The 144,179-nt window shown below is 44.5% G+C and overlaps 2 long non-coding RNA genes across 2 annotated transcripts; one reads left to right on the top strand and one right to left on the bottom strand.

Moving 5' to 3' along the window:
• Positions 1-68,082: 68,082 nt before the first annotated feature.
• Positions 68,083-102,633, bottom strand: LOC146806145 (uncharacterized). The gene is made up of 4 exons (XR_014967558.1): positions 102,583-102,633; positions 102,388-102,473; positions 102,183-102,291; positions 68,083-68,226 (listed from the first exon to the last, which is right to left on the bottom strand). It is a non-coding gene; the product is annotated as an uncharacterized LOC146806145 (long non-coding RNA).
• A 1,497-nt stretch (positions 102,634-104,130) lies between these two features.
• Positions 104,131-106,156, top strand: LOC146806144 (uncharacterized). Its single transcript, XR_014967557.1, has 4 exons — positions 104,131-104,184; positions 104,294-104,379; positions 104,476-104,583; positions 104,949-106,156. It is a non-coding gene; the product is annotated as an uncharacterized LOC146806144 (long non-coding RNA).
• The last annotated feature ends 38,023 nt before the right edge of the window (positions 106,157-144,179 follow it).

The following is a 144,179-nucleotide window of genomic DNA, read 5'->3' as shown; positions in this document are numbered from 1 at the left end:
ACTAGTGATTTCTATTCCCGATTTGAAAAATGTTTTGGTATAAATAGTGGCATAAAAGCAAGTAGCGAGTCATATCCACATCTGTTTGTGACAAAATTAGTTGAAAATTCCCTGCCGCAAGTTAAGAATAGAGTACTGAAATTTGAGAGTACCTGGCAAGGTAACACCCCGTCACAGATGTTACAGATGTTACAATATCACCACAATAGAATTAGAGAAGAACAAGAACATGAACAAAGACGTATGAAAGATACAAAAATGAAAATGCTTGTTGCTCAGTCAGTTCCAGCTGATGGTCATAAAACGGGTGATTCCACAGGTCCGACGAAAGGGACATGCAACTATTGTAAACAACAAGGTCATTATATACACGATTGTCCAGTCCTGAAACATAATATTGCCACAGGTAGAACCCAGGAAAGACCACGTCCACCTAGACAGGATCAGAATCAACAACAAATCCCTCAGCATGCACAACCTAGGTCAGCTCCACAACAACTAGCTCCGCAACAGGCAGCTCCACAACAGACCGTAGCACCACCACAAGCGCAGCCTATTGCTGCCACACAAGCAACAACACAACAGATGTATCAGTATGCACAAGCAGATTATCCCGATTATCAGCGATACACATGAAATAGCCTAGAGAGGGAAGTTGGCTTACCCCTTATTGAGGTTCCTGTAGACCAAGAGGGACCTTATGTACATAGTGAACTATTAGGGGAAGACAGAAAGTTTTTACTTGATACAGGGGCAAGCAGAACAACTATACGACGCAGTGAAGTTCCAGGGGCACCCCTCTCAGGCTCACAAAATATTTCCCTTGGATTCTCAGGAAAACCTATAATTAATGAAGTAACGCAACCCCTTCCACTTACGGTTGGTCCATTGACACGAACTACAGATTTATTGCTTACTAAATCATGTCCAGAAAACTTGTTAGGCATAAAAACATTGAAAGCTCTAGGAGCTATAATATGTTGTTCTCCGGAAGGAGTACGACTATTTTTACGTGACTTTAAAGGTCACTACGTGTCCAGAGACATGGATCACCGGCTGCAGAATTTACCTACACATTTATGGGCACAAGGCCCCACTGATGTTGGTTGCATGAACATTACACCATATCGTGTCACACTAAAAACAGGAGTAGTACTACCACGAATGCGACAATACAAGTTACCACCAGATGCTGTTGTGGCTTTGCTGCAAATCATTGACGAGCTCATTGCACAAGGAGTGGTTGTCGAAACCGACTCCAATGTATGCAATTCCCCGATAATTCCGATTCTTAAAAGAACGGATCCAAAAGCACCACCAGTATATCGATTAGTTATTGATCTGCGCGAATTGAATAAATGTATTGTACCACAATACCCTGTGGTCCCAGATATCTCTTCATTACTAACAGCTATTGACTCAGAAGCAACATTCTTCACTGTAATTGATCTCAAGAATGCTTTCTTTAGCGTCCCAATAGATCCGGAAAGTCAATATCTGTTCGGATTCAGTTTAAATGGACGAAGTTTTAAATTCACACGCGCACCTCAAGGATTTACAGAAAGCCCCAGCATCTATAGCCAAGCACTGAAACGAGAACTTGACAGTATCCACATGCCAGTTAACACTGCCTTGCTTCAATATGTCGATGATCTGCTGATCACCGCCCGAAGCGAACCTGAATGTGAAACAGCGTCACTGACGGTTTTAAAATTTTTGGCCGACAAGGGGCACAAGGTGTCCCCTTCTAAGCTGCAATTCTGTGTCCAGCGAGTTGTTTACCTTGGGCACTCGCTGTCCAAGGAGGGAAGACAGCTTACACCCGACCGCATCCAGTTAATTGCTAACATGTCACCACCCAAGACACAAAAGGAGGTGCGGGCTTTTATAGGTCTCACTTCATACTGTAGGCAGTGGATCCCTCAATATGCATTTCTAGCAAAACCACTCATCCAGTTGACAACACAGGAGGCAGCCACATCGACTGTCCTCCCTTGGACTCAAGAACATACACATGCCTTTGAAAGCTTAAAGAAAGCTTTATGCCAATCACCTGTTTTAGCAACACCATGTTACAGTAAACAGTTTACACTCTTTGTTACAGAACGCGATGGTACTGCCTTGTCAGTACTCACTCAGGAACAAGCAGGATCACACAAACCATGTGCTTATTTCTCTAGTACATTAGACCCAGTAGCTCAGGCTCTTCCTGCGTGCCTGAAATCAGTGGCAGCAACAGCTTTAGCAATCAGACAAAGCGATGCCATAGTGTTAGGACATCAATTGACAGTACAAGTACCACACGCAGTAGAGGTTCTCTTGAACCGCACACAAACACAACACTTGACTATAGCGAGACTCACCGGTTACGAATTGACATTGTTTCAGCCACACATAGAAATCAGACGTTGTAATACGTTAAATCCTGCCACACTTTTGCCAGTAAATGGAACAGATCCATTAGCACATGATTGTATTGAAGTCATTACTATCACGACGAAACCCAGACAAGACTTGACAGACATCCCTTTATCAGATCCACACCTGACATTGTATGTAGATGGTTCATGTATGAGAACAAGTACAGGAGAGTTAGTGGCCGCTTACGCAGTCACAACAGACACTGAAGTCATTGAAACAAATTGTATTAACACTTTGTCAGCTCAAGCAGCAGAGCTCATCGCTCTGACACAAGCTTGTATTCAAGCCAAAAATAAGAAAGTCAACATATACACAGATTCACGTTATGCATTCGGAGTCGTCCATGACTTCGGCGTACTGTGGCGAGAGAGAGGTTATTTAACTTCTCACGGTGCCCACATCCAACACGGACCCCTCATTCAAGCCCTATTAGACGCGATTCATTTACCTACTGCAATATCGATTATGAAATGCAAAGCCCATACAAAAGTTACCGATATCATTTCTCAGGGTAACGACTTAGCTGACAGAACAGCTAAACAGACTGCTCAGAATCAGACTCATACAACTGACACGACAAAGACAATAGTTCCGACACCAACACATTGCATGATGGTTAAGGATCCCGCCCTTGATGTAATTGACATACAGACACATGCTACACCAGAAGAAATAAAGAAATGGACTGAATTAGGAGGGATCCAAACGGATCAAGGATGGATGACGAAGGAAAAATCTATATGGTTTCTTCCCGACTCCATGGTTCAAGTCATCATTAACACAATACATAGTCCAGCGCACCTAGGAGAAAAAGCTATGCTAGACAGTATTCAACACATTTGGTTCAACAAACACTTGCGAGCAGCAGCCAAACAGAAAGTACGTACCTGTATGATATGTTGTCAGTTTAATCCAGGTAAAAGCATCCCCGTAGAGCAGGGTGGATTTCAACCTCCCGACCATGCTTTTGAAGCCCTCCAGATGGATTATATCCAGATGGAACGATGTCAAGGATTCAAATATGTTCTCGTAGTTGTTTGTGCTCTTTCCCGTTGGACAGAAGCCTACCCGGTTTCAGATTACACTGCCCCGACTACTGCCAAACAGTTAGTTCGAGAATTCTTCCCACGGTATGGTTTGCCACGTGTTGTCTACTCAGATAATGGCCAGCCATTCTCATCCGAACTAATGAAACACGTTTCCCTTTTGTTAGGCTACCAATGGAAATTCCACTGTGTCCGACATCCCGAGGCAGCAGGTCTCGTGGAACGCCATAATCAAACTCTGAAAATTAGATTGTCCAAAATATGTAGAGAAAAAGGTGTCGATTGGATAGTAGCCTTACCAGTTGCGCTCTTTTACATGAGAATGGTAGCACATTCTCGAACAGGGCTATCCCCGTACGAGGTGATCTTCGGTAGACCACCAAATATGTGGGGGACACCTATACCTCGCAAAATCACTGATGTTGACTGTAATATGCTGACAGATTACCTGGCTTCCTTGATGTCTGCACTACAATCTTGTCGTTCACAGGTAGCTGCAGCTTTACCCGATAACACTGAGGTGAAGCCCCATGACGTGGTTCCAGGTGACTTGGTTCTGGTACGGAATTTCGACCGGAAGACCCAACTGGAGCCTAGGTGGAGGTCGCCTAAACTCGTTCTACTAACAACAAGGACAGCCGTGAAGATCGAGGGACGTAAAGGGTGGTTGCACTCGAGTCATATCAAGAAATTTTATGGACTACCGTCCAGTGTGAACACTCAGCCCTGCATGCCCTCACAGACAGACTCAAAGCTCCCCTTGGTTGAACTGACAAAACACAAACTTTATAAACTGAAATTAAGGTCTAGCAAGTCAGACAATTTGATTGTTTAAGTCCTCTCCAAGGTGAATCGGTTGAATTTGTCTCTGACATGTATCCTCTAGACCGGAATAGAGAAAGAAATCGACAGATGCAACTTAAAAAGCATGCGTATTGTAAATCACTTCGTAGTCACTGCACAGTAACATTATTAATTTTGTTTTTTCTAAGTCTTCTGATCATCATTTCTAGTATATTGCTGCATATGTATTACCCTATTTCTAAACGTGCTTACAATGTTACTGCTGAACATTCTTTTAGTGAATTACCTCCGCATGAGTTGTCCTATAGATTTGCGCTGCGCAACAACACATTCATTAGTATGTTACATCATTCCCATCAGACCAGCAATGCTACAAATTGTTGGATATGTGGCCGACTCCCTCCCTATCAGAACTATAAGGGAGTTTTGCCCCTATTTCCATATCCGTTCACACACAATGGCTCCTGTGGAGCATGGTTTAGTTTGATTAATTCCCTAGATTCAAATTCCGCAGTTTATCAAGACAACTGGGTATGGGGAAACCTGAACCTAGTTTTGCTTAAAGTCTGCTACCCTAACAAGGAGGGACTTCCCAAAAGAACAGGAACTGATCTAGAAAATGAAGTATATGGATTAGGTAATTTTACACTTAACCTCATGATCCTGAACGTTGAATCTGAAGCTACACCAATCTTGCCCGCCATGTCAGTATTCCCAGTTAAAGGGGAATTATGTGTTTAAAAAAATGGTTCCATACACATGGGCCATAGTAAATGCACCACTGTAATACATTTCAGTGATCAAGGCAAGTCTACATTCAGAGCTTCCCGTCATTCCTACTTCATATGTGGCCAGACCGCATATATACGTCTACCTCTAGATTGGGATGGTACCTGTTACATAGCATTCCTTCTGCCACCTGTTTTCCTAGCTCCTCCTGATTATCATAGAAATACCCATTTAGTACACAATAGACAGCAGAGAGATCTCCCGATTGTCGATTACACTGAAACGGCATGGGAGCAATACACAGATTTCAATAAAGGTTTCTTTCCCTATATAGGTACAGTCACTAATAGTAAGCTGATACGTAGATTAACTAGAACCCTTGAAGCAGTAGTGAACGAGACTACTTCCGCCTTAGGCAATTTAACAGAAGAGCAGTCTGCTATGCGGATTGTTGTGCTTCAAAATCGTCTTGTCCTTGACGTCATCCTGGCCGATAGGGGCGGAGCTTGTAGGGTCATCGGATCAAGTTGCTGCATTTTCATACCAGAAAATTCGCCGTCAGTATATAAAGCCATAACCCGCCTTCATAAGATTATAAGCCAGATACACCAGAGTCCAGGCACCTGGACTTGGTCCGGTTGGTTCTGGGGCGTGTTGTCCGCCTGGGGATGGAGGATCCTATCCTCCCTAGGTATTGGCTTCCTCATACTATTCAGTTGCTGCTTATGTCTACAATGTGGGCCAGCGATTTGCGGCCTGTGTGCCACATCGTGTATCCCACCTCCAAGTTTTCGTTCAAAATCCCGGAAGAAGAAAGAAGAACAAATGATGCTATAAGAACAGATCGATGGATTGATGAAGATCGATATCTCCTGAGGGTCCGTAGGGGACAAGGAGGGAATGAGGAAATATGAATTTTGTGATCAGTTATGTCCCCTATCGTAGACCCCAACGGCTCCATGTGCATGCTATAAGTACATGTATGTTCCCTCCAGTTCCAGTTTTGAAGACGCAAATACATGTGCGTCCACCGTCAACATGTCCTCTTTCAGATCCTCCATGAATGGGTCAGATATTCCATTCCTAAGTATGAAAGGCCACCGACTTTATGTGGTTCACTTTCCACATTTTACAGATTCAGGCGAGTAGGCCCTGAATTCTGCCATCAAGCCTTTTCCTGCCTTCTGCCTCTGAAAGCTCCAGTCCGAGCCTGCATCTGTATCCATGAACTTTGTCCTACTCCCTGCGTGGCTAACGGTGCCTGATCCAGCCTGTTGCCTGCCAAAAACTGTATTTCACCTTCAAGATTATCTGCTCCGCTCCTCATCCGATGCATTCCTGTCTAGTAGTTTAGGTAAACATTCTTCCAGCTACCGTGCTAAGGGCCAGGCCTCGCTGTCCTCGTGCAAGTAATTCATAGCCCCTGTTACCATGGAAGATTCCTGCCTCCTCGCATCTCATGTAGACACTTAGACGCTTGTACACGCACTAACAGTCAGTATAGAATAGATTCTGTCCGAGAGACCTTTCCTTTTGGATAATACAGTTCTTTAAACATAAGATATTAGATATGATTTGGGATTAGGTTGACATGACCCCCCAGACTTCTGTCTCCACATGTAGAGCTAAATGTCAAGTCCCCTTCACCCTCTAGTTGCACGTCAATCACACGTCATGCGGCTGCGCGCGCATCTCTGCCAAATATTTCTGCTGACATTGCAGGATTCTCTTATGGATCCACCCACTTGTGACATCATGTATAATGACGTTTTCTAAGTTACGCCTATATGTCCGCCTTTTTTAGTTACGTATGCATATTTTATCTATCTTATCAACTGTTACGCCTCCTGCATCTGTTTCACTGTAATGCATTTCTTATAAAACTGATTATCTGTCAATAATGTATCGCCTTCCTTCCTGAACCCCCATGGTGATGGAATTGGAAGCCTGCAGTTCGAATTGTAATTCCTTTGTAGAGGAATAAAGCCTTTTAGAACCTCTAATACCACGGATTCTGCCTCTTATATTTACTGAGTTATTCTTACTAGACTTTACCGCATAAAAAATAGTACCGGTAATGAAATATTTACCACAAAGGGAGGGTGGTTCACTAAGTATTATAGGACTTGTTTTCCATTATCATTTTTACTATGATTTCTCCCTTCATTTTCTATGGTATTGTAACAATGCTGATGGTTTTGTTTTTAATCATTTGCCTGCTTATATTAGCCAAAGTACTGCACCTTAGAGCACGTAGTTAAAAATAAACATTTTAAACTTTTCCGTGTCTCTGATTACTCTGTTGTGGATTGATATGAGAATAATAACGGAAAGGTGTTTCTGATTCCCACCATTCCTGAGTACTGTAAGTCGCTTGTTCTGGGTTGTCTAATCATTGGTAGCTTCGAGATGATACGGAGAACGAATGAGACACTGATGCTAGTCGGATATCGGTTCTGGGTACTGAGGTGAGTTTTTTGGTACACCACAATTCACTGAGGTCCTGGTTTCCTGTGCATAGTTCTGTGCATGAGCAGAATCCCCACAACAAGCTCAGTATGTATGCCAATGAACATCTTTTCACACTCTGAATGATATAAACCCACTATATTGTCTCTTAGGGAATGATGTCACTGTTTAGACGTATAGGGCAGAAACCTATCTCTTTTGGGGTGTGAGCCATACAAACCATGTCAAACTGGTCAGGCTTTGGGTGGTCTTCCCTCCTAATTGTTTTCTTCCTCCTCCATTTTTTCTGATCTCGTTTTTGCTGGCCTTAGGACTCTGCACACTTCACTACTGCTAACCAGTTCTAAAGTGCATGTGCTAACTCCTTTGGCTGATCTCCAATTGGCATATTTAATTTGCTTGTAAGACCCTAGGAAAGTGACACTATGTATGTCCAGTGCCTATAAACTAAATGCTTCTAGTGGGCCTGCAGCACTGATTGTGCCACCAGCCTAAGTAGCCTTTAAACAAGTCTCAAGCCTACCATTGCAGACTCTGTGTGTGTGGTTTAAATTGCCATTTCAACATGGCAAAAGAAACCTTTTTTCAGGCCAAAACTTTCTTTTTAATACATAAAAGTCAGCCATAGGGTAGGCCCTGGACATCCCAGATGTCAGGGGGCAATGTAACCATAAACATGAACGTTTTGCATGTCTTGGTAGTGAAAAACTCTCCAATTCATTTTTCACTAGTGCAACTCCTATCTCTCCCATTTGATAACATTGGAGTTGGTGTCTCTGAATTCACAATTTAAAATCCTAATTTATGATGAAGTCGGATTTTAAAATACAATTCTGAAAATGCCACTTTTAAAGTTGGAGTTTTTCTGCCTTATCCATTTAGTGCCTGTACCCTGTCTCTGGTCGCAAAACTGGATGTAGCTGACACTTGGGCTTTGAGATTTCCTCCTAGAGAGCCACACACAATAGGGAGCTTAGGTGTGTCTGGATGGGTCATCACTGGTAGGATGGGGCGGAGGAGCTGGTCACAGCACTGCTTATGCCAGATTAAACTGTGTCCTGCATCCACACAAAGGGCTGCATACCCCCTGTAGTTAGTTTGGAGCCAGGGCAGGGGAGGCAAGATGCCTGGGGACTTCAAATGGAAACCTCCAGAAGCGTCTCCCTCACTTCAAATGTACAACTGGGTATACATACTTTACCTCAGACATTACCACATCAGTACACTTCCGGACCTGTGGATACTCTGCCAGGAAGATGGCTTACTGTGCTGCTGAAGCACTGCCACCCTTCTGGACTGCACTCTGCTGGACCCCTGCTTTGCTGTCCTGGCCTGCCATCTACTGCCCTCCTGCTTGGGTGAGAAGGGCTGGACCTGCATCTCTTGAATCCAGAACCTAGAGTGACTCCAAGGGCTAGCTGATTGACCTCCTGATCTGAAGTCTCAAGCACACAACAGGCTCCCAACAACCTTGCATCTGCACCTGGACTCTGCCACTTGTGAGTCTGTCCTGCCAACTGGTGCCACCCCAGTCCTGGACTCTTGAAGGTGGGCGTAAGGTGCTTTGCCAGCCTCTGTGGATTCAGCAGAACATCTGTTACGTGGCCAACCCCAAGCAGAACCAATGCACCTCCGCTGATGCATGGATTGGAACGGTCACAAAGACCCCCATCACCACTGCAACACGCAGCGCCTTTAGAACCACCACTGTCCTACACATGCTCAGCGCAGGCCCTTGCATCTTTTGTCGATGGCAGCCGGACTTCATCTCACAGCTCCTCTGAAATGGTGCATCACTACGACTGCATGCCGCATCCACAATGCCCCATCATCAAGATCCTCCATGCAGGCCCTCACACCTCAGCCTCACCCCATTTCAGAACTGATGCATCACTTTTACTGCGCAGCACATCTCCATTGCAGATGTATACAACGTGCTGCAACCCAGGACTTAAGGTACTTTTTCAAGTGTTTTATACTGGGTCCCTGTAACCAGCCAGGGCTCTTCTGTGGTCAGCCTGAAGTTGTGACTTTGTCCTGGTCTGGCGTGACCAGATATCCACAAATGACTCTTAAGACTTTTGGAGCTATTTTCTCTAAAAACTGTAAAATTCAATATCTTCTCTTCTACTAATTGGAAGTTTGTCATTTTGGTTGTGTTTTATCTATCATACTAAGCTCTATTTTCTTAAGCCGGTGTTGGATTTTGTTTGTGCTGTGTTGCACAAATACTTTACCTTTAAACTAAGGTGTACAGGTTGGAAGACCTGTTGATCTGAACGATCAGGAGACCCTATGTAAAACAAAGGATGTCGGGGATACGTTCTCCTGGGGCAATGCAAATTAAAACATGTAGTATCTCTCTGCCAAATGACAGAAGGTTAGATGGGGTGTGTGTCACAACTATACTCCACTTCAAAGAAAAGTGGGAAAAAGGAAAAAAATATAATTATTTACAACTTTCACTCACTTTAGTAGTGACATGCTTTATCATTGTGTTCATCCTGACTCCTAAAGGTCAGGATCAGCTCGACTGAATTCCAGGGAGCTCTTTGTATATGAATAGTAGGGGGAGATAATGTTAAAAATTCCTCATCCACTCCCAATGTTTCCCTTTATTAGTGGGGTGGATTTGAAAGGTAACAATAGACTATGTTAAGGGTCAATTGGAATCTAATGGTCCTATCACTCTTATGGTGCCAGCACGTTTCTGCCTACTCTACTAGGCGACACGGTCAGAGGCATTTGTCAGGGTGGCTTTGCTTTGCTAATACTCCCCCATCAACATATTATTTGAAACATTAAATCATACATGCACGATAAAATTATTAGGATTGCAGCAGGCAGTGAATACTTGCCTAATTAGAGGTACCCCTGTTTTTTTTTATTATAGGCCCCAGGGGAGCACAGGAAGGTTGGCCATGTAGTCACACTTTCATCAAGGATCCCTAACCATCTGTATACCTACTAAGAGTCAAGTTCCTGTCTGATTGAATGTTTTAAATAATACATTAATAGGGGAGGATTTGTAAAGCAAACGCACCCTGATGAATGCCTTGGACGGCACCAGGTATAAAAATAGACTCTCAGACCCACTCTTCAGTTCACTTTCTGGACCTGCTGAAGAACTCTGTGAGGCCTGCTTGCTGCTGTGGCTGGCTGTGTACTCCTGAAGCCTGCCTTGCTTTTCCTGGAAGGAGTGCTTTGCTGCCTGAAGCCTGTCTTGAACCCTCAGATGTCTGCCCTTTTTTTTTTAGCCCTGTTCTACTGCTGCACCCATAACTGTCAGAATGACTCTAAGGACTAGTTGGCTGGCATCTCATCAGAGCCTCATGGGCAAAAAAAAGGCTCCAACTATCTTGAACCTGTATCTGGACACAGTCGGAGTGAGTCCTAACCTCCAAGTGGGTATTCTCCATCCTTGGACCCATGGTGGTGGTGCTAAAGGTGCCCAAATAGCCAAAATGCAAAACCTGGGACTTACATTTTTTTTTTACTATAAAAGGCTATGAGAACCAAGAGGAGCTCAGTACTAACCTGCTTGTCTTTCCATCGAAAGTGCATCACCGGTCGGTCTAACTCTGCAACAGCTTCCACTACATTCTTCTCAACAACAGCAAATACTGTTCAGCAGTCATTCGCTAAAGGGATATTTGGCCTCATGGAACTGCCATCAACTATAGCTTCCAGCTTTGTTCCCCTAAAGATTTTTGATTTCCAAACTAGAGATAGAATGTGGAAATCATCACAGCGACTTCGTCCAGCAGCTCCCTGACAACAACGCCTTCAGCCTCGCCCCGCTGAACTTCTACCTTCTCAGAGACTTTTTCTTCAAATTTCTTCTAAGCGTCGACTGGGCCCAATCCACTTTATCTATCCAAGTCTCGCTCCAACGTGGTAGGACATACTTTTTGACACAGTCTTGCAAGACTAAATGTATGCTGTTGGTGCTTTGATCATTTAAGTGCTAGTTTTTACCATAAACTTAAAAAAAAAAACATAACTCCAGTTTTATTGACAGATTTTTGTCATTCTAGGGTAAAAAATGTATAAAAATGTACTCAGTTTTTCTAAACTGGTGGGGATTTTTCTTGTGTTGTATTTTCACTTTATTACCGTTTGTGTGCTGCGTTAAAACATAACACATTTCCTAAGTTAATCCTGATTGTTTGCTTGCCAAGCTACCAGATGGTTCAATATGATTAAGCAGACATTAATTCAGTTACTTTAGTGGTTCACTTTCACAGGGATGTTGAGTAACCAACAACTACATTTTGTACACCATGAAAGTGAGGGCTGTTATATGTCGAAGCTTGAAAAATGGCATCTAGACCAGTCTCTGTTAAGTGTATTAGATTATTCACATGTGCCCAACACTCCGGTTTTCCCGGGAAAAACACCGCTAAATATTTGCCTTTGACAACTATTAATACAATCAAATGAAAAAAAAATGGGTGAATCATGAAAATCCTTTTATAAATAGTTTGAATATGTAACCCTTTCCAAGACTAATTATCTTTACCAATTTCACCTCATTACCACATTATTAAACATGGTGGTCAGCAGTGATTTCCTGGAGCTTTGTCTTCTCTGTCCCACTTTATACATCCCTAACTTTAGGAAAGACTGTGTCTACTCATTTGGTGGGGAATGGAGTTTAATATATAGAGCTGTGCCCTTTGAGAAGTATCACATTGTCAGAGGCTGAATGTGTTTGTTACAGAACCATTTGAATAGTGCATAAGATTACGTATATAACAGTTGAATTAATGGATAGGCCCCAGCTCAAAATCCCAGGTCCACTTTTACAAATAGCTAACAGTGGTTCGGAGGGTACCTCATATCGCATGAGAGTTTCTACCCACTGAAAATCTTAATTGTGACTGCCTGGTTTTTGGCTATATGCCTTGACATTATGTCACCACGAGGAGTGCACTATGTTTGGGAAGTATTCTCATTTCGAGGAAACTATCAAGGACATCAACACCCTAGAGAACCTATCATTCCTGTTGGATCTTTATCCAGTAATTGTCATGAAGACAATTTCCTCACAAAACAACCCAGTCTCAGCTTGAAGATGTTGGACCACTATTAGTTCTGTCAGACACAAGTTGGTATTCCCACAAACCTTTTGCCTGTTCGCTTCCCATTTTGCTGATTTTATTTTTGTTGGCCTTGGAACTTACCACTGCTAACCAGCACTAAAGTGCTTGTGCTCACTCCCCTAAACATGGTTTTATTGGTATATACCTAATTGGCAAATTTAATTTACTTAAAAGCCCTTTCTGTACACCAAATACCAGGGCCTGTAAATAAAATGCTACAATGCCATCGATTTACGTATCACTCTAAAACTTGTGCCAGGCCTGCTATTGTGGCCTGAATGCAGTATCACACTGCCATGTCGACCTGTAATTTAACACCCCTTTCCAAGCCTTACAATCCCCTTATATTACATATAAGTCACCTCTAAGGTTGGCCTTAGGTAGCCCAAAGGGAAGGGTGCAGTGTAATTAAAAGTTATGGCATGTACTTTTAAGGTTTACATGTTCTGCTAGTGAAAATCTCTAAACCTCATTTTTCACTACTCTGTGGGCATACCCCTCTAAAAGGATTACATTGGGGATTTCTCATTACATTTAATAAGCCACAATCTCTAACTGAGAGGGTGCAAATGTATCATGTTTGGTACCTATGGACTTGTAATGATAAATCCTCTTTAATGGCAAAGTCAGATTTATTAGTACAATTTTGGATAGGCCACTTTTAGAAATTAAGCATTTTTCTGCTCTTATCCTTTTGTGCCTGATAGATGTCTAGGGATGGTGACAGCTGGACATTTTGTATTCCTCCATGACACACACAACAGGAGCTTAGGCGTGAGTTGATGGGCCATCCTGGAAGGATGGGAGGGTGGAGCTGTGCACAGCCTCACACTTTGTCAGAGCTCACCTTCAGCTTCTCGCTGGTTACCGTTGTCTTGCACAGGAACAGAAGTCGCTAGCTTCCCGACTCCCACTACTAATCACTCAGCCCCAAGAAATGTCTTTGGCTCTAACTGATTAGCAAGGGGGAAGGGGGAAATTGGATAAAGTAATAAACGATAGAAGAGACTGGTTCTGGACCTTCTGGTTTTCCTATCTGGAATTCTTCTTCAGCTATCGCTCTGCCTTCTGAAGACTCCTAAGGGTAACTAAGCACACAACAAAATATTATTCCTTCTCTACTCTATTGGGTCTCTTTTCTTCTCTTCTCTTATGATTTTTCTACCTACCCAGAATCCTGAACTCTGTGCCTCTCTTCCTGTTCAACTCTGCCTTTTCTTCTTTCTTGTTATAGATGTCACTAATTATCTGTAAAACATATATCTTTTTATTACACCTATTTATTCTTTGTTTCTAAACATCTTCTAACTCTTTTTCTTTTAAACCTACCATTAATGTTTCTGTGTGTGGCCTTCTCTTTCTTCTCGTGATTTCTCTTCTTTCTTTTCTTGCCTCTTGCTTTTCTAAAAACTGTCGTCTTCTAAATTAAGCCTTTTGTGCCTTTAACTTTTCCTGTTTGCTTCCTCTCTTTAGGTTACTGCGGAGCTGCTATAACTCTGGTAAGTCTTTCTCCTTACTTTCCTAGTTAACTGTTGGTATTGTCTATTAATTTTTCCTTAGGAACCTTTCCTCAGTAAATCCTATAATGTTCTTCATTTTCTGTTACAGGACTCTGTATGCTGATCTCTGCTGACCTAGGTAAGTGTTTTACTTATTGCGTCACCAAACACTGCTTGCTTTTTAATGTGAACGAATTATCAATCAGTAATTCACTTAGCTTTCTTCGGTTTACTTTTCAGGTGCGGCTGAAGTCTTCACTAGTTTTCTCCCTGTAGAGATGAGGTGACTCCGTACTCGACTCCCGTTAAATAGCCCACTGTGGACTCTAGCGGCTTCTCTGACCTCTTCGGTAAGTATCGGTTTCTTGACTCGGAACTACTCTCAAGCGTTACTCTGGAAAGCTTCTTACTCCAAAAATTCACTTCAGAACTGGGAACACACTCGAACACGTCTTCTCTGAGGAAATGTCTTGGTGAAGTGCGCATTACTTCAGGCGTGCGCGCGTCACATCGTCTCTCTGGATTTGTAAACAACTAGACCGCAGACCCCAGTGCCTGAGCGGCCATCTTGGAATTGCGGGCATGCCACAAACTCGACCATTGAAGCCCATTCAAAACCGAAACGCCTATTGAACTAAGTTCCTTGCGCTTCGCTTTAGGACTCACATTTGGGATCCTGACAGTACCCCCCACCAAGGGTAGTCCTTCCACTCTGGGCTTGGTTGGATTGCGCTGATAAAAAAGTTTTATTAGCCTAGGAGCATGAACATCTGAATCTAATTCCCAAGACCGCTCCTCTGGACCGTAGCCTTTCCAATCTACTAAATAATACAATTTACCTCTCACTAATTTTGAGTCCAGAATTTCTTTCACCTCAAACTCCACTCCTGTATCTAGCTGAATTGGGTTTGGAATCGATTCTTTTCTCAAATTAGGAACTGCCTTCTTCAAAAGGGAAACATGAAACACTGGGTGAATTTTGAATTGGGAGGGTAAAGTCAATTTATAGGTCACTGGACCGGTCTGCTCTGCAATTGGGTAAGGGCCGATAAATCGTGGCTGAAATTTTCGGTTCCCTTTCAGCCTTAAATTTTTTGTATTCAACCAGACTTTATTTCCTATTCCTAGTAGAGGAGGTTTCTTTCTTTTCTTATCTGCATACTTCTTATACTGTTCCTTAGCCTGCACTAGATTCTTCGATGCTATTTCATGTACCGAATTTAAATGAGCTACCAAATCCTTGACTGCTGGGACTGTGAGCTCTACATCTTGTACTGCTGAATTTGGATGTCTACCATAGTTTAAGTAGAACGGGGAATATCCAGTGGACACATTCTTCGCGTTATTATGAGCAAATTCTGCTGTCCACAAGTAGTCCGGCCATTCTCCATCCTGTTTCACCAAGAACAGCCGTAAATATTGCTCCAATTTCTGGTTCACCCTTTCCGTTTGTCCATCCGTCTCCGGATGGAAACTGGTGGAAAAACGAGTTTCTACTCCTAACCCTTTCATAAAAACCTTCCAGAAATGCGAAACAAATTGGGTTCCCCGGTCTGATATTACGATCTTGGGTATTCCATGTAATCTGATAATCTGGGTACTAAAGTGCCTTGCTAACTGTTTTGCTGTAGGGATTCCCTTTAAGGCCAAGAAGTGTGTCATTTTCGTGTATGCATCTACTATTACTAGTATTGTATTTGTCCCTTGACAGGATGGTAAGTCTGTAATTAAGTCTAGGGTGATTGTATGCCAAGGATGAGGAGGAATGGGCAGGGGTTGCAACAGCCCTTGAGGAGCGTGCCGTTCTGATTTTCCCTGAGCGCATATCTCACAAGTCTTTACATATTGTTCTATGTCTTTGCTCATCTGTGGCCACCAATATTTTCTTTTAATTAGATCTGCTGTCTTGAACTCTCCCTTGTGGCCAGCCAACAGGTGATCATGGCATTCCTGCAGGGCTTGCTTCTGCAATGCTGTAGTCGGCAGATACAATGCACCTTCTTTAAATGGTAATTCATCACGAATTTCTCTTCCTGGTTCTAGTTGCGTCCATTGCTGCATTTCTTCTGGGGTTAGAGCTTGGATTACTTTTTCCTTAAAGTTCAATATATCTGTGGCGCCTATAATCTTGGTATCCGGTATGATCACTTGAACGCTTAGTGGACTTCTTTCTTCTCCGGTTCCCAACCTAGACAAAGCATCCGCCTTTCCATTCTGTGCACCCGGCTGATAGGTTATCACAAAATCGTAATCGGCAAAGTACAGTGACCAACGGAGTTGGCGAGGTGTCAAGGTTCTGGCTGACTTCAGGAATTTTAAGTTTCGATGCTCCGTGTAGACTGTTACCACATGGTGGGCCCCCATTAGATAATGTCTCCACTCCTTGAAGGCGTCTTTTATTGCCAGCAACTCTTTTTCCGTAATCGTATAATTGATTTCCGCTGGTGTCAATTTCCTGGATCGATAAGCCACCGGGTGTAACTGGCCCGTTACCTTATTCCTTTGAGAAAGAACTCCACCAATCGCAAGGTCCGAGGCATCTGTCTCGACATAAAAGGGCTACATCGGATCGGCATGAAGGAGGATAGGCGCAGTGGTGAACTCGATCTTCAAATCTTTAAAGGCTTGCTCTGCATCCTCCGACCATTCGAATCGTGTCCCTTTCTTCAGTAGTCGTGTCAAGGGTAGTATTCGTCGGGAAAATTCTCCAATGAATCTCCGATAGAAATTTGCAAACCCTATGAACGCTTGGACTTCTTTCACACAAGTGGGTGACTTCCATTCTTGTACGGCTTGAATCTTCCGTTTGTCCATATGAATTCCTGCTGGCAAGATTACAAAGCCCAAGAACTCTACCTGTGAAACTCCAAAAGCACATTTCTCCAACTTGACAAATAGTTTGTTCTCTCGCAGTTTTTGTAAAACTCTCGAACCTGTGTTTGATGCTCCTGCGTATCCTTTGAGTAGATTATTATATCATCAATTTACACAATTGCACATTGATCTATGAAGTCACTGAGCACATCATTTATGAAGTGTTGAAACGCTGCAGGTGCATTACACAACCCATAGGGCATCACCTGGTATTCAAATAGGCCCAAGCGTGTCCTGAAGGCCGTCTTCCACTCGTCTCCCTCTCTCACTTGAATAAGGTGATAAGCTACCCTTAAATCCAACTTCGTGAACATCTGTGCTCCTTTGATCTGGTCCAACAAGACGGAGATAAGGGGAAGAGGATACCTGTTCTTCTTTGTTATTCGATTTATGGCTCTATAATCAATGCACGTTCTCAACTCACCCTGCTCCTTCTGAGGCACAAAAAATAGTGGCGAGGACACTGGCGATTGGGAAGGACGTATAAATCCATTGGCCAGGTACTTGTCAATATACTCCCTCAGGTGATGATTCTCTTGTTCCGTCAAGGCGTACACTCGACTGCAAGGCAAATTCACCCCTGGCTCCAAGTCTATTTTGCAATCGTAAACTCGATGAGGCGGCAGTTGCTCAGCTTCCTGTTCATTGAAAACTTCCTCAAAATCTTGATATTCTTGTGGAATTGTTTGCGTATTTATTACGCACACGGAGACTCCAGCTGAACATAAGGCGTGAGCCGGGTTCTGTTTACTCATTGCCTCGTAAGCCCCAAAACAGTTCTCTCTACAATATGCTGAGCTCATTTCAATTGTTCTGTTGTTCCAATTGATTGAAGGATTGTGCTCTGTGAGCCAAGGAAGTCCCAATATGAGTTCAAATTGGGGGGCATCAATTAAGTTAAAGTGTATTGCTTCTCTATGCCCATCTTCTCGAATCAGCTCTACTAACTCTGTGTGACTCGTGATTGGCCCTGAGGATAGATTGGTACCATCGATTGCTCGAACTGGTTCACTTCTAGCCTTGGCAATTGCTTGCAGCCCAATCTTTGCCGCAAATTTCAGATCACAGAAATTACCTGTGGCTCCTGAGTCCACCATCACAGTCACTCCTTTCATTATTTTTTCACGAAATCGGATTGTCAAAGATAAAATCAAATGGGGCGAAGACGACTGTAATGTATTCGCCAGCCGATGTTCCTGTGGAGTTGATTTCTGATTTGCATCCACCTGCACAACTCCTTCTACAGGTGGTGCTGCGAGTTTTCCTTCGGCTTAAATGGACCCCTTGGCTTTCTTGGACAATTTCGCACAAAATGTCCATTAGATCCACAATACATACATAAGTTGTTGGCTCGTCTTTTTTCCTTCTCCTCTTTTGTGAGCGGTCCCCGAATTGTTCCTATTTGCATAGGTTCAGATCCTGTGGTTCCTTCTGTACTCCTTCCTGTTTCAGCCTTAGCTCGGTCAAATCGCGGAACCGTACTTCTGTACTCTTGTCTTCTCTCTCCCCTTCGCTCTCCTTGCCGGAAATCCAGTTCTAGCACTAGGTCTATCAGAGCGGAAATTTCAGTTGGACGATTCGGTATTTGAGCCAAACCATCTTTTAGTTCATCTCGCAGGCCTTGATAAAATATTGCTGTCCTCTTGTTCTCTGGCCAATCAGTCTCCATTACAAGTTTGTTGAATTGAGCTAGATAAGCCACTAAGTCTCTATTTCCCTGCTTCAATTCCAAGAGTTCGTTATCTACTGCTTGAGAGATCCGTCTTCGGTCAAAGATTCTCAGAAATTCGTTCTTGAACTCATCAAAATTCTGCAATAATGGATCATCTCGTGAGACTATCGGCATCGACCATGCCGCTGCATCTCCACTTAAATATGACAAAATGAAGGCTACCTTAGATTGTGCATCAGGAAAGATAGAAGGGCGACACAAGAAATGAAGTGAACATTGTGTAATAAACACCTGCGCCTTTTGTGGGTCCCCACTGAATCTCTCTGGCACTGCCAACGGTATCACTGGCGATAAGGAATGGATTACTTGTGTTGTTAGCTTTTTGTGTCTCCCATTGATGTGGTGGGACTCTCCCTTCCAGTTGAATACGGTTGTCTTATCCTCTGTGCTAATTCTGCCGTCTCTTTCCTAGAATTCATGACCTCCTGCCTTAGACTTTGATTCTCTTCCTTAACTCCTACCAATTCCTTTTGTATCGCCTCTAGGACTGACCCTAAGGTCTGTAAATTTATTCCCTCAACCATTTCTTTTCTGTTCGGGTGCAAGATTAATACGTGGGCACTTCACTCTGTCAGAGCTCACCTTCAGCTTCTCGCTGGTTACCGTTGTCTTGCACAGGAACAGAAGTCGCTAGCTTCCTGACTCCCACTACTAATCACTCAGCCCCAAGAAATGTCTTTGGCTCTTACTGATCAGCAAGGGGGAAGGGGGAAATTGGATAAAATAATAAACGATAGAAGAGACTGGTTCTGGACCTTCTGGTTTTCCTATCTGGAATTCTTCTTCAGCTATCGCTCTGCCTTCTGAAGACTCCTAAGGGTAACTAAGCACACAACAAAATATTATTCCTTCTCTACTCTATTCTGTCTCTTTTCTTCTCTTCTCTTATGATTTTTCTACCTACCCAGAATCCTGAACTCTGTGCCTCTCTTCCTGTTCAACTCTGCCTTTTCTTCTTTCTTGTTATAGATGTCACTAATTATCTGTAAAACATATATCTTTTTATTACACCTATTTATTCTTTGTTTCTAAACATCTTCTAACTCTTTCTCTTTTAAACCTACCATTAATGTTTCTGTGTGTGGCCTTCTCTTTCTTCTCCTGATTTCTCTTCTTTCTTTTCTTGCCTCTTGCTTTTCTAAAAACTGTCGTCTTCTAAATTAAGCCTTTTGTGCCTTTAACTTTTCCTGTTTGCTTCCTCTCCTTAGGTTACTGCGGAGCTGCTATAACTCTGGTAAGTCTTTCTCCTTACTTTCCTAGTTAACCGTTGGTATTGTCTATTAATTTTTCCTTAGGAACCTTTCCTCAGTAAATCCTATAATGTTCTTCATTTTCTGTTACAGGACTCTGTATGCTGATCTCTGCTGACCTAGGTAGGTGTTTTACTTATTGCGTCACCAAACACTGCTTGCTTTTTAATGTGAACGAATTATCTATCAGTAATTCACTTAGCTTTCTTCGGTTTACTTTTCAGGTGCGGCTGAAGTCTTCACTAGTTTTCTCCCTGTAGAAACGAGGTGACTCCGTACTCGACTCCCGTTAAATAGCCCACTGTGGACTCTAGCGGCTTCTCTGACCTCTTCGGTAAGTATTGGTTTCTTGACTCGGAACTACTCTCAAGTGTTACTCTGGAAAGCTTCTTACTCCAAAAATTCACTTCAGAACTGGGAACACACTCGAACACGTCTTCTCTGAGGAAATGTCTTGGTGAAGTGCGCATTACTTCAGGCGTGCGCGCGTCACATCGTCTCTCTGGATTTGTAAACAACTAGACCGCAGACCCCAGCGCCTGAGTGGCCATCTTTCAATTGCGGGCATGCCACAAACTCGACCATTGAAGCCCATTCGAAACCGAAACGCCTATTGAACTAAGTTCCTTGCGCTTCGCTTTAGGACTCACATTAGGGATCCTGACACACTTACACCTGAATAGGCTGTGTCCTGTCTCCACTCAAAGAGCTGCATATACCCTGTAGTGAAAATGGAGCCAGAGCAGGAAGGGAGGATCTCTGTGCATTTCAAAGGCCCTTCTTTGAAGTCACCCACACTTGAAAGGTACCACTGGGTATACGAACTGGGAGCGCACATCAGAGGACTGAATGACGATATGTGGGCAAATCCCATGGGCAGAACTGAATCATTAAGGATGATTACACCAACCATCCTCACTTTCCCAGTATCCCGGGCACTGTACTTTTATATCCCTACTAAAAGAAACATTTTTCACCAAGACATGTAACCCTGGGCTGTTTATTTAAGCTTCACTGGAGCCAGTAACTAGTGCCACCGATACATTTACACACAGACGAGTTCCTCATTACACGCACAGCCATGAACCCCAGAGGCTTTAGCAGACTGATTTACTACTCGAACAGTAATTCATCGTGCGTCACGTAGAGTTCCATCATTCAGGTCCCCTGACTAAGACAGTAGGTAAGGCACTACATAGACAAGTAACCAGAACTGGTGGCTTTCCGAATCAATTCATACACAAACATCTATTGCAGTAAATAATAGATCAAAGAATTGGTTTAAATACCCGCCTGTTCTTAATACCTTATATGCCTAATAATGGTATTAGACACTATCCAAATTATTGCCCACACAATGTTCGCCACGGTTGGCCCTTACATAAGTGTTTATTTCAACTAACCATGAATTACACTTTCATTAATGCTTTAATAATGGTATTAGACACAATCCAAATATTTGCCCACACAGAGTTCGCTACGGTTACACAAGTGTTTAATAAACCATGAATTACACATTCAACACCCATAGCGCTTTAAAATGTTATACACTCTCTGTAGATTCCCCACACAGTGTTCGCCTAGTCTGTTTAATAAAGCTCACTTGACAAATTCATACCAAAGATGGTCGCTGCGGTTTACTCACCAGCCTATGCACGCCTCAGACACTCGAATAAAAAGCCAGAACCTGGAAGCAATCAGTACGGGGCCCCGAGCTATGGGTAGGATGAACGCTAGTCGTCTGCCTTCCGATGTGAGTATCCTATTGACGGTGGACACCCATTACTACGGAGGCTTTTCTCCACATACCATTACTTCACAAGCGTTACAATGCATGTGATGTAACAACGCATAGCCTTTACTACGCAAGTTGTGACATCGCATGCGTTGTAACAAAGCATGCGATGTAATGTCTAAACAATGCCGCTTGTGCCTGAACTACAAGAATCTTTTTCATTTTCACATGCTTTTCACGCATGCCTGGTAATGGATAAACTGCCCAATTGGGAGGAGGGTGAGAAGGAAGCGGAGCATGGCGCAGGGAGCTCCCTCTAGGTCGCCGAGCCTCTCATGTCGCCGCCGGGACTTCGTCTACAGTCATGCACCACGGGCACATGGGATTTGATTTCACAGGAGAGTGACCCCGGGCAGGGGGAGGTGAAAGGGAGCGGCGGATAAAGGAATAGGGATAGCTGCCCCCGTTGTCATGGAGTGAGGGACCATGTGCACAAAGAAGTCACGCATAGGGTTCAAAACATACAAGGAGCAAATCAGGAGAGGTAAGCCAGGGTGTTGTCCTACGGGGAGGGTCGTGCAGGGGGTAGTTGTTTTAGGTTTTAGGCTGCTGTAGTTGTATTTGTGTAGTGTAGAGTAGAGTAGTGTATTTGGTGTTAGGGTAGTGTTGGGAGTGGTGCAGGGTAGTGTTACAGTGTAGGGAGTGGACTGGGGGTAGGGGCAGGGTCATGCTTGGGGTAGTGTTTTAGGGTTTAGGGTAGTGTTAGTGTAGTGTAGGGTAGTGTTATAGGGTTTAGGGTAGTGTTGGGGGATTGTGAAGGGTAGCGGTTCAGTGTAGGGGATGAACTGGGGGTAGGGGTAGGGTCATGCTTGGGTTAGTGTTTTAGGGTTTAGGGTAGTGTTGTAGTGTTTGTGTAGTGTAGGGTAGTGTTTTAGGTTTGAGGGTAATGTCAGGGGGTCGTGTAGGGTAGTGTTTCAGTGTAGGGGATGGACTTTGGGTAGGGGTAGGGTCATGCTGGGGGTAGTGTTTGAGGGTTCAGGGTAGTGTTGTAGTGTTTGTGTAGTATAGGGTAGTGTTTTAGGGATTAGGGTAGTGTCGGTGGGTTGTCCAGGGTAGTGCTTCAGTGTAGGGGACAGACTGGGGGTAGGTGTAGGGTCATGCCGGGGGTAGTGTTTTAGGGTTTAGGGTAGTGTTGTAGTGTGTGTGTAGTGTACGGTAGTATTTTAGGGTTTTGGGTGCTGTCAGGGGGTCGTGTAGGGAAGTGTTTCAGTGTAGGGAACGGACAGGGGGTAGGGGTAGGGTTGTGCTGGGGATAGTGTTTTAGGGTTTAGGGTAGTGTTGTAGTGTTTGTGTAGTGTAGGGTAGTGTTTTAGAGTTTAGGGTAGTGTCAGGGGGTCGTGTAGGGAAGTGTTTGCGTGTAGGGGCAGGACGGGGCACAGGGTAGGGTTGTGCTGGGAGTAGTGTTGTGAAGTTTGTGTTGTGTACTGTTGTGTATATGCATTTAGTATTTTGCATAGTGTTGGGGTGTTTATTTATTTATTTAATGTATGAAAAATATTTAATTACGTTTCTAAGTGTTGGGGTGTTTAAAAAAGACAAAATGCGATGTTAAAATATGAGGTGTATTTAATTTCATACACGAGTGTTAATTTTAAAAAAGTATTGATAAAATTACTCCCCCACCCAAAACCCCCATTTCCCTGGCATCCCGTCCCAGGGGGTAGGTTACTTTTAATTTAAAATATTAAATATTGACAATGTGCGTGAATTAGTGGTATCCGTAGTAAGGATATGCGCTGTAAAAGTAAATTATTATATTATTAATGATTTTGCAAAGTAATGGAATGCGCAGTAAAAATATGCGAAGTAAAGGCATTTGCAATGTAAAAACATCGCACTAAAAGCATGCAGAGTAATGGCATGCTAAGTATCGTCATATATTCTCCTATTGACATCTGCAAACCCGGTAAGCAAAAAACCTCACGCACGTTCTTGATTAAATGCTTACTCTTTTCCACAGCTCTAGAGCATCGACATGCTCTGCCTCTCCTGTCAGCCCTAGGTTTCTGTACTAGGGGTGAGTGTTTCCTTTCTAGGCATTGATACAAAAAACAACTTTTCAAACTCACTACCAACCGCTTCCCATTACGTGCATGTAGCAATTGTTAACCACTTGGCACAGTCACTATCTGCACATGAAACAAATGTCAGCAATAGCCTGTATTGGCACGCCGTTCCTGGCACCCTTGCAAGCGACGCATACCATTTTGCACAAAATCGCCAAATACCGGCATTCTGTAATCTAGTACCCGCTCGTACGAAGTATATATGTTCTCCAACTGCGATGTGGTTTTAAATCAAGCCACTACAGTAATTTGATGTACAGGCTTACTTTATTTACAACCTGTACTAGCTCAGCCACGTTTTACTCTGAGTGCACGATCGCCCTGCATGAACACCGAAATACGTGCGTGATCGCTCCTACTCATCACATCACGCCAGTTACCACTAGGGGCCAATTTTTAATTGCTCTTTCCCACAACCATGCTCGGACTGGCACTGGCACTAAGTCTGATGCATAACGCATATGTTCTCCTCACTACCGCATTTTGATTATTATAGAGCATTACAATTAATGCCCGTTAGCTCTTTATTTACTGGAGCAGTATGATCTTCAACAAGTGAAATTACACCACAAAGTTGCACATGCATGTACATGTCCCATCACAGTTTAATTCAAGCTGTTCTTATCACTGTTGATTGAGCGCAATGACACACGCTCTTGTTTTTAATGACTACTTGGTTGTCCCATTTTTTCTCCCTTTTTCACCCTTTTCTACCCTTCTCACAAGGTCTACAATACCCCAGTACAAGCCTACTAGGGTAACCCCTACCGTGTCTGGTAACTAGTCAAACAAATTGTAGTACCAGACGGTAGTGCACCATTCACACTTTAGTTTCTTTCAGTCCTGATGAAGTGGCACTTGACCCGTTAGGGGCTAATGGGGTACGAAACATGTTGACCTACTTCACCTTGGCAGACCTTTAGGAACATTAAATCCGCTTAGGACACCCACACCTTTTTAATCAGGCTCGAGCTACCTAAACATTAAAACCAGACCAGAGAGCGATTGCTCCTGAGCTATTTTTTTTCACTTACCCGTCCACTACCCAGCCCTCACACCCGCACGCACCCAACGGCTTCTTCAAAAGATCTCTGATAAAGAGCCCCGTTTACGGGAGCCCATCGGACATTGCAGCGCCGGCTTGACGAGGAGCAAGGTCCAATGAAGAAGCATGACATCCTCCGGGGTGTGTGAGGGCATCAGGAAGGAAGACCTTCCTTTTCCCACAAGTCCAGTTAGGAACTGCACACCCTTCTGATATACGGTCCCTTCCGGGAACTAGTGTGCAGGACCTCTTAAAATATGGCTCCCAGTCCCTTTTTTTTATATATATACGAACTGGGCCTCAGACCCTGTCACTTCAGTACACTTCTGCACCTGTGGATACTTTCCCAGGAAGAAGAGCTGCTGTGTTCATGTCTGGTTGAAGGACTGCTACTCTGCTGTACTGCTGCTCTAGAAGAATTGCTTTCTTGCTATTCTGACCTATTGCCTGCTGTTCTCCAGGTCTGGGTACAAATATCAGAACCTGGAATGCTTGAACACCAGAGCCCTGAAGGACTCCATCGTGAGCTGGCTAACTTCCTGATCTGAAGTCTCAGGGACATAAAAGACTTCCATTTATTCTACTTTTGCACCTGGACTTTGCCCTCTCTGAGTCTACCCTGCCAAGTGGAGCCACTCCAGCGCTGGACCACTTGAAGTGCCTGCTGTAACAGAACCAACACATCATCTCAGTGGGTCAGGGCCGCCGCAGCTGCGCAGATCAGAACCAGCACATCAGTCATGTTGCGTAGACCAAAACCGGTGCATCATTGCTGTTGCATGGCGTGTAGATTAACGCTTCACCTTCAGAAACACTACTGAGTGCGCTCTACTCAAAGCATGGTCCTTGCATCCCCACCGATGACAGTCCTGACATCGATGCTGAAAATACTCATCACTGCAACACTCTGATCGGAGCCAATGCATTGCCACTGCTGCACGACCAGGACCAGTGCATTGTTGTGTGGATTGACACCAGCACATTGTTTTGTCTGCCCTCCAACTCCTCATTTTTGACTGGATCCTCAATGTTGATGCAACCTGTACTATGGTACTTTTGCTCAGCAGACTATGTCTGGTCCTTGCAGCCGGCCCGCGTTCCATCACCGTCACCCTGAACTTTTTACTTTGTCACAGTCCAGCACCACCAGATATCCCTTGTTGGTGATGGATTCTTTTTGGTGCTCTATTTACTTAGTTGTTTAAAAATCAATATCTCCAGTTTTATTCACTGGATTTATGTTGTTTGGTGTCAGATAATTTATTAAAATATAATTGTTTTTCCAAATTGGTTTGGGATTTTTCTTGTGTTGTCTTTTCACTTTATTACTGCTTGTGTGCTGCATACATACTTTACACATTGCCTCTAAGTTAGGCATGACTGCTTGTGTGCCAAGCAACCCAGGGTTGAGCAGAGGTTAGTGTAGTGAGTTTTAGTGGTTCACGTGCAGGGGACTCTGTCTGTTGCTGGTTTACTTGGGCTCACACCCAAGTAAACCAACAGCCTAGTTTATCGCTTTGGTGTTCAGCGGTGTGGATCATGATTTATGTTTGTGCAATACCATACAGTGATTTGTGTAAATATATAATTTGAGATCAGAGCGACCCCTTTTTAAATGCTTCCTTACTTTTTTTAATTGGCTGATTTTTCTCTTTTCTAAATTTAATTGCCCTAAACTCCTTTTTTTTTACCATGGATTTGGATGCCTGCAACTTTGACACCCACATTGGGACTGAGCTTCTGAAGCTCTGCTTGCAAAAGGGTTTTAAAGCAGACAAAAAGGCTACAAAGCTGGACCTCCAGGTAGCCTTGAGGGCTTTTGAGGAAGTGCAGTGCAACACATCTTCAGGATCAGTGTGGCTTTCATCAGATTCAGGATTCTTTGGAAACCTTCACTAATTACTTCTATACTAACAGAAGGACTGGGGAGGTGCTGCACTTTTAGATTGTTCGCATTATGTGACACATTACTCTAAGCATCGGGTCTCTCCATATTGTTTGTCTTTTATGAAATTATGATTGCTGGTATTTAGACTGTCTAATATAACACTACCATTCAGTGTCACAATGTCTGTGATTTCCCCTAAAATGTGCTGTAAAACTGGTTACACTCAGTTGCCATATTTAACTTTCCAGTAAGTCCATGGTAAGTTGGGACAGGAACTGCACCTGTGGAATGCAAGTTTAATAGCATAAGTGAGCTGCAAATTGTATGCACATCACCCACATACATGAACTAATGAACTACATAGCATGTGTCTGGGCTAGGCTACTGATTTCCAACCAGTGCAGTGACACATTACATTAAAAGTGTTTTTCCTTGTAGGAAACCTACTTTTAATACTTTAGATAAGTCTCCCCTGAATTTACTATGTAAGTATTAAAGAGCTGGCATCATTTTATAGTTCAGTAGGTTGCAGGCTTTTTAAACACTTGATTTCAATTTATGAATGAAAAATCTCTCACACACTGACCTATGAGCTTGAAAATGTCCTGATTACCCTCTGGCCTAATCTAAAACAAGAAAAAATGACTAAACTCGCCAATAGCAGTGCAAGCAACAGGACTAAAGTATGGGATCTCCAGTGAATACTTTGTAAGTCTTGCTGCATCAGTTCATTGGGGATTTTGGCTAATTCATTTTCTGGAGAATTCACTGAGAGAGCTGCCATATATCACGATTTTAGAGCGTGAGGGGACATGCAGTTCCTTCTGCAAGAATTTTCTCCATGCTTTTCAACAGTTTGAGCTCTCTCATGCAACCCTTGCTAGCTGGTCTCAGTCAATTAAAATTTAAACTGAAAAGACTAGAGGGCCGATTATGATTGCAGAAGGCCCGTCACCACCAGCCATGCGGTAGCGGTCCTTCTCAATCGGACTGCGATATTCCCTCCGCCACATTACGATGGCGGAGGGAATTGCGCTCGGACTGTGGCGGACGCAAAGACCGTCCGCCATGGGACTACCACAAGCAATCATACAGATTGCCTGGCGGACGGTCCAGGTAACCTAAATGGTGGCAGTGCCTAGCGGCACCGTCCACCAGATTAGGATGCTGGCTGCAGCCCGCCTTTCAATGGCAGGGATACCACCATGGAACAGCTGGTGAGGATTTGTTAAGGGGGCCTATTGCGGGCCCCCTTGTGTTCGGGGAGGTGTGGGTGCACTGGCGGGTACCCATGGTACCCCCCCACATTTCACAGCACTACGTGGCAGGCCTTTTTGGCATCGCGGTGGGTGCTGCAGTCAGCAGCACCCACTGCAATGTTAAATAGCAAGATGCGACCGCCATGCTGGCGGACGCATCCTAATTTGGTGTGCGGGACCGCAGCATGCATCGCGGACGGTCTCTGTCAGATGACTCCAGTCCATCCGTCATCCTAATGACCCCCTTAGTTTACCAGGTTAGTTTGTTTTCAACTTGATGGTTCCTCAAATATAAAACAAGCATGACGTCTGCACAGATCAAATACTTTAACCATGCTTAGAATTTCCCCTAGAACATGAGGTTAGATGAATGTTTCTTTTTTTTTTGCAGAGTTTTATATAGCGGGAATTTGACCCGAATCCAATCAGGTATCAGAGCGCTTTACATAGCACCAGTTACGTTACATGAGGGCACACATTCATTCTTTGTTAGGCACGGGGAGATTAAGTGATTTGCCCAGAATCACAGGATGTTCAGCGTCATTACCGAGACTCAAACTTAGTTCCCCAGGTCCGAGGTCGAGCACCCTAGTCGTTAGGCCAACTCTTTCTATTATTAAATGCAAGTACTCTCATGGTAGGAATCGCAAAGAGAGGTTTGGAAGAATAGCTTATGAGGTACACACCTGCACTTTATGTAACAGTGGAGTACAAGATTTACTCCTGTTCTTCTAATTTTCCCTGTCCTCAACTCCCAAAGAAGAAGAATTCTATGCCTACTCTTTCTCAGATTCGGTGTCTTCTTTTCAAAAGAAACACAGACTTTTGTACAATCCACAAAAAATGAGATCATTGGTTTAATATTTTTTATTTTTCTAATAGGCGTTCCCTTTGTGTTAATGCTAGGTGAAAATGGATTTCATGTCTTAATTAAATACCTATGCTATGTGTATCAGTTATGAATGTGATTTTGATCTGCTTGTTCTCTGTTGCTGTGTAAAATCAATAAGCATTTGATCGACTGACTGTCAGCCCGAAGACCAGCTTAGTGAATAAATGTGGGATATTCAAAATATTATAAAAAGGTTTGGCACACTATAAAGGTTGCTAAATGCTGTTTGTCATTGTGTAGGGTAAACTGCATTTTCTTGAGCATGTACAATTTTGAATAAAAGTTGAAGCTTACAAATTCAACCTGCAGAAATGCAGGAAACCGGAATAAAAGGTATTTTCCATGTTTTATCAAAAATCATATTCAACAGTAAATTTACATCTTTGGTAATCTGCCATTGTGTTGCCTGAAATCCAACAGAAACCAACCCTATTCTGCTAGCTGCCTTTTCTTCAGTCATACTGTTGAGCACCCCAATTAGGAGTGTGAGACTACAACTTAGAAGCAATGTGAAAAGTATTTCTTTGTAGCTCTTTAAATAGTAGTAAAGTGAAACACAACACAAGAAAAATCCTACACCAGTTTAAAAAAATAGAGTAAAATCTAATAAATAATTTAAATCCAAAGCGTCAAAATTCAAACAGTAGAACTGGAGATATGCAATTTCGAAGATTTAAGTGAAAATAGCGCCAAAAAGCACAAAGTACCACTTGCGGATATCTGGTTGCGCTACAGGGTGACAAATTCACAAGTTCAGGACAATTGATGAGTTGGGCTGGCTACAGCGGCCCAGTTGGGCCCACTGAACAAGAGTACCTGAAATCCTGGCTGCAAAGAGTTGCAGAGTTCCTCGCAACCAAGGGGTTGTGAGGTCCTGGTCAGAGATGCGTTGCACAGTGTTGGCTCCGAGGAGCTGCAAGCCTGGTATGTGAGGTCCTGCATCATCATCAAGAATGGTGTTGAAAGAGCGGCTTGCGATAGGAGGGACTGGATCAGTGATGCATCGTGCAGTGGGGGTTCTGCTGTGGACTGAGAGGGTGATGGGAAGTCTTTGTGCCAGGAAAGTCCATGAAGCAGAGGCGATGCATCAGTTCTGCTTTGGGTTATGTTAGTTCTGCTAGGTCCACGGATGGGCTGGAATAGCACCTTCAGGTCCACTTCCAAGCATCCAGGTTTGGAGTGGCACTACTTGGCACAGTAGGATACACAGATGGCAGAGTCGTGTTAGGTTGTTTGAAGCCTGTTATGACCCTGAGGCTTCTGATCAGGAAACTAGCCAACTTGCCCTTGACTTCCCTCTGGTTTACTTAGTTTAGAGATGCAGGCCCAGTACTTCTTACCCAGGCAAGAGGGCAGCAGGTCAGCACAGCAGGGCAGCAGTACTTCAGAACAACAGTCCAGCTGAGTGGCAGTCCTTTCAGCAGCACGGCAGTCCTTCTTCCTTGCACAGTCAACATTTCCAGAAGTGTATTGAAGAGTTGTTGTCTGAGGTCCAACATTTATAATTAGTGCCCACTTTGAAGTGGGAAAAGCTTCCAGAGAATTCAACCTTCCAGAAGTGCCTGGACTTTCCTACCTCCCTGCCCTGGCCACAGATTGTCTTGGGTCACAAAAGACTAGTGTAAAATCCCTTAGTGGGAGTGCTCAGGCAGGGCCTTTGTGATGTACAAGTGTGTTAGGTGACAGCGCCTCCCACTCTTTAACTCAGAGTGGCCCATCCTGCCAACACCTATCTTCCTTATGTCTCACTATCTGGAAGCAATACAAAAAGACCAACTAACAAGTATACCTAGTCATGTTACCCAGGATACAGGCATCAGGCAACACATTGTTGGGACAAGATAATTCAAATTTTCTAAAAGTGGCATATTCATAATTATGATAAAAAATCCAACTTCGCCATTAAAGAGGGCATCTAATTGCAATTCTTTGGACACCAGACTTGACCTGTCTACCTGCTCCCAATTAGAAGTTACAGCGTATTGAAAAGTAATAAGGTAACATCAAAGTTATTTCATAGGAGAGGTAGGCTGTACAATAATGAAAAACCATTTTAGGAGTTTTTCACTACCAGGACTTGTAGTATTAAAAAGGAAAGTTTATACCTGGCAAAAGGTTTATTTTGCAGGTTTAAATTGCAGCTTACCACTGCACACACAGGCTGCATTGGCAGGCCTGGAACAGGATTTAAGGGACTACTTAAGTGGGTGACACAGTCAGTGCTCCAGGCCTTCTAGTAGAATTTAAATTACAGGCCCTGGGCACGAGTAGTACCACTTTACTAGGGATTTACAAGTAAATTAAATAGACCAATTGTGTGTAAGCCAGTTCTTCCATGTGTTAAGGAAAGAGCACAAGCACTATATCACTGGTTAGCAGAGGTAAAGTGTGCAAAGTCCTAAAAGCCATCAAAAGCGGGTATAGAAAATAGGACTGTGATTGCAAAACGTTTGGGGATGACGCTCCAGAAAGTGACAAGTTCAACAGCACATCTCTGTGATCTCACATGCACTTGTTGATGCTGCATGCTCACTGTAATTAGGTACACTTGTAGGAATATGTCTCCCTGCCCTCTATTATGTACTTTTGGAGCCTTCTCGTGTATCTCTGACTAGACCTATAACCAAACAGGCTAGGAGTCTGTGAAGGTTCTAGGAAACAATAAATACCAGTCCCATTGGAATGTGTTGGGTGATTGTATGTAATCATGTGAAATAAAGCCATCATTTGCTTTTGTTTTGGTTATTTTTCCTTTTGTCCCTTTTGTCCCTTTTACCTCAACGCTTATTTTGTTACATTGTATACTCTTTGTAATATCAGCTGTGTTGGGATAGATCCAGTAGATCCCATAACAGTCACAAAGAGGGCACTCTCTAAAACAGGGTCTGATTTTAGAGGTCCATGTTTTCTGCTAAGGTTAGACAGAGGTTGCGGGGTTTGGTGAGTTAGCATATACCTATGTTCAGGTGAGAGCAGTGGATTTGCCCTCGAGCACTTCCTTTGAATAGGTGTTGCGTATTGCAGGCAAGAGAATGTGCACAAAGTACAATTTGATTCCAATTAAAGTATGGGCCTGAAACAGGACACAGAACTTAGGCAACAATGGCCTGTACAGGGACCATAATTCCACCTAGAGTTACTATGCACCATTTCTATATAAATACTATGGGGCAGATTTACAAGCCCCTTGAGCCACTTTTGCGTCACTTATATCATGGGAAAAGTGATGCAAAAGTGGCGCAAAGGGCTTGTAAATCTGCCCCTACATTCGGAATAGTAACATCACTACAAAGAAGTCACTCTAGAACAATTAGAAGGCTCATTAAAAACGACACTGTTTTTATGTGTGTTTGATATAGGAACTTGAGATCTATTGGCAGCCTATATTTATTGTATTTTCACTGAGCTGTATTTCTAATATTGATCACCACCCTTTACCACAACATGACATTCTGGCCAAAGCTTGAAGGAGAATATGAGTCTAGCTTTTATGCTAGAGAGAGACTACGGGGCAGATTTACAATCCCCTTGCGACACTTTTACGCCGCCGTTGCGTCACTTTTGTGACGCAGCGGCAGCGTAAACCATGCGCCACAATGCGACTAATTTACAACGTGACGCATCTGGGCAGATGTGTTACATTGTAAAGCACTGCGCCACATGAAATCTGACGCAGGTTTCAAGTGGGCGTTCCATCTCAGTGTGGGCGTTCCGTCGGAGGAAAACCTCGGAAAAGTGACGCAGTGAAATCTACAAGATTGAAGCAGGCGTAAGGCGTGACGCAGCATGTTGGAGATAGGCCGGGTTGGAACAGTGCTGGAGTTGCGTCGCGCCCGCGACACGACTCTCGCACTGCGCCAACCTTACGCTGGCAGATACATCACGCATCTGCCTATCTGTGTGCCACGGCGCGCCGGATTGTAAATGCGACGCATCCATGGTGGGGCACGGGTAGTTTTGCGTGACGCATCTTTCTGGGCACATCCCTGCTGATTTGCAGGGATGCGCCAGAAGTTGTAAATCTGCCCCTTAGTTAACAATAATGACCAATCTCCTTCGTCCTGGTGAAACGACTCAGAGATTATATGTAATTTAGAGATAGCTTGGTATACTGTCAGAGCGTCATCAGGTATGAAAATACAGCAACTTGACCCGATCAATCTGCACACTCCACCACGATCCGCAATAACAAAGTCTAAGGCAACTAGATCGGGCATTCGTCAGGACCATAAGTAGACATCTATACACTATGAGAAAATCGTGAAAAACAAGAGAAAAGTGATCATACAATTCCTGTTAATCCTTAGATACGAACACAGGAGAGTTGTCACCCTGCTCTGCTAGGGTGTGTGCCTCACCTCACTTATTGCATCACGAGGCGTGAAGCATCGCTCTCTCCGTCGGTTGCTCCCGGCATCCAGGGCCACAATCAGAGGCTAGTATGGTCAGTTGGGCAGAAACATGTTGGCCTGCTTTTTAGTAATCTTGGTAGTATCTATTATGTCAAAGGCCAATTACGCTTTTTAATTTTGTTTTGTGTTGTTTGTTGTTTGTAAACAATGAAGCTGCCATAGGTATATTTCCACATTTATATAACCGACACATGCTTACTCATGTTTGAATGTAGAGTACAGTTTAGCCATTTAAAGTAAAAGTAAAACACAATCTGAAACCATTTTCATTGTAGAACAGCTTAAATAGCTGGATTGTTGCAGTTATTTAAGCTTCACTAGCTAATTTTTTGCATTTTTTTAAAACTCCTCTACCTGTCCATCTGCACAGCTATTGACCTCACACTTATGAGTGACAGTACTTTCATGTAAAAGAAAACATATTTGCCATATTTTTCCATACCTAAAAATAAATGCAGCAAGGAAAATAGATGGGTTTCTGTCTGAAAACTGGGAGCCTTAAATAGAATGGAGGTAAGTACACAATAACTGTGGGGAACTGAAGAGAAAAACATCAAAAGAAACGATAAAACTTAAGTAGACATACACACACACACACATCTCCCCATTATCTAAACCAGCCCCATTCCAACTACTTCTCCTAAAAAATTATCTAATACTAAATGGTAGCCATACTACCCTGCTCTCCAAATCTGCCCCAGATAGCCACCCCCCACTCATTTTCCATGACAAAGCACAACTAACAAAAAGTCTGTGTAAATCAGACCATATCCTCCACTTCTTAATGAAGGATCTGCATGGATCTGCATTGGTTCCTCCTGGAAGCCAAAACCTATGTCAAAGTGGTCTGTACCACCCACAACACCCTTCGCCTGGGCCTACTCATTTATCAGAAATACATACTGCGCAACACTGGAGGTCTGAAATAAACTAGAGGCAAGCTTCATCTACTTCTCCAAATATCAACAACGACAAAAGTTTACAACATTCAACCAAGCCTTTTCCTGTTGAGCACAAAGACTGGAAATGATTATCTAAAGTCGATCAATTGAACACCAATTGTTTAAACATAAAGACAAAAACTCAACTACTCAGATTTACCTTAAAGCCTATATTCACAAACTTAACAATTATAACCAATTCTCTCAAATCGTTGGGTTAATTTTCGAAGTGCGTTTTTCAGATGTCCCTTGAGGTATTTATGATTACATTTGGTGGTGGTCAATTTGAGGTCCATGAAAGAGGGTAAGATTCTTTGAGTTTTGGTAAATTGAAGGAGCGCAAGCTTCTTTGTGACTGTTTATTTCCAAACCTCTCAGATACAATCAGGAAGAAAGCTGCAGTACTCCATGTGCCTCTTCAAAAAGCCGTCATATTGCTGCTAACATTTAAACTCATTTCTACTTCCATCTGGCATTACTTAAAAGCCCCAAAGGCATCTACAAATTGCCTTGGTGGCCCTACCATTATGCACCCCATCTGATCTTGAAGATTTACAAGACCAGAATCTTCCCTTTGGCTCTTGCGGCTCGCAACACCATTTGCTTGAGGCCTTTTGTACTCAGTCAACTGCACCACATCATGGATTCACCAGTCACCACAGAATGCGGACTCGTCTCTCACCACCGAAGACATATATCCTACCCCAAGCGCAGGAACTTTCAATACAGCTTCCCAACTGAGGACCTTAATGAGCAGCCCAGAACACTGCCTTGCAGTCAATGACCTCCCTGAGCTAGTTCGAATATGAACCAGACACACTCAAACGTGCATGTTTCCAAGGTTGGTAAACGGGGTACCATAAGCTCAGTTATAGTAACATTTGTTACCTACCGCACTTGTGCAGTAGGAAGGGCTATGTAAAATGACTCTGTTAATTTTAAAGCACCCAAGCAATGCTAAAATAATCTTCCTCTAGATCTGAGCGTATTATAGTCCCCAAAGCTATAAATGAGCACAATGACACCGAACAATGTTTGGCCTTGACCTGCGCACAGTACATTTCCTAGTGGTCAGGTACTTCTTTTGATCCTAACAGGTTACCCAAAACATAAACTGACTAGATCCTTCAAACATCTGTGCATCCCAGTACAGGGCCTAATGACATCGCACTCCACAACCCCCACCTAACTGAGCAAATCCTAACACTGAAACTCTCTGCCCAAGAACAGCCCTGTACTAACCCTCCCAGACACCACCAGGTCAGGACTTATAAAGTCAAACAGCTCAACCCCCGCTCCGGTCCTGACATCAAGCCTCCCGGCCAAGACCTCCCCGACAATGTCCTCCAAACACTGAACCTCCCAGACCAAGATTTAAATGGATCCCCTCACACCAAGCATAACAGCATAAGCACTTTTTGACACCAAGCATATCAGCATAGTAGCACCAAAACCCCTTAATCCAAGTCTTGCAGCACAGCACCACTTAACCTCAGTCATCTGAACACAGGACCAATGAGCACCGAGTCTCTCAGCAATGGTTCTATGAATGCTGAAACTGAGTACCCAGCCCAAGTTATACTTATAATAACCTCCCAACCCTGAGTTCCCCAAGCCCACCCTAACTCTGAGAATGCCAGGCCCACCACAAACCCAGTGCTCACACCCAACACTGTGCCCGCAAGGCCAGGCCCATCTCCACCTCCACCACTAAGCCTGCCTGACCAAACTCAATCACCCAGCCTGCCAAGCTAGGCCTAACACCAACACTGAGTCTGCCAGGTCCGAACCAGTGAAGCCGGCCATTCCAAAACTGCCCACCATGCCACTGGAGTCAAGCTAGACTGGCTGATGAGGGGTGATACCCTGAAACTGGTCCCAGGATGCTTGTTTCCGGTCCAAGGAGGACCTGACCCGGCCGTTTTGGCTGGACTGTTCCCACGGGGAACAGGTTCAAGACTGATTTGCATATGGCTGGGTTTAAACTGGAATGGGATGGGGAGCAAAAATAACAATAGATGTAGGCCCAGATCTCTGTACTGGGGTGAATGTTAGACTTTGTTCAATATTATGTTCATCAATTGTTCTGTTTGCATTTGACACATCCAACACTGAGCCCGCAAGGCCAGGCCCATCTCCACTTCCACCACTAAGCATGCCTGACCCAACTCAATCACAGAACCTGCCACGCTTGTCCTAACCACAGCACTTTGTCTGCCAAGTTATAACAAGTGAAGCTTCCCACTCCAAAACTGACTCTCCAAAGAAGGATGACCCAACACTAACCTTTTAAAGCCAGGTTGTCCCAACACTGACCCGCCCACCAATGCCAAGCTAACCCATCTCCTAGGAATTAACTTCCCAGCCAAGTTTGAGAACAGTCTGAGCCAACCCTGTTGCCTTTACACATTCCAGAAGATCATACACCAATGAATAAGATGCTAATAGTAGCATCTGAATAGAAACTGTATTCATGGATTCCTATGGGTGGACTTACTGTCCCAAATTGCTGAATTTGCTAAATTGTTAGGAGTCAGATTACAGGAAAATCAAACTTGAATGCCATTTTCAGAATCTGGCAATGGGCCGTATTTGTTTCTCCAACTCTCATTTCTCCATAACTGCAAATCCTTCCTACCATGGATTTAATTAAGTACGCTTTAGTACTATCTCTCGACTAAGGCAATACTCTTTACCACGGAAAAAAACGCTTGCACCATTAAAGGCGGTCTTGCGTACATACTTCAGCCAGGCTTGTTTCAAATTTCCACAAATATGACCGTGTCAAACGGGTTACCTTATCTTTATCATGGTCCCCAAATGAGTCAGGAACAGTTTATGTAACTGCCTGTTTAACTTACAAGGTTTTATACCTAAATGCCGCTAAATATCTCATTCAGAAACATGTCAGCTCCAGGGACTCCAGCAATGTTAGAATTAAAATTAACTATCAACTATTCATCAAATAATTTAAGAAAATCTTGTCTACTGCCCACTCCTTTTAGGGGCATGCACCCAAGATATGGATCTCATTCTCAGTGTTCATTTGACTCTTCAACTCTTTCAATTTGTTCTAGTTTCCCTTAAGTTTCACTTGCTTGTGAAATAATTTGATACTTGATATCCTTACGTATATAGCTGATGCACCCTTGTTGTGTTTTCTGAGCAAGTATCTATTTATAAAAGACCTGTTTTTAGAGGGTTGTAAACTATTTAACTCTTTATTTCGACCTTTGATATTCTTGATCAAGATGATTTGGAAAGCTGTGACTAAAAGCTAACTCTGGTACACACAGTTGGCTTCTGTGATAATCTCTTTCATATATATTCCATGTTATAGAATGTATTATAAACTGTGCAGATGTGAGGGCTCTGACACCACCTGAGGCTTTCTCTGCTTTTATATAAACTTCCAAAAATAAATCTAAACTTGTTCGGTACATCCATGTACAGGGGGCAATACCACTCTGGGAGCAGAGTCATCAAACCTACACGAGCTTGCTAAGCCTTCACCATGCAATGCCAAATCTCCCGGTCCAAGCAGATCGTTGTAACACTGAAGCCTCTTAAACCTGAACGCCCCAATCTGAACCTCTCAATCTACCATGCCCATCCGGTGTTTCCATCCCCACTAATTCTCCTTGCTAGCCCCTCATAGCCTAAAACATCCCAAATGAAGCCTCTCAATACAGGGCCTCATAGATCCAAGACTCCCAACACAGGGCCTCCTACTACCATCAGTGCACCAAAGAACTTCAAAAAGCATTCCGGGCCGGTCTGGACATGAGAGCTATGGAGGGAAATCCACCTTCAGCTAAGCCCTGTGCCACTGCTGTTGGTATCTGGGGCCTCCTCTGTTTGAGGCTACTCGTCCTCCGTGCCCGTTCAGCACTGCCCCTCCTCTGGAGGCGCTTCCCTCAGCCGTGACCAACGCAGAATTGAGGGACACGGCTCAGCCACTGCACTGCACAGGGTGGCAACAGAAATGTCAAACAAGCATTTGCAATGCAATAGGACTTGTATTTATGTGAGACCTATTGCGTTGCAAATGGTAGTCATCACGGACAATGGGAGGGAGGTGGGGGTTAAGGTACGGACATCAGGCGGGGGAGAAGGCATGTACAACGGGATTGTGGGCCGGGGGAGGGAGGGAGAAGGCACAGACAACAGGAGGGAGGGGGTAGTAGAGAAGGCAGTAGGAGAACCTCATTAGAGAAAAAAGTGCTCACAGTCTAAAATACACATACCGTGTAACACTCAAAGTAAAGGGGCCAGTAGCCATGGCAGGATACAAATGACGGTACGGCCATAATAAGGAGGGACTAAAAAGCCTATAAACGAATCCGAAGGCAACATTTATGAAGGACAAAGACACAAGCCAATGAAAAATATGGGTGTGGCTTCCCTCACATACTGAATTACAGCAGATCTTCACCAGAGCAGCGCTTGCGTGCGGACTCTAGGCTCGACCTAATGAGCATTGTATGACCTTAAGCATGTCATTAAAATGCATGTGTTAGGAACTGGATGATAAAGTTTCAGTTGATATCCCACTAGTAAATCCCAGCACTTTATCATCCAGTGGTTCCAGATTCTGCCTTGAAATGTTGTGTTGATGCAGTACCAGGTTAGGGTATTTCAGGAAGCCGGGTGGAGTGCACAAAGAACAATAGTTGCAATTGCTTTACTAATCTTCCTGCTTTCTCAAATGTGCTTGAAAATGCACCATTTGCCTACTCGTTTTTCAAAATTTTCCCAGGGAAGAGCACACCCCTTATGTCGCTCGCCACAGGGCACTCATACCAAACATTTATGCGCACCACTTTCAAATGTCACCAGCCACCACTGCCCTTATCGATGACACAAGACTGTGCATTGCAAGCCCCGCAACGTCTTTAGAGCCAGGTGGTGCGAGATGCAACTTCGATGCAGCAATGTGCATGCAAGCCCTTCACCGACGGCATCCTCATCGACGACGCAGGTTCTTCCATCACAACCTTGCAGCTCCTTGGACCCGCAGCTGCGCAATGCATTCTTGACATGGGATGTCACAATGCTCCGCAACCAGAATTTAAGGTACTCTTGTTCAGCTGGCCTAAATTGATCCCTGTAGTCGGCCCACGCTACATCACGGTCAGCCTGCACTGGTGACTTTGACCCAGTCCAGCGCAACCAAAAAACCACAATTGAGGCTTTGTGATTCTGGAGACTATTTTTACTTAAATACTTAAGATTACATATCTATGGTTCGACCAATGGATTTCTTTCATTTTGGTGTTGAATAATGTGTTACATTTGACTCTAATATTCAAAATGGTATGGAGGTTTTTCTCATGTGTTTTCGCTGAATTACTGTTTGAGATGCTGCATAAATAATTTACATATTTCCTCTAAGTTAAGCTCAACTATTATGTTCCACGCTGTTTGAGGCTTCAGCACAGATTCATTTGGAGTTTACTTGCGTTCACCGTCACAGAACTTACAGCTGCTGCTTGAGCAGAGTTTCACCCCCTCAACCAGTAACCCAATTTCTCACACTCATTAAATGTTGTGGTGGTGGATCTGCCACTTCAGCCAGTCAGTCTTGTCAGTGTTTACAGAGTAAATGGCTCACTTGACATTTATCGCTTGAAATCTCTTTTCACAGCCATACAATGTGTGGGATGTGAAGAAGCAGAATTGACTTTGTAATCTGCTGCCAGATTCGACTTCTCGCACTAGATTTGTGTACTAAGGAGCTTATTTACAAGAGGCCTGCGCTGCCGGAGAATTACTTTTTTCAAGGAGGCATTCCGTGGGCACTGCGGTGGGTGTTCCCATGCAACACCTATGGATTTTGATGCTGCCCCAGATTTACAAAATCACGTAAAGCAGGGGCATCTCCAAAACCTTACGCCTCCCCAGACCAGTCGTAACAAGGAGAAATGTTTTCATTTCTCCTCATTTTCCTCTTTGCATGTGTGCAGCATTCTGCAGCACGTATAGAACGAGGAAAGTGTCTCTTGTGATTGTTTTTGTGCAGGAAGCTGACCCTTCCTGCTCAAAAACGATCATACAACAACGCAGGCCTGCGTTGGCCAAGGCAGTCAAAATGGCGCCAGCTCAGTGGGAAAGGACAGGAAGGCACAGTAAATCATTAAAAGGGCACATTCCTGCCATTTGCTTTTGACGCAGGGCAGGGCAGCGCTGCAAAGTGCCTTGCTGTGCTGCCCTGCACCACAAACTCGTAAATGAGGTCTCGGTGTCCACTCAGTCTTGACTCTTCCTTCACAAAATCTCCAGCTGGTTCTCACAGCTCTGCTGCTATACATTTCGGTTTCTTCAGTCATTCAGAGGCCATGAGTGTTGACAGATAATTTGCAACTACAATCCCAAAAATGAGAACCAAATATGAACAGCAGAAGCTGAAAAACCTATCCGGTGCAAAACACATATAGGCTCTCTGTGACGCAAATGGAACAACGAAAGCAGCCGAATATTACATATTTCCTGTCTGTCCATCTCATTTGTTGTCGACCGGCATTTTCTGCGCATGCGCAATTTTTTTGTATGGCAATAGCTGAAGGAAGTTTTCACACATTAGGACTGCATGAAGAAACAGCTCCTGTGGAATTTATGACTGGTGCATCCAATCCGGCCAGACCTGATAAACAATGGTGCTCCGGCCCATTTTAGTATCTCGCAATCATCTACTGGAACCCACTCTGGTCAGATGGACCTTTTTACTTGCCCAATAGCGTGGAGGGAAAACAACACAATTATCAAAATTACTGTCCGCAATTTGCCATAATCAAGGACTCGAGACTTAATCTCTTGGCTCTCTGGTTTTTATTATCAGCATAAAGATTTGCAGATACAAAGTCCTCAGTACGAGGCACAACAAGTACATAGGCACTAACACAAAAGCTACTCTACGGAGAATCCGCATACGGCTAAAAATAACTAAGAGTACAATCTCTAAAAGCATGAGGTAGAACACCACCAAGCAAATGTCGATACTAGGGACACTGAACCATACCATCTCTGTCCCTACTCTGCACTAGATGACATCCCTACTTAGCAATCCCTTGAGACCCTCATCGAATAAAAGGTGTCAGAGTGAAACTTCATAAGAAGTCTTCACTTAGAGCTTGGTCTAAGTTGCCCCCTCTATCCCTTCGCCTAGCCTTCCTCTGCTCTGGGCTGCTCTGATCTGCCTCCACCCTCGGGGCGCTGTCCCTAATACAGAACCCCAAATCCCAGAACACGCCCTTTGCGCCTCCTCTTCTGCGGGGTCGTCTTTCAGTAAATTTCCACAGAGCGCTGTCCAGTTCCATCGTCCATCGCTTGGCCTTGAGTCCCAGACGCCATCCGCACTAGGAGTTACGATTGGCACATTCCAATACACTCCCATGTCTGGCTTTTACTACATAAGTCAATTTGTGAACAAAGAGCTTCTCTACTAACGAGCAACTGTCCTTGCACCTGGGGTGAGATCATGCAAAGCAGACATTCTTCACATCTTTTAAGTTGCAATTTACTACAGCCTAAAACCTCTACTGGAATAAATCCCTTTTGGCCTATTGCCCTTGGCTAACATAAGAAAATACCAGGCCTTTCGCCTCAACGATATATGCGAATTCTGGCCACTACTTCGGTTACACAAGCAGGTTTAAATCACAGTATTGACATTTACGTCTTTCTTTCATGTGTAGTCAAACTAAACAGTCCACAGACACGAAGTCTAAGTTACACATTTCTAACACCACATTGTTAAAAAAAAAAGGACTAAGCTCTATGCATTGCTTCAATATATACATAAGATGCTTGTACATAGCTAACACTTCTATGGAAATCGATATAGGTTATACAATTCATAATACATTGCACACAAAATACCTGAGTACACATATGATTATATGCGGGTGCCGACTAACAGTGAGTATAATGCACCCCTACAATTTTCAAACTTTTAAGCGCTACATCAGTTCCCCCCTTTGATGACATCCGTCATCACACCATTACATTTCTCTTCTTTAGAACTGATTTAGACCGCGCTAGTCATGACTTTGCCATGTCGAACTCCCTCCAGTCTCTTAAGACTCTCATATTGCTGCTCCTGGAGCTTCGCCATCCTTTTCTCGTTTGCCTTAAGAGCCCTGTCAACCTTGCCTCCTTGATACCACTTCCATGCCTTCACGCATCCCCACAAACAAATCACGCAAACCACAGCAATGATAATCGGCTTCAACACTGATCCCAGAAATCCTCTTCCCAAATTCGCAAACCAAGTTCCCACTCTTCCAAATCCTAATCCAATCTTCTCCCACACATTCTCCTCCGTCAAATCCATAATCTCCTTGTGAATAGTCGTGATGTTATCTATGTACTTCCCTATCTCCTTCGTGTTGTCTGGAATATATGTGCAGCATTCCTGAACCTTCAATAATTTGCAGACTCCGCCCTCTTTGGCTAATAATACGTCTAAAGCAAGGCGATTCTGCATAACCATATTCCGTATCGACAACATCTCTCCAGCCACCAACAACAAAGATCTCGCCGTGTTCATAGACAACTCATCAACCACAGTCGCCAACCTCCTAATCTTCACATCATTCAACACTATACCCATACTAGGTATCATTGCTCCGTATATGTCCCCAATCACTGCACCGGCGTTTGTAGCCCTACGTTTCCTAGACTGTCGCTTCGTCTCTAACAACTCCAAGTCCTCTGTGTGATAAATCTTCGGGAATATGATAGCCAAATAGCATATGCCATACCAATTCGCAGGTAGCCTGACATAAGCATTCTTCCCACATACATAATATACTGTCGGAATTACCTCTACCGGACCTACCATAAAATTCTTAGCAGAAGCTTCCACTGTGAAGGTCTGAGAACAAGTGCTATGTCCTACTGCGACCTTATCCGTATCGGATTGAGGCCTTCCAATACACAAATTCCCTCTCTGTACCTCATCTAACGCTATTGGTCCATAACTTCCCTTGGATCTGTGAGCTCTCTCCTCGTCTGTCCAATCTACTGGGCTATCTCCGGTGTGTCGTGTCTGGGTCAACTGTCTGTATCTGTCCTCTACCTGGTCTATGAATTTCTTCTCTATCTCAGATAACGCACATGTCAGGTTATTCCTGTGAGCATGCGCCGTATCCAACTTCATAGTCGGTCTAAAATACTTCAGGAGTCTGTCCTCTTTCTTGCTAGAATCATATTTGTTCAAATGCTTGATTGCTGGAACTTCAGGAAGTACCGTGTCAAAATTTGAAAAGAAATACTCGAACTGTCTCCTGTCATAAAATAAACTGAGTAATAAACTACAAGAAATCCCATATGTCAATGGGAGATGATGATACTTGATACCCTCATCCACTGAAGCAGGCAACTGCATGCACACATAGCAGTCCTTCACATCCATCGCATCAACATACTCATACAGCAGCCTTGCATACGCATTAAGCTTAAAATCACCCCTCGATAAATCCATGTGGAGTCTGCGATCATCCCTCAACTTCGATATTTCCTGTTCTCTGATACTGACACCTCTCTGCCCTGGGGTAATAGGTGTGGGTGCTCCCTGAACCTTCCCCTCTTGCCTGTGAGCCACCATGTATGAACTTATCACTACCGCAAATATGGTGACTATCACAACTCCTACCAATGTGCCTATTATCAATTTAGCCCTACGATGTGGGTTTGCAGGATCTGCCATCTTCGGAATGTACTCAGTGTCCAATACAGTCTCTGAAAGGGTATGTCTCTTTCTCATCAGTGTCTCTTTCGTGAACTTTAGGCAAACCTCCCTAACTTTTCTTCGTTCTATAACGGAAAAATCCCTAATTTTGTTCTTCTTCCGCTCGGATCTAGGTTATCTTCTTCTCTGCTTGCAACCTTCTCAAATCAATCTAACATAAGCGCTGGTCCCAACAGTTCCAAGACTCCTTGCAATATTTCAAGCTTAAGAATGATCAGTTCTTGTGGGTCAGGCACAGTCGTGAACGTCGGGAACTCTAAATTGTCCAAGATCATACCTCGAATGACACTCAGGAATGGCGGACTCGGAATATGAATCGTCAAAATTCCTTCGATCTCCAATCCCGGAACCTTCAGCAGTACTTCCACCCTCTGGAGCGGGACACTGTTGACCAATGTCATCGACCTCAACCTTCCCGTGCTCGGTAACCCTGGCATCAGTCACTTGATATGCCCACTCTGGTGAAGCGTACTTCCGACTTGGCACTCGAGTTCTCTTGGACCTTCTCACACCACCTTGAGGATTCTCCTCGTCACCTGATTCTTCTTCTGGTTCTTCCGGAACTGGTGCAAGGTCTATGTCCGGAGCCAACCTCAGGTTTACCCGGTTCTGTCTTGCGGGCCAAACCCTTTCTGCTTCGGTAGTACCTCCGGTCTTCTCTTCGATACCCTGTGCACTGACCTCCTCTTCTTCGGCAGAACTTGATTCTGTACTACCCACTGCACCTCTTGCTCTTTCGCCGGTTTCTGGGTCAGTACTCCTTTCACGTTCTTCCCCAAATCGATTCAGTGCACCACCAGCCGCTTCAGCAACCCTTACAGCTTGACTGGCCCTCTCAGGAGGCTCTGTCGGCTCACTGGGATCTTTGTTCTCGAGAGGGGCTGTATCTTCCAAGGGTGCTGGGACTCTACGGGTATGAGAAGCATGCACCCAGTTCGGTAAACCTCCACACTTGACAGCTGTGTTCGTGACAAGGATCACTTGGAAAGGGCCGCGCCACCTAGCATCCAAACAACTCTTCCTCACGTGCTTTCGGACTAGGACCCAATCGCCTGGGTCCAAGTCGTGGCACCGGTCACTCGCAGCTGGAACCGTTGCTGTCTGCACCTGCTGAGACACAGAACGGACCACGTCAGCAAGGCCTTTACAATAGTCCAGGATCATATCATCAGTGATATTTATCAGAGCAGTAGCAGGTATTGCAGGCAAACGCATCGCTCTTCCCATGAGGATCTCATGGGGTGACAACCCAGTCCTTCTATCAGGCACACTTCGGAGGCTCATAAGGACCAAAGGTAATGCGTCAGGCCATTTCAGAGACGTAGACGAACACACTTTCGCCATCCGAGCCTTCAGAGTTCCATTCACCTGCTCCACTATCCCTGAAGCTTCTGGTCTATAGCTACAGTGTAACTTCTGGTCTATATTCAGAGCAGCACAAAGCAACTTCATAACTTCGCTGTGGAAATGAGTTCCTCTGTCCGATTCAAAGGACGTCGGGAACCCGTACCTTGGAATGAGTTCTCTCAATAATAGTTTCGCTACTGTGAGTGTGTCACATCTGCGTGTAGGGTATGCCTCCACCCACCTGGAAAAGACACATACTATCACTAATATGTACCTCAACCCATTACACTTCGGCATTTCGACAAAATCCAACTGCATCCTATTGAAAGGTCCCCCTGACCTCCCTATGTGGCTCAACGTCACAGCAGTTCTTTTCCCTACATTCATCTGTTGACAAGTGACACACCTCTGACACACAGTTTCAGCCACTGCACGAAACTTCGGGTTGTACCAAGTCTGACGAAACACTCTCATCATGGCATCCCTACCCAGATGTACAGCACCATGTATCAACCTCGCCATGGGGTTCAACAAACTTTCCGGCAACACCGCTCGTCCATCATTCGAAACCCATATATCCACATCTCCCTTCTCACATCCAGCTCGTATCCAGCTGTCACGTTCCTGATCCGAGACCCCTTCCTGAAGCTGTTTCAGTTCCTCCCATGAGTCGGCCATTGCTAACATCTGACCGTACACCACCTCCTCCCCAATTTCCTCGACGTGGGTCTCAGTGAAGTTGCATCCCTGTTCTGCACAAAATCGGGCTACTTCATCAGCGTAGTTATTTCCCAACGAGACGAAATCATTTCCCTTTGTGTGGGCAGCACATTTAACAACAGCAATTTCATCTGGACCTTGCAATGCTTTTAACAGTTTCCGTACATGTTCACCATTTCTTATAGGAGAACCTGAAGACGTCATAAACCCTCTCTGGGACCATAGCTGTCCGAAGTCGTGAACCACACCAAACCCATACTGGCTGTCCGTGTAAATAGTTACACGGATCTTGTCGGCTGCCAAACAGGCACGAGTCAAGGCAATGAGCTCAGCCACCTGCGCGGAGTGTACTCCTTCTAAACAAGCGGCTTCAACCACACCCGTGATGGTGCATACAGCAAATGCTGCTCTCAGTCGACCGACACTGTCTCTTAAACATGAACCGTCTACAAAGAAAATCTCATCTGACACTGGGAGCGGTTCATCGACAATGTCAGGCCTCGGTTTGGTGCATAGTTCCGTAACGTCGAGACAATCATGGTCCTCACAATCTTCATTCTCATCTATAATTGGAACAGGTAACAATGTAGCAGGATTTAAAACAGCACACCTCTTCAATGTCACATTATCGGCTGCAAGGATAACTTGCTCATAACGAGTCAGCCTATTATTCGTGAGGTGCTGTGTTTTAGTCCTGGTCATCAACAATTCAACAGAATGTGGCACATGTACAGTAAGAGGATGACCCATCACAATGCTCTCACATCTCTCGATGCTGACACCTGTTGCCGCAACGGATCTGAGACATCCGGGCAACGCAGAAGCTACTGGATCTAAAGTAGCTGAGAAATAAGCAACTGGTCTACGGACACCTCCATGATTCTGGGTTAACACTGCTAATGCGCAACCTTCTCTTTCGCAGCAGAACAATGCAAATGCCTTGTTGTAATCCAGCATTCCCAACGCAGGAGCGCTACATAAGGCTTCTCTCAGCCTCAGAAATGATTTCAAACAGTCGTCGTCCCATGGTACCGGATCACTTACATCCTTTCGCGTCAGCCGCTGTAAAGGCTTCGCTTCAAAGGAAAAGTTTGGGATCCACTGGCGGCAATAGCCCACCATTCCCAAAAACATTCTAACTTCCCTCTGTGTCGAGGGAACTGGCATCCTCAGGATCGCATCAATGCGATCTGGAGACACTTTCCTTTTACCCTTCTCAATTCTGTGCCCCAAATACTGTACCTCAGGTAAACAGTATTGCAGCTTGTTTGGAGACACCTTGTGACCGTTCTCTCCCAGGAAATTCAACAACGCAATGGTATCGACCCTGCAAGCGTCTTCTGTCTCTGACGCAACAAGCAGGTCGTCAATGTATTGCACCAAAACAGAGTTTTTCGGCAACACAAGACCTTCAAGATTCTTCTTTAAGAGCTGATTAAAAATTGACGGGCTCTCCGTATACCCCTGTGGGATACGACACCATGTTAATATCCGATTCTCTAGCCTAAATGCAAAAAGAAATCTACTCTCTTCATGTAGGGGAATCGAAAAGAATGCCTGACACAAGTCAATCACCGTGAACCATCCAGCTTCGCATGGGATCTGGAACAGTATCACAGATGGATTCGGTACCACTGGACAACATGGAACAACTATGTCGTTTATTTTCCGCAGATCTTGCACTATTCTGAACTTCCCACTTGGTTTCTGCAATCCCATAATGGGTGAGTTACATGGACTACCCATGATCTCCACCAGTATTCCCTGCCTAATCATAGACTCAATCACAGGTTTGATCCCTGCAATTGTTTCAGGCGACAGTTTATACTGGGGTGTTCTCGGGAATTCCGCGTTTGGCTTAACCTGTATCTTCACTGGTTCCACTCCCCTGACTAAGCCGATCTCCTCTCCGCTTAGATCCCACACATCGGTCGATACAGACTCCCTCAAATCCGGTGGAAGCTCCTCCACTGTCAAAGCCGGGTACATTTCCACGCACACCCGCTGATTTGCAACCTTAAAGGTCGCGTCATCATCCCTTGTCTGTACCTCTACTCCTTTCGGGGTACAGTAGATTGTGCAATTGAGCTTACACAATAAATCTCTTCCCAACAGACAAACAGGACTAGAATCGCACACCACGAACTGATGTCGATCCCTAAAGTTTCCTATCCTGACTGGAATCGGTTCCGTTAAGGGGCTCACTAGCCTCTTATTCGCCACTCCGACCACTTGTATGCATTCCCCCGAAAGGGCTACCCCCGGAATTACTGCTGACCTTATAGTTGACCTGGTAGCCCCCGTATCTACCAAAAAGGTAGTAGGGTGTCCATCGAGTTCTGCTTCCACAAAGGGTCCTCTCTGATCTACCTCTAGAATAGCCCTAAGTAGGCAATCATCATCCTGACCTAAACTTAGCTGCGCCAGCAAATCTGCATCCCTCTCCTCTCCTACTTCGAACATGGGCATCTGCAAATAAGTCCGAGCTCCCTGCTGTATGTTCTGCATCCTGGGTGGCTGGGGAACCTGCACCTGCGAGACGCCGGTCCCCCCTTGCATCATTCTCGGTACAGTCACCGTCTGTACCTGTTCTGCCCCAGGGACCTGGCCCATTCCTCCCTCCATCTGCGGCTGATTATAGGGGTTCAAGGGGCACTCGCGCCTCCAATGTCCCACCTGGTGACACTGGTGACAAGCAGTCGTCTTCTTCAAGATCGCTACATCTATGCCTGTCCTAGGGTCAACGGGCCTCGGCCTTCCCTGACCCTGCGCGTTCTGATTCCCTGTCTGATAATTTCCCTGTCTCCGCACCACTGGACCCCCATTCGGCGGTCCCTGAGCAGCTTGCATCTGAATGAGCAATAAGTTATCCTTCATCTTCTTGTGCTTGGACTCAATCTCATCCGTGCAGTACCTGGCGTACCGCAAGATCTCATCTACAGGCTTATTCTGCCAACAGATCAGATGCTGCTGTATCATAAGACTGACCTCGGGCTTCAAACCCAGCACGAACTTAGACACAAACTGTCCCATGTCCTTCGTTTCCAGCTCATCTAAACCACTGTACTGCTTAAAAGCCTTCAAGAGTCTCTCATAAAATTCATGTACTGTCTCCTTTGGCTCCTGCACTGTCCTGTCTATCTTCACCCAATCGATGTCTTGGGGTGAAACCTTCGATTTCAACCAGGTAATTACCTTATCGTACAGCCTCATTACCACGGGCGACGGACCATTTGTAACTATGTTCCTATCAGGCTCATAGTCCGGCCAATCAACAGCAATTTTACATGCGTTCCACAGATCTCCCGGAACCACGATATCGAATAAGGTGTTCAGATCTATCCACAACACCTTCGAGATCTTAACGAAACGCTCAACTTGCTTGTACCACTCTGCAGGCTTCTCCCTGAGCCTGGGAAAATCGTTCGTAAATGATGCCAAATCCCCCCTGCTCCATGGTACATGCACATATCCTCCATTCGCCACCTCTCTCAAGGGAAGGATCTTCACCTCCTGCAAATCTCCTTCAGAGCTCCCTCCTTTCGCTCCCCTAGAATTCTTTTTCCTAGCCCATTTCTCTTGCCATTTGTCAAGCATCAGCCATATTCTCATAGCTACAATCAGTTCCTTAGTATGTGACCTTAGACCAACAACTCTTTTCTCTTCCAATTCCCGCTCGGTACAATGCATCCTATGGTTCCCTTGTAATGCTCTAGTCTTGGACAGATCCACCCCATATTCTCTAGCTAGACCCGCCAGTTTCTCATGTGCCACTCGCGCTTTACGAGTCACATCTTTTGCTACAAAAAGCAACTCATCTGGAGTATATGTCACTACTCTCTCAAGAGGTAGATTCCCATATATTATTTCATCCGCCTCTGCTTTAAGTCTTACTACATCTATCATTCCTGCCTTCAAGGCTCCTTTCAACACCTGACAACTTGCTCCACGTCCCTCATCATACTCGCATTCCGGTTCCTGCTCTCTCCTTTCTTCTGGTAGTTCTATGGGAGCAGAATGGCTCGTAAAGGCAACTGGGGTTGTCCCCGCTCGGCCCATATTCCAGCTCATTTGCTTCTTTGGCGGTACCCATGACCCTGAATCTGATCTCGACTCCATCAGAGTCCTCGGCCTCACCGGTCTCTCGTCCTCTTCGCCCCTAGATGTGTCCGACACCGCTGCTAATGGTGTACTCCATTGTACAGGGCTTGGAGGTCGGGCCGTTGCCCCTTCCAACTCACTTTCCCCGCTTTCTCTCCTCGTTCTTTCTGCCACTCGTTCTGACCTCTCTCTTTCCTCTGATTCCGGACTGTATATCGACACAATCGGTCCAATGGTGACCGGTACCCTCAAGGCATCCGGTAACCTCATCTCTCTTCCAATCCTTCCACTGGTCTCCGACTGACCCTGTGAACTCGCTGTTTCAAACGAAACCAACCCTTCCACTCGGGTCTCAGGCTGGATTGTTACCCTCCTAGAGTCTCCCCTCTCACCCCACCTATCATCCTCTTCATCTGGATTATAAGGGGGTGGTCTTTCGTCTAGCAATCTTTGCAATACCCCATCATCGGAATCACTATCTTCCTCTTTCTGTGCTCTCCCATGCCTTATCCCAGTCTCCTCCATTAGCGCGGGATACAGTTTCGCTTCCTCAATTGTCTGCACTCTCCATCTTTTCTCCGCTGCGTCCCACTTGGCATCCTGAAATGCCCTAATCGACTTCCTCATTCTCTCCTGACTTCTTCCCTTTTCCTTATCATGCGCTGCTCTAATCCACGCATGTAATGCTTCAAACTGTGCTGGTCTTGGCAAGGGTTTTAAGGACCCCATCACCGTCTTCAGTTGGTACAGCACTGCTAGTCTAAATGAGCCGTACCTCGGGAAAGCTAATTCCCCTTCACCTTGTGTAACCTTGTGCCAATTCTCGATCCAAACTATAGTATGTAACCCCACATTCTGTGCCATGTAATGTGCCGGGGTATCCTCGGGAGGGGCTTCTTCTCCCCCACGAACAACCACATGCTTATCGCCTCTACACAACTCTCGCAAAGCCCTAAGGCACTTCATAATGAGCAAATTCGATCTCGCGCTCTATTTACTTCTTGTTCTCGACTCCTCCAATAACAGCGCGACTCACACCAACCGGCCTATCACAGCGCGACACTCTCTGACGTCACCTTCCTTCGCTCGCAGCAGTTCCCTTCTCCAAACTCGTTTCACGCTTACTCACGTCCCATTCACACACTGAAATAACCAATTAAGTTACTTCTCTGGCTGTCCGTCCACAGCCTCTGACTGTTCGTCCACAGTCTCTCGACCTTGTTGACCTCAATTGGCGCCCGTCTGCCCCCGTCCGGCCAGACAGATTGCCTCTGATAGGTTACTAACACTCCGATCTGCACACCACAACCCACGACCAGCGTTAAGTTGCCATACACACACGCATTCGCTCCCCCTATCTCGGTCCAGGTGATCGATGGTACCTCACGATCTCCTTTGGGTGGTCAACAAAATCTATCTCAGGTGTCTTCTACACCACAATTCCCGGGCTGCGCGCGCTCACAGCCTGATCTCACAATCACACGACATACACAACAACTCCGCAAGACATCACACAACAAATCAACACCGCAATCTACAACATCTCATTTTCATACTCACTCCTGGAACTGCTGCTTTCGGCCGTGCTGCTACTCGCCGTCGATGCTCATCTGCTGCCGTCTGCTGCTCGCCATCTGATGATTCAGCATCACTTATCGTCTCTTGGGCCTCAAGGGTCACTTATCCTTATCTAATCTTCCCTCGCTATCAGTAAGAAACCATCCTCGTTTGCTACCAACTGCTCCGGCCCATTTTAGTATCTCGCAATCATCTACTGGAACCCACTCTGGTCAGATGGACCTTTTTACTTGCCCAATAGCGTGGAGGGAAAACAACACAATTATCAAAATTACTGTCCGCAATTTGCCATAATCAAGGACTCGAGACTTAATCTCTTGGCTCTCTGGTTTTTATTATCAGCATAAAGATTTGCAGATACAAAGTCCTCAGTACGAGGCACAACAAGTACATAGGCACTAACACAAAAGCTACTCTACGGAGAATCCGCATACGGCTAAAAATAACTAAGAGTACAATCTCTAAAAGCATGAGGTAGAACACCACCAAGCAAATGTCGATACTAGGGACACTGAACCATACCATCTCTGTCCCTACTCTGCACTAGATGACATCCCTACTTAGCAATCCCTTGAGACCCTCATCGAATAAAAGGTGTCAGAGTGAAACTTCATAAGAAGTCTTCACTTAGAGCTTGGTCTAAGTTGCCCCCTCTATCCCTTCGCCTAGCCTTCCTCTGCTCTGGGCTGCTCTGATCTGCCTCCACCCTCGGGGCGCTGTCCCTAATACAGAACCCCAAATCCCAGAACACGCCCTTTGCGCCTCCTCTTCTGCGGGGTCGTCTTTCAGTAAATTTCCACAGAGCGCTGTCCAGTTCCATCGTCCATCGCTTGGCCTTGAGTCCCAGACGCCATCCGCACTAGGAGTTACGATTGGCACATTCCAATACACTCCCATGTCTGGCTTTTACTACATAAGTCAATTTGTGAACAAAGAGCTTCTCTACTAACGAGCAACTGTCCTTGCACCTGGGGTGAGATCATGCAAAGCAGACATTCTTCACATCTTTTAAGTTGCAATTTACTACAGCCTAAAACCTCTACTGGAATAAATCCCTTTTGGCCTATTGCCCTTGGCTAACATAAGAAAATACCAGGCCTTTCGCCTCAACGATATATGCGAATTCTGGCCACTACTTCGGTTACACAAGCAGGTTTAAATCACAGTATTGACATTTACGTCTTTCTTTCATGTGTAGTCAAACTAAACAGTCCACAGACACGAAGTCTAAGTTACACATTTCTAACACCACATTGTTAAAAAAAAAAGGACTAAGCTCTATGCATTGCTTCAATATATACATAAGATGCTTGTACATAGCTAACACTTCTATGGAAATCGATATAGGTTCTACAATTCATAATACATTGCACACAAAATACCTGAGTACACATATGATTATATGCGGGTGCCGACTAACAGTGAGTATAATGCACCCCTACAATTTTCAAACTTTTAAGCGCTACATCAATGGTTTCAATGGCTCCACGGCCTGTTTACTGCTCTGCAGGGGTATATCTGGGAAGGGTGATACCACACCCAGGTGATGTATGACTCGTAGCCAGAGTCCCCAACTCAGCCTCTGCTGTGACTTCCTAAGAGCAGACAGACGTTGCAAGTGACATACCATCCCCCCTCCTCATATGTGCAGTGAGAGGTGACGAGCACCTCCTGGCCTACACTCGACCACTTCAGTGGCTTTCAATCAGAAGCTCTTACTGAGCACAGCCCTCCACACGCCACAGAGCCAGCAGCCGGCGCCTCTGAGAGCATAAGGGCAGGCTGCTCCCTAAAACAGCATCTCATATTCTGGGCCACGATAGAGTAAGTGATTATTCATACCCTGGTCCCAGTGGCCAAGGGCGAAGCACGGTCTGAAGGTCCGCTCGGTCCACAGCTCTCTCCTTGCGCGTGTGACTTCTCCTGGCTCCAGCTCCTGTGTGTGGCCCCAGCTCTTGGCTGTGAGTCATTAGAAAGCCGGACCTGGTTTGGGGCCTTGTGCTTGCCTTTGAGACCTCTGAAGAGAGGCGGGAGCATCCCTTCAGGCACATAGCGTTGGGTCTCCATACCAGCTCACCCCACTGCTGCGCTCCCACAAATATATATAAAACATACACAGCAGAGGGAAACAAAGCAAGCAGCCTAAATTCAATAAAAGTAGGCAACATTTGCAAATGAATGTTCATGGGCCCTATAGAAATAGGGGACAGGTGCAAGATATGGCGAGCAGCTCCGCAAACAATGTGTATCCCCACATTGCTATCGCAGGACCAATGGCCGCGCCACAGAGATTAGCCCATGTTGCCTCCTGACAATAATCCGCGGAGTGCAGCAGTTCAGGAGGCATACCCAAACAGGTGAAAGGGCACTCACTCTAAGCCCCACAGGTGTGAACACTCGACTGTAGTGAGCCAGGGTTAGAGCCGGACAGACGTGAGGCTGCACCGTCGAAAATAAATGTCTTTCCTTTAGAGACTCCATCCAGTCAGCAAGTGCATGTGCAGTTTAAGTAATATTGCGGCCCTTTCAGCAATCTTGGGGAATGGGTAGAATTCACACAATCTCGCTGCAAACACATCTTTATTCACATGTTCGAGTATCTGACATTAAGGCTTGGTTTTAAAATTCTCCCAGCAGTGGGCAGAACTAGTGTGATGTCAGAGTCTAAGTGAACTTGCTTAGTAATAAGAGTATTTAGTTCTGTTCTTTTTTTTATTTGCTATCAACTTTTCGACAGAGAAGAATTAACAAAGTCCGTAGGCCTGTGTCACAGCTGACAGTGCCTTTACATTGCTTGGTGAGCATCAAAGTGCACTTCTATGCTATTGTGGATTGGCATGAGGCTGAAGGCAGGAATGAGTAAAAGGGTGGATGAATGATTGCTTGCATTTGTGCACTCACTCACCCACATGCCATGCATTCAATCACTCATCATGCATGCAAGAGTCTCTCCATTGCTGTTGCTTCTGTGCTGCATTACAGTAGGGCTGGCTCCTCCAGGCTGTTACCGTTTTAGAATGGAGGCTGGGAGATTCAGAGATTCGATCTACATTAGGCTGTTTACAGGCATCAGAAAGGTTAAAATAAGCCAGATTTAAGTCCCGGCCCCAACCCCGAAAATGTTTTACAGACTGCGGTAGTCTAGACTAAGGATTCTACGTTTGAGACACAATATTCCATTCTCAACAGCCAAGGTAATGCCGAAATCTGTACTAAAAAGAAAACTATGGACGATTACCGATATAGATCCCATGTGCTCCCTCCCTCTTGGACTTCTGTAGGATACAAAAAGTGGGTGGAATGCTTGAATTAACCTCAGTCACTGGAAATCACCTGGGACAACAGGAACACTACAACCAGAACTGCCACGCCTGGTCCTCACAAGCAACCCGAGAGAGGCTTCACCCTGATTGGGGCTCTTTGGTTGGGTGTAGCTGGGTTGGGGGGGCACAGTGAGCACAGGGCCATGTCTCAGCATGCCCTTGACCACTTAGGTTCAGTCCATTGGAGTAGGGTCAAGACGGGTTTGCATCTGGCTGGATCCAAACTGAGGTGGCATGGTGTGCAAATAGCGATGGACTGGGATGCGGCTCCTAGTGATTACCAGTGGCGGAGATTAGTTCACTGAGCTAACTGTAACGTGTGCCCATCATGCTCGACCCCCATTCTTGTCCCTTTTTGAAAATTAACACCTCATGAGTGCTGTAATATGTGAGGCCATAAGCAGCTCCAGCGAGGTCTTGCACCTAACCGTGCCGCAGCCAGCTAACCCCACCAGAGAAGAAAAACCAACATTGTCAACCTTAGTTTTCTTATCTGTTCTCTTTCAATTTTTTCAGATACTGGAGTACGTGCCATGCAAGCTTATACCCCATGGTAAAACAGAATCATCCCAACTTCTTCTGGGAAGTTTGCATTGTACCATGGTACCATGGGGGGGGGGCAGGTTGAGCAGCAGCTCCGGCAGGAGGATCGTGGTACCTCCCAGGGGAGGTGCACCTGGTTCCCTGGGACACCACAGTACTTCAAGCCTATATGTTGTTTTTTACTCTAAACTCTGGGGGGTCCCTCTGGATCCTCCCACAAGTGCCTAGGGGTCCGGTTGTCGCTACCCTTCCCCCTTATGCCTCTTTTTCACAACAGTTTTCATGACACAAGGACTGTGTCTCTGAGTCTTGCAATGGCTGTCGCAACATTTTCTTCCGAGTTGCAACCCTCTAAGCAGATTGGGCAGTACTGCAGTACAGGCACCAGTTCAATACTGAAATAACCAAAGGGCCCAATTTCTTGTTTGCAGAGCAATGCTCCCGCAGGACCCACTGACTAGTTACACCCAACTTTTTAACCTGTAAAAGCCCAACTCGTGCCCCCTTTGAAACAATAATGTTTAAAAAATGGCTTAAACAATTACACCAAAACACAGAAATCTTGCTTTCTTCCAAATTTGGTGTAATTCCGTTTCACAGTTTTTTTCTGTATCAGTGAGCAAAGTTTCCAATGGGAATTAACATGGGAGGCCAATATTTAGGGACCTGCCTTCTTCAGGACTCCTACTTTCTGGATCAGTGTGAAGCTTATCATGACAGAGCCAAGGTGGATGAACTTAAAAATATATATTACCAATGTGATTAGTTATTTATCAGTGTTAATGCCTCCAACATTCTTAAGGCTGGTAACCATACTGATTACTTTACAAATTGCAGAACTTGTCTTATTGAAATGACATCTACCCGCAAGAATTTGTTAGGCTGACACCTTTGCCTCATAACCAAAAATGCAAGCAGACCTGTTGGATTTGCGAATGTTTGTCTTACAATCTGCTCTGGCACGGACTTCCTTGGATTCAGTGCGCACGCCCTCAATGAGTACCTCGTCAATGCTCTTGCTGATATTCTTACATTTGCCATACCTATTTCAGTGCTTGAAATGGAAAAATAAAAGTGCAGGTACTCTGTAGCAGAGTACCTGCTTTTTTCTGAGAAGTGCCGGTACTCTCCAATTAAAAGTATTGCATTTTTCTTGAGAAGTGCCGGTACTCTCCTCCTCAAAATATAAAAGTACCGGTACCGCATCCGTGCCGGAGAGTACCGGCCCATTTAAAGCACTGACCTATTTCCTAAAATGTTCTATTGTCCTCTGTATATTTATTTTGTTTATTATCTTTCATTTCTTTTTTATTAAATCACTCTGTCTTTATCTTTTGCTAGTTTGCTGTATTTATATTTGTTGTAAATCAATTTTCTTAACACACTTCAAATCCCATGTTGTGTATGCAGATTATTACACTAATTATTTCTGTCCCAATAGTGTAGTAAAATATTTTTTGATCTCAAAGTTGGCCAACTATCCTAGGAACACCTAAAGATGCTGTGCTGTGTTGTGTGACAAAGAGAGAACAGGAGCGCCATCTCCCTAGCCCCCGCAGAGAATTTTGATGCCCCATGCCACAGACACACCTTTGCGCCATAGTGTAAAGGTGTGGGCATGAGTCTAGTATAGGTTTTGTACTTAAAGTGTACCCCTCAGTTACAAAATACCATGACTAGACAAGTTTAAAAACTTTTCCTACTGTGTATGTGTATTGTACAGTGCAGCACACTTGCAAAGTCAGAAAGAAAAGGAGAAATGAAAACGTTACTCCTTTTAATGCCTGGTTTCCGGCAGCATTATTTTGTGGCATAAAACCCTGTCTACTAATGTTAGCAGCTAGGGTTTTGTGTCAAAAAGCATGGATAGTTGCATGGGAATGCCCATGTTTCACCCATGGGACCAGGGCCGTCTTTAAGGGCAGTGCGACTGTTGTGGTTGCCCAGGGTGCTGACCTGTGGAAGGGGGCGCCTATCTCAGGGGGGCACTGTATTTAGTAATATCTTATGATTGGAGAGATGAGGAGCACTTTTGCCCTGTGATAGTGCGAGAACCCGAGGAGGCGGTCATTGGACGTGGGTGGTCGTAAACGTGGTTTTCGCACTGGGCGCCACCAGCGCTAAAGCCGGCCATACATGGGACGCCCTTTGACGCTAAGTAGCACAAAGCAGTGCTTCACGGCAGACAAAGGCGAATATCAATCTGCGTTGGTTTGTGAATCCCCAAAAAGGTTTTGCATCGGGTTCGCATTCAAAAAGTAATGCAAGCCTGATGCCAAAACTTTCTACATCTTGACCTAGATGTGTTATTGTTTTCAAATTATGCGGTGTTGCCATTACCGCATGCTTCTGGGTGCACCTTCCATCTGATTGAAAACAAATATCCATTATGTTTCCGGGGCATTCATGGAGGCGTAATTTTCCATAGTGTGTTGTGACGTCACACCTGGCACTGTATCCCGGATGATTAAATGGGCATGTCTTGTACCTCAGAGTGGTGCTACCATACAGACTTCCGTTAATACTGCATCTAATGCAGCCATTACCATCGGGCGCTGGTATTAAATATTGAGCGTGAGTGATATTTGTAGCAATTTTTACTTCAGTGCCTGTCTGGAGCTGGATGGAATTCTCAGTCATCGGGTATGTTCCACCATATACTACGAGTGATAATTGCTTGTGCAAACCAGTGCACCACGGATATGAACCGGCACAAAATTGGCACAAACACTGTTTCCCATCTTTGTCGCACTCAGAAAATTCAGTGCAATAACCCCAGGAGCATCGGCGCAAATGTGATTTCAGCCAAGCTGACGTAGCACCTGCCTTTACTGGTGGTTTGAAACCCTTTACATTCTCTTATCTCACAGGTGAATTGGGGGGTCTTTGCAGAATGTTTAGCTTTACTAAATGAGTTCATCTCCAAGCTACGTGTCCGAATTTATAAAACAGACAGTTTCATTGTGGCTGATGCCTGCTATCAGGGCCTGTCATCTCCCCACGTCAATCATTATTACAGTAGCCACGGATAAAAACGAATGACGACAGTTCTGCGAGAGTGTTCACCTGTTGAGTATTTCAATAAACTGTTCGGAAAGAGAAACAGTCCAGGGAATTGGTGTTATCAGAGAGCACGTGCCCAAAATATCCTCGAGGACAACGAGAAGCATTCCTGCTGCAGGCTCAGGGCAGAGGTCACTGCTGGGTCCTGCTCGGACCGTGTGTGGAGGGGTGCAGGGATGGGCTGCTTGGTCAATGGAGGTGATAATTGTCCATAGAAGAGCTGCATCGAGTCGCGAGCTTGATAACAAGGGTCAAGAGGCCGCTCCGGGGATGCTTAATTAGCACCAGGGTCCCTCCTGGCTGCGCCAGAGGCTCATTAGGAAAGCCTCGGCAAATGGTCTTTGGAGACCTAAGGAAGAGCTTGGCAAAGCCCGCTGGGGCTCTGTGGCACAGCGGCATTATAAATACACCCCCTGGCTGAGCTTGAGATGGGCGACTGCTGATGGACGGCGTCATCAATCGGCGACAAGGACCCCAGCTCCGCAGAATCAGGTGAGATCCCGTGGCAAGGTCTGGACTTCTCCTCTGTAAGGCGCAGCTCCAGAAAATAATTCCAACTACAAACTCATGCCATATAGTTCTTGCGTTTTCATGGAATAGATAATTTACCAATAACTGTGGTAGAGTGGGTCAGTGTCCAGCCGGTGTTTAGTTTTAAGGGTGCATGTTGTCAAAAGGTGTCTGCTCCTCTCATGTGCCAGTTTCCTCTTAATGTCACTGCCATGATCCGTGTTCCGCCTGACTATGAATGAAGCCAGGCAGTATACAATCCTGCAGGTGAAGCATGCATGCTGGGAGGTGCGCCTACCCTAGCTATATTGACCCAATTGGGGCTGAAACAATGTTCGGGGGGGGGGGGGGGTGGCTGGACAGGTGCCAGCTCAGTAAAATCTTCTGGATTCTGAAAAAAGAAAAACCCTGTCACAGAACAATGTAGTGTAGCAAATAAGGTGAAGCCAGGCAGCTGGATACTGTGATGGTCTACCAAAGACAAGTTGTGAGACAACCTGCTCTGTGGTCACACAGACTCCTTCCTCTATTGGTCGAAAGTGGTCTGATTGCACTTGCTGTGCTTCACTTTAAATCATGAGAAATACTGTGCCTGGATCTTGTGTACCCCTTTTTCAGTGCTGCCCCCCAGATTACGGTGCCATGCATCACCGCACCTATGCATACTCGGGCAGGACATCACCACAAACTACTAGGCCATGGAATTCAGCATGAAATTATTGTGTGGTGAAATTAAGAACTCACCATGATTATCTAATGAATAAATATATTTTCATTCGATTATTAGTAGCAAAGACCTCACCTTTCCATCCTTGGTATTTCAAGGCATTTACAGTGAGAGGAAACATTGCCCTGCTCGGTGAAGATGTGCCAGAACTCTGTTTTAATTGGTGCTTCCTTATTTGATCACAGATGAAAAGACTATTCTCAGATTATATTAGTACTGCGTTCTTATTGGCTAAAATGTAACAGCTTTTGTCGTAATACACACAGGGCCCGATTTACAAAGGATCTCCGCACTTGTGGCAGATGCTCCGCAGACGCGGTGTGGACCCCCATGCTCATAGCGGAGGCCCCACAGCTGCAGTGGGGACCCCCGTGCTCATAGCAGAGTCCCCGCAGCCGTGGCATGGACCCCCGTGCTCGAAGCAGAAGCTCCGCAGCCGCGGCGTGGACCTCCATGCTAGTAGCAGAGGCCCCACAGCCGTGGCTTGGACACCCATGCTCATAGCTGAGGCCTCACAGCCGCGGCATGGACCCCCATGCTCGTAGCAGAGGCCCCGCAGTCGTGGCGTGGACCCCCATGCTCGTAGCGTAGGCCCCACAGCCACAGCGGGGACCCCCGTGCTCGTAGCGGAGGCCCCGCAGCCGCAGAGCGGACCTCCATGGTCTTAGCAGAGGCCCCGCAGCAGCAGCGTGGACCTCCATGCTTGTAGCGGAGGCCCCGCAGCCGCGGCGTGGACCCCTGTGCTCGTGGTGGGTCCTCCGTACTGTAGTTACCCATTGCAGAGGTCCCGCCACGAGTGCAGGACCTCCACCATGACTGCGGGGCCCCCGCCACAACTGCAGACCCTCCGTGATGAGTGCGGCGGCTCTTTGTGAATCGGGCCCACTGTCAATATTGGTTCTGATACTCACTCAGAATCCCACGGACCTTCAGTGTCCTGTTTCAGATAATACTACTCTCCTGCTGATAATGCTCCGAGTACTCAACCCTCTACTCTTGCTATTAGAAGAGCGGGAGCTCTTCATAAAACTCAGATTAACTCAGGGTTTACGCTTACAAGTAACCAAGTGCCTGAGAGATTTTGGTGAATGGGATGCTCCATCACATATGCAATGAATATCCCATCCACTGTATTACAAGGGAATTCGACCCTATGGGACTTATTACATGGCGCACTAGATATCTGTCACGTTTGAGAAAGAGCAACCCGTTCACCGAACTCTAAAACAAGTCCTAAATCTCTGAGGCCTTCATTAGAAATGATCTCTTGATGCTGAGTGGAACTGAAACAAAAGTTTCCGTCAAGATTAGTTTTATAAGCGATGCAGTAATCCCGCGTGCTGTGTCATTGCATGGAATATTAGCGGGTACTTCCCTGAATGCATCTGTCAGGTCAGACCCGGTGAAAGTAACCACTAGGAAATGACACAGGATATGGAAAGAACTTCTGGAAATCAGTGTAGAAACACAATGTTGAATTATTTCAAACACCATAATGGTTACATAGGGTATTACCCGTAATCGCAAAATAATTTCACATTCAAGTATTATTGATACTGATGCTATCAGTAATTGCAGAATTGTTGTTATGAGACCATAGAGTTCAGCTCATGAAACATTACAGATTTATCCTTTCAGAGGTCTGATCTTTAAAATGATAACATACATTGAAAGTGCTTCTCTTGTTAATATCTAGAACCTGTCGAGGTCTTTCATTGGTAATTCCCAAAATAATTCACAGTTTTGTAAGTGATATTACTGTTAAAACATAGGATGAGCCAGACTCAATTCTTCTTCACCATTGTCTCACTCAAAGCTCCTCTCTTGGTTGCACTCAGTCATTCGGAGTTCTTCCTTCAGTAAGAGGCTCACTCCTCACATTAGCCCTGGCAGGAGCTGCAGTCCCACAGAGATCTCCCTCAGGTTATGTGAAGTCACTCAGTCATTCGGAGTTCTTCCTTCAGTAGGAGGCTCACTCCTCACATTAGCCCTGGCAGGAGCTGCAGTCCCACAGAGATCTCCCTCAGGTTATGTGAAGTCACTCAGTCATTCGGAGTTCTTCCTTCAGTAGGGGGCTCACTCCTCACATTAGCCCTGGCAGGAGCTGCAGTCCCACAGAGATCTCCCTCAGGTTATGTGAAGTCACTCAGTCATTCGGAGTTCTTCCTTCAGTAGGAGGCTCACTCCACACATTAGTCCTGGCAGGAGCAGCAGTCCCACAGAGATCTCCCTCAGGTTATGTGAAGTCACTCAGTCATTCGGAGTTCTTCCTTCAGTAGGAGGCTCACTCCACACATTAGTCCTGGCAGGAGCTGCAGTCCCACAGAGATCTCCCTCAGGTTATATGATGTCACTCGTCGCTCACTCAGGCATTCAGAGTTCTTCCTTCAGTAAGAGGCTCACTCCACACATTAGTCCTGGCAGGAGCTGCAGTCCCACAGAGATCTCCCTCAGGTTATGTGAAGTCACTCAGTCATTCGGAGTTCTTCCTTCAGTAGGAGGCTCACTCCTCACATTAGTCCTGGCAGGAGCTGCAGTCCCACAGAGATCTCCCTCAGGTTATGTGAAGTCACTCAGTCATTCGGAGTTCTTCCTTCAGTAAGAGGCTCACTCCTCACATTAGCCGTGGCAGGAGCTGGAGTCCCACAGAGAACTCCCTCAGGTTATGTGAAGTCACTCAGTCATTCGGAGTTCTTCCTTCAGTAGGAGGCTCACTCCACACATTAGTCCTGGCAGGAGCTGCAGTCCCACAGAGATCTCCCTCAGGTTATGTGAAGTCACTCAGTCATTCGGAGTTCTTCCTTTAGTAAGAGTCTCACTCCTCACATTAGTCCTGGCAGGAGCTGCAGTCCCACAGAGATCTCCCTCAGGTTATGTGAAGTCACTCAGTCATTCGGAGTTCTTCCTTCAGTAGGAGGCTCACTCCACACATTAGTCCTGGCAGGAGCTGCAGTCCCACAGAGATCTCCCTCAGGTTATGTGAAGTCACTCAGTCATTCGGAGTTCTTCCTTCAGTAGGAGGCTCACTCCACACATTAGTCCTGGCAGGAGCTGCAGTCCCACAGAGATCTCCCTCAGGTTATATGAAATCACTCGTCGCTCACTCAGGCATTCAGAGTTCTTCCTTCAGTAAGAGGCTCACTCCACACATTAGTCCTGGCAGGAGCTGCCGTCCCACAGAGATCTCCCTCAGGTTATGTGAAGTCACTCAGTCATTCGGAGTTCTTCTTTCAGTAAGAGGCTCACTCCTCACATTAGCCCTGGCAGGAGCTGGAGTCCCACAGAGAACTCCCTCAGGTTATGTGAAGTCACTCAGTCATTCGGAGTTCTTCCTTCTGTAAGAGGCTCACTCCTCACATTAGTCCTGGCAGGAGCTGCAGTCCCACAGAGATCTCCCTCAGGTTATGTGAAGTCACTCAGTCATTCGGAGTTCTTCCTTCTGTAAGAGGCTCACTCCTCACATTAGTCCTGGCAGGAGCTGGAGTCCCACAGAGATCTCCCTCAGGTTATGTGAAGTCACTCAGTCATTCGGAGTTCTTCCTTCAGTAAGAGGCTCACTCCTCACATTAGTCCTGGCAGGAGCTGCAGTCCCACAGAGATCTCCCTCAGGTTATATGAAGTCACTCGTCACTCACTCAGGCATTCGCTCTTCATCAGAGCTCGAGCCACCAAGCGCAGGGCGTCAGGCTGTGGCCCGCTCAACCCTAGACACATTCTAGTGGTCCATCAGCAGAATGTCCCGCCCCCTTGCATAGAACATAAAGCATGTAAATGCAGAGACAGCCACTGCCAGACAGATCCCTCGCAGACACAAATCACTTCACGAGCCAAGACTTGACCAGACTGTCCAGGTAGCTGAAAGGAGTAGGGAGGGTAGATGTAAAAGATTGTTTTCCTTCTCTTTGAAATGTTTCCTCACATATCCTGTGAGTATCTTGCAGGCACTTTGTAACTTACACCTATATGACCCAGTCTTACGTGATGCAGGAAGTGTCTTAAAGTGCAGCAAAGTGTACCATTGTCTATGGAATATCTGGTGCCAAAGGGAAAGAAAAAAGTTGCATGGAAAACAGTTTGGAAAATGCGTTAGGCTACATATGTCCTGTCCTCGATATTGTTTCCTCTTTCAATGAAAAGGCTATCCTTTCGCCAACATAACCGGTGCATGTGCCAACACTTAAAACAGCCCTCCCTATTGGTTGATTGATGGTGCTGTTTAGAAGTTAGAACCACAGATTAATGTGGGGAAGACACTGAGCTTATTTGTGTCTATTGACAGCCCTCTGGCACTCTGTAGGCATCATATTTGCAAGAGTCATTTCTCTTGCACTCTTTTGGAAATCTCAGAAATGGTCACTTAAAAGTGTGGAATGTCCAAACCCCTTTCAGAAAGTCTAGTCATACTCCTTATCTCTGCTCATTAAAGTCTTCATTTCGAAGGTTTGCACCTAAAATATATTTTGAATACAGGCAATATATTCCTTTCACGTATATTATAACGTTTTTGACATTCCACACAATATAAGGGACCATTGTGTGTCATACACTGTAGGAATATAATATGTAGACCAGAAGCAGACAAGTAATACGCAATTATAGCTTAGTTGGTTCATGTGCCTGCTATGAACACTAAACACCTCACGAATGGTAAACTATCAGTGTCACAGATAACATTATGCTAACATGAAATAATACTAGACCTGTCAATGATGTAATAAATAAAATACACTGACTAGTGAGTCTGCAATTGTGTCACTTTCCCTGGAGAGATACATATTTTAAAAAATACCATAATTTCAAATGAAAGTAGTTTTAGTCCTATGTACATCACACCACCTGAAATGAATGTTATTTCCTTTTACCTACTCAAAGTATTCACTCGAATCACGCTAGCTTGTGTGTACTTCTAGACTTCATAATACATTTCGAAATACTGGTTGTATGATGTTACAACGCATTCCATTGCAACGCACGTATCTCGTAGCAAAGGTATGCGTGGTAAAGGCTATTCGTGTTAACCACTTATGCATTGTAATGCATGCGTGGTTAAGGTTATGCGTTGAAACGGCCGCGTTGTAGTGGCCGTTTCCCACAGAGAATATGGTGCGGTAAGCACAGACTTTCACATGTTATTCCCCATTGGCTGAGAGTCAGCTTTCAATAGGAAGTATTTCCCGCTTGTGGTAAATACCTCACTCTGCATTGCCTGTGTTTGTAGCGTGTTGAGCCCGGCTAGTGTGGTCCTTGGAGGTCCGTACACGGGCAGTACTAAAGCACGGTGCAAAGACGGAGCACGAAATGACAGCGATTAAAATATGTCAACGCGGTGCAAACATTCAAGATTGAGAGGGCGCCTCCTTTGAGGATTTCTTACCGCTTTCTTCATTTCTGTTTGAGGTAACATTTTTATCTTTGGAAACAAAGCTGACAAAAATCGACAGTACAGCCACACAAACCAAGCTACTGTAAACTGGCCTTTTTTATTGTATTCAAAGCGCTTACAAATATAACAGGTCAATTCTGGGAGCGGGCAAGGTAAGGAGCGCGCTGAGAAGACACTGCGGGCCACCTCACCGACCTCCGTCCAGCACAGCGATGCACCGGCATCCTGCTCAAAGCAGCGCCACGAGGATGTCCGCATGGTCTGGGACTACCGGCCACCCCCCTCCTTACTACACAAATTGCATTACTTAATTCAGCAAGTCAACACATGGGTCTTTGGAAGGCAGGGGTCAAGGGACCCCTGGCCGTATTTATTAAAATATGAAAATAAAATGAAAATTTTAATAAAATAAACATTTTTGACAATTATAGAATGCACATTTCAGAACATTAGATTACATCCATTTTTGACATTGTAAGATGGGCTAACCTTAACAAATATCTAGTACAGCGTGTTTCCTAACCGAATCTAAACATCCTGAAAATTAAGCACTCTAATAATTAAGTCGGACAGCAAGGTCGCTAACCGGTGTCAGATCCTTTACAGCTACGCTCTCACGTTCGAGATGCGCATGCGCAACCCAGGGCACGTTTCACCCCGTGCGCTCTGAACTCCATTAAACCATAACAGGAGGGCCCACACTTGCGCACCTTGATGACGTCATAGTGTCTGTGAGGGGTGGCTACCAGCCTGAGGAAAGCGTGGACTCCCTCCCCCGCACCCTTCTAAGTAATGGATATCATATCCTGCCCCTGAAGTTCTGGGAGAGACCAATGGCCCCTCCCGATGGGCGGCCCCTTTCGTGAATGGGCCCGCCCCCCCCTAAGGACCTTAAAATGCTGCTCACCGATTATGACCTTACCGCCAGACCCACATAATAAATACGACATTGCTATTCTAAAAGGGAAAAAAGGGGGCTAAGGAGAAAGTTAGTTAAAAAACCACAGCAACACACAAAAACATCTACATTTGTACATTTCCTGTAAAACGGGAAAAAAGGCCTAAGGAGAGAATTAGTTAAAAAACCACAGCAAAGCACACAACATTTACATCTGCACATTCTCCTGTAGACGGGAAACAAGGCCTAAGGAGAGAATAAGTTAACACCCCAGCGAAGCACCAAGCATATATACCTGCATATCCCACCTGTGAGCGGGGGGAACGCCCGAGGCAGCAATCATACCATTCTTATGATCAAGCGACAACATTAAACAGTATACCTACCATTGTCATCACCCAATTCGCTAACCAAGGGGATGGAGGGTGGGGAAAATTAAAGAGCCCCACGGTAGGGCGAGGAGCGAGCCCGGGGAGCGCGGGCACAAAGAGGCCGCTTCCCGCGCTCCCCAGGCTCTTAACCCCTTCGTGGTCGTGGCCCCGACCCCCGGCCCGGAAGCACACAACTACTTCCGGGGCAAGGGGGCGGGACCAGCCACCACGAAGGGGACGGGATATGGGAGGGGCCGGGCCCCGCCATGCCTGCGTGGGGGCCGATTGGCCCCCCCTTTTCTCATGGTCTGGGACTACCGGCCACCCCCCTCCTTACTACACAAATTGCATTACTTAATTCAGCAAGTCAACACATGGGTCTTTGGAAGGCAGGGGTCAAGGGACCCCTGGCCGTATTTATTAAAATATGAAAATAAAATGAAAATTTTAATAAAATAAACATTTTTGACAATTATAGAATGCACATTTCAGAACATTAGATTACATCCATTTTTGACATTGTAAGATGGGCTAACCTTAACAAATATCTAGTACAGCGTGTTTCCTAACCGAATCTAAACATCCTGAAAATTAAGCACTCTAAAGTCGGACGGCAAGGTCGCTAACCGGTGTCTGATCCTTTACATCTACGCTCTCACGTTCGAGATGCGCATGCGCAACCCAGGGCACGTTTCACCCCGTGCGCTCTGAACTCCATTAAACCATAACAGGAGGGCCCACACTTGCGCACCTTGATGACGTCATAGTGTCTGTGAGGGGTGGCTACCAGCCTGAGGAAAGCGTGGACTCCCTCCCCCGCACCCTTCTAAGTAATGGATATCATATCCTGCCCCTGAAGTTCTGGGAGAGACCAATGGCCCCTCCCGATGGGCGGCCCCTTTCGTGAATGGGCCCGCCCCCCCTAAGGACCTTAAAATGCTGCTCACCGATTATGACCTTACCGCCACAGGCCAGCATAGTTGACCGACTATCTGGCCCCCCCCCGCACACCTACCTATAGAAAGGTCATAACCTACCTCCAAAGACCTCAACCCACGCCAGGATATTCCTTATAAAAAGAGCATTCCCTGCCTCAGTTAAATGGACCCCGTCCCGCAGGTAGAAGTGCTCCCCCCAGATGCACCCATGAGGTATGGTCTGTAAGACCGGGGTTCTAAATAACCTGTCCAGCTTGTTGTTAATCCTCTTTACTGAGTGATTCAGGGCGCTAACAGAGTCCCCCCCCTCTCCATTGCATTCTTGGTATCAATTGTGACCATACAATCACAGACCCCGGTAACCGCTTTGCCAGCCACCCTGCTGCTGCTATAATCTCTTCCAGGAGGACCCTCCTACCCAGGCCTGCCAGATCATTCCCCCCTAGATGAAGGATCACCGCCGAGGGAGGTGCAGTATGTCATCTTAGTAAATCCGACATATAATCCCTGAACTGACTAAGGCGAAGCCCCCCCCCTGCCGTGGAAGGAGACCGTGCACCCCCCACTCTCCGCCCCCCGTCTACCCAAACCTGCAAGAAAAATTGTGTTAGCGCGCTTCACAAATGAATGTCCTACTACCCAAACTACCCTTGTCTTCTTTTTGTCCTCTGGGCAATTCCTTGATGTTGCTGAGTTGATGAGATGATCCATAGGAAGTTTCCGTCCTGCGTCGCAGGCCCGTGAAACTGTAAATAACCAGACAAAAAGGACAAGTGTCAAAAACTAAAAATGGCAACAGTTCTCACAACATGTGCAACCGCACGTAACGTTTGTACTCATTAGAGTACCATCTCCCAATCCTTTGCACACTGGTTGAGTTCAACCCCCTGGCAGTTGCTTCTGTGGCTGCCCCTATCCGAAAGGAGTGCGTCCCAAACTCTTTGTGGTTATAACCAGCCCTGGCTATACTCATGGCTAGCACCCTCTGGAACTGAAACTTAGTCAAAGGTGTTCCGTCCCCATGCAGCAGCAGTGGCCCCCTACATTCCTGCGCCCGCTGTCTCAAGAGCTCCTCCACTAGTGCCACCGGGCAGCAGAGATTGCTCCGTGCCCGGTGTAACGCCAAGGTTTGGCCCCTAGCTTCTTGATCAGTCTTTGATTTCCTGATGGTAATCCACATTGTGTCACCCCTCAGGCTGACATCATGTAGCTGAAGGCCGCCTACCCTATCGCATTTGTTGGCCGCCACCAGTTCGCTTACCCTGAATGCCCCATAAAAGGCTAAGGAAAATGCCGCTTTAAACAGACATACCTCGGCCGCGGAGCTACATGTGTCAGGCAGCGCGAGGAGCACTGCCGACAAGCGCTCAAAACCTATCGGTTTCCTAGTATCTGTGGCCGGTGCCTGCATGCGCCGCCATCCCTTCAATGCCCTCTGCGCTAAGAAACTGTTCGTGGGATCCCTCACCCCTTTAGCACGTGCAAAAAAGGAGATTGCAGCCTTGTGCCTGCCAGCTGTTGCTGCCGTGCGCCCTTCCCTGTGTAACGCGCTCATGTAGTTATTAAAGCTAGCCTCCACAAACCACCCGCTCTCCCAGCCCTGGCCCAGAAAGTGACAGTAAGACCTGAACGCCCTTTCATAAGTTTTTCTTGTCTTGGGTGCTAGGCTGGCTGCCACGAGGTCATGTAGTTGGGGGCACCAATCTGCCAGAGAGTCGACGGGAAAGGGGCCGGGGTGGTCTCCGCGTCCGGCAGGTGATCCCTGAACACCTGCATCTTAAAGCGAGAAAGAGCATCAGCTGCATTGTTCAACACCCCTGGGACATGTTTTGCCCTGAAAAGTATGTTTAATGTCATGCAACACAGCACAATCTCCTTCATCAGGCACAGTATGAATGGACACCTTGCAGCTTGTTGGTTGATACATTCCACCACTGCCACTGTCATATTGTCTGACCAGAAGATTACTGATTGGTTGGCCAGATCCTGAGGCCACACTTTCAGTGCCACCCAGATTGGGAAGAGCTTGAGGAAACCAATGTTCATCGTCAGCCCGCTCTCCTCCCACCAGGCGGGCCACTTCTGTGCCACCCATTTCCTACCAAGGATTGCACCAAAACCTACACTTCCTGCAGCAGCAGTCCATAAACCCAAGTCCTCCGAGGACAACGTGGGTGCACCCCACAGCACTCTGCCATTGAAATCCTCCAGGAATGCAATCCATATCCGCATATCCTGGCGAACCTCTGCAGATAGCCGTGTCCGGTGATGTTTCTCCCGAAGACCCTTCATGGCCTGTGCAATAGAGCGTGAAAAAGGGCGCGCCATGGGTATTACTCTCAATGCAAAGTTTAACTGACCCACTGTCTGCTGTAACATTTGTAGAGTAACCTTAGCCTGTATGCATGATCCTAGGGTATTCTTGAATCTTTGTATCTTCTCCATTGGTAATCTAAAGCAACCCTCCACTGAATCCAGTTCAATGCCTAAGAATTCCAAGCATGCCACTGGCCCGACCGTCTTTCCCTGTGCCAGGGGTACCCCGAAAGAGCGCATGAGCGCGCAAAATTCCTGCAATGCTGACGCACACTCCCGTGACCCCGCCGGACCCAGGAAAAGAAAGTCATCCAGATAATGCATGACACACTGGTGCCCTGTAGATTGCCTTAGGGCCCATTCCAGGAAGGAGCTGAACTGTTCGAAATATGCACATGAAATGGAACAGCCCATGGGCATACACTTATCCATGTAGTACTTCCCTTCAAAGGAGAAACCTAAGAGGCGCTGATCCTCAGGGTGAACAGGGAGTAGTCTAAAGGCTGACTCAATATCTGATTTGGCCATCAGTGCACCCGCGCCTAAGTCCCTCAGCATGTCCGCCGCCTGATCAAAAGATGCATATTTAACGCTGCAGATTGATTCATCAATAGCATCATTCAAGGATAGGCCCCTAGGTGCAGATAAGTTGTGGATAAGCCTATACTCACCCTTCTCCTTTTTTGGAACTATGCCCAAAGGGGAGCATACAAAATTCTTAGTAGGAATGACATGAAAAGGACCCGCTACCCTACCCAAGCGCAACTCTTTTTCTATTTTGCTAGCCACCAGCGTGGGATTGGATAGCACTGACAGCTGATTCCTGCACTGCGGTGTCCCGACATAACCCCCAGCTGGAATTCGGAAACCATGAGTGAACCCCTCTTGCAATAATCTCGCAGAAGTGTGATTGGGGTACCTGTTAAGCCAAGGGATCATAGCCGACAGAAGAATGGGCGAATGTGCTATAATGGGATGGATCTTGTTACTCTGGTTTCTTCCTTCCCCTATTCCCTGCCCCACTGCCCTTGTTCCTGCATGTCGCTTCTGGGTGGGAAGGATGGCCGCATATGTTGCACGCGTGCCTGAACTTACAAGTGCCCGGTGCCCTGTTGCATGTCCGTTTGTTGAAGTCCCAACACACCCCTTTTGCACTTCCACCGCTTCTAGTCTTTTGGTTTGTCTCCCCGCCCTGCGCTGGCCGAAAGGGCTGCTGAAATGGCTGTTGTGGCCTGGGAGAATAACTTTTGTTCCAGGCAGAGCTAGTGCTTGCCCCCTGCCCCTTCTCAAATTGAGAATGCCAAGAAATAGAATCTACCTTGTCCCATGTCAAAGACTTGTTGAACTCCCTAGATTTTCTGAAGGCTATATCGTACTCTTTCCAGACATCCCCCGCATGATTATCATGGTACATTGTGATCCTACTCTGATAGCAGCTCATGACTGATTGCATCCCTGGAAAACGTTCCCCAATTATTGCACTGTACACAGCAAAGGCCCTCACCCAATTGAGGATGGTTTCTTCAACCCTAAATTTGTACAATTTTGATCTCCATTCACTAGGCAACATCATATCTTTCTGTGATTTCGCATATTCCCATTCCCTGTTGTCTATCAACAATGAAAAGATATTAACGTATTTATCAGCCCAAATCAACTCTTTCACACTTTGTGACACATGTTGCGCCAGGCACTCCCCTCTGGAGGGCATCGCGCCCTCGCCCAACAGTGGCAGGGCAACCTCCTTACCATTGTCGTTGGATGACGCCACCTCCACGGTCTTGGCTGGGCCCCCGGTGTTCGCTGGACCTGTTTGGGGAGAAACTGGTGCGAGTGGCGGGCTGCCCTGACCACTAGCCAACAATATCTGCGCAACTAATGTTCGTTGTTCTGCCGTGAGGTTCGTGATGTCCGGCAACGTGCCCTTACCTAACCAGGGGAGAACGACTGCTACCTGGGCTGCTAAATCTGCTGGCATTGGACCAGACGCGGGCAGGAGAGGAGGGACCCCACTCGGTACCGAGCCCCCCACGGGAACCGGGGTGGGCGGTGGCGCCACTGGTGCTAAAGGTGCTGCCATCGGGATGGCCGGCGCTACTGGCACAGCCACTGGTAGCTGGGGCACCGGTGCCGGGATGCCAAGGGTGCCTGAGGTGGCGGGACAGGTGCCGCCGGCGGTACCATGGGAGTTGGACTCTGTGGACGACCCCCCCACCTTCTTAGATCTCGCCCGCTTGGGCGGTGTCGCAAATTCGCCCCTTGGTTTGGGCGGCACTATAGTTCGCTTCGGTCTTCCCGATGGGCCGGCCTGCGCTCCTACCTTCGCTCCCAATTCCACTACTGTCCTACCCAGTTTGTCAACCTTCCCCAGTCGTTTTTCCATAGCCGACATTCTGCGCATCATTTTCTGAAACATCCAACCCATGCTAGCATTCGCGTGCCCCCTTCTTGCAGACATACTTATGAGCACACCGTGCTCCGTACCTGACCGTACCTGACCACTTCCTTATGTGAAAAAGGCAAAATGAAAAATTGCCCTGGGTGGCTTGACACTAAACCGCTTTGCTATGCACACACCTCAGATCATGTACCTCTTTAAGTTATTGTAAATAAGTGTTCAAATTGTAACAGAGCCCCTTATCTAGCACCAGTCGTCTAATACGAAGATCATTTACCACTCTTAAACAATACACACATCGGGCAATATACCTGTTAGATTGTAAAAGGAGTGACTTGCATTTAACTTGTTTTCAAACCACCCTAGCCCTTCGTTAATTCAAAACAAAACGTTCATTCATGAAAAAACCTTCTTGGTCACCCATCCGCCCTCTGCCCTAGCTGTCCCTGCTTAGCTTAGTCTTCGTTCTGAAAGGTATGAAGCGTTGGTTCTCGATCTCGAACTCACAACCCTTTTGTACACACGCGGCCGTGCTTCAGGTCCAGTCAATTGCGCTATTGTGCAGCCCGAGAATACCCGAGCCGCTCCCACCCCGCAATCTGGCTTTTATATTTGCAACGCAGAACCTAAACAAACCGATTAGATGAGCGCAAATGCAAGTAGCACAAGCCTTCTAACATAACACGCTTGTAAAAACAAACGAAACTGTTCACTTTCGCCACCCGGCTTTTTCCTGTACGTTCGCTGAGGCGCTCTGCAGCCCCCCTCGCCCGCCCCACAAAATACCTCGTGTCCTGATGCAAAAAACGCAGACGTCCCCGCAGTGCGCAAGCGGCCTCCAGACGAGCCCGGAAAACTTCCTGGACTCGAACGGTCGACTCGGCAAACTCGCCCCACTCCGCTTCCGTCGTCCTAAGTTCCACGAGATCACCGCCGTCCTCCGCAGCTAGGGTACGCCCGCTTGTCCAGAAAGTCCCCCGATCCACTTCAGCAACGCGTCGGATCCGGGTATCCACTGCAGTCCTGCTACGAGGCACACCATTGTCATCACCCAATTCGCTAACCAAGGGGATGGAGGGTGGGGAAAATTAAAGAGCCCCACGGTAGGGCGAGGAGCGAGCCCGGGGAGCGCGGGCACAAAGAGGCCGCTTCCCGCGCTCCCCAGGCTCTTAACCCCTTCGTGGTCGCGGCCCCGCCCCCCCGGCCCGGAAGCACACAACTACTTCCGGGGCAAGGGGGCGGGACCAGCCACCACGAAGAAGACGGGATATGGGAGGGGCCGGGCCCCGCCATGCCTGCGTGGGGGCCGATTGGCCCCCCCTTTTCTTTCTGGCGCTTTGTAAACATCTATTGAGATCACTGCCTTTGCGATCCTAACCCACCCATTTGGAACATTACGGAACGTTTTACAGAGTGGCCGTAAGGCCCAGGAAGCAGGAACATACCATATAGTACATGTGTGGGGAGGTCGTTTGGTATTCATTGTGTGCACCCGGTTAGAATTTGATATTCATTCTCTACCGTTTCTCAGCCCCAATCACAAAGACCGTGTATCACACACCATAGACAAGGGTCCAGCTTTTTTATTGTCTAAAAGAGACGTTTGGTTTTGAAATTAATTTTGAACATGTTAGCTGTGACGATCTGAGTGGGCTATACTCAGATGTTTAAGTGGAATGAAAAAGTGGGGGTCTCTGATAGGAGCGTGGCATATGCAAATAAGGGCGTGGCTTAAACACGTAAACTGGATGTCTGTGATTCCCATAGTGTGCCATGCAGTCAGTATTTTGGTTCCTATGAGCTTTGTTATTGCATCTAGCTATATATAAGGAATAAAGTACCCCCTGCTGTACAGTACAAGGATATTGCAAGTCACACAGGAGTTTCATAACCATATAGAGGACTGAGGAAGAAGGTGAGTTCCTTTATAAGCTTATGGAACTCCGAGGGGACTTGCAATATCCTTATCATGTGCTTCAGGGGGTAGTTTATCCCATATAATATATGGCCATACCATCACCTTTCCACTAAACTACTTAAAAGCTTGGAGCATAGCTCTTTCATATGAAAGAGAAAGCATTATTTACAAACATGGAGAATACAAACAAAGGCTGTAGTACAAAATTAAACACATCAAAAACCTGTTGGATAATTGTTGCATATAGATATTAGAAACAGTTCAATACAAGTCAGTTAAAAACTAAAGCTGCAGTAGTTCGCAACATGCAGAAACATTCTAGGTTTTCTCTAAGGAGTGCAACAATAAACATGTTCTCCTACTTGTTATGGTAAGGCAGAAAAGAGAGCAGAGGAAAGAAAGCAACTTGCAGTTTTTGTTGCTAAACAGCGGCTTCAATTCTGTTCTGTGACCTGACCTGCCTTTCATCTGACTGCTGGCAGAGGGCATTGTGATGTCAGAACTCAGTTGTAATAACTTATAATAGTGGAGTTCTGGCCTCAAGTCACCAATTATAAACAAATTAAAGACAGACACTGTAATGCCTGTATAATAATACAGGGAATACAGAATCACATGTATTATAGTAGAATAAACGGCACACTTAAAACAGACGGGACTATTGACTCAGTCACTGGGTGTTAGCTGTTTAAGATACATGATTAATAATAATGATTTTGTTTAAAAAAATTAATACTTAAAATATTTCAATTCTGGAATGGTGAGACTGTGCAATAAGTGATGCTTAATGTTTACATCATGTTGTACTGAGACCTGAGGAAAGGTTAGTGGCCCTCAGAGTGTCTCAGGCACTCCTGATATGTTCGCTCTATGTTAGACATGTGCACCCTTTTTCTTTCCACATCTCGTCTGTCCGCATATCTTACACCTCATCTCTTTCCTCTTCAGCTCCATCTTTTCACTCTCTTCCTCATGCACTACCAAGCACCCCCCTTATTTCACCATCCCTCAAAGACACAACACAGCCACTCACCTGTGAGCAGTGTATTTTCTTTTACTTTTGCATTGTTAATATATTTGAATACTGTATACCTCCTCACACATTTGCATAGAGTCATAATTACAGCTAGATATTTGTTCTGTGCGCTCTGCAGAGAAGCCAAGGGCTGGATAACAATGTTTTCTGAACACCGTTTGACGCACTATGAGAAACTTGCACTGCCTCCACACTCAGCTCAAGAACTCTCAATTGTGGCCCATTATAAACATTTGGAGGCGACTCACTTCAAAGTATGCACTATGAATGAGTAAAATACTACCCATAAAATACATAAGCACAACATCCTAGAAATGGATAGCACTCCCAGGAAATGCAAGATTACATAAAACATGCAAAATGTCAACAGAAATGAAATCACTGACATTGCTTACCTTAACATTTTTTACATTCAATGTTCCAAACTCTATCAGTGTTCCCGCCAAAAAAGTTAAGGACATGAATATAGGTCCCACCAGGGACCTGTTTCTATGTTTGATTTTAATTAGGCCTGGGCATAATTTTAAATTCCACCAGTGGAATCGGAGGAATTTGGTGCTTCCAAGATATTCTTGTAGCAAGGAATCACTTATAAATTCCACCGCCTGACAACTGAATTAATCTGCAGTAAATTGTTTTTAAAGAGTCTGGAAGAGTGAGCAGTCCCTCTATGTTTAAAAATTATTAATGTTTAATCTGCATTTGTTTGTCCAACATCAAGGGACTACTCCCTCTTGCGCCCCATTTATAAACCAGCGCAGTGCATAAATATCAGCACCCTTACATACTTTGCAGTAATTAGTGCAGAGCATGTAAGTGCACCAATGGGCATGCACTGACCTAGCTCCACATATATGAGAGGGAAGAGCCTTGGGGACTGTCAGAACCCCATTCAGAGGGCTGCAGGGCAGGCATGGGTTACTGGGCCCAGCCGAGGTGGCTGGGACGGTTTACTTCTGATGTTCTGGGGCCCACCATGCAATGGATGCTGCTGAATTGGATCAAGTGCCTCCTTCTGCACCTGACTCTCAATCGGTAACTTAGCACGAGCAGTCAAGGCTCCCTCGGAGGGAAGGGTAGATACAGCTCGGTGAACACGAGATATAACTCAATGTGCTTGCAGCACAAACAATGGATTAATATCCAGTCAAATACTTATTTTGTATAGTAAGTATGCAAAGATAAACAACATTCAATATGCAATAACTCAGTCACCCTAAAGGGAGGCACCCTAGTAGCCATCAGGCCACCCCCAGGCTACTAAGTTACCATGTAAGTGATGTGCTGTTAAGTCCTGCTCACATGTGGCAACATCTAAGGAATGTGAAATACTGGAACCTGTTCACAGGCTTTCCCCCTCTTGGACTCACTCAATAAGGTGTAGTTACTTACAGTAAAGTAGGGTTGCAAATATAAAAGGACGGTATATCCCCTAGAGCCTGGTAGGCTTAGATAGTAGCGTACCTGCTCTGGTGGTACAAGCCCTGGCAGCCGTACAGTGTGTTCCTTGCCCAGATCGGCTTAGTCAAGCTGCATGCATTCACACACACAGTTCCTGGTAGGTGCCAGCTCTCTCTCCTGAGCAATCCTTACCGGAGTCCTGACGATTGGAGTTGCTCCATCTCTAGCCAAATGCGGTACATTTTATTCTTCCTTGCTTGGGGATGGGGTAGTCTCCTTGTTATGGCAGGGCTCTGATGGCATCTCCTCTGTCCTCAGACCTCCTTGGATACAAAGCCTTGCTTGTCTTAGTTGTAGCAATAATTTGAGTCGCGGGCAGTGACCTCAGGGATCTGAGTGGCCCCTCCTGGCATACAGAGTCACTGCAATGAACCTTACTGTCTGGTCAAGCTGGCCTCAGGTTATCTCTTCCACAGCCCCCCTGGCACACGGGGTCATGGCAACTTCCCACACACAGGCGATGGCCCAATCTTTCTCGGCACATGGCCGCCCCACCTGGCATACGGGGTCACCACTTCCACAATGCTGCACACAGGCAATGGCCCAATCAATGCAGCACTGTCCTTCAAGTTCGGCAGCCCCTCCTGGCATACAGGCTCACCAAAGTTCACAACGCAGTGCACGGGCAACGGCCTGATCAGTGAGTCCCACATGTTAGGGCTCCTCGCTGGATTTCTCTTCCCCCAATGTGCTCCTCTAACTCAGGGCCATACTGGTCTTGGAGAGCAGGCAAGGGCTAGTGTTCCATACTACAGGGCAGATGATTTTGGTTTCCCTGGGTGATGTCCTCTCGCTCAGCAGGGATACTATCAGGCTAGCCCTCTAGTCCTGGTCACAGACAGAATTTTTGCAGAGATTCCCCTCCTAAGGGATCACAGATGGCTGCTTGGCAGATGACAAAGTAAGGGGTCTGAGACACCCCTACTGATAGTTGTTTTCCAGACACCAAATGTGATTTAGGGCCTTGACTTTTAAAGTGTTATGTTGGGGTTCTGCTTCTTATATATGGACATATCTTCTGTTCAGCCTTCCTTTTAAAAAGATATCCATCACAGCAGATATGACTCTGAAGCTGATTAGCCCAGAACAAGATTCATGGGAGTGACCAAATTTCACACCTGGATGTCAGCCACAGTGATCTGTGCATCAAAGGTTAATCCAGGAGCTTTATGATTCTCTTATAAGACTGACCTCCCTCTTCCTGAGATGTGTCCTGGCCCTTTACTTGTGATCTGTCACTGAATCATCAAAAAACCCTGGGGGGTTGGAGCACAGAGGAAAAACTCAAAGTGCAGTATGTCTAGGTGCCTTTTGACTCATTTTCTACAGTTTTTTACAATGTTCTCTGTGCTTATATTTCATGTTTTTATATGTTCTGCTATGTTTTTTCTTTTATTTTATTCACAGGAGGAAAGGTAGAGACCCTTTCTTCTGGTGGGGAGGTGCCCTTAACTTTTCTTCTTCTACCACAATTGTAGTTTGGAACAATGCTGTACAGATAAGAGACTTTCTAGTTAATATGATTGGACATTTTGTTGTCATTGTTACTGTGGGTTAGATATGGGGTGTTCTACAGACTACATTTATAGTTTCTTTTGGGAATTTTTCTTTCTCTTCTCCTGGGAAAGACTTTTCTGTCTATGTTACTTGGGACCACTTTATTAGCTTTATCTTGTTTGCTACATTCATGCCTGGAATTTGTGCATTGAAATTTTTCCAGTGCCCACTTGGGCTTGATTTATTTTGCTGGGCGTGGCAGCAGGAGGTATCATGTGATGGCATGTTGATGTTTGTTTTGATCTACTGTCCCTTTTTTCCTTACTATGCCCACTTGGGCTATATACCATGTTTCATAATCTGCAAAGAAGGGGCATTGAATTGTTTGATTTATTTGTGGTGCTATATCTTGTTAAGCACATTTAATTGAAGGCACTGCATCAAATTAGTGTATGTATACTAACTTCTGCCACTCTAAGATGGTGCCCATGATAACTACAACATTTATACCCTTTGAACCTTTGTTTGATGTCTATTACTGACAGGAGAGCATATCACATGTTTGAGGAGCATAGTGGGTCATAGGATCATGAACGTGTGGCTGAAAAGTATCATGAAGATGACGTTTTGCCACAGATAAATCTCTGGACTTGCTCTTCATACTGCCTTGTATAGATGGCGTCTCCTTTTTTGATGACTTGGTTTGATATATATCCTACTGGCAGTTGCCCGTAGGTAGTTATATTTTCCATAAGAAAAGCGTTTTGACTTGTCCATATCTTTGGCATCCTTTGACGAATCTTCACAAACATTTCCCAAAAAGTGCCCCGATGATTCTTGTCGAGCACGGAAACTTTTGGGGTGATCCTTCAAGCACGGGCTGAGAAAAAGGGGGTCCAATAATGTGCGTTTTCTATGTTAATTCCCATAGGACCTTTAGACACAGCTACAGCCCGAATTGCTGTATTGAATTAAACCAATTTTGTTAGGAAGGTAGATATTGGTCCAAGGAAGTGCCTTGTTGTAATTTGGTGTAAATCCGTTCAGTAGTTGTGAAGTTATTAAGGAAAATCTCCAATTGTATTTATAGAGATGCAAATTCTCCAAGCATCTGATTGGCTGCCAACACTTAAAACCAGGAAGTGTTGGCAGCTATCTTGGAACTCGGCTTGAGCCAAGCCCCACAAAAATGTTTATAAAAAAAGAAAAGGGTGCAAGGTAGGAATAACCTGACCCCCTCAGCCTCTTGGGTCCAAAAATATTTTTTTAGTGTAATTTTTGGTGGGAGCTGTGTTGAATCCATGGCTCCTGCCACAAATGAATTTTTTTTTGGGAAATTGGCCCCTGGGTGAGCCAGATCCCAGGGGCATTTTCAAAATAAATGAAGGGGGCAAAGACCTTCCAGGGTCGTATTAATGCCTCAGGGACCACCACCACTCAATGGCATATTTATTGTTAAAATGGGGGCTTCTCGGACACCCCGGGCCCTAAGGACCATCACCACCTTCCCGGGGCCACATTCCAAAATTAAATTGAGGGACTTCATGGACCTCCCCATGCCCCAGGGATCACCACTTCCCGGAGCTTATGCATTGTTATGGGGCACCTCTCGAAACCCCTGGCTCCGGGGACCACCACCTTCCCGGGGCCATAAACAATTTGTAGATCTGGGCTTTAGAGATCCCCCCTAAGCCCCAGAGCCACCACCTACCCGGGGCTGTTCTCAGCTCTGGGGACCACCACTTCCTGGAAGCAGGCCCTACAAAAATAAAGGAAGGGGCCTGTGTGGCCCCCCTCCTGGAACCATAGATGGCTCTGGGGCCCACCACCCCACAGGGCTGGCTCCTACTGTGGCATGGTGGGAGCTTTAACTCTCACACCAAGCAAAAGCAAATGCTCCACTTCCAGCAAGTGAGAGCATTGAAAATGCTCTCACTTGCTTGAAGCAGAGCAGAATTGATTTCAGACAAAGGGAGCTCTCTTCAGCAGCTCCCTATGTCTGAAAGTAATGCCGGCTCCCGCAGGAGGCAGGAAACCGTCAGAGACCGCAGGGAGCATCCAGGTTCCCCTGTGGTCCCAGTGGAGACTGGGTGCCCTGGGGGCACACAGCGGACATGTTCGGGCCCAAGGGATTTTGTCCCTGGGGCCAAAATTGGCCAGGCCATTCGGCCCCCCTCCTCAATTCTGTATATGTAAAATAAAAGGCCAGGCCCCGGGGGATGTGGTCCTCAGGGCTGAAAGCGTCCCATGGAGGGGGCCGTGCGGCCCCCCTCCCTTATTACAAATAGTCCAGGCCCCGGGGGATGTGGTCTCCAGGTCTAAAATCGTCCCAGGGAGGGGGGCCGAATGCCACCATTCCATAAAAGGCATGATCTCAGAGGACGGGGCCCCCGGTGCTGAAATCGACCTGGGGAAGGGTGGCCAAGTGGCCCCCTCCCCTAATAAAAGAAAAACTAAGAAACAAAAACTGCCAGCCCAAGGAGGTCACCGGAGGCCCCACCCCCTTTCTACACCTCTCTGCAAACATGCCTCCTGGTGCAGTACTGGTTGAGGGATCAAGTCCCATTGGATGCAGAGGGTCCTTTGGGGCCAACAAACCCTCCTGTTACCCCCAATAAGTCCCATCGAGCTGGATTGCTGACAGGTCATCGAAGGCAATGTCCCCTTGCCCCACCACTGTGCAAACGTGCATCCTGGTGCGCTACTGGTTGCAGGATGATGCCCCCTTGGCCTTGGCTGCTAAGGGTCCTTGATGGCCATATAACCTTTGTTTTTTTCTGTAAATATATATATATATACATATATATATATAGAGGTGCGAAGGGAGCAGTAATATATATATATATATATATATATATATATTACCTACTGGCGGTCGCCAGTAGGTAGTTATAGTTAGGACCACGTTTCCATAGGAAATCCGCAACATTCTATTTTGAATAACTTTTGCGCCGGTCGACGAATCCTCGCGAATTTTTCAAAATAGGTGGGGCGCTACGCTCCGCTCCTACCCTGAAAGTCTCGGGGGGATTCGTCAAGCGGGGGCTGAGATAAAAGGGGGTCCCAAAACGCGTTTTTCCCATGCATTTTTCCATAGGACCTTTAGACAGGGCTACAGCCCGAACGGCTGAACAGAATTACTAGAAATTTGGCAGAGAGGTAGTCCTCAGGTCAAGGAAGTGCCTTTTGTAGGTTTGGTGTAAATCTGTTCAGTAGATTCTGAGAAAATAGCCTTTAAATCAATATATATATCTGAGCCAGCTTACGGTGCGCTTACGGTACGCTTACCGTACGCGTACGGTGGCGTGCGCGATTCTGATTGGCTCTTAGATCTTAGTAAACATTCGAATCGGCCGAAACTAGGAAGCGGCGGCCGCCATTTTCTCTCTCGCACTGAGAGTGATGTTTAAAATATAAAGCTCAAAAACATGTAAAGGGGCTGTTTAGACAGCTCCCACACACATAGCCATGTTGAGGGAGTCCCCAAAGATCCCCCAAGGCCAAAATCCGAATTTTTATTTTTTCGCTAATTTCGCCGATTACGCTTACCGTACGCGTACTGTAAAAAATTATTAAAAAAAAAAAAAATTATCCACACTCTCCCCACCCCGTATGCAATTGGTGGCCGAAGGGCACCAAATGTGCATGGCTTATTAGTCTTGAGATAAACTAAAATATTTAAAAAAAAAATAATAAAAAAAAAAATTATCCACACTCTCTCTACCCCGTGTGCAAATGGTGCCCGAAGGGCACCATTTGTGCATGGCTTATAACACATACGAAAAATTAAAATATTACCTTTCAAAACGAAGTGCATCATATCCCTCCATGTGCGCACGGTGCGCGAAGCGCATCGTGTGTACATGGCCCATCTAGCGTAACGTGTGCACGCGGTGCGCGTAGCGCACCGCGTGCCCACCGTGCGTGCACGGCACTAACTGCGTAAAGTGGGCACGCGGTGCGCGAAGCGCACCGTGCGCGCACGGAACGAACTGCGTTAAGTGGGCGCGCACGCCACGAATGGCGTAAAGTAACTTAGCATTTAAAAAACCTTGCAAATTCACTGAAAAAACCATAGGTTTCACACATGTTATAGTTAGCGGAAATTTTACTGATAAAAAACCAATGAAATTCCCCCGTTATAGTTAGTGCAGGCAACTATAACTCACGCGACCGCAATCTTCTGCTGATGACATATGTGTCTTTATGAAAAAAAAATATTTGTAATATATGTATAGCTAAAAATGTATGGAAGAAGACATAGGCAAATAAGTGTCTAAATACAGTATTAGCATCAGCAGAGGATTGCGGTCGCGTGAGTTATAGTTGCCTGCACTAACTATAACGGGGGAATTTCATTGGTTTTTTATCAGTAAAATTTCCGCTAACTATAACATGTGTGAAACCTATGGTTTTTTCAGTGAATATACATATATATATATATATATATATATATATTTATATATATATATACACACATACATATTAGGTCATGCACTGAGAAAAAACACAGTCCAAATCTTGAGTGTCCTTGCACATTTTTTGTGCATCCTTTTCATGAATATGAAAAGTCATTCATCTTCAATTACTGATTATTTCCAGAGAACATCATAAATAGGTTAACAATTATTCATCAACATGTAGTCAATTGGACAGCCAGCCAACATGTGTTTCGTGAAATAGTTTTGCTTCTTCAGGGCTGTTGATAATAAGACACATAACTATTAGCAACATAAATTGAACACTAATAAACAAAGATGACTGGAGGTAAAATTAAGACACAACTGTTTCTTAGAGCTAAACCATACTGCTTATCAGGTAATATCATATAGTACAGATGCATACAATACTAACAGAGTAGAATATGACAATAATGGTAATGATAATAATGCTGATAATAGTTAACTTAGAGTGGGGAAGACCTGAACAAAACATACACATTCTCATTTCTAAAACAGTGTCATATGTACAATAAGTCCATTGTTGAGAAACACCTCAATATTAATAACATTTTCTTATATCTATAACGTTTAACATGATTAGCCTCATGAATTTAGAAAGCAAGAAAACAAACACAAAGTATCGGACAAATAGTGTCACTCAGTAAGTTCTTGTTTTCAATACTTTAAAGCTACCTTCGAGAATACACTTCTTCATAGAGAAGTATAGATCTACAATCTTGATAAGAGGTTCCCAGAGATTCTTCATGGCAATATATGGTGTCTAATATTAGTTTCCAATAACTATATAGATAGAGAAAAATAGAAAAATAAATAAAATAAAAATGTATGATACAATTAAGTAAGAAGACAATCATTCTGGAAAATACCTATAGAGATCCTACTAGTATTTTGCCTGTCTGACACTGCTAACAGAAAAGATGCTAGTGTGCACTCCCTCCCGAAATAGAAATGGGAAACTGAACATAATGTACATGGAAATCACTTTAACTCATGATATAAGAGAAAACTTCAAGGGCATCCTACTCACTGAACTATGACAATTGCTAACGAAATCCTATTAATAAGCCAGCCTACCTGACAAAATTACAAAGGGAAGTTAGGACATCGGGAAAATACAGATGGCTTTAAAGCATCGAGTAGGGGTAAAAAGAGCAGATGCTTAGCACAAGGAAATTCCAGACTACTAACAGCTCGTAAGAACGCTGATACAGTTAACCCCTTCACCAATTCCCTACCAAACCATAAAGATCCGGCAGTATCCTCACATCCGTGAATGAAAATCATCTCCGTTGACCCACGAAAAAGCCACACTACATAAACTCTATAAATCGCTAATTGCAAAAAACCATTGGTAATTAATTGATAATTGAATTCAAATTCAAACTGAAACCTATAACAAGTGGTTATAATAAATTACAGTGACCAACCTAATGAAATTATTAATGCCTCTAAATTATGACACGTCGGTCATCTCTTTCACATTGGCGAGCCAAATAAACTGCTGCGTACTACAAAAACCTGCTACACAGAGGGAGTATATTGAAGAGAGAGAGTCTCGAACCTCTGCCTCCTATTGCAAAGACTCGATGGAAAGTTGCGCTGTGCTATTTGTGCCGGCTCGTTTACACTGACCATCCTGATTAATTAATGAGCAATAAACCATGATCTAAGATAAATCTCATTGTTATAGGATACACAACCAAATAGTAAATAAACAAAAAGTGTAAAGTAGACAGAAAAATAATAATAATTAATCTGTGAGAGCAGGAGTCTCAAAAGTCTGGCCCCTAATGTAAAGGCTATACAGAAAAAAACAGCATGTTATTCAAGCAGACTCATTAGTTATGGGAAGTATAAAGTAGACAATGAAGCACAAAGAGGAAATAAATATAATAAGAAAAAAGTAAAAGAAAAACGTAAAAGCAAAAGATAAGCAGGAGTCTCGAACGTTTGTCTAATACTAGGAAGACCATACTGATACTCAGTTGAGCTAATCCAAAAGATCTTTCAATACAGAAATCAGTCACATATGTGGCATGGTGGTATTTTCTGCTCGAATCATCTACAGGCAAAGACACTTGCACCAGAGTATATAATGCCATGTCCTGGTTAAGGCCGACCAGTACAGTTTTCAATTTGTTAATCTAATAGGTTTTCCTAATGCAGACTCTTTTCTCTCTGTCTCCTACTATCCTATCAGTCTGGACTAAGTCAATGCCATGAATAACTTTATTTCGGTCATCAGACCATAAAAGGACAATAAAATATATACAAGTACAAAGATAAGACCATAAATAGAGGAAGTGTTTAAGAAAATTATTAAACAATGAGTTATCATGGTTAAAGGAAAAAAGAAGAAAAGAAATTAAAGCAGAGCATTTCATCAAATAAAACTCATCCTTCTCTGCCACATGCCATATAAAAAGCGGGAAACTGCATAAACAATGAGGGGATTAGTGTCATACGTCAAAACTCTGCATGCTTGTGCACACTGTCTGAGCCCCAAATTTTTGCACAAAGGGACAAGCCAACATTTTCGGGTCATACTATAAGCTGGGCAGAAGAACATAATATGAATAGTGTCTTCATTACAGATTTTACAGGCTGGGCAGATGCCCTCCTTCATTTTATCCCATCTAGATGTTAACGCCCCGATTGGCAGGGAACCATGCCTCAACTGGATATATAATTTTCTAGCTAAAGGAGGCTGTACTAAGTCCAAGAATACCTCGAAGCCAGAATCAGTTTTCACCATTAAGAACTCAGAAGTCAACTTCCCCAAAGTGGTCGAGCAGCATAAATTTTTAAAATAATGAGATCTGACAGCCGCCAATATCTCTGATTTTTGAGTCCTCACACAGGTAATGGCCGGGGTATCCCAAAGATGGGGCAAACCAACTTGGTAGAGGGAAGTCTTTATATGGAGTAGCCATGGTATTTTCTTATAGTTTAGCTGTCTCCAAACTGCAATAAATTCCCCTCTGAAAGTTGCAAGTTCGGGGACAGACCATAGCCTTCTCCAGAATAGTAGTGGTCGTACAGCCGCCAGGTCACTAACGGATTATAGATCCATATCCAAACGCAGTGGTGTTAGAGGTGTGCTCTGGGGAAGACCAACCAAACCACGCATAAAAGCATGTTCTACTTTCTGTAAGTTGGATGTGTTTGTATGGCCCCACAGTTCAGCAGCATACAAAGCCGCTGACCTCACCTGTATTTTGTAGATCTCTAGTACAGGAGTGACTGGTTTAAATATGGAGGTTCTATGGAATCTTCCAATTCCTCCCGTTATCTGCGATAGTCTCAGGGAGGATTTAGCTACTTGAGCATCCCACACAAAGTGCTCAGTCAGTGTGACTCCCAAATAAATAAAGGTCTTAACTCTTTCTAGGGGGACACCAGCTAGTGCAGGGTTCGGGCGGGTGTGCCTCGGGGGATTGAAGATCATAAACTTAGTTTTCCCCAGATTGATCTCCAATCCCCTCGAGGCACAAAAGATCATGAAGCCGTCCAGGACCCGCTGGATACCCGTTGATGTCCGCGACAACAACAATGTGTCGTCCGCAAACATCAGAGCGGGGACCCGACCAGAAGCCAAAAACGGGGCGTCACTATCCCTAAGACTATTTAATTCATTATTCAGACCATTTACATATAAACTGAACAGTGTGGGAGCCAGTACACAACCCTGGCGAACCCCACGGGTTACAGGGAAATGAGCTGATAGCTCCCCATTCTTCCCACACCTCACCTGTGCGAAGTTCCCTGTATGAAAGCGGACCAACACGTCGAGTAAGGAGATTGGGAGACCAAGTTCCTTCAACACCGTCCATAGTTTCTCCCTGGGGACCAGATCAAATGCGGCCCGCAGGTCCACGAAATGAGGTAGAGGCTGCCACCCTCCACTCTTGTGGTTTTCCAGTAGAGGACCTGCAGCCGGAAGATCTGGTCAAGAGTAGAAATTCCCGTTCGAAAACCGGCTTGCAAGGGAGTCAATATTTTGTTCGCCTCCATCCAATCTAATACTCTATTCAGAAGTATTCTGCCCATCAGTTTTTGAGTGGTATCCAGTAAACTGATGGGTCTGTAATTGGATGGGGCAAGTGGACAGCCCTTCTTAAATATTGGAACGATCTCGGCTCCAAGCCATGTCTCTGGCAACGCTGAACCTTGCAGGACCGCATTGAACAGGACAGTCAGGTATGGAGCCCAGATTTTGGGTTGGGAACGGAAAAGGTCCCCCGGGAGCTTATCAAGGCCTGGTGCTTTATTTAGGGGCAATCCCTCGATTGCAGATTCAACTTCTTTCAGAGAAATTGGATCAGAATAATAGTCAGCCTCATTCCCAACGCAAACGTCCTGTAGGCTCATCCCTAATCCTAAATGGCTATGGAGAAAGAGGGGGTCTGCAAGTACAGCAGTCCCTTGAGATGGTATATTATCCTGTGCCAGATAGACAGTGGCCCCCAAATCGGGGCTGGAATAAAGTTCTTTAAAATGTGCCTCACACACTAATGGAGCAATATTAGGTACCCCCTCCTCCTGATCGCCTCTTAATGAAAAAGAGACAATAGCCCAAAAACTCTTATGATCCTTGAGAAGGAGTGCTTGTCTCATGTCATTCCATCTGGATTCCTCCCACTCTCTCCTGGCCCTATTCAATTCCTTCTTATAGGATAACCTAAGTGCTCTAATATTAGATGTAACCTTGGATTTAATTGCTGCAAGCATGTCTCTCTTCGCAATTTTACAGGCGTGATCATACCAGTGATGTGTTTTGACCCTTGAGTACCGGGCCCTGGCGACTGGATAAAATATTTCACCAAGACTCGTGGTCAATTTCCTGTGTATCTCTAAAGCCTGGCTAGGGGAAGCAAGGTCCCCCATTTCACTAATAAGTGGAGTAGCGATCTGATAAATTGCTGCAAGACGTATTGGTGAGTCCAGACATGTTGGCCATTTGACCCTTCTCCTATTATTAGATAAAATATGCGGTATAGGAAACGTCGATGTACTTGGGTCTGGGTTAGATAGGCCAAAAGCTCCTGGCTTGAGCGTCAAAACCAGGGCATTATGGTCACTATCATGTCTGTTTACAACCATGAAATCTTTTAGCTTATCCCAGTGTTTAGCTTCTATTAGGATATAGTCTAACATAGAAGTGCTATTAGACCTATTAAATGTTGGTAGACCAGTGCAAGCATTATCAAACCTTCCATTGCATGCCCATAAGGACATTGCGAGTGTAAGGGATTTGATTTGCAGTACCAGCTTGGTCCAAGCCCTTACTGGGGCTATCGCGGGGGCTGGAATGCACCCTAGCGAATCCACTTCATCAGGATTACCATGGTCAGGGATGCAAGGAGGTTCATACTGGCAATTAAAATCACCACCCAAGATTATCGTTATAGTAGGGTCAAGAGACTGGATGAAGGAGTCAAGCATAGTAATAGTGTTTGACTCATTTCCGTTCAAGGTGGGCCTGGAATATATATTTATAATGGCCACTCATCAGAAAGGATTAATAGAACACATTGGATATCTAAAGAGTTTGTTCCCAGCTCAATGGCCTGAATACCCAAATGTGTTCCTACCCAAATAGATAAGCCACCAGAAGGGCGGCCCTTGCCTGTAGAAACTGCAGGGATGTCGAAGGTCGCAAAACCATGACATACACTCCCTACCAGGGCCCAAGTTTCTTGCATCAAACAGATATCATGGTTTGCCATAAAGGTAAACCATTCCGGTTCTAATAATTTATTCCTTAATCCAGCTATGTTCCATGATAGAATCTTTAAGCATCCCTGTTTCCTTTTGTCAGAACCTTGCTCCTTCCCCTGTTCTTTTAAAGGTACTTTAACTGGGATGTTCTCGATTCTCTTTTGTGCCCTCCTAGCACCAATAAGGCAGGAATCAGCGCCAGAGGACAAAGGTGTAATATTTGCCACTGGTCCAGAACCATCCTTATAATCACTGTTATTTGACTCTGGACTAGGGGTTTCATCATAAATCAGTCAATCTACCTCCTCTAGAACGCTGAACCTGTTCCTATGGGCATATGACTGAAGGGGCAGAATAGGATTTGAGGTACATTCCATGAATGACTTCCACTGGCAGGTCCTATTAGGTGGCACAAACTGATTCCTATCATGTTGGGGCCTCTGTGTACAAATTGGATTTGAGCTTAGGGTGGGGTAAAAATAAGACAAATGCAGGGGAAATATCTGGGAATTCCACCAAGAAGGGATTCTACAGATATATTCCACTGCGACAGGGTCCCTAAAGTTTATTATTATGGCATCTCCTGTCACTGTTTTGGGACCCCTTCCTATCCAATCAATTCTTCTTACCGCTAAAATTTCCCCTAAAATATTGGGGGGGGGGGGGGGGGGGGAGGTCTATTTTTGCTTAACCACTGAATACATTTATTTTTCAGGTCACTCTCATATTCTTTTTTCCCCTCTGTAAGGGCCGGAAAACCTACTAGGACTACCACATAAGGTTGTGCCTCTGGAGGCAAATTTATGGAAGACAACTGGGAAGGGGCTACCCTAGGTTCCTCGGGTCTCTTTGCCATACATGAAGCAGTTTTTGGCAGCATCATATTCTCCTTAGAGTGTGGTCAATGATTAGCGAGTGAGGTCCTTGGGGGCTGGGAGGTAGAACTTTTCATCTCTTCCGCAGACAGTTACCACAGGTGTTCCACAGGGGTCCTCTTTGAGTCCCCTGTTGTTTAATATTTATGTCACCCCTCTGGTTCTTCTAGCAGAGGCGTGGGGCGCAAAGGTTGTGGCATATGCCGACGACACCCAGTTCTTGTTTACCTGGATTAAATCGGATTTCTCCACCACAAAGGTGCAGGACTGCCTGAGAGCTGTCTTTCATTGGCTTATGGCGGCTCAACTTAAATGCAATGAGGAAAAGACCGAGATCCTTCTTTACGGTAATTTTCCCCCCTGTTTTCGGGAATCCCTCTGGCCTTCTGATTTTCCCCTACCCCTGTGTTCAGGACTCCCAGCAAAAAATTTGGGGGTCTGGTTCGATGAGCAGCTGTCTTTTTCATCCCAGATTAAAAGACTGACGGGAAGCTGCTTTGGGATTCTAAAGTCCCTTAAGAAGTTTTTCTCTGCTGCCAAGACCAGCTAAGGAATCAGTAGTGCGGGCGCTGATCCTCTCCCGGGTGGATTATGCCAACGGGCTGTATCTGGGCCTCCCTGAATATATTTTTAATAAACTGCAGGTAGTCCAGAATGCGGCAGCTCGTTTGGTTTTGAACATCCCGTTGAGGTCCAGCATGGCTCATCATTTACGCACGCTTCTTTGGCTCCCGGTTAGGAAGCGCGTGGAGTTTAAGGCTTTGGTGATAATCCATCGCGCTTTATATGCTGGTGGTCCGTTATATCTCAGGAAACGTTTTGATTTTTATGTACCAACCCGGCTTCTAAGATCATCTTCTCTGCTGCTTGCAAAGATTCCTCGGGTGCGCCTTCAGAGAATGGGGGGCAGATCCTTTACGGTTAAGGCAGCGTTGGCTTGGAACTCACTCCCCGTCTCTCTACGGGCCATCAAAGAGACTAATCAGTTTAAAAAGCAGCTTAAAACCTTCCTATTTTAACTCTTCTCCTCTTTTGGATCCTCACAGGCTCGCGCCGGGACACTCCCAGGAGTAGCTGTGCGCGCTACAAAAACATATTAACATAACATAACTCACTACCGTTGGTGCAGGAGGGAGTGGAGGCATGGGATTTATATGCTCATGAGTGCTTATTGGAGCTTCCAGGTTTGAATTCGGTACTACTGGAGTAACATCAGTTACTACCCTCGGACTACCAGTTACAGGTGATAATATCTTGTCCTTAGGAATTATAGACTTTGGTATGCCCCCCTCCTTCTTATTTAGAATGGAAACAATTCTCTCTAATTTAGAGACAAGGGGTTTAATATGGGAGGCAATAATCTGCTCCAAGCATGCCTGTAGATCAGCCACCATGTTAGTGACCCAACATGGCACCCCCGCTTGAGGTGGCAATGTACTATCCAGTGGGGTCACCAAATTATGGTTTGGCTGCACTTTTTTCCCTAGTTTCCTAATTTTTTTGGGGGGACAATTTTCTCGACTTGAGGGCTGGCTTCCCAGATTTTGCAATCACTATAGGGGAGGAAGAAGACGGGATAGAGTGAGGGTCTTCAACATTATTAGGAGATATCACGGGAACCTGAACTAATTCCTCATTCCTCAAAGATTCTAAAGGCATCTGGGAACATGGGAGCTCAGCATAAGTAGGGACAAGATAAGAATCCGAAACCATAGGGTCAATAGTAATTACAGAGCAGTCCCCCCCATAGTCTTGTAGACATAATGTGGGAGTAATAGATAGTCTCCTTTCTGTATTTTCTATTGCAGTGGCCACAACTCTAATAGTCTGTTGCAGCATTTTATCAATGGCCGTAAGTGTCGGTAAAGGCTGGGGCGTAGCTGCATGTAGTCTAGTATTAGGGCGGGGAGCAGCAGACTCTGATACCCTGCCCAATTTACTCATTGTATTTCCGGAATAATATCTACAGTATCAGAAGGAATCCAATGCGAAATAGAACAAACCAGAAATATGGGCGAATCTATGAGAGCCACATCAACCACAGGTGTGGTTTCAATGGTCCACGCAAGGTACCTTCATATATAATCCAACCGGTCTTCTCCAGTCTTCTCCGGTTCCAGGGGTGTCTTGGGGAAGATGGAAATAATGTGGCCCAGACCAGCCTCTGGCAGCCCCCGATGGCCACAGACGGCCCGCCCTTCGCCCGGGCCTAGCCCGGCGCCGTCCGCGCGCATCCCGTGACGCGGAGGGAGCCGCGTTCTTTTATGCACCTCCGGGCGCGTGGGTGGCGTCAGCGGCCGCAAAGGAGCCTGGGAGCTGTAGTCTCCCCCCGCTCTCGGCCGCGAGATGTAGTGGCGGCGGCGGGGGAGACACGCAGCGTGAGGGGCCCAGGAGCGGCAGCAGCAACACAGGCACAGCAGGACAGCAGGCAGGTCCCCCAGCAAGTAAGGCGATCCTCTATTTTAAAGTTCCCACTCCCCCGAGGGAGCCGCGTTCTTTTATCCGCCTCCGGGCGCGTGGGTGGTGTCAGCGGCCGCAAAGGAGCCTGGGAGCTGTAGTCTCCCCCCGCTCTCGGCCGCGAGATGTAGTGGCGGCGGTGGGGGAGACACGCAGCGTGAGGGGCCCAGGAGCGGCGGCAGCAACACAGGCACAGCAGGACAGCAGGCAGGTCCCCCAGCAAGTAAGGCAATCCTCTATTTTGAGGTTCCCGCTCCCCCGAGGGAGCCGCGTTCTTTTTTGCGCCTCCGGGCGCGTGGGTGGGGTCAGCGGCCGCAAAGGAGCCTGGGAGCTGTAGTCTCCCCCCGCTCTCGGCCGCGAGATGTAGTGGCGGCGGCGGGGGAGACACGCAGCGTGAGGGGCCCAGGAGCAGCGGCAGCAACACAGGCACAGCAGGACAGCAGGCAGGTCCCCCAGCAAGTAAGGCGATCCTCTATTTTGAAGTACCCACTCCCCCGAGGGAGCCGCGTTCTTTTATGCACCTCTGGGCACGTGGGTGGTGTCAGCGGCCGCAAAGGAGCCTGGAAGCTGTAGTCTCCCCCCGCTCTCGGCCGCGAGATGTAGTGGCGGCGGCGAGGGAGACACACAGCGTGAGGGGCCCAGGAGCGGCGGCAGCAACACAGGCACAGCAGGACAGCAGGCAGGTCCCCCAGCAAGTAAGGCGATCCTCTATTTTGAAGTTCCCGCTCCCCCGAGGGAGCCGTGTTCTGTTATGCGCCTCCGGGCGCGTGGGTGGCGTCAGCGGCCGCAAAGGAGCCTGGGAGCTGTAGCCTGGGAGCTGTAGTCTCCCCCCGCTCTCGGCCGCGAGATGTAGTGGTGGCGGCGGGGAGACACGCAGCGTGAGGGGCCCAGGAGCTGCGGCAGCAACACAGGCACAGCAGGACAGCAGGCAGGTCCCCCAGCAAGTAAGGAAATCCTCTATTTTGAAGTTCCCGCTCCCCCGAGGGAGCCGCGTTTTTATGCGCCTCTGGGTGCGTGGGTGGCGTCAGCGGCCGCAAAGGAGCCTGGGAGCTGTAGTCTCCCCCCGCTCTCGGCCGCGAGATGTAGTGGCGGCGGCGGGGGAGACACGCAGCGTGAGGGGCCCAGGAGCGGCAGCAGCAACACAGGCACAGCAGGACAGCAGGCAGGTCCCCCAGCAAGTAAGGCGATCCTCTATTTTGAAGTTCCCACTCCCCCGAGGGAGCCGCGTTCTTTTATGCGCCTCCGGGCGCGTGGGTGGCGTCAGCGGCCGCAAAGGAGCCTGGGAGCTGTAGTCTCCCCCCGCTCTCGGCCGCGAGATGTAGTGGCGGCGGCGGGGGAGACATGCAGCGTGAGGGGCCCAGGAGCGGCGGCAGCAACACAGGCACAGCAGGCAGGTCCCCCAGCAAGTAAGGCGATCCTCTATTTTGAAGTTCCCGCTCCCCCAAGGGAGCCGCGTTCTTTTATGCGCCTCCGGGCGCGTGGGTGGCATCAGCGGTCGCAAAGGAGCCTGGGAGCTGTAGTCTCCCCCAGCTCTCGGCCGCGAGATGTAGTGGCGGTGGCGGGGGAGACATGCAGCGTGAGGGGCCCAGGAGCGGCGGCAGCAACACAGGCACAGCAGGACAGCAGGCAGGTCCCCCAGCAAGTAAGGCGATCCTCTATTTTGAAGTTCCCGCTCCCCCGAGGGAGACGCGTTCTTTTATGCGCCTCCGGGCGCGTGGGTGGCGTCAGCGGCTGCAAAGGAGCCTGGGAGCTGTAGTATCCCCCCGCTCTCGGCCACGAGATGTAGTGGCAGCGGCGGGGGAGACACGCAGCGCGAGGGGCCCAGGAGCGGCGGCAGCAACACAGGCACAGCAGGACAGCAGGCAGGTCCCCCAGCAAGTAAGGCGATCCTCTATTTTGAAGTTCCCGCTCCCCCGAGGGAGCCGCATTCTTTTATGCGCCTCCGGGCGTGTGGGTGGCGTCAGCGGCCGCAAACTAGCTTGGGAGCTGTAGTCTCCCCCCACTCTCGGCCGCGAGATGTAGTGGCGGCGGCGGGGGAGACACGCAGCGTGAGGGGCCCAGGAGCGGCGGCAGCAACACAGGCACAGCAGGACAGCAGGCAGGTCCCCCAGCAAGTAAGGCGATCCTCCATTTTGAAGTTCCCACTCCCCCGAGGGAGCCGCGTTCTTTTATCCGCCTCCGGGCGCGTGGGTGGCATCAGCGGCCGCAAAGGAGCCTGGAAGCTGTAGTCTCCCCCCGCTCTCGGCCGCGAGATGTAGTGGCGGCGGCGGGGGAGACACCCAGCGTGAGGGGCCCAGGAGCAGCGGCAGCAACACAGGCACAGCAAGACAGCAGGCAGGTCCCCCCAGCAAGTAAGGCGATCCTCTATTTTGAAGTTCCCGCTCCCCCGAGGGAGCCGCGTTCTTTTTTGCGCCTCCGGGCGCGTGGGTGGCGTCAGCGGCCGCAAAGGAGCCTGGGAGCTGTAGTCTCCCCCCACTCTCGGCCGCGAGATGTAGTGGCGGCGGCGGGGGAGACACGCAGCGTGAGGGGCCCAGGAGCGGCGGCAGCAACACAGGCACAGCAGGACAGCAGGCAGGTCCCCCAGAAAGTAAGGCGATCCTCTATTTTGAAGTACCCACTCCCCCGAGGGAGCCGCATTCTTTTATGCACCTCCGGGCACGTGGGTGGCGTCAGCGGCCGCAAAGGAGCCTGGGAGCTGTAGTCTCCCCCCGCTCTCGGCCGCGAGATGTAGTGGCGGCGGCGGGGGAGACACGCAGCGTGAGGGGCCCAGGAGCGGCGGCAGCAACACAGGCACAGCAGGACAGCAGGCAGGTCCCCCAGCAAGTAAGGCGATCCTCTATTTTGAAGTTCCCGCTCCCCCGAGGGAGACGCGTTCTTTTATGCGCCTCCGGGCGCGTGGGTGGCGTCAGCGGTTGCAAAGGAGCCTGGGAGCTGTAGTCTCCCCCCGCTCTTGGCCACGAGATGTAGTGGCTGCGGCGGGGGAGACACGCAGCGCGAGGGGCCCAGGAGCGGCGGCAGCAACACAGGCACAGCAGGACAGCAGGCAGGTCCCCCAGCAAGTAAGGCGATCCTCTATTTTGAAGTTCCCGCTCCCCCGAGGGAGCCGCATTCTTTTATGCGCCTCCGGGCATGTGGGTGGCGTCAGCGGCCGCAAACGAGCCTGGGAGCTGTAGTCTCCCCCCGCTCTCGGCCGCAAGATGTAGTGGCGGCGGTGGGGGAGACACGCAGCGTGAGGGGCCCAGGAGCGGCGGCAGCAACACAGGCACAGCAGGACAGCAGGCAGGTCCCCCAGCAAGTAAGGCGATCCTCCATTTTGAAGTTCCCACTCCCCCGAGGGAGCCGCGTTCTTTTATGCGCCTCCGGGCGCGTGGGTGGCGTCAGCGGCCGCAAAGGAGCCTGGGAGCTGTAGTCTCCCCCCGCTCTCGGCCGCGAGATGTAGTGGCGGCGGCGGGGGAGACACGCAGCGTGAGGGGCCCAGTAGCGGCGGCAGCAACACAGGCACAGCAGGCAGGTCCCCCAGCAAGTAAGGTGATCCTCTATTTTGAAGTCAATGCAAATCAATCCTATCTCCTGAAGATCTTCTATCTTATGTTCCAAATGTAAGTGTACAGCCACAGGGTATTTAGAGTCTCTTTTTCTTAATAGCCCTAACATGTTCCTTCCATCTTTGTTTGAGCGTACGTGTAGTTGAGCCAATTGAAGCACAAAGAGGAAATAAATACAATAAGAAAAAAGTAAAAGAAAAATGTAAAAGCAAAAGAGAAACAGGAGTCTCGAACCTATGTCTAATACTTTGTAAGACCATATTGACAGCTCGGGTGAGCTAGTCCAAAAGACCTTTCAATACAGAAATCAGTCACATATGTCACATGGTGGTATTTTCTGCTCCAATCATCTACAGGCAAAGACACTTGCACCAGAGTATATAATGCCCTGTCCTAGTTAAGGCTGGCCAATACAGTTTTCAATTTCTTAATTCAATAGGTTTTCCTAATGCAGACTCTTTTCTCCCCGTCTCCTCCTCTCCTATTAGTCTTGACTAATTCAATGCAAATAAATCCTATCTCCTGAAGATCGTCTATCTTATGTTCTAAATTTAAGTGTACAGCCACAGGGTATTTAGAGTCTATTTTCTTAGTAGCCCTAATATGTTCAGTCCATCTTTGTTTGAGCGTACGTGTAGTTGAGCCAACATATTGCTTTTTATAGACACAATACATAAAATGCACACAGTGTGTCATGTTACAGTTGATAAAGGAATTAACTTTCAACTATTTTGCTCCCACAAAGTCATAAAAAAGGATTGTGTTGTTGATCACATATTTACAACAAATACATTTGGAACATTTGTACCATCCCACTGGAAAAGAACTCAATCAATGTGTTGCTGACAAATTTTTCGAAGGGGGGTAAATAGCAGTGTAACTTGAGCTAAGGATATTGCGTAAGGTAAGCGCCTTCCTATATGTAATAAGGGGTTTGGCAGGAAGTATCCTATGAAGATCTTTATCACAACATAAAATAGCCCAATGTTTCAACAGGCTATTATAAATCTCCTTATCGCCCTCTATATATATATGTAGTGATGAAACTTACATCCTGATTAGTGTTCTGAGAAACAAAAAGAATCTTAATTTTTTATTTGAGAAGATCCATTCTATAGATCTTAATTGCTCTTGGTCTGGATTTTTACGTTATATCCTCACGTTCGACTTTTGTTGGACTGTGTTTTTTCTCAGTACAGGACCTAATATCAGAATACTCCCTGAGAGGAAAACAGGGAAATGAGATTTAGCCCCGGGCATTATCTCTATTTTTTCCTTTTTCTGAGAACCTAATATTGCTAAAGAGGCTCAGCTACTTAGCTGACAATTTGTTGATACTACTCCATATTATATGTTTAATGATGTCCAAACAATCTGCAAAGAAAGAGGCTCTTGCTAGTACCTCATTCTAAATAGTACATGCTGGCGGTCCCAGATCAGAGGGGAGACCAATGTCAAAAGTCTTAAGGACCTCTTTATTAAATTAGAAAGGCTACATAAGAAAGAATTTTCAAAATGGTAGTAAGCCATGACACTGAAAAACAAATTGGAGGTCAAATTGCATCCCTAGGGAATTAAGGATAAATATCTTACCCACAGTGGATGAGTTAGATGAAGACAAGGCAGATAAATGGGAGGCCAAACTTAATTAGACCAGTAGGGAACTTATGGACATGCTAATAGAGTTTGCAGAATTAAATAGACGGTAATTAAAAAAAGCAATTTGATGATCTAATTACTTCTGAAGAACAAGTGAGTGCGTCTTTACTTCGCCCTCGGACAATACTTTATTCATGAATACCGGCGTGGCTCTGCCGGGAAAGAAACGCACCACCCCCTGAAATCTAGCGCCAGCGTTACAATCTGGGCTGACAACTGAAGATATATATATATATATATATATATATATATATTCACTGAAAAAACCATGGGTTTCACACACGTTATAGTTAGAAATTAGCATTTAAAAAACCTTAGAAATTCAATGAAAAAACCAAAGGTTTCACACATGTTATAGTTAGCTGGACATTTCACTCGTAAAAAACCAATGAAATTCCCCCGTTATAGTTAGTTCAGCTAGCTATAACTCGCGCGCCCGCAATGCACTACTGATGACGTCACATATTACATCACTCATGACATGGTCAGTGACATCACTCATGACATCACTGATGACATCTCAAATGACATCACTGATGACATCATCCAGTGAATGTGTGTTTTTCTGAAAATTAAATATGTTTTATATATGTATATCTCAAGGTCGATGGAAGAATAAATGAGTATATAAGTGTCTAAATTGATGATTTGTTTTTGAAAAATTAATTGTATTACTGACTGATTAAGTGTATCTTTTTGAATACATGGCTAAGTGAGTAATGTTTAAATGTGTAAATACCTGTATCAGTCTCTCACTTTGTATATAAGTGGCTGCATGGGTTGGTGAGTAGCTACATGAGTGTCTATATAGGTTAATAGTTGGTTTTTTGAGTATCAGTATGAGTGTCTGAGTGTCTTCATGGTGCGGTGGGGGGTATTACGTAGTGCATAGATGCATGAATGAGTGACTCACTGTTTGTATGTGTTGAAGACCGCATGTGTGCAGGACTGTATGGGTGGATGAGTGTGTGCATGGGTGTGTTAGTGAGTGAATGACTGTCTCAATAGTGTCTTCATAAGTAACTACATATGTTTTAAACTAGTATATGTGACTATTGGTGTTTATAAGTGAGTATATGTGAGAGTGAGAGATTGGTAGACTTCCTGTATGAATAAGTATGTGTTTCTATAAGTGATTGTTTAAAAGACTAAGTATGTGTAAGTTTCTGTAAAAGTAAGTGTGGTGGGGTGTGTATAACTGTATATGCAAGTAAATGGATGTTTGATTCTTTATTAGCATGAGTGACTATGTGTGAGTAACTCTATGGATGAGTGGCATAGTGTTACAGGATGTTTAGGTGTATGAGTACATATGATGTGTGAGTACATGTATGAGTGACTGTATAGGATTGTTGGTGGATGAGTGGATGTGTATGTGGATCTTAGAATTACTGAATAGGTTGTTGTAACTGTTATTGGTATGTCCATTTTTTTGAAAATTTTAGTCTCTATTTTTGAATGTTTGTATCAAAGGTTATATTAGGGTGAGAGGAGGTCTACCACTCTGTCACAAGGATAATGTCATCAGTGATGTCATTTGAGATGTCATCAGTGATGTCATGAGTGATGTCACTGACCATGTCATGAGTGATGTAATATGTGACGTCATCAGTAGTGCATTGCGGGCGCGCGAGTTATAGTTAGCTGAACTAACTATAACGGGGGAATTTCATTGGTTTTTTACGAGTGAAATGTCCAGCTAACTATAACATGTGTGAAACCTTTGGTTTTTTCATTGAATTTCTAAGGTTTTTTAAATGCTAATTCCTAACTATAACGTGTGTGAAACCCATGTTTTTTTCAGTGAATATATATATATATATATATATATATATATATATATATATATATATATTATCTACTGGTGGTCGTGTTTCCATAGGAAATCCGCAACATTCTATTTGGAATAAATTTGGCGCCGATTGACGAATCCTCGCAAAATTTTCAAAATAATTGGGGCGCTCCGCTCCTTCCCTGAAAGTCTCAGGGGGATTCGTCAAGTGGGGGCTGAGAAAAAGGGGGGGGTCCCAAAACGCGTTTTCCCCATGCATTTTTCCATAGGACCTTTAGTCCAAGCTACAGCCCGAACGGCTGAACAGAATTACTTGAAATTTGGCAGAGAGGTAGTCCTCAGGTCAGGGATGTGCCTTTTGCAGGTCTGGTGTAAATCTGTTCAGTATTTCCTGAGAAAATAGCATTTAAAAGCATATATATATCTATAAGCGCCCACCGTGCGCGTACGGTAAAACTTACCGTACGCGCACGCTGCCGTGCGCGAGCGCAATTCTGATTGGTTGTTAGATCTTAGTAAACATTCGAATCGGTCGAAACCAGGAAGTGTCGGCCGCCATTTTGTCTCTCGCAGTCTGAGGGGGTGAAAAACAAAGGTGGAGAACATGAAAAGGGGGCAGGGTGGACAGTTCCTGACCCCCTAGCCTTTGTCAGGGGGTCCCAGAAGGACCCCCAAGGGCCAAAATTTCCTTTAATTTTTTTGCGAAAAATCGCGAAGTACGCGTAGCGTGCGCGTACGGTAGAAACGGAAAAATTTCGCAAACTGCCTAACTTGGGTGCGCTGTGCGCGAAGCGCACTGCGCGCCCACAGCGCGCGCACGGTGCGCGAAGCGCACCGTGCGCGTACGGTACGCGCTCGGTGAAAAACCTTAAAAAAAAAGAAGAAAATACATAACTTAGCATTTAAAAAACCGTACAAATTCACAGAAAAAACCATAGGTTTCACACATGTTATAGTTAGGAATTAGCATTTAAAAAACCTTGCAAATTCACTTAAAAAACCATAGGTTTCACACATGTTATAGTTAGCTGGACATTTCACTCGTGAAAAACCATTGAAATTCCCCCGTTATAGTTAGTGCAGGCAACTATAACTCACGCGACCGCAATCCTCTGCTGATGACGTCAGATATTACATCACTGATGACATGTGTCTTTCTGAAAAAAAAATATTTGTAATATATGTATAGCTAAAAATTAATGGAAGAAGACATGGGTAAATAAGTGTCTAAATACAGTGATGTAATATCTGACGTCATCAGCAGAGGATTGCGGTCGCATGAGTTATAGTTGCCTGCACTAACTATAACGGGGGAATTTCAATGGTTTTTCACGAGTGAAATGTCCAGCTAACTATAACATGTGTGAAACCTATGTTTTTTTAAGTGAATATATATATATATATATATATATATTATCTACTGGCGGTCGCCAGTAGATAGTTATAGTTAGGACCGAGTTCCCATAGGAAATCTGAAAATTCTATTTTGAATAACTTTGGCGCCGGTTGACTTATCTTTGTGAAATTTTCAAAACTAATTAGGCGCTCTGCTCAGCTCCTACCCTGAAAGTCTCGGGGTGATTCGTCAAGCGGGGGCTGAGAAAAAAGGGGGGGTCCCAAAACGCGTTTTCCCCATGCATTTTCCCATAGGACCTTTAGTCGAAGGTACAGCCCAAACGACTGAACAGAATTACTTGAAATTTGGCAAAGAGGTAGTCCTCAAGTCAGGCATGTGCCTTTTGCATATATTGTGTCAATCTGTTCAGTAGTTCCTGAGAAAATTGCAGTTAAAAGTACATAAATATCTATATGCGCGCACGGTGCTCGCACGGGGCGCGCACCAAATGTCCACAAGCGTAATTCTGATTGGTGGTTAGATATCAGTCAACATTCGAATCAGTCGAAATCAGGAAGTGTCGGACGCCATTTTGTGTGTGACAGTGAAAAAGAAAGGTGGAGAATGTGAAAAGGGGGCAGGGTAGAGAGTTCCTGACCCCCTAGCCTTTGTCAGGGGGTCCCTGAAGGAACCCGAAGGGTGAAAAAAACATTTTATTTTCTTTCAAAAAATTGCGGGGTGCGCACACGGTGCGCGCCCGCTGAAAAACCCTTAAAAAAAATAAATAATTTTTTTAACTGTTTATAAGTTTATAGAAGATATTAACTATGCTGTTCAACTTTATCCAAATAAAAAAAAAAAGAGCTGAGCCATTCCATATTACAGGATACAGTCAATCTATAACTATATACATAGGTAGTTTATTGTAAAATATATAAAAAAATATAATAATACATACATAAATTAGCATTTAAAAAACCTTACAAATTCACTAAAAAAAAACAAAGGTTTCACACACGTTATATTTAGAAATCAGCATTTAAAAAACCTTGCAAATTCACTTAATAAACCATAGCTTTCACACATGTTATAGTTAGCTGGACATTTCACTCGTAAAAAACCATTGAAATTCCCCTGTTATAGTTAGTTTAGCTAACTATAACTCGCGACCGCAATCCACTGCTGATGACGTCACATATTACATCACTCATGACATGGTCAGTGACATCACTCATGACATCACTGATGACATCTCAAATTACATCACTGATGACATCACTGGTGACATCATCCAGTGAATATGTGTCTTTCTGAAAAATAATTTTTTTTTATATATGTATATCTAAAGGTTAATGGAAGAATAAATGGGTAAATAAGTGTCTAAATGGATGTTTTTTTTGTAAAATTAATTGTATAACTGACTTATTAACAGTATCTTAGTGAATACGGTGATGTAATATGTGACGTCATCAGCAGTGGATTGCGGTCGTGCGAGTTATAGTTAGCTTAACTAACTATAACGGGGGAATTTCAATGGTGTTTTACGAGTGAAATGTCCAGCTAACTATAACATGTGTGAAACCTATGGTTTTTTCAGTGAATATATATATATATATATATATATATATATATATATATAGTGTATAAATCAATGGAAGGAGTGGGTAAGTAATCAATAAACAATCAATTATTGTAATCCAAAAATTATTATTTGTAGTCCAAGAGGTTTCTTCCAAATAGATTCCTTTATTCTTTCAAATTATTTTCAATATGATGCTCTAACACATTCTTAGCAGTCCAAACAATTTTTTTTTTTAAATAAACACAGCCAATGCGTTTCATCCCCCTTGGGACCTCATCAGGGCTTAAGAATAGAAAAGAGAATATCACTAGTACATACATTATACATCTCTATTCCCAAGAGTCATGCTGACATCAAACATATATTGTTTAATACATATACAATACCCATAACCTACCTATATAACAATCTAGAATATAAAACATTTACCCAAAAACATAATCACACAATGCTAAAAAAAGATGACATGACAGTTTGCACCATGTATAAAAAATATAATCTCACCCCTATAATTTTACCACTAGTTCGCCTATTAATTATCACAGGACAAAATATATCCACTGTTCTTGAGCATTATTATAATTGACCGTCTAATTTTGGAATTAATGTCTCTAATTATAATTATGTATAATAACCTCTCACATACCTCCTAAATATTGACGCGGTAGTATAAAATGTCAGTCATGGAGGGATGCTGATTTCATTGAATATCCAGTCTCATCAAGGTATTTATTTCAAATATCATTATGAGTTTTCTAAATAAATAAAGCATAACAGTTGATTAGTCCCCTATTTTATATCCAAGTTACTATTAACTTTTGCATTCTTCATAACAAATTATTTGTCCTCACCTAAATCTATATCCGTTCTCCTCTTCTATATAATGTCCTCCACGTATCGAGTCCTAAGCACTAGAGACCCCTGTCTCAATGCAAGTCTAAAAAACAACAACATAACACGGAAGGACCGAGTCAATATTCCTTCCTGAACCTAATTGTCAAAACACTGTCAAATTATGAACTGAACACTCGTTTATATCAACATACCTTGTCCTCTACATCGATGAGTTCCTAGTCGCCTCCACTGCCATTTAGGTATGACCGCTTTACTTCGTGTATTTCCCATTTCATTTTTAAATGTTAGATTAACCAATCACATTCCCTGCTTGCCAGCTCCATAATTAACATACATTGCTTTCTATCCGGTCCGTACGCTACCAACCAATCAAGTTCAACATTTAGCCTGTCCCCTTCTTGCGTAAAGATAAATGTATCCTGTCCAATCCAAGGCGTTTCTCAAGTATTCCATTAACCAATCCTGCTCTCAACTAGCTAGCCCTTCAATTTACTTAATTTACGATTGCTTCCTTTCTGGTCCGCTCAATGTCGACCAATCAGATTTGACATGTTACATATGCAATTCTTTCAATGAAACAAACATATTATCCCCTCTCTTTCTATCGTAGGCGTATATATCTTTCGTTTGAAACTCCTAAGCTATCTATTAGACATACTTCATTGTCTACCAACACGGAGGCAATTACTTTTATTTATACTTTTATTACGAAAACGCAAACGTTAAAAACCTAGGGATTTTGGTTGATGCAAAACTATCGATGGATGCACAGGTTAAGGCAGTAGCCTCCAAAACATGGTTTATGTTAAAAATGTTGAAAAAAATCTTGTTTCTGCTACCATTTGACAGCCGTAAAACAGTGGTTACGGCCCTGGTTTTATCCAGGTCGGATTATTGTAATGGCCTATATTAAACCTGCAGCAAAATCTGCTGCACAAACTACAGATGCTTCAAAATGCTGCGGCAAGACTCCTTATGGGTATCCCCAAATTTGCTCTGATTTCTAATGTTATTAAAGGCCTGCACTGGCTTCCTGTAAAGAACAGGGTCCAGTTTACAGCTCTCTGATCTTTAAGGCATTACACGACGATGGCCCGGAATTCTTAAAACACCAAATCCAATGGTATTCACAACCACGCTTGCTGCGTTCATCTGACGCTAAACTGATCTCTGTCCCCTGATAAAAAAGGCTTGTTGGGGTGGACGCAGTTTTTCTTTTGGTGTGACTAAGTTATGGAATAAGTTACCTCTGCAACTAAGGAACAGTAACAACCTGCTTTGCTTCAGAAAGGCGCTGAAGACCTGGCTTTTTGTGAATTAATCGCTCTATGACCGGTTCTTCCTTGGGAAAGTAGTCAGCGTCAGGACGCCATATTTTTGGTAATCGTGCGCTTTATAAATCGCTTAAATAAATAAATGAAATAAATAAATTGAAAGAATTGCATATGTAACATCTCAAATCTGATTGGTCGACATTGAGCGGACCAGAAAGTAAATTGAAGGGCTAGCTAGTTGAGAACAGGATTGGTTAATGGAATACTTGAGAAATGCCTTGGATTGGACAGGATAAATGTGTCTTTACGCAAGAAGGGGACAGGCTAAATGTTGAACTTGATTGGTTGGTAGCGTACGGACGGGATAGAAAGCAATTTATGTTAATTAAGGAGCTGGCAAGCGGGGAATGTGATTTGTTAATCTAACATTTAAAAATGAAATGGGAAATACACAAAGTAAAGCGGTGATACCCAAATGGCAGTGGAGGCGACTAGGAACTCATCGATGTAGAGGACAAGGTATGTTGATATAAACGAGTGTTCAGTTCATAATTTGACAGTGTTTTGACAATTAGGTTCAGGAAGGAATATTGACTCGGTCCTTCCGTGTTATGTTGTTGTTTTTTAGACTTGCATTGAGACAGGGGTCTCTAGCGCTTAGGACTCGATACGTGGAGGACATTATATAGAAGATTAGAACGGATATAGATTTAGGTGAGGACAAATAATTTGTTATGAAGAATGCAAAAGTTAATAGTAACTTGGATTTAAAATAGGGGACTAATCAACTGTTATGCTTTATTTATTTAGAAAACATATAATGATATTTGAAAAAAGACCTTGATGAGACTGGATATTCAATGAAATCAGCATCCCTCTATGACTGACATTTTATACTACCGCGTCATTATTTAGGAGGTATGTGAGAGGTTATTATACATAATTATAATTAGAGACATTATTACCAAAATTAGACGGTCAATTATAATAATGCTCAAGAACAGTGGATATATTTTGTCCTGTGATAATTAATAGGCGAACTAGTGGTAAAATTATAGGGGTGAGATTATATTTTTTATACATGGTGCAAACTGTCATGTCATCTTTTTTTAGCATTGTGTGATTATGTTTTTGGGTAAATGTTTTATATTCTAGATTGTTATATAGGTAGGTTATGGGTATTGTATATGTATTAAACAATATATATTTGATGTCAGCATGACTCTTGGGAATAGAGATGTATAATGTATGTACTAGTGATATTCCCTTTTCTATTCTTACAGCCCTGATGAGGTCCCAAGGGGGACGAAATGCGTTGGCTGTGTGTATGTAAAAAAAGTTTTGTTTGGACTTCTAAGAATGTGCTGGAGCATCATATTGAAAATAATTTGAAAGAATAAAGGAATCTATTTGGAAGAAACCTCTTGGACTACAAATAATATTTTTTGGACTACAATAATTGATTGTTTATTGATTACTTACCCACTCCTTCCATTGATTGATATATTATTTGTATGTGAGTGGTTTTAACGGTGGGCCACTGGAGGTGGAGTGGAACATATATGTTTAGTATTATTTGTATTAATTGCATATTCATCATTGCACATATATTTGACCCTCATCGTTTCGGATAGTTGATATACATATAAAGTATTAAATCAAAAATATGGAACACATTAAATTAATAGATAAAGAAAAATATGTTTTTGATACCTGTGTTACCAACCGTTATTAATATGGGATGACAATATTGTGGTTAACAATATTTTTGGCACAATAATTTTGTCAATTATACTTTTTTACCACAATATTGTGTATTGTGTCAGAGATCCCTTTTGCAATTGAAAAGTTTTTCATTACACCCCACAAAGTTTGGGGGTGCCTCCTCCCTTTTACCACTGGTAACAAGAGTACATTTCTGATGATATCCAGAGTAGAAATATGCCTGAGAAAATTATTTAAATACCCAGAAACATAGAGCAGCAGTAACCTTAACTCCGGAATGCCCTTATATCCCTTGGAGCACTGATATATTTTTCTGCCTGTAAACATAGCTTAGTTAAACTTCCCAAGGCTCTCTTTCAATAGCAGTTTGGAACTAACTTACCAACTGGAACCAGGAAAACAGACAGGCTGTGTCCACGCATCTTCCACACCTTAACTGGAGACAATGTGCATCATTTATCAATCAATCCCATCAGAGACTACCAGCGATATACTTATAAATTAGGGGGTTCTTGAACATCTTTCCCCAAAATATAGACACACAAAAAAATCCACACATGGGACCGATTCATAAATGTAGCTACACATGTGGGTAATGTGCACTTTTGAGTATTTTGACTACTTTTTAGCTATTCATAAAATATGAGTCTAAAGTTATAACAAAGCGTGTAACTTACATGTCTCCAGCCTCTGAAAACGGAGGAGAGCTAATTTACTAATATGTTACTGCTGCCAAAGTATTTTAAAATCATTCTTTAAGCTTATTCTTTCTGAAATTAAAAGTTAATGATAAATTTCCCATAAAGAAGAAAAACCATATATTTTAATGTTTTTAATAACTTTTAAAAGTGATGCATATAATTAAGTAATTTCATTATACATTTTCTAAAAAATTACATTACTTCTTACTTACAAAAATGGATGATAAAATATTTGAAAATTAAATAAAACATATGTACTGTTTTACATTTTTCATATTATGCTATTTATATTTTTAGTTATATGAAATAATTTAATTTAATTCCTCATTTATTTCTTGTGGGCTTTTATATAATGTCCCTACCTCATTTATTTTCCATGGGCTGGGCTTTCAGTACCGGTGGTTGGCCATGTGTGGTCCTGGGATTACTACTCTATGTTTTTTGGTAGAAACTTACACTCTGAGTTGTGAATAGCCAAAAGTAGTAAACTTACTGAAAAGTGTAATTACTCAAAAGTGAAGTTTCCTATATGAAAAAGGTTCTATATATTTCTAAAAGGCTTCATTTAATACTAAAAAAAGAAGTTTATTGCAGATAACATGAATGAGTGTTATTGCAGATAATAATTATAATGGTGAAAATGATAAATATAATTTATAAAAAAATCAATGAAAACTACATACTAGATGGCAATGATTATATCAAATCAGTGATGGAAACAATATTCTTTGGAATCCCTTACCTCTCAGCCACTAACTAATGTCCACTTTAGCACCAAAATGCCACTCTCTGTCATTGGTATGCCTTACTTTTCATGGGATGAAGACATATAGCACCAGCCTTTTGGCAGTGTGTGACCTTCAAGCAGACTATTTATGACTTGAATTGTCCCTCAAATTCATGAAGCTTCTCTCTCCCCAAAAATCCCATGAATCGATTTGATACTGATTCCTAATATAATTATGAGAAAACAGGCCTCATTATTAGTGATGTAAGGTGTGTAAAGAAACATGTGAATTCTATTCCACATTTGCCTAAACCTGTTTCGTTTCTTTATATGAATCATATTGTTGAGATATACAACACAGACATACTATTGATGCACTATCTACTTATATCAAAAACATCACTGTATTGTAAAAACTAAGGGGCCCCTTAGGATGGCGGAGCACCGCCCGCCACAATGTTGTGAATGGGGGATGCCACCGCGACGTGGCATCCTAATGGCCACAGTGGGACCGCCGCACCTCTGGCGAACGGTCCCGTTCACCGCTACGGAAAGTCCGCCCGCCATCATAAAGGGGCCCTAAGCATTTTAAAATATATTTATCTAATATTAATGAATATTTGCATTGATGGCTCAAAAAGCAGGAAAAGGGCAAAACACAGAACATCACATTTGCAAGTGTAAATTAATTTTTTGTGAATACAAAATGTAGGTTTACTTGCTTATAATTAGGTATTTGTGCACCTAAGCTCAACTTAAGTGACCAATGCTATTGAAAATCTGACTGCATATCCAAAGCCCGATAGCTACACATGAGATCATTAGTAGACCAGAATTTAGGTAATTGCTGATCTCAGACTAGATACTTACTTCATACTCAGACCAATACAGGAGGGCTGGATTCAATTTTATGGGAACATCCTCTTTAGTGTTCATAAGAAAGCAAATATGATCTTTGGCATGAAATGACTCAGTGTTACATTGAACGCGATTGTAAATCACATGGAGTGGTAGTCAGTCAGTCAATCAGTCATAAACACTTTATTTGGTTAATTAAAACCATAAAAGCATAATAAAAAGAACAGTTGTATACACACAATAAAATATGATCAACAGACAAAATCAATCTAATAATGATATAAAATCCAGGTCACAAACTGTACAAAATTAAAATATTTTAAAAGACGAATAAAAGTACAAAGTATAATATTCATCAGCCAAGTTCACATACAATTAATTTTAGGTTAAAACAAGATGGAATTAATGTACCAAGTCATACACACACTCTTTTTTCTATCAACCAGGTTAACATTTATTACATTTTAAATTAAAACAAAGAGGGAATTGATGTGTCAAGTCAAGTCTTTCTTTCCTTTCTCTGACTGCCACTACCAGAAAACTAGCAACAATAAAAATGCCCCAGGAATTATTCAACATTTGTAGATATATTAAGGCTGGCCTAGCCGGCAAGAAACCTTTGCCCTTTAAAATTGGTAATATAAAACGTTTACAGATGTGCAAATAATGCTCGCAAAACAAAACAAAGTGCAAGGAGTCTTGAGTGGAGAAATTATCGTGAGTGCAGGGACCAAAGTTCTCTGCCTTTCTCCAAACTTGAGGTTTGGCCAGTAGGAAGTGCAGATAGTTGAGCTTAAATCTTGTAGAGAAAAAGATGATAGAGCTTAGTGACTACATCTAAATGATGCTCCAAGGAGTGTTTCGTTTTTACTACTTACTAGGCCCGTACTGTCAGTTTCATCAGTTCTCTGGCCTTTCTTTCTATTTGCGCCATGTGTAAAAAAGATATCCTAACCCACACCAAATCTTTCTTGAGTAATTTATCTGGCTCATTGAATAACTCAGGAAGTCCTAGTTGTATTGCTGTCCCTTTGACATAGCTCAGCCAGGGGATATTGCTTGCTCTATCTACCAATCACGTATGATCTCCCGGTTCATATCTAGCTCAGGATTTGTCCAGATTGAAATCCATATAAGTAAAGATTTTGATCAAATCTGACACAAAACCAATACCAGTTTCTTGATGAATAATATAAGAAGGCGTTGACTGTGGGACTGAGAGCAAATTTAAAAAAAAATTATTTTCGACTATTTGGAGATTTTCAGCATCCTTATAGCCCCAAATTTCAGAACCATAGCATGAGATAGAGATACTTTTCGCTCTGTATGGAGCATATCAACAACAACCGGCGATAATTATCGCTCAGCGCTCTTAGCGTGAGGATAATTATCGCCGGCTAGCGTGAATTTTTATCGCTGAGATAGCGTGCTATTTGCAACGCTTATCTCAATAGCGATAAAAATCTACACGCTAACAGGCTAACGTGAGATTATCGCTGGAAACCCAGCGATAATCACACGTTACCTTGTTGATAGGGACAGGCAAACTTAGCCATGATATCCTTCTTCCATAGGATATCATGGCTAAGTCTGAAAATTAGCAGACGTAAAAAAGCAGCGTTAACCGCGGTTAGCGCTGCTTTTTTTGTCTCTAACAGGGTTAGCGACATTCTTGATAATAGGAGAAATGTCGCTTAGCGACATTTCTCCTATTATTTTACTCTGGAACGCCCCCTTTGCATCTCATTAGAGATGCAAGGGGAAGCGTAGAGTAAAAGGGTGCTAACATGCAAATTTGCGTGTTAGCACCCTGTTGTTGATAGGGCGCTAGTTTTATCTCTGCTTTTTTGGCTTTTAAAGCCAAAAAAGCAGAGATAAAGCCCTTGTTGATATGCCCCCCTATGCTTAACGTTGCTCGTACGGGCTTCGCCCCTGTGCTGGTGTTAGGTGTTCCCCCATGTGTGGAATATCTTTACTGGCTCTACCCAGGACTGAATCTCACTTATTATTATAGCGGGTAAACTATAGGGGTGCTAAAATGCAGCCCTGTGTAACTCCCCTGATAATGTCTATCCCCTGTGTCTGATTTCCCCCTTGGTCGAACCTGATTGTAGCTGTAAGGTCCCCATGCAAATTTTATAAAAAATATACAATATGCTTCTCCATGCCCAATGAAAGCAGTAAGTCCCAAAGTTTGGATCTATTCACTCGGTCAAAAGCCGAGGACGGATCCATAATTGCCAGGTGTAGTGTCCCTTTCTTAGCGATGGTGTATTTTCCTGCTAAAAGAGGCAGGTTAAGAAACTGATTCATGGTACCCTTGCCTTTCCCTGCCGCTTGGACAAAACATTACACTCATTTATCCAATCTGTCAGTTTGCTAAGGATCACTCGGCCTAACACTTTGACCGCCAAATCAATCACCGATATTTGCCTATAGAATCTTGGGTCTCCCCTCTGCCCTTTTTTAAAACCTGGGACAATAATTCATCTTGACCAAGATCTCGGCAGCCCATATTAAAAACGTGAACTAGTATTTTAGACCATAGCGTTACATCCATTTAAAAAAGGTCAGATGAGACCCCATATGGTCCAGGAGTTTTATTGCTTGTCATCTGAGTGATAGCCACAGCAACTTCATTTTTGGAAAAGGTCAGGTTATAAATTTCGACCATAGGTGATGTGCTTGTGAAACCCTGATCCATCTGGTCACCATAGATTGGTTTAAAGTGGATGAACCACTGCTCCTCCGGTACATTACTTTCCACAGTCGTACTACTAAGGCCAGAGAAAAATGGTTGGTTAACTATTTCCCAAAACTTTTTATAACATTTACGGACAGCAGATCGTTCCAGGCTTCCTGTTTGATTTCTATTTTACAGGTGCATAAGGCCTGCTTGTAGGCTTTCCTTGTAACAGCTATTAAGATTTTTTCTTGGAGTTTTCATTTCAGCACTTATAGTACATTTGATGGGCTGCTGAACAGTTATGATCGAACCACCTCTCATCACGATTCGAACAAATTCTATTAGGATATGTAAGTGCGCTAGCCACCTGATTGGAGATCCTATCATAAGCTAAAAGGATTTCCGCGTCCATTTGCCCACCCTCTTGGCATAAATCTATCTCATTTCCAACAATATCTAATAGATCCTTTAAAAAGAGGTCCGGGACTACTTTGCACCATTTAAGTCTGCGGCCTTGATCCTTCCTTTTTAAATTAGGAGCTAAGGCAAAACTATCCTTTTTCGGTCTGTCCTTAAAACACTCTGATAATATAAGATATATGGGGTTATGGTCGCTGAAAGGTGACCATAGGGTTGCATAGGCAGATATCAAAGGTAACAAGGCTGCGTTACTAAATAGGTAATCAATTGTTGAATTGGCATCTCTTCCATTAAAGGAAGAGATTCCAGGTTCTTCATTCGTATGATCAGGATGTAACAGTCCAAATTCTGCTAAGTTATCCTCTAGATAGCCGCCTTGTTGTGTGTGTTCAAAATGTATCTCTTGATGATTACCTGGGCCAAGATTATCAGAGAACTGGCAATTCTTTTTACACAGATGTATATTAAAATCACCCAATAAAATAACCGAATAAGGTGAGGTTCGTTTTTTCCTAAATGAATCAAAACAGGGATTCAGACTACATAAATGTTCATTCACATGAGATTTTTCAAATGAATTATAAAAATTAACAACAAGTACTTTAGGCGCATTTGTGGGCATAATCTGAACCACAAGACAATTATCAGACCCAGAGTCCAGTTTGCAGTGGTTGCTTCTAAACTTTAAAGAGATTAAGGTTATTAGGCCACCTTTTGGTCTACCAGCTACGGAAAACCGAGCTGGCTCAAAGTTGTGTAGCCATCAAGCCAGAAATTATTCTCGTATCTCATGTTTCTTGGAGCGCCACCACATCATACTTCCTTATCAAATCAAGCCACCTGACATCATCTCTCTTATTCTTTATTCTCGCTATGTTCCAGCTGAGTACCTTAGAAATGTCCTTTATTTTAGCTTCCTCCTCCATTTTTGTTCTCATAATGGCAATATTCTGATTAACCATAGGTGAACCATGCATAGGCAAGTGATTTGTTAGTAAGTCATTAGTATCTAACTGACTCAAGGGAAGAAATCTATTCACTAATTCAAGGTCATTTCCTGCTACCCTCTCTCTGGTTACGTGAGCTGTGTTTGAAAGGGGCATGGATAGATGAGAGGGGCTTGGAAAAAGGGGGCGACCATGCCGGTTCTTATAACTGGTACCTAACCCATTAATAACTAGCCCTAGAGGACATCTGGACGTGGATCTGGGGTCTATGGCCTGATTCTCCATTACTGGGTGATAGAAATAGCCAAGGGGAGTACTTTTATACCACCCAAACCTTGGTTACTTCCTTCTTGAAAGAGCCAACCAGCTACATTCATCTGGTCGAAATTTACAACAATACAATCACCCTCTTCAGACTTTGCACCCCAACCAACCCATCCAACCTGCCTGGCCATTATAATGCTTGATGATGCTATAACCTCCCCACCTGATAATTTCGTACACCAGAATGTTACTTTACAGGTAAGGTCTTCTGTGGTTTCTGTTGTATTATCTTTAAGGGGTGGTACCCCTACTAGGACTGCTACTAGAGGGGTAGCTTCTGGTGGTAATTGTAGACTACGTCTGTTACTCACCCGATGCGAGGGGGGGTTACTTAACTCTATCGTGAAGGGTGATTCTGGCTGCGGGTTGGACCTCATGTGGTTTGAAATGGCCACCGCCTGTCTTATTTCTTTATTTTTCCCTGGCGTATCGAAGTCTTGCTTTAGGGGCCCAGGATGTGAGACATTATTTTGCACTCCCCTCGTAGATACTGCCTTATGTGCATAAGAGACATTTTGGGTATTATTAGGCAGGTTATAACATTACCTTGTTACCATTTGCTTTAAGATTAGCATTATTCACAGTTCAGTTAGTTGAGTCTCTATTTTAAAAGATTTGCTATCATGTCTTCTAATACATTATTGACACATGTGGTCAAATCCTCCCTGAATATACCAAACAATGTCTCCAAACGAGTTTGAACAAGGTCTTCTACTGCTGCACTAAGGTGCGTGATCAGCTGATCTTCCTGGGTGAAAGGTCCTTCACCCCCCTTCTGAGTTGAGGAATCCGTACCCTGTTTATGCCTCTTTTCAGCCTTTTTTTATTGGGGGTCATAATTGAAACAGGGGATCTTTTCCCAGACAGCCTACTCCCCTTTCTAAGCGTCGGACCCTGTAAAATGGTGAGAGGACTTTGCATGGCCTTCTCTGGATTTAAAGCAGATCCTGGTGTGCAAAGATGACGGCGGCATAAGGGAGCCGCAAAGCAGACCGGGTCTAGTGGTCCCTCAGTGGCAGTGCAGGCAGTGGTGCAAGGTTCGAGCGGTATTACCAAAAGGTTCACCAGAGCACAAGAGATTGGCTGTTCCTACACCTGGGGGTACAGGGTGTGAAAAATTCAGACTCAGTTTTACAGTCAGAAATTCTGGTGGGTAAAATCAAGTGTAAGTTGGACAAGTGCAGCTTGGCCAAGACAGACCCCCTCCAATAGCACTGGAGAACCAGGATGATTGACTCTGGCTGGTACCCTCCTACCTCCACATGGATGTCCTGCTTTTTTTCATTCACAGCTGCTTATCTGAAGCTCATCCCCCACTCCCATTTATAACTTGCTCAAAGCAGGTGGTACCCATTAAACAGTATCTACATGTTATTTCACATCTGGGCTCAATAACTCATATTAGCTGGATGTAGGTGTGGGCAAATTAGCTGAAAACATAAATTTCAACTACACCAAATCTGCCTAACTTGTCATTGTGCCAATGTGTCGCTGCCATTGGATGAGAGACAGCTGCCTCACACAAGACCAAAGTCCTCATCCTGGGGCGCAACACCTCCACCTAGGAAGATACCTGTTGGCCTGCCGAGCTAGGAGACCCCACCCTCACCCACTAACCACTCACAAAACCTCTGCATCATACTGGACTCTTGACTCACCATGAACCACCAGATCAACGCCGTCACCTCATCATTCTTCCACACTCCTCGCCTGCTTTGGAAGACCTTCAGATGGATCCCCACTGAGGCAACAAAGTCGGTCACTTATGCACTCATCAGCAGACTCGACTATGGCAACACACTCTACTCAGCCGCCACCCAGAAATTGCTTAGGAAATTTCAGAACAGCAGAACTCCACATACAGACTGGCCCTCAACATCCCCCGCTGCAGCCACATGTCCGATCACCTGCAAGAACTCCACTGTCTCTCAGTCAACAAAAGAGTCACGGTCTTCACACACACCTACAAAGCTCTCCATGACGCCAGACCAGCATACCTGAACCACTGCCTCTCTTTCCATATACCCACCAGACACCTCAGCTCTACCCAACTGGCTCTCGTCACTGTCCCTCGGATCCACAAGACTAGGACCGGAGGAAAATCCTTATCCTACCTCGCTGCCCAGTCCTGGAGCACCATGCCTCTCCACCTCAGGCTCTCCCCGTCTCTGACACAATTCAGGAAGGATCTCAAGACCTGGCTCTTCAAATCAACCACAGCGCCCAGTCAGACCTGCAACCCCTTCTCCCCCCAGCGCCAGGAGACCCTCACAAGTGAGTTGCGGCTCTTAACAAGCACAGATTGATTGATTGAATGTGTTAATTGGAATCTAATAGGGATCTTGGAAATATGATGTTTTAGGAGAATATGATATGGCTCTTGCCATTCCAGTAGGTACATACAACACCCAGAGTAGCACATATTCCTCTTGGACAAAAGAATGTTTTACCTTTAACACTAACTTGATGACCAGTCCTTGGGGGTCATTGTTGATACGCTTAATGCGTCATTTGAACTCTCTTCAGTCCCTACTCTTTGGAAACACGCAATGGTTACGCCATTATTAAAAAAGCCTACAGCTGACCCGGAATGTTTGGCAAACTACAGACCCATTTCCTTGCTCCCTGCCTTTTCTAAGTGCCTGGAGAGACATGTCCACACGACTTTAACCACCTTTGTCGACAATAACTCACTCTTGCACCCCTCACAATCTGGTTTTCGCGTTGGTTTCTCGACTGAAACCACTCTTCTTGGAGTCACAGAACACATTCATAACCTGCTTGATAAAAGTCAGACGGTCGCGCTCGTGCTCCTTGACCTGAGCGCGGCCTTTGACACCATATCCCATGAAATCCTCATCAAGGCACTGTTTCGGAATGGTGTCCGAGGTAAAGCGCTTGATTGGATTCGTTCCTTTCTGGGAGACAGGACCTTTCAAATAACATCTCCCACAGCTTGCTCTGACTTTTTCAAAGCCCCCCACGGCGTGCCTCAGGGATCCATACTGAGCCCACTATTTTTTAATATTTATCTCAGACCCCTAGCAGATTTAGCTGAAAAATCTGGACTTTCCCTTATGACCTACGCCGATGACTCCCAAATTATTTTCTCCCTATCTGAACCTAGTCCGTCTTCTTCTTCTCCCCTCAAACTTGGTTTACAGAACATCCTGAATTGGATGACTAGAAACCATTTAAAACTTAATGGAGACAAGACAGAGGTTCTTCTTTTAGGAAAACGGCAAGAACTTTGGAATCCCTCTCACTGGCCTGACCAGTTGGCCACTTTTCCTACCCCAGTGACGCAAGTTCGCAACCTTGCTTTCATTTTGGACAGCACCCTCTCCATGACCAAACAGGCCAACAAAGTTGTTGGTCTTTGCCTCACCGTTATCAAATGGTTGAGGAAAATTATATGGATGCTGCCCCCTTCCACTCAGAAGACTCTAGTCAATGCTCTCATTACATCGCGGATTGACTACGGTAATATTCTGTATCTCGGGTCAAATAAAGCGGTAATCAGTCGACTGCAACTTGTTCAGAACGCCGCAGTCCGACTACTCTGTAAAATCCCGAAAAATTCTGGTGTTTCAAGTCACCACAGGGAACTCCACTGGCTCAAGGTGGAAAGCAGAATACGCTTTAAAGCTCTGACCTATATGTTCAGAATCAAGGCTGGTACGGCACCAAATTATCTTTTATCTTTGGCCCAGCCATACATCCCCAAGCGTAGTCTTCGCTCCCAATCACTCTCCAATTTTTGTATCCCGAGATTTAAATTGGCAAGGATGGGAGGCCGATCGTTTGCCTACCGTGGGCCATCCCTCTGGAACGCACTCCCTCCTTTCATTCGAAAAGAGGAAAACTATGACAGGTTTCGAAGAAATGTTAAGACCTGGCTATTCGAGCAATAACTAGATTAGCTAGCACTCGTCCCTGACATGTTTCTTGCTGTATCTCGGCGCCGGGAAACCCTTTTTGAGTAGCTGTTGCGCCTTACAAGATCAAATAAATGAAAAAAAAATAACTTCATGAATTTTTATTTAAAATCAGAGCATGGTATGATACGCCGATCTGAATGTGAGGCTTATTGGAAGTGCTGTGAGTGAGCCTGACCTCAAAATTTAGTGCAGACAGCAAAAGTCTTTATCCCTTTTATATTACAGAATAAGATGTTCACTTTTATCTGGTCAGGAACAGAATCTCAATAGGTTTCTGTGGGCAGCAATTCTCCATTGAACATTCCCTCATAGGCAATTATGTTTTGTAGTGTCTTTCCCAGCCTGGTTGTCCGCAAATGATTACGTCACATGGAGCTTAGTATTACACATCTTTATTCGTCTGCGTTTAACAGCATCTCAACATTCTAAATCAGCCTTCAATGCATTCCGCTCTAAAATCTACATCACAGCTCCATGGAGTCCATCAGGAGCCAAAAGGTTTCCATCATTACTAACTTGTAAGACACTAAATATTCCTCTCTGTTAAATGAAAAACAAACTACATAAAAATTAAATCTCTTCAATCAATATTTTTATGCTTTAATTGTTCAATCTGTTTTTGTCATTGGAAACTAGGAGCTGTCACCATGAATATCCATGATCTGGGTTTGATGGAGGAGAGGCAACTGCAGTCACTAGTGCTTCAATGTGTAGATCTGAGACCGGTGCTCGTTAATTCTATATGTTGATTTGCAAGAGAACTGTGCTAGATGAATTGCAGGTTGATCAGCACAATGATGCATGTCAATTGGGAAATGGAATTTTTCAAGGTCATCTTTAAAGAAATGTTAGCAAAGATGTAATCCATAGTGGGGATTCAGCTAACAAAGGCTTTGAGTGTTATCTTTCTCTGTAATACTGATGAAGTAAACAGATATGGCCAAAATGACCAAAACCATATACACCTTGCTCAGTATTTGATTACAGCAAGACTTTCAGATACAGTGGAAAGACATAACCTCCAAGTGAGAAGGGATAGATGAGAATGCTAGGGAGGAACATTTCTAGGGCATTTAGGAAGAAAACATTCTGAACCCTTTTCCTTAGACCCAGCATCAGATCACTAGCTAATGAGACTTTTTTTTCTGGAATGGAAATTACAGAAATTAAGAATTGGCAAAGGCAATATGTTTCTACTCTGAAATGGTTTGCCAAAGCTTTTTGTCCAAAAAGCATGTGTTCACATGCGCCAAGATGCATGCATGGTTTATAGGCATAGTGCAAAGCTGTGTGTGAGTCTCACACAGTTTTGTACTGGAATGGTGCCCTTCCAGTGCAAAATACTATACTTAGACTAACTTTAAAACTTTTCCCACTATGGATGTATGCTGTACAATGCAGCACACATGCAAATTTGGAAGGTTAGGAGAAATTAAAGCACTTCTCCTTTTTAACGCATGTTTGGTGCAAAAGCATGCCTACTATTGTTAGTAGATAGAGTTGTATGCCAAAATTCATGGGTGGTTTCATGGAAACACCTGTGTACAAGCCATGGTACATCTCCTTAAGGCAAAGTAATGCAAAACAGAACTTTGCACAGCTTTGCGTTACTTTCAGGCAGCTTTCCAGCAAACCAGCTTTTGTGCTGAAAATTAAATCCAACAGAAACAAATGTGTGCAGATTTGGGTTACTTGTGTGACCCAAACCCAGTGCAATACGTTTGTAAATCTGTACATATAACTCTCCCCCTTAGATGAGAATTAGGGACTAACAGGGCCAACAACTAATGTTGTACTCACTTTGGTCTTTGCAGTGGCTGTAGGTGTGGCTGAAAGCAGTACCACTGGTTTGCCCTTGAAGATGGGTTACTGCTTCAGTCATTTGACAAGCAGATTTCCTGAGGTGCCTGAGATACTGCTACATTAATGTAATTGAGAGATATTGAAGTCACAACTGGGTCAGACCCTTCCTCTTGATCAGAATATTGTTGATTGTTTCTCTCTGCATGTCTCAAATTAACTCCCTCCTTGCTTCTGCATGGTGTTTTCAGCCTTTTAGTAAAGCTACATTGCAGGTTATTGATCTTGGGTCACCTGGGTGTGATTGGATGAGAGGATATGCCTAGTTTCTCTTGGAATTCTCTCACTTGGAAGGGGTGTATTATTTGTTTTTATTTATGCAGGAATGTCAAATCTAGCCATCGCTTTTTCTAGCTTGGTTCTCACCTGGCAATGTCTGTAGACTGGATGATTTCTGAGATGTGATACTTGGTACAAGTTTCAATAAGTACTAACAGATATCTCAAATTGTGAAGAATGAAGAAGTCTTCACTGGCTCAGTACATGCCTCTTCTGTATTTATCGGGGCTGAACAGGTCCTCCTCCCTTGACTTGGCAGTATTGACAGTCATCGACTAGTTGTTCTGCTCCCATAGTTGTGCTTTAGTTTTAGTTATTCCCTGGTGGTGCAGATTTATGTCTGATGCCAAACAAATTACTAAAAATTACAACTAACCCCCCTCCCCTTTAGCGCCTTGAGACCCTAACGGGTGAGTAATCACGCTTTACAAGAAACATGATTGAGTGATTGATTAAAAAGAATTGCAAATTTTTCAGAGAATAAATATTTCAATCAATTGTGGTCCCATTTCAGTGATAATATCCATAGATAAACAGGAATGGAAATAATGCATTTCAATATGTTCATTATACTGTTTATGTGGACTACTAAAAGAGGTTCAACTCAAATGAGCCGACGCCCAAGTATATCCATAAGCCAATCAAAATAAAAAAAAACAGATATACAATAAAAAGCAGTAAACAATTAATACATGGATTGCGTCTGATAATGAAACAAACAAATTAATATCATGAGACAAATGAAAAACAAAAAGTTAAAATACTATAATCCCTTACTCTGAAAGAGAAATATCAATTTCTAAAGAAAGAGGAATAGAATATATAGAATCTATTAAATAGAAAATCATCAGAAAATCAGCAGTAACTTCTGTTGTGGTGAGGACTGAACAATATTTAGCTTATAAATAACTTGAAAGATATTTCACTAATTCTGTGTCAATATCTACATCTGCATAACAATTTTATTTGTACATTAATAACATGCTTTGATTGCAGTCTCCTAAATTGCAGCACTCCATTACCACCCCTTATGTAGTGTGCAATCTGATCAGCACCAGAATATTGCAACAATTCCATCCTATCATTAAGAAATTGTGAAAACTGTTTGGCCAGAGTGTACGTTTTATCAATGTTGTTAATGACAATGTAAATGCTTCAGTATTCTCTTATTGACTGGATAAGTAGTGTATGCAATACAATATTTAAGTACATAGTAAGACATAAATAGTGTAAATGGAAACACATGTTATATATATATTTTTTTTATAAATCCTTGATTAGTTTTCCGGAAGGGATACTATATAATCTTTCTTGATCACATTGTTTTTCGAAATTTTTGGATCTCATACTGTGAGAAATTGAGTTATTGGTTGAGCGGGGCGTGAATCCTGCTCAAGCAACAGCCACAATCCCTGTCAGGGTGAACCACAACAGTCACTAAATTAACCTGTGCTTAACCCTCTGGTATCTTGGCACAAAAGCTGTCAGGCTTAACTTAGAGGCAATGTGTACAGTATTTATGCAGCACACAAACAGCAATGACGTGCAAATACATCGGAAGAAAACTTCCACACCAATTTGGAAAAATAAAGTAAAATTCAATAAATTAGTTGACAACAAAATGACAAACATCCAATCAGTAGACCCAGAGTTATAATTTTTTTAAGTTTGAGGTAAAAAATAGCACCTAAAATATCATTTTGACAACCGAAAACATCTAGTCACACGAGAGGAGGTCAAAGTCGAAAAATATGTCAGACTGCGATGGAGCGTGAGTCTGTTACAAGAAGTGAACTGTGTCCAGTCGGTGCTTACCTTCGGACTTAAAAGATATTTGAACAAAAAGTGCCTTGAGAATGTAAAGGTTTAGCGGGGCAAGGCTGTAGGCGATGTCTGAGAAGCTGCTGGACGAAGTTACAGTGAAGATTTCCAGATTCGTACTTAGTCTCTTTTTATGGAAGTCGGTAATCTCTAGTGAGGCGAGGCTGAAGGCTATAGCTCATAATGGCTCCAAGAGGCCAGATGCCCTTTCTGCAAAGGACCGCTGAACAGGATTTGCTGCAAAGGAGAAGTAGCGGGAGCTACTGCAAAATTATCCTGACCAGTGAAGCACCTTGGGCGAATAGTCGAGCAGGTTGGTCCTCGTCTCCTTTCAGTTCTCAGAGGTGTTTTTAGCCAAACAGTTTTCCAAGTTTAGGATTTCGGCTAGCTGGGCGCCTTTAAGGCCCAGGACTTGGGAGGCACTACTTGGAGGGTTGGGACTCACTCAGGCTAGGTTCAGGTGCAGGTTCAAGATGGTGGGAGTCTATTCTGTTCCTGAGGCTCTGATCAGGAGGCCAGCCAATTAGCCCTTTTTAGTCACTCCAGTAGTCCTATGTTCAAGCAGTGGACAGGGCTCAAGCAGCAGAGTGGGCCTCTGAGGGTTCACGGCAGGCTTCAGACAGCTGAGCAGTCCTTCCAGGTGCAGCAATGTAGTCCTCTGAAGTACACAGCAGGCCACAGCAGATGGAAGTCCTCTGAAAGTCCTTCACAGGTCCAGAAAGTGAACTGAAGAGTGGTACCATTTTTATATCTTGTGCATTCTTTAAAGTTGGGAGACTTTTCTAGAAATTCTCTTTTGAAGTTCTTATAGTTTCCTGCTTTCCCGGCCCTGGCTCCAGCCTGGATGCATGAACAATAAAGCAGTGTGAAGTCCTTTGTTTGCAAGTCGGTCTGTGCCCAGCTCTGCCCACCCATCCTGCCAGTGATTGACCTCTATTGTGTGGCTGTGTGGAAGGAATAAACAAAGCCCAGCTGCCAACTACACCCAGTCATGTGGCCCAAGAACAGGCTATAGGCAGCATATAGTTAGGGTAGGAAAATACCAACTTTATAAAAGTAGCATTTTCACAATTGTGGCTTATCAATCAATCAATTAATCAGTATTTGTATAGCGCAGCACTAGGGGTATCAGGGCGCTGAAGGTGCTGTGTTTCCATTGAAATTACAGGTCTTGAGTTTCTTTCTGAAGTCTGCCAGGGAGGGTACTGTTCAAAGGTGGAGTGACAAGTCATTCCAGGTCTTGGTGGCGATGTAGGAGAAAGAGCGACCCCACTGCAACTGTGATGGATGGGGGATGTGTGTGAAGGTGAGTGAGGAGGAACACAGGTGGCAGATGGGAGTTCAGTCGATGGTTGATGTAAGATCGTTATTGTGCATGTAGATCTTTGTGGTCGTCTCTTCTGGATAGGGAGCCTGGGAAGGTTTCTGAGATGGGGGTGATGTGGGTCCATTTGGGGAGGTCCCGGATGAGCCTAGCTGCCTTGTTCTGTATGGTCTGCAGTCTTTTGAGGAGCTGGGTGGAGATTCTGATGTAGAAAGTGTTAACATAGTAAGGTCTGTTGGTGTGCGTGTTAGCCTGAGTTCTGCTGGCCACCAACTCTGGTCCCAAGTGAAGGAGTTCTTTCCGAAGATCAGTACTTCTGTTTTGTTGGAGTTAAGTTTGAGGTAGTTGTCTCTCATCCATTTGGCTATGTTGGTCATGGCACTGCAGAAGTTTTTTTGGCTATGGAGGGGCCCACAGTGAGAGAGAGGGTACGTTTTAGAGTCAGCACCATTGGAGATTATGTTGAGTCCATGGAATGTGACAACATGTGTGAGGGGGGTCATGTAGATGTTAAACAGGGTGGGGTCAAGGGATGATCCTTGGGGTACGCCGCATATGATGTGCTTGGGTGCAGAGGTGAAGGAAGGCAGTCGGATGCTCTGTAAACATCCTGTAAGAAAAGAGGTGATCCACTTGAGTGTGTTTTGTTGTATGTCGATTTTGTAGAGTCTGTTGATGAGGTGTGGTGGGAAATGGTTTTGAACTTAGTGGAGAGGTCCTGGAGGATCAGGGCCACATTTTTTCCACAGTTGAAGAAAGTGTTCTGATGTCATCTCTGGCAGAAATCAGTGTGGTCTCAGTGCTGCTGGCAATGAATCCTGAATGTGAGGTGGTTTTATTCCAGGTATTCAGTCGCTGTTAGTCGATGGCTTTCTTGAGTTCTTTGGCTAGAAAGGGGAGTAAGGAAATCGGTTGGTTATTTTTGAGATCACTGGGGTCAGCCAAGAGTTTCTTTAGGAGGGGTCTGACTGATGCGCATTTCCAACTGTCAGGGTAGGTTGTTGTAGAGATTGAGGTGTTGAGGATACTGGTGAGTGCCATTCTGATTGGGCTGGTTCTGAGGTTGGATAGACCGTAGGAGCTGGGGTCAGTGGGTGCCCCAGAGTGGATAGACAACATGATGGCTGAAGTGGTCAAATTGGTGAGCAGAGACCAGGTTGTGATCATTTGACTGGTGTTAGCTCGATGGTTCAGGTTGTCAAGGCTGGGAGTGGTGGGTTGTGGTCAAAGTTATTGGTGATGGTAGCAGTTTTGTTGTGGAACTAGTCTGAGAGGGTGTTTCAGAATTCTTGGGAGGGGTATATGGTGTTCTCTGTGGCTGTCGGATTGGGGAATACCGTGGCTATTTTAAAGAGTTCCTTAGTATGTTTTGCCATGGTGTCAATGTGGGCAGTGATGGCTGTTCTCTTGGCTTCCTTTTTGCACAGGTGGACATTGCTGTGGGCTGCTTTGTGAGCAGCTCTGTGGGAGTGGTTCATAGAGGTGTACCATCACTTCTTGAGTTGGCTCCCAGTTTTTGGATGTACCAGCTGGCTTGTTTTGAGGTTATGTTGGTTTTTGCTGGATTCGGAAAGGCTACTCTGTCGGCACACATGATGATCCAAGCAGAGTAGTTCTGTATGGCATGGGCAAGGTCTAATGAAGCCTCGGATTGGGTGGTGCTTAGGGCCTGTATCCACTGGGTCTCAGTCACCTTGCCCCAGCTGCATGGGAAGAACTGTGGTGCTTGGCGATGGCATGCTGGATGTCAGAGATTGTGAACTGAATGATGGTGTGAGTTCTGCGATTTGGCTGAATTTGATTCTGTTGCTGGATGGAAAAATGGAGTTGAATGTGTGTTCGGCATTGTCCATGTGTTCGGTAACCAGTTGGACGAGGCTGATGTTGTTCAGGTTCTCCAAGAGGGTGCTGGAGTTGGCGTCATTGTTGTCCTTGACGTGAATGTTGAGATTGCCGATTATGTAGTAGTAGTGGAAGTCAATGGCTAAGGGGGTGATGAGCTTGGAGATGGCATTGCAAAATGCTGGTAAGGGTCCTGGGGGTCTATACATGAGGGTGCCTCTTATCGTGGTCTTGGTGTCAGTCTGTAACCAGAAGTTGAGGTGTTCCATGAGAGGCGTTTTACTTAAAATACCACTTTACCATTAAAGAAGATTTTAAATTACAATTTCACAGGCATGAAACATGAAATCCTTACTTGATCACAATCAGAAGTTAGCACTTATTAAATGTAATAATGCAATCCAATATTATCCTATGGGAGAGGCCTGTCTCACAGTAGTGAAACATGAATTTAGGTGTTTTTCAATACAAGGACAAGCAAAACTTAATAGCACATGTCCAACCTTTTCATTACAATGCACCCTCCCTTATGGGTGACCTAGGGCCTTCCTTAGTGTAATAAAAGGGGGGTTTAAATCTATGCAAGGGTATTATTTTGCCAAGTCTGATTGGTTGTTTAAAGCTTAATTTAAGCTGCAATGTCATACCTGGGCCATGTTTTAAGCTGCACTTAAATGGGCAGCACAATAAGTACTGCAGGCCCACTAGTAGCATTGAATTTATGCTCCCTAGGTCTATAGTATACCTCTTTGCTAGGGACTTATAAGTAAAGTGAATATGCCAATTAGTTGTAAGCCAATTTGGGCATGATTTCGGGAGGGAGTGTAAGCACTTTAGTACCAGTTAGCAGTGATCAACACAGTCCTTAGCCCAACAAAAACGAATTCTGAAAAAATGGGAGAGTGGAGGCAAATTGTTTGGGGGAGACTCTGCAGAGAGAGCCAAGTCCAACACATTCAGAAGTATTTTGTTTGTTTTTTAGTAATGAGCCAGGTCTTACTCCTTATGGCGTGACACTAAGATCATCTCCAATCACTTCATCTGATCATAAGATGGATCATTGCTTCTTAAGGTAGTTATATAGAGTGTAGATTATGCCAGGCACTTTTTTGCTCGATTTGTTATGATTTAGGAGTAGTAGGATAATTACATCATCAACTTTACATACTAGCTCTTTCAATATCTTTTTGAGGTTACCCCTCTGTCTAGTATGTTGTAACATGTCGTAACACCTCTTTTCTAACATTTTAATATGCCTCCCTAGATTTGCATTTCCTGCATGCACACAGCAATAAATTATGTGCAATACTACACTTTAGTTTCTATGGATGTATAATGTTCATGGGTAGGACATCAAATTATCTCTTACTGTTAATCACTTCGACTGTGGCATCAGCTATTTTACGTTCTGCATATTGATAGGTACAGCAAACATTACATTCAAATCATTAGTATTTAGTATATCTGCTGTACCTTTCCAAATTACAAACAGATCATCAATCTATCTGAGCCATAGAACAATGTGGCCTGTACATTCAACTGAATCAGATGACCCAATACCTGCTCCCACTACTAGGCCAGAAAAATATTGGCACAACTGAGGGAAAAGTTGGTACCCATCACTTTTGCCATAATCTGTCCAACTGGTTCTAGAACATGAAGATGTTCTCATCTATAAATTCATATGAAGTAACCACTGTTTGTGATGTTATACCGTGATGGGTATCACAGTCCCACTCTACTGAAAACCAGGTACTGTGGAAATGGAGATATTGTGTCCTCTTCCCTCAGAATATAACCCTCCATGCTGACTGGAGAACAGACGTGGAATGGTAAGTCGTAAGGTGAAATGGGGAAAAAGGGAAGAGAGGGGTAAGGATGTCTACTGACATGATTCGGCTCAATCATGGTAGGTACACTGTGTTGCTTTCCCCAGGATGTGTAAAAAGTCACAGGGAATGTGTTCCTTTAAACGAAAATAAAACACAATTGGCAGAGAGTATATCTATAACCATGCACATCTTTAACAGTGAACACCATCTGACTCATTCAAAAAGATGATATCAATGGTCTATGCTCAACAATGGCATACAATGCAAAACCTCCCATAGAAAATGCAATAGATTCCATAGGAAATGTCAATCACCATCAGACTCCTAGTAATCCATAGGAGTGGATTCCACACATGGTTCCTATTAACTTCATAGGATACTTGTGAAATCAGGATGATAACTGAAAATCCTGAAGCTCAGTCAGGCAATCAAAAGGGAATAACATAAGCACAGTCTCAAACCTTTAGGATCAGGCAGGAGGGGAAAAAGAGGAACTGAGTGAAGGGCTTACTTATAGGATAAAGACTAACTGTTGTCCAGTTCAGAAGGAGCGAGCAACAAGCTAAAAAGAGCAAGGCAGACTATTGTACAGTGCACCTACCAGGATGGGAAAAATAGTAGGTATAAGCAATGAAGAAATGCTTTAACTGTCTTACACTTCCTTGCATATTTGTAGCGGGAATAGGAAGTTCAGGTAACAGGGAAGAACAGAACTTGATCAGACCATCTAGGGAAAATGGGACTCAGCAGAGAATGCAGAGAAGCAAGGCAGTAGACTCCATAGGGCCGCCTGACCGGGACAGACCCAGCAGAGAAGGGAGGAACTTCAGGGCTGTGCACCCAGCATTGAAATCCTTCAAAGTAAGGCAACAGGGAATAAAGCTAAGGGTCTAAGGCATGGAGGACATAATTGAAATGGACCGCATCTCTGGCACCTGATAGACATGCCTCTGATCATGTGGTAGCCATGCCTTTCAGTCATGTGATCGTAGCCCCGCCATTTACAGTGCGGCATCGATGTTCTCTCTGTGAAGGAGTACACAAAGAAATCAGAGAGGAGAAAAATAAAACAAAGGTGATCCCCATGAACCCTTAAGTGAACCTTGCCCACCACCCTTGAATCGTTCAACAACACCGCACAAAAGGTAGTGCCAAATATAGCTCCTAACCTAGTGAATGGGGAGGGGTGGACCCAGATAATGTTTCCAGAATGAACGGGGGAACCTGAGGGAAGCAAAGATTAGCAACTTGCATGGATTGTAACAATGGGACGGGCTCTAAAAAAGAAATTACAAGTATTGCTTCTATCCATATGCTTAATGCTGGGGTACAGGCTGTCAATGTCTAAAGTCATTATAATATTAGCATTATCTTTCGATTCAAATCCTTATATTCTAGCAATACAATACAATCTTTGCTATCTCTGAGATAAATTAGCAAGCTTTGCACAAAGGAAAATAGAAATTTCTCGCACCTTCTGTAGGAATTCAAGCAGATACCTAAAGACTATGAAATGGTTGTTTTATGTCACTAGAGCAATTTGTGTGATGTTCACCTGCCCAGAATTGCAGAAGATGGCATCCAGTGTGGGTGCATTGTGTAAGTCAGTCCACAGATGATTTGGTAGAAATTGAGGGTGGTAGGGCCAGATGTGATGGTATTAGGCATTTGTTCTGTTTGTTACAACAAATGATAGGTCATCCAGGATGCATATGTTTGGATATTTGATAATAACATTGAATAAGGTGTCTAGAAATGTGGGCAGAGACTTGTATAGTAGTAGACAGCTTCATAAAAACTTTAGGGTAGGGTTCTATTTTGTCAGCAGTTAGGTACATTCTGATGTTAATGCATCTTCCAGTTTGGGGATAGTTATGTCTTTCTTGAATATCACTTCTAGACCTCCTCCTTTTTTGTCTTGGTGGTTCCATGTGAAGCATTGTTATTGTGGTGGAAATACCATAGAGAGTAATGAAGCCATACTATCACCAAGACACGTTTCTATGATGTAAAAAGGCCTATTTTCTGTCTGCTAGTGGGCCATAGATGTATCCTTTTTGTTTGGCTGCTGATCTGGCTTTCATGAAGATACAGCTTGCGTGAGAGGCAAGACATGCAAGACATACAGGGAGTTTGGTAAAAATATGTTTTAATGTTGAGTATGCCTAGTAAGAAGGCGTCCTCAGTTCATGGCTATCCATATCATTGCTATCCTCTTCAAAGAGGCTTGGCAAGCATTTAGTATTGTTTCTTGGGTAGGAGAGTATAAGGGTTTGTGTTGTTGCAAGCGCTTAGTTTTTGGGCTGCTAATGGATTATGCATGCCTGTGGAGAAGTCCTATTGAAATGAAGCAAAAGATATATGAGGGTTTCAGTTGAGTATAAAGAGTTCCATCCTTTTTTCCCCATTCTCTCATAGGTAATCAATCAATCACTCAATCAATATAGGGTTTGTAGAGCGCTCTACTTACCCTTGAGGGTCTCAAGACACTGGGGGGGGGGGGGTGCAGCTCCTCATCATTCAAAGAGCCAGGTCTTGAGGCTCTTCCTGAAGGTGTGCAGAGTCGACGAGCATCTGATGTTGACAGGGAGCTCGTTCTGGGTCTTAGCTGCGAGGTAGGGGAAAGCCCTTCCGCCTGCTTTGGTTCTGCGCATGCATTGGGTCTCTGCCAGAGCAAGGTCGGCGGAGCAGTGGTTCCTTTTGGGTACATGGAAGGAGACTCCTTTTTTGGGGTATCTGGGTCCGATGTTGCGGGGGCATTTGTAGGCATTGGTGAGTAGCTTTAATGTTACTCTCTTCTCGATGGGGAGCCAGTGTAGGTCTCATAGGTGCTGGGTCATGTGTTCGTGTCGTGGAGTTCCGAGGACGAGTCTGGTTAGAGTGTTCTGGAAGGTTTGGAGCTTGTCTAGCAGGGATTTGTTGATTCCTGCCTATAGGGCATTACTGTAGTCCAGTCTGCTGGTTATGAGTGCGTGGGTGACGGTCTTTCTGCATTCGGGGGGATCCACTTGAAGGTCTTGCGGAGGATGCAGAGGGAGTTGAAGCAGGTGGAGGCAACGGTGATGGTCTGGTGGGTCATGGTAAGGGAGGAGTCTAGAATGATGCTGAGGTTCCGGCGTGGTCTGTCAGGGTGGGTGGGTTTCCGAGCGCAGGGGGCCACCAGTAGCTGTCCCATGCAGTGAGGGAGGGTCTGAAGACAAAGACATCAGTCTTCTCCAAGTTCAGTTTTAGGCAGCTGTACTTCATCCAGGCTGCAGCATCTTTCATTCCTACTTGGAAGCTGAGTCTGGTGTCTTTGGGGTTCTTCGTGAGAGAGAGGATGAGCTGGGAGTCATCTGCGTAGGATACTATGCTGAGCCCATGCTGTCTGGCGATGGCTGCGGGGGGGGGACATGTAGATGTTGAAAAGCTTGGGGCTGAGCAAAGATCCATGGGGTTACTCCACAGTTGATCTCTGTAGTTTCTGAGAGGAAGAGGGGAGTCTGATCCTTTGGGTTCTGCCAGAGAGAAAGGAGCAAATCCAGTTGAGGGTGGTTCCTCGTATGCCAGCATCATGGAGTCTGGCTGTGAGAGTGCGTTGTGAGATGGTGTCGAAGGCTGTGGAGCGGTCTAGTAGCATGAGGGCTGCAGTGTGGCCCTGGTCGAGTAGCATGTGGATGTCATCGGTGGCGGTGAGGAGGGTAATCTCGGTGCTGTGGTTGCTTCCGGACTGGGAGGAGTTGAGGATGGCGTTCTCTTCGATGTGACTGAACAGGGATTATTCTCAGTGTGTGTAGGCAAGTGAATTTTTATGTTAAAGCGATTTATAAAGCGCTCGATTACCAAGTAGATGTCCCAGCGCTGACTACTTCTCCAAAGCTAGGGCAGGGGCAGGAAGAAATTAATTCACAAAAAGCCAAGTCTTCAATGCCTTTCTGAAACTGAGCAGATTGTTGATGTTTCTTAGGTACAGCGGCAATTTATTCCACAGCTTGGCGGCACCAAAGGAAAAACTGCGCCCACCCCATCGGGCCTTTTTTAATCACAGGGACTGCGATAAGTTTAGCTTCCAAGGATCGTAAGAGGCGCGGTGGGGAATACCATTGAAATTGCCTTTGTAAAAAATCAGGGCCCTCCTCATGTACTGCTTTAAAAACCAAGCAGAGAGCTTTAAACTAGACCCTGTTCTTAACTTGCAGCTAGTGCAGTTTTTGTATTACGTTAGAGATAGAAGCAAATTTGGGGGTACCCGTCAGTAGTCTGGCTGCAGCATTTTGAAGCATCTGGAGCTTGTGCAACAGATTTTGCTGTAGATTTAAGTAAAGGCTGTTACAGTAATCCAACCTGGATAAAACCAGGGCCGTAACCACTGTTTTACGGCAGTCCGGCGGAAGCAAAATCAGGATCTTTTTCAGTATTCCTAAAATGTACCCTGTTTTAGAGGCTACCGCCTTAACCTGGGCAGCCATAGATAGTTTTATATCAACCAGGATCCCTAGGTTTTTTACCTTGTCGACCGGGGTGGGGAGGACCCCCAAAGCAGGCGGCCACCACGAGGGCGTCCAAAAGTTAGGGTTGTTTCCGAACAGCATAACCTCGGTTTTATCTGAGTTCAACCTGAGGCATTTGCCTGCCATCCAACGTCCTACCTCCGTCATACATGCCTGGAAATTAAAATCCAACCCCTTCTCCAAACCTGGAAGTACAGATAGCACAATTTGTGTATCATCCGCATACAAGGTTATACCAAATCCATAACGCCTAATAATCGGGGCCAGGGTGGTGACATACACATTAAAGAGGGTCGGACTTAATGTTGACCCCTGCGGAACGCCACAAGGTAGGGAGAAGGGTTGTGAGTGACATTTGCCCTGTGCGACAATCTGGCTTCTATCCGTAAGAAATTAGTTAAGTAACTCCCAGGCTTTCCGTTGAACCCCACATTTCATTAAGCGGTCCATCAAAAGCCCATGATGGACCGTATCAAAAGCGGCCGAGAGATCCAAAAGGATCAGAGCCGCGTTGCCTCCCTGATCCACTGCTGCCCTGATTTCCTCCGTAGCTTTTATCAAGGCCGATTCAGTACTATGTCCTTCCCTGAAGCCGTATTGGGATGAGTCAAGCAAATGGGACTTCTTTAGAAAGGCACTAAGTTGCCTATTCATTGCCTTTTCCACCAGCTTAGCAGGGAGAGGCAGGCGAGAAATAGGTCGAAAATTATTTGGATCAAGGGGGTCCAGATTCGTTTTTTTTAACAACGGTAGAATGGAGGCCTTCTTCCATTGTGTCGGAAAATGACCGCCTTCAAACATCTCGTTAAAAATGGGGGTAAGATAACATGCAATCGGGACCGGGACCATTTTGATGATTTTCAGAGCACAAGGGTCCAACGGGGACCCGGATTTTGCATTAGCTAGAAGCTCCTGTGTGTCTTGTGTGGTTATTGAGCTGAAAACCTCCAAGGTCTCTGCCTGCGAAGCCGTGTTTCCCCCCTTCAGTCGCAGTCTCCAATACATCCTTCATAGGATCACAGAGGCTAAAAAAGATATTAGAGACTTTGGTTTGAAAAAACGAGGCGATCTGTTCACAGAGCTCCGTGCTGGACTGGATAGAGGCAGGCCTAAGAGAAGTCAGGTTGGAAACAGTATAGAAAAGCTCTTTAGATGAGTTTTTAGGTAACTCAATTTGAGCTGCGTAAAATTTCTGTTTGGCCAGCCGAACCATATGTTTATAGGTGAGCATGCTAGCTTTATATATCTGCTTCTCTTTGTCGAGATAGCCCTTCCTCCAGTTCCTCTCTAATCGTTTGCATGTGCATTTTTGCATTTTTAGTTCCTCCGAATACCAGGGGGCCGAGGGAAAAACTCTTTTAGGCCAAACAGATTTAGGAGGGGCTAGTTCTTTACATGCCTGCGTGAGCCTTCAACTGGGCATTTAGGGGCATATCAACAACAACAGGCGATAATTATCGCTAAGCGCACTTAGCGCTAGGATAATTATCGCCGGCTAGCGTTGATTTTTATCGCTGAGATAGCGTGCTATTAGCAACGCTTATCTCAAATGCGATAAAAATCCTCACGCTAAGTGGCTAACGTGAGATTATCGCTGGAAACCCAGCGATAATCTCACGTTAGCTTGTTGATAGGGACAGACAAAATTAGCCATGATATCCTCCTTCCATAGGATATCATGGCTAAGTCAGAAAAGAACCAGACGTAAAAAAGCAGCGTTAACCGCTGTTAGCGCTGTTTTTTTTGCCTCTAACAGGGTTAGCGATATTCTTGATAATAGGAGAAATGTCGCTTAGCGACATTTCTCCTATTATTTTACTCTGGAACGCCCCCTTTGCATCTCATTAGAGATGCAAGGGGAAGCGTAGAGTAAATGGGTGCTAACATGCTAATTTGCATGTTAGCACCCTGTTGTTGATAGGGTGCTAGTTTTACCTCTGATTTTTTGTCTTTTAAAGCCAAAAAAGCAGAGATAAAGCCCTTGTTGATATGCCCCCAAGTTATGTAAGCGTTTCCTCTTAGTAGGGGTGAGGCCCAGCAATTTTTTATGTAAATGAGACAGGACCCTTTCTAATTGATCCAAGGTTGGACAGCACGTCAAGTAGCAACACCCCAATTTTCCACAAAGTAAATCACAAGATAATTTGAAAATGACAGGCTGTATCAAAAGCTAATAATTACTTTTGGGAAAGAATATCCAAATCCTCTTTAAGTATTCCACTGCATTTATTTTGATCATCAGTATTTAAGCCTGATGAGAGAGATAAAGTTGACACATGTTTTGCCCTTATGGCTGGCACGTCTAGGGCAAACGTGCCATTGGTGGGATAATCTTTGACACTACGGCTGATTCTTGGCTTATCATTGCGCTCGGTGCTTTGGCTTACTTTTTCTTGAATTGACATTATTTATGCTTTGCACAGACTTGGAACACAAGACTTTATTCTAAAGCAACTTTGAATGATTTAATCCACGGGAGAAGTATTGTTTCTGCCAACTGTACTCATTTACCGTGGGACCTCGGGGCTCCAAGGATCAAGACTGCTAATTCTCTACAAGCTTTGGATATATTGTGCACACATTGATTAATACAAGAGCCTTGAAAAAGTGGTCTTGTACGACAAAACATGGGTCAGCTGTCGTATAAGTTTGCACTATACAAGATACAGAACAAAATATTAAAGTGAATGGAACCATCAGTTTCTACATCTGGAGTCTACTTTACTTACTTGGACCTGTCTCTCTGACAGACTATCTACTTTTCCTTTGTGTGGTGCTCTGGGCAGTTGTATATAATTGGTATTTGGGAATTTTTCCGGATACAACATACATTGGTTGGTGATATAGTGTTATCTGTCTCATTGAGCACACACCTAATACGTATAATTGTTGACTTTTGCCTTTAAGACTGTGTATGTGCTAGCATTTCTCACTGGCCATTGTCACCTTCTTAATGTTTAGGTACTATTTTCAGGATTTGTTATCATTAGTTAGGTAGTACCTTAATATTGCTGTCAAATCTCAAGCAAACATTAGCAAGTGGCCAGGAGGGAAACCACAAAAAGCTTTAGGCCAAAAGGTGTCATGGAAATAAGGAAAAGGGGGGAAGTAATACATAAGTCATCCAGGTCATAAAAATAACACAATTTCAAAGAATGTATATGAATAGTTGGGCAAGAGGTACACCAGAAGCAGCTTTAGGCCTTTGAGAGTCACCCAGAGCAAAAGTAGATAGCAATACTGCCATCTACCACCGAGCCAGAAAGGAGAGATTTAGACAGTTCCAAATGTATTGTATATACAGCCCCTTGGGGTATAAATCATAGTAAACGTGTCCAATCTGTCTTTATATGCAGAAAGCTAAGTAAGGTAAGTAAAATGAGAAATATAGAAAAGAATAACAATTAAATGGAAATAAAGAGTACAAGCTAAAGAACTGTCCTAGTAAAATATTAGTAGCAATATCTACTGGTCCCTGTATGCAATCCCATAATCCCAAATGATCCAGTTCCAGTGCATCAACACAGTCATCAGCTCATTACATTTAAGCAAAAATCTACAATCATATAAGGGAAGTAAAGCTATGTGAACTCTCAAAGGAGAGAACCTCTTAAACAAGAATTTACAGGACACGGACACTCTCCAGTGAAGGTCAGGTACTACTGTGGAAAAGATGTGAAAAAATGTGGTAAAAGTATAAAGGATTTACAGGAGAAGGACAAAAGCAGGTAAGAATATGATTTATGTCAGCACTAAAAGACTAGAGTAACGCCAATGGTGCTTTGACTACAAAATGCTCTAAATGGAGTTTAAAATTTAGCCATGTCTTTTGCCACCTGGTACAATTGTCCCCGTCATGCGGTAGACAGTTGTAAAGAGACATATCAACGAGAACCTCACATGGCCGGGTTAATGTTTACCATTTTCCTGCATTGTATCAAAACAACCTTTCCGGCATTAGAAAAGCATTAAAAAAGGAAACTGCCAAGTGGTGGGAAGCAGCCTCTCTCACAAAGTACCTGGAAGCTTACAGAATAGAGAGAGGGCTTTATATATTAATATTTCCCAACTGTAGAAATGACCAATCCAGAACAAATCTTAAATTGAGAAGCAAATCTGAGAGAAGCATCCAACAAAATGATGCAACAGTTGATAGATATTGCTGAAGACGTGTATACATTCACAAAATGTTATGGTAACATCTCCAGAAGAGCAGTAACATCACAATTGAAACAACAATCAGAATCAGTAACTATCTCAGATGCAGAATCTCCAGGCAACATAGTTATAACCTCTACCTCTGAGGTTGGTGTGCATTTTTTGGAGCAACTTTTAAGACATCGTCTCGATTTCCGAAATCAAAACAATCAAGGTACCAGAACCAGAACTGAGAACCCACAAAATACTCCAATACAAAAAACCACAATGGGAGTAACCACACAAGCCATTAGGAAACAGGAAAATTAGATCAAGAATCAAACCAACTGATGATGAACATATTCAGCACCGCCATCACATCCACTCAGGAAATGGTTATTGTTAGACCTGGTACCATTGGCGTGAGTCTCCCTTCCATTTTTTCTGATTTGCCTCCTCTGTTTTTGATATGTTTTGCTGGTTTAGATGCTGTGGGCACTGTGCCACTGCCATTCAGTGCCACAGTGCAAGTGCTCCCTATGTTAAATTGATGTATTGATTAGTGACTCCATGATTGGGTTATTTGATTTACTTGTCAGACCCTAGTACAGTGCACCATGTGTGCCCAGGGCTTGTAAATCATATGCTGCTGGTGGGCTTGCAGCACTGGTTGTGCCACCCACAGAAGCAGCTTGTAAAGTGTGTCTCAGGTCTGCCATTTCAGAGCCTATGTGCAGTCTGATACTCCCATGCTGACTGGCCAAGTGCACCCACTTGCCAGTCCCTAAACCTTCCCTTTTCTTCATATCAGACACCCCTATGGTAGGGACAAGGGCAGGGTGCATTGTAAGTATAAGGTAGGACATGCCCTGGTGTGTGTGGCATGTCCTGATAATGAATTACAACCATTTTCGTTTTTCACTATTGCAAGGCTAACTGTTCCCCATAGGCCAGAATGGGCAGTTTGATTATTACATCTTATAATCCTAACTGACTCAGGGAACATGGTAGAAATTCGAGTTTAGTATGCCTGATAAAATACATCTTTTAGTGAAGTTGGTTTTAACATTCTATGTTTGAAATACCGGCTGCCAGGGCGTGCCGCATCATCTCAACGTCATCGCATCAAGGGCGCCATCTTATCGCATCGCACCTGATTGTCGCATTGCATCGAGGCACCATCTTGCCGCATCGCAACCGAGCTGCAGCACGAGAATCTACGCATCAACTCCTCTCCGGTAAGGATCAAGAGGCATACCCTACTCTGCGCAAGCATTGAGGCGCGATGCATTGTCTCCCCCGAAGCAAGGAACCGACGCATCTCCAACGCTGTGAGCCTTTTGTTTACTTTGCGTTACGCATCCAGGTACTTTTGTGAGAACTGTGTTGCATTCACCATCAGCTTGAACTAAATTAACTCTACCATCTTTAAGTCAATTTTGAGTACAGTATTGTGGATTGTTGTCGTTTGTGGTCTTGTGTTACGTCTATATAAAGAATACTTATTTTTTATAAAACCTCTGTGGTGTCCATCTGTAGTGTTATCACTGTATTACTGTATGTGTTCACAAATGCGTAACACACTGCCTCTGCGGTAATCCTGTCTGCTCGTGCTCGTGCCAAGCTAGCAAGGGGGTGATCAGGGGTTATCCAGTAGAGTAATCCCTTTTCCCTGAATTATCAGCCGGGGTCCCTATTTGGTCAAAGGTACCTACCTCTGCCAACTAGAGACCCCCAGTTCTAACAGTTATCAACAGAGGCCTCTCTTTCTACCCAACAGAATTCTGGGACATTACTAAAACTCAGATTGACCTCTTTGTATACTTGCAAATTTAATCTTATCTCATTCTTCCATGACAATCCCAAAAAAAACTGTGAACCAAGACCTACCATAACTATTACCCTGTTGGTTAAGGACATGGAAGACATACATCTGGTTACCACATTATCGGATCAAACCATTTTCCCACAATCATCACCATTACACAGGGTGAGGAGTTGGGAAACGATAATACCCATACCATGAGCAATATAGTGAGTTGTAAATTTCTATTTTGCCCCTACCTACCAGCCGATAATACCATCAACCTCTTTCATTTGGCAGTCACTCGAGATCTTGAGGTGGAATATCGGAAATAAAAGAAAAAGATAACATTTCTCCCAAATAACCTCAATATCCAGACATCTTAATAAAATAAGCAGAGAAAGGAGGAAACATAGTCATCATATAGCCTGATGACTAGAGGTCAGAAGCAAAAATAGAACTAAGTGATACAGCTTGTTATCAGAAACTACAGTCGAATACACAAAAGAGGCTGGTTTCCCACCAGGGAGGCCCATCACAGCAGGCATCAACTCCATTTGTTCAAAAATAGGGGAATACATAGACCATCATCTTCAACGAGTAATGATGGGTCTTCCCTCATACATCCAAGATACAAAATATGTATTACTAAAACTGGTTAACATCTCTTGGAATGAAGACTACATTTTGATCTGACATGAATATGGTCTAGAAGCTGTATGCAAAACACTAACTACAAAATCAGTTCACTTGCTGGAATCCAACTAAATGGTATTGGAAATGTTACACTTCTGTTTTAAGAACATTGTATTCACTTTCAACAATCATCACCATTACACAGGGTGAGGAGTTGGGAAACGATAATACCCATACCATGAGCAATATAGTGAGTTGTAAATTTCTATTTTGCCCCTACCTACCAGCCGATAATACCATCAACCTCTTTCATTTGGCAGTCACTCGAGATCTTGAGGTGGAATATCGGAAATAAAAGAAAAAGATAACATTTCTCCCAAATAACCTCAATATCCAGACATCTTAATAAAATAAGCAGAGAAAGGAGGAAACATAGTCATCATATAGCCTGATGACTAGAGGTCAGAAGCAAAAATAGAACTAAGTGATACAGCTTGTTATCAGAAACTACAGTCGAATACACAAAAGAGGCTGGTTTCCCACCAGGGAGGCCCATCACAGCAGGCATCAACTCCATTTGTTCAAAAATAGGGGAATACATAGACCATCATCTTCAACGAGTAATGATGGGTCTTCCCTCATACATCCAAGATACAAAATATGTATTACTAAAACTGGTTAACATCTCTTGGTATGAAGACTACATTTTGATCTGACATGAATATGGTCTAGAAGCTGTATGCAAAACACTAACTACAAAATCAGTTCACTTGCTGGAATCCAACTAAATGGTATTGGAAATGTTACACTTCTGTTTTAAGAACAGTATATTCACTTTCAACATCAAATACTATCTATAAATCCAAGGGAGTGGGATGGGGCAAAAATGTTGGTTATGGATCAAGAGATTCTCTGAATACACGTCACAGATTATATACTGGGGGTTTTATATTGACTTCCTCCTATGTATATGGCAGGGACTCTAGGTTACCTTGAAACAATGTTTACATGAAATCAATACTAGCAGGTGGACATCTAAACAATGTCTCATTCCGCCACATCCGAGATTGATTTCCTGGATATAACAATTTTTGTGGAAGAAGGAAGCTTGCACACCAAACTATTTCGATAACAAACAGCAGCGAACTTCATTTTGGAAACACATAGCTGCCACCCACATAAGACAATCCAAAACATTTAGAGTGGAGAATTCCAACTTATGAGAAGGAATTGCAGTGACACAATAGTCTATCAAACCAAAGTAAAGAACCTGATAAAAAGAATGGAACACCAGGGTTACCAGAAAGATCACCTTGAAGAATTAGCCGTGGATTGTGAGAAAAAGTCACATAATGGGTGACTTCAACCAAAAAAGCATTCTCTGAATCCACAAAGCATCAAACAAACCAAGTTTTTAACTGAATTCCACAACTCTCATCATCTTATGCAGAACATCTTTAAAAATAATTGGTATCAATTGATGAACAACACCTCTATCAAAGACCAAATATTTGATTTCCCTCAAATAGGCTTCCACAGAGCCAATAATTTGAGACAAATTTTATGCAAATCACTATTTGTGGAGAGAAGGAAAACAAAAAACCCTGACTTTATAACAAAACCATGTGGAATCCACATTTGTCATACCTGCGGGGTATGCAAACTAGGCCTAAATAAGCAGATCAACGTACTATCAAGGATTCGATCAATTGCAATACCTGCTACTTCATTTACATCATCATGTACCCTTGTAAAAAGTTCTACATGGGCAGCACTATTTGAAGACTTAAAACAAGATTCTTTGAACATTATCGGAACATCAACAAAACAGAAGAGGGCCTCCCACTCACAGAGCATTATGAAGAACAGCATCCTCACCAAAAAGCTTTGCTTTTTTTGGCTAGAACATATAAATAAACATTCACAAGGAGGAAACAGAGAATTCACAATGAGGCAGAGGAAGAGTGAGTTAACACTGAGACTGGACATTGTGGACAACGGACTTAACAAAGATATAGAAATGCATTATTGGCTATTTTAACATGTACATCATTTGTGTTCTCTTTGCCAAATCTACATTTATTGTGTTATCTCTCTGCCAAATCTCATCCCCTGGACATCCATGTTCTCTTAATATGCATATTAATTTTGTTGTCTCCTTCGTGTAAAGGCGATATTTCCATCCGTAATGACCATTTGCATCTCGCTTACTGGGAATCATTTCTTAATACTGAAAATCATGACTTCTGATGACATTCTAATTATATGCTTAAAACCGAAATATTTCACACTTTATGATGGCCGGCATCCTCAATAAATATATTATGTCTCATGGTATCCTTCTTGGAAATCTTCTGTCTTTCTTTTTCTGTTTTTTTCCCCTACTCTATCCATATGCTTCCCTGTTTACTGTTTGCTAATTTCTTCTAGAGTTATTGAATGGAATAATGGCACTTTGATTATTTAGGTAGAATTATCAATGCTATGCTATTCCTTTTATTGAGACCATGCGCTTTACAAAATGGCGATGTTTACTGTGTATCTGCAAGGACTCACCTCCACCTTGCAACCATGATCCAGCCCTCTACCTGTCACTCATTCTCCTGTTACTCTTTCCATTTAATGAATGGCAGTTTCCTCTGCTGCACTGATGACTTAAGAGACTGCGCAGAGAGTCATGACTCTAATGCAGGTATACGGTAAGTGTTAAGCTGTCTCATGGGGTCATGTGAGGTTATCGCTGATATGTCTCTTTACACCTGCCTACCACATTATGGGGAATGATGTCCCAGGTGGAAACAAACAGGGGTAACTGTTAATCTCCTTGAGAGCATTTAATAGTTGGAGTGCCATTGGTGTTACCCAAGTCTCTTAGTGCTGACATAAATCTCTTTCTCACTATTGACCATATTCCTATCTGTTTTGGCCCATCTCCTGTAAATCCTTTATACTTTTATCACATTTTTTCCACATCTTTTCCACACTTGTACCTGATCTTAACCGGAGAGAGCCTGTCTCCTATAAATCCTTGTTTGAGAGTTTCTCTCCTTTGAGAGTTTGCATAGCACTACTTCCCTTATATGATTGTAGATTTTTGCTTAGATGTGCCTGTGTTCATGCACTAGAACTGGAATATTTTGAATTTTGAGATTGCACTAAGGGACCAGTAGAGATTGCTACTGAAATTTTACTTGGACAGTTCTTTACATTATACTGTTTATTTTCATTTTATTATTATTCTTTTATATATTTTTCTTTTTACTTAACTTACTTAGCTTTCTGTATATAAAGACAGATTGGCCAATTACTTTGATTGTTGGAGAGTACCCTGAGGAGCTACATATACAATATGTTTGGAACTGTCTAAATCTCTCCTTTCTGGCTCGAGTGGCATATGGATGTATCCACTGTCTACTTTTGGTCTGGGTGACTCTCAAAGGCCTACAGCTGCTTGTGGTCTACCTCTTAGCCAACTCTACACATAAATATTTGAGATTGTGTTCTTTTTATGACCTGAGTGTCCTATGTATTGCCTGACACCTTTTCCTTATTTCCCAGGCACCTTTTGGCCTGAAGCTTTTCGTGGTTTGACTCCTGGCCACTTGCTTATGTATACTTGAGATTTCAAAGCAATAACAAGGTACTGCCTAACTAATTATAACAAATCATGAAAATAGTACCTAAAGTTTTAACAAAATATGATTATATTAATTTTCTATGTAAAAACCAACACTGATTTTATGTTTATTTCACTTTGTCTCTTTGCCTTTCTTTATATTCTCTCCTTTTTAGGTCTTGTTGAGACATGCAGTATATACTATAGCGTGGAAGCTTTCTGGAAGCTCCGCTCACTCTCTGCCCATCTTTTTGATAGGCCTACATCCTAAATGCTGCCTTCTGATTGGTTTTAGGCTTGTTAGTCCCTCCTCCTGACGGCCATGTTGTCATTTGTATCCTTCCCTGGCTATTGGCCCCATTACTCCAACACCATTTTCTGCCCTGTGTCCCCCACCTCCTCCCGCAGTTCGTTACTTCTCGCCCCCCCTTCACTCCCTCCACTCCTGTTCGTGCCTTCTTAAATGCCCGCACTCCCATTTCTAATGCAATGCATTTCGCGTAAATGCGAGTTGTATTGCATTGCAAATGCTTGTTTTAAAGTAGTGCCACTCTGTGAGCGGGAGCCCACCCCGTATTGTGGTTGAGTGGGAGCCCACCCTGCATTCTGTGTTCCTTTTTTTTTTTTAACTTTATTTATCATTTTGTCACAAAGATAACATCATATGCAGCAGTTTACACAGTCATCATCAGACGTTAATAATAGGGCTAAATCAGTCGTAGATATGCATGTATCGGATCCAGACACCGGAAAGGTCCAGCACAGGATCAGCACAGTGGCTAATACATTGCAGTTCATACGATCAGCGGAATGCCACACCTTATCATAAAATGGAATAGACAAAGCAGAGAGTACAATACAGAACAACTATCAACATGGTGGAAGATATTCTCAAGGAGGGAGAATAAGCAGGCAGCGCGGTGGGTGGATTACAGGTAGATCTCAGCTACCCCACTCCAGTGGGGACTATGCCTTGCTCTAGCTGCGATGTGGAATCACGCTGTCGTGATGCAAGGTACGTTCTGAAAGGACCCCATATGTCTTTGTGTCATGATGAAAAGGGTATTGTGGTGGAATACACCTCACTTTTCGTGTTGCAAGAAGCCATGCTACCCAGCCATCTCTGAACTGGAGGAACTGTCTTCCGGCCCCATTGTATAGCTACCTCACGCTTGGCCAACAAAAAACTAAGGGCCACAAACTTCTGAACCTTCTTGAGAAAGTTCGCCACATATCCCAGGAGTGCAATTTTGGGTATAGGGGTGAGTGGTAAGGTAATCATGTCGCCCAATGTCTTGTGTACCGCCTCCCAATATAGTTACAAGTGGGAGCATGTCCATGCCAGATGAGCGAAGTCAGCCTGAGGGGCTGCGCATTTGCAGAAGAAATGCGGTCTGGATGGGTCTAGTTTGTGGACTCTAGCCGGTGTGATGTATATTCTGCGTAGGAAATTAAAGTGTAGTAATTTGTATTGGCTGTTGAGGGAAACATCTTTTGTGGCTGCGCAGCAGGTAGCCCATTGGTCATCTGTTATCGGGTGACCCAAGTCCCCCTCCAAATCCTTACGGATCTTGTCATCACTGACGGGGATGAGCTGCATGCATGCTTTGTTCAATTTGGAGACAAGGTGGACACCCAGCTCACTATCAATAATCAAAGTCATTGAGGCAAATGATTCTGGTTCTATGGGAAAGCCAGGGAATGTGGTGCGCATAGCGGACTGAACCTGACCCAGCACAAATCTGTCCATGAATGTGGCGTTAGGAAAGTGAGCATCGTCACTCATCGTAAAGGCATGGCCATCCGGGACCGGTCCCCAGTATTTGTAATAGCAAATTTTGATAGGTGCGTTGCATTACCCGTTCACCCATAATTGGTAGCCAGTGGGCATTGGGGAGTGGTAGGGCTGTTGAGTAGAGAGTAGTTGTGTTTGTGACCCGCCAGAGCTTCTCCCAGGCCCGGCTAGTCGAGGAAACTGTCTCAATGTCATGAGGGTCTCTGGGGAGGCCTTTGGGTAGGACCGTAGATAATTGTTCGGGGAGTACCAGGTCGGATTCTGGGCGAAGGAAGGGGATCCTGGCGTCTAGGTGATACCAAGATTGTGCATAACTGCACTGAGCTACCAAATAGTACAAATGGAGATCCGGCACCCCATAGCCGCCTCTGTCGTAAGGAAGACTGAGCACTTGCAGTCAAACTCGGGCCCGTTTGTCACCCCACACAAGACGTATCAACTGGGACCTGAGCGTCGCGAAAAAACTGTCAGGAAGGGGGATTGGAATATTAGGTATAAAAATTTGAGGAGGAACGCCATCTTGATTATGGCAACCCTGCCTGCAATACACAGTGGTAACTTCAGCCATCTGTCAATTTGCGTCTCAAGGGTGTTGATTGCCTGTCCATAATTGAGGCCAATGATCTGCTCTGAGTCTAAGTGGATGAGGATGCCAAAATATTTAACAGAATCGATGCACCATTCCATTAGGAACTCACACTCCCAGGGTGTAGTGCTAGCTGTTAAGGGGAAGATCACGGACTTATGCCAGTTGATGCCGAGGCCAGAATGTTGAGCGAAGCAGAGTATTTCACGTATGAGGGGTTCTAGATTGAACTGAGGCTCCCTAACATTGAGGATGGTATCGTCCGCATAAAGTGAGACAAGGAGGGGGCCCGGGTTGAATTGTAGACCTCTCTGTAAGTATTTTTCTTGGAAGTATCTGATTAATGGGTCCATAGCAAGGATAAATAGTAAAGGCGACAACAGGCAGCTTTGGCGTGTGCCGCGGGATAGTGAGAAGGGCTGGGAGAGTGTGCCATTTAACCGGAGGCGTGCCGTTGAAAGGCGATAAAGTAACACCGCGGTGTCCATGAAGCCCATAGGCATCCCCATACGGTGCATGACCAACATGAAGAAGGGCCACTCTAAAGAATCGAAAGCATTTTCTATGTCAAGTAAAATTGTGGCCGCTGGCTCTTCCGGATTAATTCTGAGTGGGACGGAAAAAAGAGTTCTGAGGTTTAGCGATGTGGAACGGTGTGGGACAAAACCAGACTGAGCAGGCAAAATGATGTATTCCATTAATGCGATAATTTTAGTGAGGATTTTATAGTCTAAATTTAATAACAACATTGGCCTGTATGAACCACACAACTGCGGGTCTTTACCAGGTTTGGGGAGAAGGATTATGACCGCCTCGTGAAGAGTGGGAGGCAGAACTTGTTTCTCAAGGGCTTCCGTGTATACCTCGATAAGTTGCGGAGCTAGAAGATCCTTGTAGGTCTTGTAAAAGTGACCTGTGAACCCATCTAGTCCCGGGGTGGAGGACGACCGAAGAGTGTCAATAACCCCAAGGTCATCATTTTCGGAGATGGGCTTCGCAAGGAAGTCCTGCATGTTCTTCTCAAGATATACTAATGTGACCTCAGACAGGTAGGATTTTTGGGCGGTGTGTCCCCTACCTATTCTGGAGGTATATAAAGTTTCGAAGTAGGACAGAAATTCGTCGCAAATGTCCGAGGTGTCAGAAGGTGACTGGCCCGAGGATGACCGCAAGTCGGTGATGTAGGCTTTGCTGTATAGGAACAAAGCATTTGTGCCAGCACCTTCCCTGACCTCTCGCCCTCTCCGTATCGTTTTGCAGTGTGGTGTTTACCCATAAAAAGGATCTCCTGGTCCGCAGTGTCCCTATAGTCTGTGACAAGGGCCACGGGCTTCTTATCAGTGTCTGGATTGCGATGTTTGTGTCTGGGCGGTGTCCAAGTTAATTACTTCGCGTTCTAAGCGGGACAGTGTGGTGCACAGGTCGAAGAGCACCCCTCCATGTTTAGCAATACATACACCCCTTATGTATGCCTTAAATCCCTCCCAAAGGACCGCCATTGTGTCTACGGAACCGGTGTTTATAGCAAAGTAGTCGTTGATTGCCTCCTGTATCTCATTTTGAAACAGATCGTCCTTGAGGGCGCGCCCTGGAAAGCGCCATTGTCTCTCAAATCCCTCCAGACAAGGGGACACAGAGAAGCAGCAACACCGGGGAATGGTTGGAGTTCATCCGTGAGAGAGTCCTGATTGAGTGATACCAACTGGAGGTGCATGGGGATAGTAACCAATAATCGGGTATTGTGATGGCCTGCGTAATGAGGGAATTCCGTGAGGGAGGGATTGCATGAGCGCCATATATCTAGTAGAGATAGTTGCTCACAGAGGGAAAGGAGAGCACGGGGTTTGGAATCCCAGGATGTGGAGGTGCTATCTAGGGCCAAATCACAAACAATATTGAAGTCCCCTCCTTCTAAAAAACACCAAGGGGCCCAGCTTCATAAGCTTAGTGAGCAAGGAATAAAAAAAAGTCATGAGAGTCGGTATTTGGGCCGTATACGCACACCAGTGCCCCCGTGTCCCAACAATGTCCCTACAACAATGGCATAATTGTCTGTGTTCCTTCAGGCGGGAGCCCACCCCGCAGTTGTGCTCAGTTGAAAGCGGGAGCCTACCCCACAATTTGGAGCCAGAGTCGAGAAAGCAGCGCGACCCGGAAGTCAGG

Source organism: Triturus cristatus, chromosome 8 (genome assembly GCF_964204655.1).
Source record: "Triturus cristatus chromosome 8, aTriCri1.1, whole genome shotgun sequence".
In the NCBI taxonomy this organism is placed as follows: Eukaryota; Metazoa; Chordata; class Amphibia; order Caudata; family Salamandridae; genus Triturus; species Triturus cristatus.
Note: the sequence above shows the minus strand (reverse complement) of the source record. Positions and strands in the feature narration are given on the sequence as shown.